General features: G+C 45.2%; 4 protein-coding genes and 1 non-coding gene across 9 annotated transcripts; 3 read left to right on the top strand and 2 right to left on the bottom strand.

Annotated features, from left to right (window-relative positions):
• Positions 1 to 21,300: 21,300 nt before the first annotated feature.
• LOC128153696 (transmembrane 9 superfamily member 2-like) lies at positions 21,301 to 55,495 on the bottom strand. Its single transcript, XM_052813268.1, has 17 exons — positions 55,252 to 55,495; positions 54,640 to 54,707; positions 53,234 to 53,327; positions 51,389 to 51,516; positions 51,035 to 51,164; positions 48,593 to 48,720; positions 46,034 to 46,145; positions 43,457 to 43,536; positions 42,393 to 42,501; positions 37,277 to 37,409; positions 35,533 to 35,652; positions 35,301 to 35,358; positions 32,599 to 32,758; positions 31,852 to 32,003; positions 30,239 to 30,350; positions 29,643 to 29,814; positions 21,301 to 21,917 (listed from the first exon to the last, which is right to left on the bottom strand). Exons 1-17 carry the CDS (start codon positions 55,366 to 55,368, stop codon positions 21,850 to 21,852), a joined length of 1,941 nt encoding a protein of 646 aa, XP_052669228.1. The 5' UTR covers positions 55,369 to 55,495; the 3' UTR covers positions 21,301 to 21,849.
• Positions 55,496 to 60,434: 4,939 nt separating this feature from the next.
• On the top strand, positions 60,435 to 71,352 carry RBMX (RNA binding motif protein X-linked). 2 transcript variants are annotated; one of them, XM_052813968.1, is made up of 9 exons: positions 60,435 to 60,527; positions 61,985 to 62,111; positions 62,309 to 62,415; positions 67,946 to 68,117; positions 69,217 to 69,333; positions 69,702 to 69,816; positions 69,934 to 70,059; positions 70,151 to 70,239; positions 70,743 to 71,352. In XM_052813968.1, the coding sequence occupies exons 2-9, from the start codon at positions 62,003 to 62,005 to the stop codon at positions 71,048 to 71,050; spliced, it is 1,143 nt and encodes a 380-aa protein (XP_052669928.1). In that variant the 5' UTR covers positions 60,435 to 60,527; positions 61,985 to 62,002; the 3' UTR covers positions 71,051 to 71,352. The 2 variants fall into 2 exon arrangements, with proteins under 2 accessions (XP_052669928.1, XP_052669927.1); XM_052813967.1 differs by having other exon boundaries at positions 70,136 to 70,239.
• LOC128154086 (small nucleolar RNA SNORD61) lies at positions 62,166 to 62,238 on the top strand. Its single transcript, XR_008239240.1, has one exon. It is a non-coding gene; the product is annotated as a small nucleolar RNA SNORD61 (small nucleolar RNA).
• An 8,007-nt stretch (positions 71,353 to 79,359) lies between the features above and the next one.
• On the top strand, positions 79,360 to 120,634 carry ARHGEF6 (Rac/Cdc42 guanine nucleotide exchange factor 6). 4 transcript variants are annotated; one of them, XM_052813963.1, is made up of 22 exons: positions 79,362 to 79,663; positions 80,716 to 80,799; positions 89,302 to 89,386; positions 94,250 to 94,377; positions 94,794 to 94,995; positions 97,646 to 97,716; positions 99,147 to 99,241; positions 100,802 to 100,897; positions 101,770 to 101,892; positions 103,176 to 103,314; positions 105,267 to 105,326; positions 107,512 to 107,658; positions 108,551 to 108,637; positions 109,617 to 109,695; positions 110,469 to 110,602; positions 110,884 to 111,009; positions 113,912 to 113,932; positions 114,738 to 114,831; positions 115,798 to 115,887; positions 116,702 to 116,801; positions 117,683 to 117,737; positions 118,269 to 120,634. In XM_052813963.1, exons 1-22 carry the CDS (start codon positions 79,499 to 79,501, stop codon positions 118,407 to 118,409), a joined length of 2,322 nt encoding a protein of 773 aa, XP_052669923.1. In that variant the 5' UTR covers positions 79,362 to 79,498; the 3' UTR covers positions 118,410 to 120,634. The 4 variants fall into 4 exon arrangements, with proteins under 4 accessions (XP_052669924.1, XP_052669923.1, XP_052669925.1 ...); XM_052813964.1 differs by lacking the exon at positions 113,912 to 113,932 and having other exon boundaries at positions 79,360 to 79,663; XM_052813965.1 differs by lacking the exons at positions 79,362 to 79,663; positions 80,716 to 80,799 and adding an exon at positions 86,050 to 86,180.
• A 4,750-nt stretch (positions 120,635 to 125,384) lies between these two features.
• CD40LG (CD40 ligand) lies at positions 125,385 to 133,675 on the bottom strand. The gene is made up of 6 exons (XM_052814069.1): positions 131,819 to 133,675; positions 129,857 to 129,994; positions 128,626 to 128,671; positions 128,268 to 128,324; positions 127,904 to 127,966; positions 125,385 to 125,898 (listed from the first exon to the last, which is right to left on the bottom strand). The coding sequence occupies exons 1-6, from the start codon at positions 131,972 to 131,974 to the stop codon at positions 125,528 to 125,530; spliced, it is 831 nt and encodes a 276-aa protein (XP_052670029.1). The 5' UTR covers positions 131,975 to 133,675; the 3' UTR covers positions 125,385 to 125,527.
• Positions 133,676 to 142,369: the final 8,694 nt, after the last annotated feature.

Genomic DNA, 142,369 nt, shown 5'->3' with positions numbered 1-142,369 from the left:
CCTGTTTAAGTGCATTTTACTGCAGTGTGCCTGAACACTCTTCTAGACCGAGATCGAACCTCTCCTTTCCCCCAGCGGGAACCCCCCAGTTTGTGTGTATTCATTAAAATCCTGTCCTAATTGCTCCCTCATCAGCTATGAATCTTAAGAAGCTTAACTGCCAAGTGCTTAAATTGTGTTTACTGACAGAAAATAGAATATTCACTAATGACTAGATGGTGATGACTCAGGATTATTGCGGGGGGCCTCACACCTAAGGCTTTGGAGATGAAGCAGTAACGCTTGCGCTCCGATTTTTGTCCTTAAAGATGAAAGATGGGCTTTGTCTGGACTGTACAGTGCAAAACACAACCCTGCAATGCTTCTGGGGTCCTCTCCAGCCAGGGGAAGCTGGCGAAGCAGCCTGCAACCCTAAAAAGCATCTTCCCAAGGCACCTACCTGCCCTGCCGGGATAGCAGCAGCAGCAGCTCAACACGGGGTGCTCCCAGTTTGACACCGCCTCTCCCATTTCTGGGTGACGTGCACATCAATGAGCTCAGTTTTTTAAGATTTAAACCAATAGAAACTCACTGCTGAACACAAACATTAGCTACGTTTTTTAAAACTCTTATCCCCTGGCTTTTGCTCGGTGGTGGCTGCTGTGGGGCAGCCCTGCATCGAGTAGTTGATATATTTATGAAGTCCTAACTTCCAAAAATATTGCCAGCAGCAGGCCATAATTCTCTGATGTGTGACCTATGGTTTTTAAATACTGACCTGAACAGACTGGCTACTGGGAATAGATGTGTTTTTTCCTTCCCAAGTTCTCCTCCGAGACATATTTACTGAAATACTTTATTACCTCATCACCGAGCATAATTTAAAACTGCAGTTAAGCGCTCAGCGTTTAAGTAAAAGCATGCATCATTCTGACAGTGTTTGGTTGCAAGGGTATAAAAATTTCACAAACGTTAGCCCCAAAATTTCTTAAAATTCCCAGCTATTTGCTCTGCAAAAATGCTCTGACTTCGGCATGTTCACTGACATGCATTTCGAACCTTTAGCTTCAGCCTTCCGTGTTTCAAGGTAACTGTTGTGGATTGGCAAAATGTGTGAATTTAATTAGTGTAATCTAAACAAAAGAAGCATTTCAGGGCTGCTTTAATCCATATGAGACCAATATGTTGATTTGTCAATGTGAATTTAATTAGTGTCTTCGAGTCTAAACTCCAACTCCCCCTTCTTTTATCTAATTATCACATTTATAAAAAACATTATCACATATTCGTTGGCCTAACTGTTTTGCCACGCAGTCAGACTGAAGTCCCAGAGTCAACATGCACTTCTAATAAGCTCAATATGTTTCGAGAGCACCGCGCTCGGCTCAATAGCATCCCACACAGCAACTGCACGCTTCCTCTCGAGAGGCCGAGGACAACTCGGCCGTCATTGTATCTTTTCCCCCATCCTTGCCATGCAAAGAAAGTGAGATCCTTCTGGTGTAACCACCGGTGAAATGCATCAATTACGCACCATTCTGGGGACGGCCACCATGAGGCATTCACTTATATATGACTAATTGAGCAGAGAACAATTGCTATTCATTTCACAAGTGGTTCCCAAGGGCTGCGAGGGGGCAGGGGGGACAGCATCAATTCACTCTTCATCAAGTAAACTCTCAAGTCATAAGCACGACCCAAATCTCCCCAGGGTGGTTAAAGATGTTCTCATTTCTCCCTACAGCCCATATTTGTTAAATGCAGCGAGGCGGTTCCCAAGGCCAGCACTGCAGCTGTAAGTGGGGTGCCGGGTCCCAGGGAAGGGGCAGCAGGAGCCAGGGCTGCGGGTGGGCTCGTGCCGTGACCCCAGCAAAGCCCTTGGTGGCCAGGGACCTGCAAGAGATCCCCAGGGCGAGGCGTTGTGCATCCACTCAGGCCACGCAGCCAGCAGCAGGGAAGCTTCTTCCACGCAGAGGGAGACAACGAGGGGAGATCCCACCTGGCCACACTGATCCCCCAAGAGCATTGCACTCGCCCTCCATTTCTCTGCATGCCAACGGCACCAGGATCCAAAAAAATCCTTTCTATCACTTGCCAAAAGTCCCCAGCCTTTGGCTGCTAAGATGCTGTCGTGGTTTAAGCCCAGCCAGCAACTAAGCACCATGCAGCCGCTCACTCGCTCCCCCCCCCTCACCCAGTGGGATGGGGAGAAAATCAGGAAAAGAAGCAAAATCTGTGGGTTGAGATAAGAACATTTTAATAGAACAGAAGAAACTAATAATGATAACACTAATAAAATGACAACAGCAATAATAAAAGGACTGGAATGTACAAATGATGCGCAGTGCAATTGCTCACCACCCGCCGATGGACACCCAGTTAGTCCCCGAGTGGCAATTCCCCGCCGCCACTCCCCCCAGTTCCTATACTAGATGGGACGTCCCATGGTATGGAATACACCGTTGGCCAGTTCGGGTCAGCTGCCCTGGCTCTGTCCTGTGCCAACTTCTTGTGCCCCTCCAGCTTTCTCGCTGGCTGGGCATGAGAAGCTGAAAAATCCTTGACTTTAGTCTAAACACTACTTAGCAACAACTGAAAACATCAGTGTTATCAACATTCTTCACATACTGAACTCAAAACATAGCACTGTACCAGCTACTAGGAAGACAGTTAACTCTATCCCAGCTGAAACTAGGACAGATGCACAGATGTTTACTCCCAGATATCATTTTTCTTTTAAAGTTAGGCAGACTTCCCTAAATGCAACCCATTTTAGGTCCTCCAAGATAGATTTGTGATCAGTGATCCCAGATTGTTTTGTTCCCCTTCACATTAGAAATGATGAAAGATCCTGAATCTCTCCACTTTTCCTCATCATAAGGTAAAAATCCAGTAGCAAGGAAAGAGGAAAACCAGCCCTCCTCTCCTCCCCAATACAGCAGCACCCCCATCCTCCAGGTCATTCTGCTGTTCTCCTTAGGCAGGGCAGCAAGATACAGCACAGCAACATGCTGAGTTACTTTTCTTCCACATATAATTATTGCATTTGAAGGTAAACTGGTCTTCTTGCTTACTCCAGTTGTGATTATCAGGCAGTCTGGCTAAGAGATACTGTCAAGGAACTTAACCACTGAGCTATTGAAGAAAATAGCACAAGGCTTTACAAGAGCACTTGGATCAGGTTTCTGCTCAGAAACAGGCAGACAGCTCTACTAGAAGAGCAAAATCCTTGAAATGCTTTTTACTGCACTTCCAAAACTAAAATACTGCCTGGATTGGTGTCCATCTGAGGTGCTTGGTTATCTCGCCTGTGCTCCCAGCAGAGATCCTGCAGTCTGTGCCAGGGAAGGAGAGGAGCTGAGCTAATGGAGGGGAACTGCACACCCACCTCAGAAATGAGGCGTTGGAAATCAGAGAAGAAAACTTGAGAAAACTGGTCTGGGAAAGTTATTTAGATCAAAATTCTCTGAAAGTCTCAACCCTTGGGGGACTGAGGAGCTGTTGCCCTCTAGACACCTTGCCTCACGCACGTGGTCCTTGTGAATTTGGTCTCCTTGAAGTCAGCCTGGGCAAAGGGGATAGGATGGAGCAGGGGATTTTTGGATTGTACCACTTACACAGCTGGTACAAGGAGCAAATCCTCATCTCACTTTGGATGGAGAGAAAGAGTTAGGGAAGCATCCCAGTGAAGCCAGATTCAACCAATGAACAGCCAAGCCACTACAAAGCTTTCCAGAAAGCAAGGAAACTCCAGGACAAGGCCAGTGCTGGGAGCAGAAGAGCTGTGCAGCCAGCCATCTCCTCCAGCAACTGAGCCCAAGTTGCCCAATAGCTAACTTGAGGAGCAGGTGTCAGAAATCGTAGGAAATGGAGCTAGAAGAGATGCCCTAGTCCATTCCCCCACTTTGAAACAGATTGTATAAGCCTGCACGTCTGCAAACATACTTACCTGCTGTTTTCAAACCCTCCGGTGCCACAGATGCCCTGGGCAATCCCATCCCTGGTGACTCCTTACATCTAGGAAGTGTTTCTGAGCATGAAGCCTACCCATTCCGACTGCAGCCCAAAGCCCTGACTTCTTGCCTTACCCCTAGCACATACGGGGAACAAATTACTCGTGGTCCCTGCAGCAGTTTTGGGTATTTGACTGCCACATGTTTCCTCCTGCGTGTGAGAGATGGGGTGGCAGGAGAAAGGGAATCTCCATCAGTGAGAGCTAATCTTTGTTATGCAAAAAGATGAAATTCTACTTTTTGGCAAAAGTGAATTTTCATTAATTCCCCCAGCTGGAGGTTCACCATTTTCCAGAGGAATTTGGCCATTTTCCCAGTGTGCAAAGCCTCTGTGGGTTAGCACCAGCAGGGTTTCATTTTCACAAGATCAGCCTCCAAATATGCAATACGGCCTATTGTCTAAATACAGTATGAGCACAGCTCAAGCCACCTGACCAGGGCCTGGTTTCCTGGCATTTACTTTCCCCATCTGTTGGCTTTTAGCATAAATTGAAGCGCGAGTGCCTACTAATACTAGTCTCGCATTTGAACGTGCTCACGAAGCCATAATCTAACATGCAGAGCATATTGGACCCAGTTCAGTTTATGTGAAACGCAAGGCACATCCCCAAGACAGAACTGGAATTGCTTTGAGGGCGCGTTCTTTGCCCAGACCACTTTCTGCTACACATGCATACGCTGGAGACCTCTTTTTTTGGAAAGAGAGAAATGCACGTAAATGGGAGCTTCCCCCAGGCTAACTCTGATCCCGCTTCATTTCTCATCCGACCCCCAAACACGTTCCAAATGAGCTCGGAGAAATTGAGGCTATTATGTGGAAGGCACAGAGTTTTGAATGATCACCTCCCAAATTTTCTTGCACGTTAATGACTTGGATGTGCGAAGGAGTGACGCAGCTCTGCGCAGCAGGATGGTTCCCTGCAAACCCACGCACCATCCTAAAGCCAGGCTGGCGTTTCCAAGTCGCCCGTGGCTTTTGCAACCTCCAAGGATCCTCTCTGCACAAGGGCTGCAATAAACCTGAGCTTCTGGACCAGGTGAAAAAGCAACCCTCCTGAAAACGCAACGGATAGGTACAGAAACCAAAGCTAACATTTCACCGTCAGTCATTTCCAAAGGACCCTCTCTAAGCATCGCAGCTCTGCATTGTCTTGGGAAACTGGGACTCTGAGGAGCTGGAGTTTGTCCTCTGCCCTTGGCCATTTCCTTCACTCTTCTGCCTTGTGTCACAGCCCCGTGGAGCGGGGACCCCTCGCGTGCCACCACGCAGCCTCAGGGATTGCTGTGCTCATCCTGGACCCGGGTTTCTGAAGGTCAGTTGCGCCGTAGCCCGGGCAAGGAGGGATCATGCTTATTAAGCAGCTTACCAAAATCAGCACCTAGACCCAACCCACGAGGCTTTTCTGGATTTGTGTGCCTGTAATTTCAATAAAGGAGCTTCTTCCATATGTGCACCTTCTCAGCATCTCGGTTTGCCTTTATCTCTTTGATTCATCCTTAAAAACAGCCACAAAGGCTTGCTTCACATTTCATCCTCTATTTCTCAAAAGTGTCTTCCAAGGACAGAGATGCACCAGCTCTCTTCTTGGGGATGGGCAGGGCAGAGCATGACTGCACTGATGGAGTTTGTACCTCCACATATCTTGACTTGGTGATATACCTAATATTGCTCCAAGAGCAGCCTCTGGGCCCTGCACTTTGAGCATCCAAGCAGCAGCACTGCATTCTTGATGGGTCCTGTTCAGGATGGTTTGCTTTGCTTTCTCCACTCCCAAGAAAGCATGCTGTTTTCTACTTTATATTCCTTGGGAATTTCAGACAAGGCCTCACCCACATCCCTGTGTGTAGACAGCAGACAAAACTCCCTTCTGAGCCCAAATCTCCATTCATCTCCTCCTTCCTCCAGTGCCACACGCACATTTTGTCCTTCCTCGATGCTGCACGTGCGTGAGCAGCAGGCAAGAGCAGGAGAAGCCAAGCAGGCACAAGGCAAATGGGCGATGTGGAGCTCAGCAGGAGGGTTGCAAGCAGGGCTGATGCAGCACGGTCCCAGGAGAGCTGCAGCGCAGCGATAAATATGATCCAGCACCCTCTACCCCAGGCCAGCCCCAACCCATGCCAGAGGCTTGCAGCCACTGGAGAAGAAAAGCAACTCAAATCATCTGCCCCTCATGCTGTCACGCACCCACCCACACAACTCCCTCGGCTGGGAAGTCTGAAAGGTCCAGCTGAAAGGGTGCTGTCCTGCCTGCCCCCAGCCCAGGCAGCCGCAGGAGGTGTCCCAGCCCCAGCAACTCTGCTGCGTCCAGTCCTCACCGCTACTTACTCCTTCTGTGGGACCCTCCTGCTCCCTCCAAAGCAAAACACCCCTGGAAACACAGGCTTTGCAAAGAGGGTGTCAAGGCATCCCCAACCTCCCAGCAGCCACTGCCAGGAACAGAAATGCCCCCCCCCCTTTTTTTTTTAAATTTTATTTATTTCTTCACCATCAAGCTGCATCATTGCTTGCATAAACCATGAGCTGCCAGGAGGTCCAAGGACAGATCCAGCACCACGTGCAGCTGCTGGGAAGGGGAGCCTGCAACATGCGGATAACAGTGATGGTTGCATCCCGGGGCTGGGGCAGATGAAGGAGCTCAAAGGGAGCAGGAACATCTCCAGATGGTAACAAATATCCACCAGAAACCCCTCTCCTCCCTCCCCTGCTCCTGCCCAGGTCCCTGCCCAAACCCCAAGCGTTCAGGCATATTTTTCTAGAAGACTTTTCACACTAAAGCTGGAGCAAAAGGAAAAGGCAGACGTGCCCCACATCTGCCAAGGCTCTGCCTGGCAGGGCAACAGCACAGGCAGCTGCCTGCTCCTGGCACGGGGCCCCCAGGACAGGGTGTCATCCCTCCAGAGAACGGCTCTTTGGCAGGGAACATCCCATTCCTCCAGAGGAGGAACAAAAGGACACGGGTTGGAACGGCGGCACAGACATCTCCGTATATAGCTGTGTGCTATTCTCATCACACGCAGCCCCTGCCCGGGGAAACCTCTGCCTGACCCGTGCTTGTGCGCTGCACGAGAGGCACGGGCAGGGGCTCGCCAGGAGCGTGCCGCAGGGCACCATGGCAAGCCGGGAGAAAGCTTTGTGGGGTCAGGGCTGTTTCCCATGCCTACTCAGGGTGTCTTGCAGATCCCAGCCCTGCTTCCACTAGGAGCTGTGCAAACGTTCACTAAGTGATGCCACGTCCCGAGAGAGCCTCCACGTGGGCATTGCCCCACCAAAGGTTGGCCCCAACTTGATCAGGCATCTCTCCAGGCAAGGAGCAAAGGGATTTTTGAACTCCCTATGCCCAGGGCAGCTCCCAGCTCCCCAGAGACAGGGTCTCAGCTTTCCCCATCGGCACAGACCACATCTGGAAACAGCCACTGCTTTGCAATGCCAGGAGATTTGCTCACCAGCACAACCCACCCTGGGGAGGTTTGCAAGCTGTGCAAGACCAGCACTGGAGGCACACACCACTTCTGCCCCTTGCCAAACTCCTCCTTTCAAGAAAAAAATAAATTCACCTCTCAAAGCAACAGCAATTGCTAAGCAGTCCATTTACCATCATTAACAAAGCCAAATAGTTCAGTCTATCCTGGGCAGAGAAATGCACAGGATATGGCAGAAGGCAAGATTCATTAGCCTTTAAGTTACTTGCTTGCGTTGCACAACAGAAAAACTCAGTAAGTTGGCAGTCATTGACTATGGGAAGTAGTTTTTAACTCTAACAACTAAGAAAAAAAAATTATTTTCCAGAAATGAATGGAAGTAGGCTCAGTCACCCTCCAGGTGATGCAGACCCAGAGGTGCAACCACGTCTTCTGTCCAAGCTGCTCTGCCATCAGAGAAAGCTCCCAATGCCTGCTACACGTGTGGGAGGGAATCACCCATGTACAACTGAGAAGGAAATCCCCAAGAGCCCACGGGCACAGGCTCCTGCAAGGTGGCAAATCATCCCCCAAAGCCTAAGACCCCAATGGCCTTGTCAAGCTGAGCTTCCTCCCGCAACATCAGGATAGACCAAGGGTCTGCTCTCGGTTCAGGTCAGAGGAGCTTCCCAGCCAGGGTGGGACAGGAATGCAGCCCCACTGTCTGACCCCAGCACCAATGGGTTTGGAGGTGCTGTCGCTCCATCTCACAGAACAGAGAGAAACCATTGCTGACTTGACTTCCCCGCGACGGTTTTTTGGTTGGAACTTGCCCATGTCCACCACCTTTCTGGCAGTAAACCAAACACCAAATTTTCAGCTGCCAAAGCAGTTTTTTAATGGTGAAACCATAAATTCCCCCCTCCTTTGAGTTTCCCCTCATGCTGTTGCTTGGGCCTGCCTCTGAGGAGAGCTCTGCAAGAGCTGCAGCATTCAGGCCAGAAGACTCCCTAAGCCAGGGCAGGAAAGGATTTGCTAGTCTAAGAGGGGTGGGAGAAAAAAAAAAAAGAAAAAAAAGAAAAAAAAGTTCCATATTGCACCACCCCAGACCTCCTCAACTAGAAGAAAGTCCCGTTTTCACTAACTTATCTCAAGGTGGGTGCTTTCCACTCCACAACCCATCGTGACAGCTATGGGCATCACAGGCCCTGCAGAGGCATACACATAAACCCCCCAGATGCGGGAAATTTCCACCTGCAAAATCTAGCCACTTGAGTGGGAATCTTCCTACAGCCTACAGAAGGCTCTGGCTGTCAAAAGCAGTTGGATTTGGTTGTATTGTCACCTCCAAGTGCATCCATTGCTTTTATTAGTTATTTTTACTGAGCAGTGCTTCACCTGGACAGACACATGCACATTACTGCATGCAAGCTCCAGCCCAAGTAGGAGAGTAACAGCATTGTGGCTTAGGAAGTACTTACACTGCAGGGGATCCAGCTGAGTATTTATGCTACAGCATTCAGTGTAAGTCACATAAGCCTAATATTTCTCAGTAAATACACTCTCTGCCAAAAAGAAAACATTGCTATAAAACTGGATTTGCCCCAGCTCTGTCCTTTCCTACCCCAGCAGGCAGCTTTGGCTTTTCATGGCTCTCAAAGACATGTGCCCTGAAGAGGAAACTTCACCAGCACAAAGTCTAAGTGGGAATACAGTCCAAGCTGGCCACCAGCTCAGGTCCTGCTCTCTGCCTCCTCCATACTGTACCTGCAGCATGGGGTGCCCCTTCCCACTCCAAACCACCCCAGGCTGTGGCTGTCCCACACCTGGGGGTGACTCCACCACCCACCAGATGCGATTCCCATCCCTGTCTAGCACTGCATGGTCAGAAACAGAGCAAGCTCCATGCCTAGGTTGGGTTCTGGATGCCATGGCTATCCCCTAGCAGCAGTCCCATGCAAAACACTGCCTAGTTGTCACCTCTGAGGATTCCAAGCTCTGGCCCAGTCCTGGGAAAGATGTTCTGAGTTTTGGTCAAGGGCACCTGTGTTACCCTACTTTGGACAGTCTCTTCAGAGTCTGACATAACACTTCTTTCCAGCAGAGTAGGGCTGTGTCCTCCTCCAAGCACAGGTGAATATTGCATGCTTTTTAAATACAAAGCACAGCATCTAGCCCTCAGGTTGAAGTTTTTAGAATGGTACAGTGTGATGTGAGCCAATATGCATTATGGATGCGTTATTCAATAGTAAAGGCTAAGCAATGAAGTTTGAACTGCTAGCTAGAAAGGTAAAAAACCCTTTCAAATAGCAGTTTTGTTGCAACAGCATCTTTCCACTCCAGCATGGAAAGAGGCAGCCGGCGGGCACGGGATTGAATAACTCACGTACTTGAGAAAGTGCCTTTGCACACATAGCGTGAGGAGAACCCAAGCTCCTGGAAAAGCCTGCTTCAGTCAGACAAATCAGACTTATAAACTCACCCCTTTTGGGGAGGGGGGAGCGCAGGGAGGGGGCTAATGGCTGCTTTATTGCATTAGGCAGTATCTTCATTAAGGCAGAGAAGAGTAACTGAGGGGAATGTGCACGTAGCGTGACTTCTTTGCTAGAACTCCACAAACCGCCAACTGGCAGCTCCTTGGCTCCCGGCCACCCAAATCCAAGAGACCATCTGGCAACTGGTTCAGTTATCCCTCCCCAGTTAACAGATGTACACTAGATGGTGTGGGAACAGCATTTTACAGAAGCAATTAGTTTAATCCTCAGCTAAACAGTTTAAATTCCAAATGATTTGGAGGGGGAAAAAAAAAAAAGAAAAGAAAAAGAAAAACCCCCAAAACAAACCAACTTGAATCCAATTTCAGTGAAAATAACTAACGAAAAGCCAATTCTGCTGGTTTTACCACTGATGCGTGCCCATGGGGCTTGTTCCTATTCCCAGCTCCACATGCTGGATACCAGAAAACTGCCAGATTTATTCTGAGGCTGCAACTGGGTGGCCACCGCTTGCATGGCCATGCGATAGCTGCACGCGCTGTCCCATAGCCAAACCCAAACTGGGTAGAGGCTGATCTTTGAAACACAGATAGTCCTGACTTCGGCTCCTCATCTGACCTTGGGCAAATCATTTAACCTGGTTAAAATGATTTGCCTGACTCACACGCCTCCCCATCTCCAGAAAATGGGGTAAATTATGTGGTCCTGCTACAGGGAGTGGTAAGGTGGAATCAATTAGGGTTTGTGAAGCACTTGGAGAGTCTTGAATGGGAAGAATCATAAAAATAGAGAGCATTGTTATTAATTACGCTAACTGATTAATTATTATTAAATTAGGACAATTTTGTTCTCTTGAGAGGAGAAAGATATGTTTCCAGCCATTTCTTTTGCTCACGTCCTTAAAAGAGTGACTTTCCGACTAGAGAAGACTGAATGAGGAGCTTAACCCAAATAAAATAAATTGCCAGTAATTTCTGGTATCCCCTATGCCATTATTGAACAATTTGCATTTGAATCGGGGCTTTTTCCATCACAATCCAGCTTCACCTGATCCTGCTCTATAATCACTATCCCCATTTATGAAATCCCAGCATGTTGCCGCAGAAATTATGTCACAAATTCATCATTATGACTTCCCCAGCAGGAGCAATTGGAGCTGAAGATTGGTTGTAAAAGTTGCCTTTTTGCCAGTCCTGCTTTAAAGACATTTTAATTTTTTTTTTTAAGGTACAGAAGTGAGATTAGCTACCATGGGGAATTAGGCGAACATGTCATGAATATCCCAGGGATACAAGATTACACCCATGAGTCACAGGAACCATAAAATATGATCAAGAGACTTTATGGAGGATGATCTTTGAAATCAACTCCTAATCTCTGAGCGGTTTACATAAAACAGACTATTAGTTTAAAAAAATGATAGTAATTCAAAATTCAAAAGTGAACCAGACTGATAATAGCAAAGTTACATCTATTTCTGTCAGGAAGGCTTATCTGTCAAACCACTCCAAACGCCGAGGCTTACAGGTTTGCACAATCCTTTGATAACATGATAATTAGTCAGGTACCATGGCAAGAAACATTCAGAGAGTCAACTTTTGAGGTAAATGATTTATACTTAAATATTTTAGACTCTTTCTGCTAGGCTACGCTCCTCTTGCTGCCCCTCGTCAAAGACTGGCATGTGTAATATTGCCTAATGAGAGCCACTGAAGAACTTTGACACTGGGGAAAACCTTAAAACAAAAGCTATTTAAGCTATAAGCAATGTACTTTGCCAGCAATTGTCTTACTATCCCCCTTAATTATTGAAAATAAACCACATTGGAATAAAAAACTCTTTCTATCAGTGCTAGCGCTGAGAAAATAATTTAGTGAAAAATTAAAAACACCTTATAGAGAGTGCAACGCCTGGTTTGGGGACCACACACTGATGTGTTTGCATAAGCTTAGGGCTGGGCTGCCACCGTGGGATGCTCACAGGGCAGCCCTGAGGGGCTTCATGTTTGGTGAGTGCTCTCTCCGTGCACTTTGTTTCTTCCCCACTAAACCCCTCTCCGTTGCTCCGATGGCCACTGGCATTTCCCTGAGGCCAGGCGAGCCCTGTGCGTGCAGGGTGGGCACCACCGTGGTGCCAGCACCGGTCCTGTCCCTGCTGCTGTTCCCATCACCTCGGGACTAAGCCTGCTCCAGCTCCACAGGCACGATGCTCCTGCCCCAGCCTCTGCACCCCTCTGGAGTGGGGCATGATGGAGATCGGGCTGGGTAGAGGGTTCTCAAATATCCCCTGGGCAGTAGCAAGTGAGAGGAGGGGAAACCTTCCCGTTTTTTTAATCGTGCTCAAACACCCTGGCTCCTTGTCCAGTAGTCCTATCATCACGACACTTGGTGGCATGGCCCGTCATGCCTTGGTAGACAAATACTGTCCTTGGCCATTTTATCAGTGCTTGGAGGAGCAGTGCGAGATGCTTAAGGAAGGACAAAGTGCAGACAGGGTTTGGGGTGCCCTGGACAGCAGAGGAGCAAGGCATTGGAAAGGGGGAGCAAAGAGAGAAATCCAAATCTCCTCCCAGCCATCCTGGGCACGCACTGGGCTCTGCTCTCACTGCATTGCCACACTCGCAGCCCTTTCTAGGTCTCACCTGAATCTGTTTGCACCTTCCTCCCTTTCTCCCAGGCAGCCGCCCCTCCACTCAGCTGGAGCCCACCCGCTCCTCCGGGTTTCAGCAGACAAGCCTGGGTGGTTTGAGAAGTGGCTGCTCCCATGGCAGAGGAGATCAAAGCTACCATGTGCCAGCTCCTCACTGCATCGGCTATTAACTCAAACTGCCATCAATTCTCATTTGCACTAACACAAACTATGGCAGCTGGACAATTACCCAGCCATAAATCACCGCCGCTTGGTTGTCAACCATCAGTCCTCCAGTTGGATGTGCACATTTCTCCTCTTCTCCCCACCCACTTTCCACCTTTTCTAAATTAAAAATGAGCAAAGTAGATGGCAGATATGTCCTGTATTTAGTTACAAGAAATCTTTTTGTAATGTTGTTAAGCAGTCCGGCAGGTTAATTAGTTCTTTGATGTTTCCTAGCGTGCAATGTTTGACTGGTAAGGGAGACATCATCCATTTTAAGCCAACTAAAATCATTCAGGATGAGCAAGAAACCACAAGACTTTGTGGGGGGGAAGAAAAAGGTGTGACACAGACAGGGGTGTCAGCCCTCCCCGCATCCCCAGAAGATCAGCACGACAAGCAGCGAGTAACCACCAGCCTTCAGGTCCCTGTAAACAGGAATTATTTAGCACCAGTAAGCCTGTTACATTGCAATTGAGCCCTTCCACTCCTGAGCAGCGACAAGCAATAATTAATTAGTAGCAAACACTCTAATGGCTATTTGATCCTTACTCCAGAAATTAGACTCTTTCAGCTGAGAGGTCTGTCCCAGTGCAACACAACTCATTAAGGGAAAAAGCAGGAGGAAACTTGGGAGTCATTCAGAGCTGGAAGAAGAGGGAAATAAAGACACCAGGTCCCATGTGCCTTGTGGCAAGATCCTGAGGAGCAGGCTAATTAGATCACCGCTGGCACGTGATTTCGTACACAGCGAGCACATTTCTGAAGCCTAGACACCTCTAGTCAGTACGTAAAGAGAATTATGTACAGCATGCAGGGATGGCGGTTTAAAGTTGTTAATGATGCGGTGCATGGGAAGGCATCCTGCACTTCCCGAGGGATACCTACATCAGGCCAGGAAAGCCTGACTGTTTCTACAAAGCACAAGCTGCAGCATCTGCCACGCAAAGAGGGAGCTGGAGATGAAGCCACCCACTGGGTTTGATGCATGGGACCATGGACCTGTTCAGGGGCTTCAAACAGTTCTTCTTTCAGGCTGGTTTGGGGTTGAGTCAGAAGTTTGGGAGGTAAAAGGCATCCTCCTCCTGACATCACCCAACACGAAGTTGTCCTACAAGTTCTGCAGGAGTTCTCCATGCCCACAGCCACCCCAGTCAGCCCTTTCACAAAGCGCAAGCCCTAAACACGTTATAGATGCATCTCCACCAGCCTTAACATAGACCACAGTGTGACAGGACAGGAGCTAAGCGTGACATATGCCCTGAGGGCCTCTCCTGTGCAACACCTAACCACCCATGGCAGGGACATGCCTGTCCTGCCATCTCTGAGGGCCAAGCACCTTCTCCCATTGCCACCACGACACAAGTACCATCCTTCTGGTTTTACACCCAAGACACAGAAACACCCCAGCTGACAGACTAAACTTGTAGACTTTCATTCCCTGCTTTAAATTTCCCAATTTGGACTCTTCACCATGAAGCCATTCGGTCTCAGTTAAGCCCAGGACAATCTTTTCCCCCACCTCAAGGTCCTGCCACACCAGGGTCCCGCTGTTTTCCAAAAAGCACGTTTGCCAGCTCCCAGGGATGTACCTGGTCTGGGGGCCCCCAAGCTTGCTGTGACAGTGGCATTGCAGCCCGGGGACACGCTTCTGGGACACACCATGGCACAGCCACCCTCCTGCTCGGAGACACTCCCTGCTCCAAGGGAGCCTAAGAAACCAGCTCCCACCTCCCAGATGACCACGCAGCCCACCTCTGCCCAGGAAACCCTCACGCCAAGGCAATGTCACCACAGTTATTGCCACAAACACCCCCTTCCCCCCCACCCCCTTCAGAGAGGGAAAGTTCAACAACCATGGTTTAACTCACATCTTGTCCTGCCGCTTAGGGCACAGGACCAGCAGAAGCTCCAGCCAACAGCCCAGCACTCATATCCTTCCCCAACTTCTCTCCTCACCACACCTGAAAGCCCTAACAACTCCACAATGTCATGGGGTCTTATGGGCTTTGCTGCTTAACCACCCTCAGCTGCACAATTAATACCAGATCACGGTTTTCCCAGTTTGATACTGGAGCTAGCTCAGTTCCCCCAGCCTACCCTGCACAAAGCTGTTCACGCAGCCCCGCAAGACACACGCTAGACCATTTTACCTGCTTTTCCTTTGCTTTGGCTTCCCTTATTCCTATGGGACTTCTTCCTGCAGCACGAGCTCTCCCTGCAATGCATGAAGGATGATGGGCAGTTGTTTCAGCTAAAGTACCTGCCTTTTTTTTTTTTTTTTTTGCCTCCTCCCTCTTAACCAAATCTTCCCTGCTGATGCAACCTCCAAAGGAGGTGTTTGGAGAGGAGAGACAGGAGAAAGCTGGAAGCCAGCTGAGCCTGTGCAGAGCCTGAAGACTCGCAGCCGCCTGTGTGACCCCGCTTCCCCCAGTCTGGCTGGGAGACCCCTGCTGCCACCCCATCTGCACCCCTCCCAGAGGGATGCCTGGCCATGGGCAGCCATTTCACCCTACTTGAACGACACAGGACCCACCTGATGCTAACACCACTTCTCTTTCTGCTCACAGACCAACACCACTGAGAAACCCAGAGGGTCTCTCCTGCTGCTGCCCGGGAGCACCAGGGAACATCTACTCGATGCACCCCACGCATCCACAGCAAAGAGAAGACCAGCCAATGAAGACCAAAAGCTGAGTAGCTATAGCAGGCAGGATGGGGGTCATCCTGAGATGCCCAGTGCCGGCATCAATAGGAAATTTGTTGCAAAAAGTACCCCATGCTAACCTGCAGGGGAACCTATGCGTTGGCCCCTGCCAATCTGATGGATTGTCTCTTAATCTGGATTAAGTTTAACCCTGAGCGCATGACCAGGCCATACAAAGCGAGGACCTGCGAACATAAAGGCACGAGTAGCATCTGCCGGACGAGCTGAGCCAAATGCAGTCCTGGCTCCAGCGCAGTTTGAGGAAACCACTTTCTCTCTGCTGGTCACAGCACCTCCGAGGTGACAGTGTTTCCTTGCAAACCCTCCCAAAACACCTAGATATTACTCACATCAGTCTTGCAGAAGCCCCCATAAGGAAGAGGCAGGGCTGTTGCAGCCACCGTGGTCTCAGGATAGCGGTGGGAAAAGGTCTCCAGGCAGAGGGAGCATCTTATTAAGCCAACTAAGCCAGGACACCCGGCCGCAGGCTGCCCACCCCAGCCCTGCTCCGCTGGCACTGGGCAGCACAGGGTCCAGCTGTGTGCCCAAAATGCATCGTTACTGTGTCTCTTTTCGCCTGCAGCCATCAACCTTTGGGATGAGCGTTTCTGAGGTGCTGACATCACACCGGTAGCTCTGGCACAGGCCGGGAGCATCAGCTCTCAATCCACCCACCATCCCGCGCTAGTGGGATTTCCTATATTGCTCTTCTCTGGGAGAAGTTACAGCCTCATTGAGAGCTCAGTTGCATATGTCTCTTCTCTATTAATGGTCGCTCAAGAGGGAGATAAACATCCTCTGGATGTACACGTATAATCCTCATCCCGTAGAGTCCAAAGGACTTTTGCCAGGGCTCCCATGCCTTTTCATCTACTGCAGAGCCTGTCAAGGAGCAGCACAGGAGGGAAACAAAACCAGAAAATATGGGAGGCACATGTGCACGTCTGATTAACCCGACTTTTTATGATAAACAAAGCAGCTCAAGGGCCCTGTTCTTTCTGCCCCTGTAATAAATCTCCCAGTTTTACTGGTTTATGATGTCAAACATCTAAGAGTTTTCCCCGAGTTGCAAACAGAACATAAATTACCTTGGGTAAACTCCACAGACGCTAATGTTATCCTTAAAAATCCTGGCACTAATAACTTCACAGAAAGTCTAAGAGCTTCCTAGTTTGTATGAGCAAAGCTAATTAGCGTGTGTGGCTTGTAACTTAAGAGGCATCTAGATTAGGAAGATGAAGTACCATACTGGGAACTCCCTAACTGTAGTTACTTTGGATACCAAAATAGACGATGATCCTGACCTGAAGTTTTGGGTACAGGCTTGCAGCATCTCAACAGGACATGAAAGACATCCATCCTGCTTTTATCCCAGCAAAGTCAAAGACATCCCACCCGGGTATGAAGAAACCATACCAAGAAGGATGTACCATGTCTCCAGGAGAGTTGCATCAGTGGTTATTATCCTAGGGGAAAGCCTAGGCTGCTAAGCCCCTTCCCACCCACCCTTTGCCACAAAAAAGTCCGTTCTCCACAAGCAAATCGCATTGCGGTCAAGTTGTGACTTTTGACTTAACAAAGAGGCTAAACCAGTTTGACCTCTCCTCATGTACCTGGGCCCAGAGGCGCTTGCTGCAAGAGCTGCACCTTCTGGGACACCCTCCTGGTCTCCGTGGCTGCAGAAGTGCACTGGAAAGCCAGACCATCTTTTTCACACTTCTCTGGCAGGAGGAGCTCTGCTCAGGGCAAAATGGTGTCCCCAATGGATGTGAAAGAGAAATGGAAAACGAAGGCCACACAACCCAAAGCCACCTGCACCACCCTGCATGTCTTTATTTTTAAAAATAATGGTCAGTAGACACAGTTCACATGTAATAAAAATAGGAATATTGAAATAACTTGGCTCCATGACATGAGTTTAGCAGACACTGTTTTTAAGACTCAGATTTAAGTTTAGCTGAGTTAAACAAGTCATAGTTGCAGGTGAAGAGCACAGCAGCTTCATCTTTCTATTCTTCGCCTGGAAGCACCAGCAGCTGTTCTGTAGAAATGCAGTGATTTAATTCCTGCTTGCAAGTGAAAACGTGAACATAAGACTGGTCAGAGAAACAGTGACACCTGTGCTGAACCTTACTACTTTATTTCCATTAGCTTTGGTGATACAGCTCAGGGAATGGAACTGGATATCTGAACATCTGGTGTAAGACTATGGAAGACAGATCTCCATCAGGAAATCACACGTCTAGGAATCATCCTTTCCTTAAGAGTTTCTGACCAGCATGACCTAATCTTTCTCCATCCACTTCAGCAACCATCTGTCTTATCGCCAATCCTTACGATGCAAAAAGCCTAATATTCTTTCTTTTATGTGTGATTTTCACGGTTGGATCTTCACTTGGTGAGTGCTGTTAAAGATCTCACCCACAGGTTCCAGAAGAGATCCCAGGTCTATACTAGCATTTAGCTGCAGGCAAAGTTTGGTTTAAATTTCCTTTCCCTGTGTCCTTTGCAACAGATCTCTGTAAACATTCAAGCTATTGGCATAGCAGACTTAATTCTGAGACAAATTTTAAATGTGAACTTGGAACGTGTTCTCAAACACAAAAGCACAACTGGTATAAGTAACATTAAGCAAACCGCTGAAGACAAGTTTATTGCTGTTATCAAACATCCTTCCATCACAACTAATCACGAGTACGCCACGTGTTCCCAGCTCCCCCACAGCAACACCATTTATAGTCCTCAAGGACATTTACATAGGTATGGGCAGCAATCGCATATACATACTGCACCTGCCTCCCACCCTCGCTGTACATCAGCATGGCCTTGTTCTTGGCATTTACATTCAGGAATGAAGATGAGGCTGTATCTGTTCAACACTGTTCAAGCAAGCAGAATGAAATGTAAAACATCAGCACTGAAATTTCTCCTTCCTTTGAGGTGCTGTTGTAACTTGTCAAGTTTTACTTAAAATATGACAAACATGACATTCTACAAAGTCTGCTGGGGGTGGTTATTACAAGAAGTCTTACACAGGAGATGCTTTACTTCATCTGCTGTGAGTCCGTTACTGGGAGCATCACAAAAATGCACTGTAGATGCCTATACACACACTTCAGAAAAGCTAAATCTTAGCCTAATGGTTTTTTTTTTAAAGAGGGCAGGAAGGCTCGAGTATCTGCAACAGGATAGGGAATGCTTTACTAAGCCCATTGTTCTAATGAGAGTAGATGAATAACAGTTATTTCCACGTGACACCTATTATTCATAAGTGAATATAAAATGGGTTAGAGATCAGACACCAGTTACTGGTAATCTAAATACTTAAAACATCTGTGTCCCCACACTGACCATTTCATCTTCAAAACCCATGGCTGATTCAACACAGAATAGACAAGATCTTCACCCGTAGTTTAAAAACTCCCAAAGAGCCCTGAGAGTCACTGGAAAACCACATTATTACAGCCCATTCTGCACTCAGTAAAATTAAAACTCAGAAGTTTGTCTACTACTTTCTGGCTAGGGCTTACACCACCTTTAAATTGATACATGCTCATAACAATTCATATTTAACTTACAGCCTGGTGCCTTTCTCTATAAGTGCAAAGCCAAAAGACAGCTTGCAATTTCTCCTTGGTCAAAAAAAGATGTCAGAAAATTCTGAGGGCTTATATTCAGATTCTCTGCAAACAGCACAAATCTTAGATCTGGGGCCAGCAAAAATATATAGATGTAGAGGGCTTCAAGAGATGATGGGGGCAGTTGTCTCTTCAGCAGGAGGAGTGCAGCAGCAAATCTTACAGGTGTCCACAGATAGGAAAACAACAATGGACAAACTATTTTAAAACATGCCACCACTCGGATATTAGTCAGTCACAATACTGCCTGCCCCAGCTCATCCCTGTAGCATGTAAATAAAGAGCATCCTTAAAATTTACTTTAATTATACTCAAATATACAGCCCATGACAGACCATTAGAGCAGAATAATTGCCTTTGCCATGACAGTATCCATCTATTTTGAAGAAATGAGACCAAAACTCAAGCCTTTTTCTGATTGTTTTAGATACACTCTATTGCTCCGCAACATTTTGTCTCCGCCACAAAGACTGTTGAATTACAAATTATGCCAGATTTGCATGAATGGGGCCTATTACAAAAAACAAATCAAGTTCTCTGATGATAAGTGCATGAGAAAAACTGATTTTACTTCTACGGCTTTGGTTCTAGACTACTGGCAAGCTTCAGAAACTTGCTTAACCCAGTTTCTACTTTTTAGCTCACTACTAGTCACAGTAAAAACAGTGAAAGCACCGTAAATACAATTTTACAACTCATTTTACTTTGCCTCTTGTGAAATCCATATTTATTAATCTGGCAAAATTTCCTGCTGGGAGTTTATGGCAATTGTAGCTCCAAATTCTCTCATGAATTTATTTCCCTTTGAACATGTAGAATTCAAAAGCAGCTTCAGACAACAATTCTTTTTTTTTTTTTTTAAGTATCCAATAAAATCCCCCCCTCCCCCAACTTTAAATATAAGACTTAATAAGAAGGACCTTTTTAAACAGAGCAGCACCAATTTCAATATGAGCATGAAATCTTTAATAGTGAATGGTGCTCTTGAACCAGCAGATAAAGGCAAGCTGATTTCTCTAATGGCAGCTCTGAAGTTTTCCACCTCTGGGAGCAAACAGAAGGGAAATGGAGATTTGGTGGTAGGAGGGGAAAACCAAGTGTAAGGCCGAGTTGCCATCAAGAGCATACCTGAACCTCACTTGAAACAATCTTTATTGTAGCCAGCTCTTCCTGGTACAGGAATGCTTGGCTCTTTTTATTAAGTTGTCTAAAGCCTCATTTTTATGCCACAGGCACTGTTCAAAAGATGTAGCCTGGTACTCATCCCAGCTTAGCCAGGTGATCTGTCCCACACTTCAGTAACCTGGTAGGAACAACTACACGTAGAGGTGAGGCTTGAAATCCTCATACAAAAGATTACATTTTGGAAAGGACATTAAACATTAACCACAACTACATGATATTTGTATGACTACGGAAAGATATGGAGTCATTTTGGGCCTTGTTAAATTGCGGGCTTAGACACTAAAAAGCAGCTTCCAGCAATGAATGTTTCCATATGCCAGTTAATAAGCTTTGAGTATTTCGCCCATTAATCTGACTGAACATCCCCTTATGCGCATATCTCCAACAGGGTCAGTAACACAGCCATTTGAATTATGTGTTTGCAGTGACTCTCTGCTCAGCTTCAAGTGCAATTCAAGATTTTGGCGAGCCTCTTTAAAGCCTTGACATTGCTGAGAGAAGAATGCCTGCAATCTTATAACTGAAGAGGCTATTAAGATACTCCATCTCATGTAATCCAGGATTTAAGCACAGGCTCTGCAGAGAGCAAGAAGAAAGGCTTCACCTTTAAGAATCACCCCTTCCCCAGCCCACTAGACTCATGGCTTAACTTCCCAACAAGCTGCACACTCTTCATAGGATGAAGAACAAAGAGATACATGTTTCAGAGGGATAAAAGAAAGAAAAGGTTTTCACTCTTTGATAGAAAGTAATCATTTGCCCAACAAAAAATATTTTGGGGAAAGTTAGAGTAAGCACACAGCTGAGGCACAGGTAATGGCAGCAGCAGCTTCAGAAGCCCCTGCCCATCCTACAGCCATGGATTCAAGTGACCTACCAGTCCTTCTGCTTGCATAGACAATTTGTAGCCAAAGTCACAGCCAAACTGCTTACAAACAATATAAAACTTGAGACCTATCAACTGGTCAAACTAATGTGATCTGTGTCCAAGTAGTGAAGGCCTAATTAACAAGAAAGGAAACAAGTCAGCTAGAGTTGTGCAGTTTTATTTGAACAAAAACCAGTGTCGGTATTTTTAATAAAGTCTACATTACACTAAATGCATGTACATTTGTAAGAAGATATCTAGTTGTAAAGAAGGTGCAGGATAATATGTACAATCATAGTTAAGTTAAAAAAATTCACATTTTACATAGATTTACTTGACAGTCCTATTCTTTCATGGTATATAAATGGTAACCAAAAGAGGTAACAAAAAAAAAAAATCACAAGGAATTTCAGCTGGAGGACTGTATAATGCACTCATTTTTCAAATAAACTAGTTCACGGAATTTTTATTTGTCCTAAATCAAATTCTGGATATAATTTTTAGAAATATTAGAATTAACATATTCAATGAGTATACGGATGTAAACATTTTTCCAATGGTGCCATCTCCTTCCATAAAAATCTGTATTTTATGCTGTAGTCTGCTCTTCAGCTTTTACAAATTAGAATAATTACACAGGATGTTTTTCAATACATGGTAAAAATCATCAAACAGCAAGGGAGATATGTTCAAAAGACACTTTGAAGCTTTTCAGTCCACTTTCACAACACTGTAAATCTTACTTACAAACCAGAAGCAGGCAAAAAATCCAATAGTCCCTAAAATGAGAAAGTGAAAATGGTTAGTTTATCTTCCAGTTTGCTGAGAGAGAAAAATCTAACAAGTACTTCCCAGCAGGACAGAATATAACATTGTAATCCAGCTAACTATCCAGAATAACAGCACTTGTTAAATTTAACAACACACATTCATCCCTCGGCTAAGTTATTGATTTAGATCAAAGATGATTTTTAGGATCAGGCTGCTTGATGTACATTTAAACCACTGAAGGTGATGCTACTATCACCACTAGCAGGCACACAGCACCATTTAAGAAACTGACTTTTATACGCACAGAAATTCAAGACTTACCTGGGTTTTCTAGGTCTACAATAGTTCACAGCCACCTATGAATTACAACACAAACCAAGGCCTTGGGAAAAGTCACCTGGCCTGGTTTTCTGCTCGTTGTGCTCTATTTATACTCCAGAACAGGAAACTTCTTACTCTGTATATCCTGTTACTTCCTTTTGCTAATGCAATGCTCTGAGTGCTATAGAAGTTGGGAGCAAGCATCAAATGAAACTAGCACTGACACAAACCAAAACACATAATTTTGTGTAACATATATTCAAACTGCGGATTTTCTTGTCACAGGTCACTATAGATAAAAGAAACATATACTAGTTTGGGCAATTGAACAAGTTCATGAACAAAGAAATCCAAAAGCTATTAATTACAGAGACACCATTTCAAGTGCTAAAAAAGCCCTTGAGCCACAGCTGATGGGAGGCTGGGAGAAAGCACCAGTACATGCTTGCCCTATTCTCACACCCCTTCCTGGGAGTACTGCTGTTAGGGCGCTTGGGTAGCAGAACCTGTGGTCTGGTTTGGTATAGCCTTTCTTAATTTCTTACCAATCCAGTTCTTCAGTCACCCAACCCAACAGTTGGAGAAAAAAACCCCACAACTACCTTCTAGAAAGACTGTGGGCCACATGTCAAGTCCTGTGGCTTGAGTTAGCATGATATAGAGTAAGATGATGGAGAGGTGACACTGAGATTAGTCTATACCAATTTTCTGTTTTTAAGCTGAAGAACAAGTCTGTAATTTGCACCCTGCAGTCACTATTATGGGGCAACTGCAAAGACATTATCCATCACATTTATTTTTAAATTACTTCAAGAACTTAGTATGCAAGGAGACATTGAGTACCATACAATTAATTAAGTCTTAAGCCTCTAAGGGAAGCAATGCATTGCTCCTCATGCTTTTACCTAGGGGTAAACTGCCACACAGATGTTAAGCCTTACCAGCTAGAAAAAGGGAAGGTCTCAGTTTCAGCTGAATTCACTCTCAAAGACCCAGCTACATGCCAAGCCCTGTGACAGCCCTTACCAGCTATACTATAGGCACTTGCAAGATCATGCACTCAGCTCCTCCAGTTTTACATTCATCCTTTTCTGTTTGTACAGCCCACATTTAACATCAGCTCCAACTTTTTTCGCTATTTCATTGTGACTGGTTTACTAACTAGGAGGTTCTTTATTAAGCACTTGTCTTTTCTACATTCATTACATTTCTGTCTTTCAGACCACATCTACACATTTGATAAGTGAGGAACCTGTCTTCGGATGCTTATTATCTATATGCCAATTCTTGTATTCTTTGTGCTGCCATGTATATTTGCAGTTAAAGGCTTTTTGACAGCCTACTATTATATGCCACAGATTACCCTTTCCCTCCAAGTTTGCAGTTATCATCCTCTGAAACAGTAGGAGACAGCAGATTTACTGCTGTTGATAGGAGATCAGACACCAGCCACAGAAGGAATTTAATTCCTTTGTAGGCTTGACATCGCTAAGTCTTTGCAGTTTATGGTCAATTCTCACTCCTTCCTACTGTGTCCAATACTCCAATATCAGCATTGTTACTCTAAGCCTTACGCTCATGGTTTTTTTCCTAATAATGGTTCTCAGCATCTGCTTTCTAGTTGTTTTTATAATATAGCCCACTTTGAGCCTTTTATGGCTTTGAAAGCAATGCTTCTTCCAAATGTTTAACAGATGAGATATCTTAAAAATCTATCTGCTGTTCTAGAACAAAAACTGTAATATCATAACTAAAATGTAGAACTTAACACAAGAATGAGATTTTCCACACAGTTTTCTGAGCATGCCATAACTTAATATGGGAACACCCTCTAAATCTACAGTATTTTCCTCCAATCCTTGTCACTCTGAATCTTTCTGATACACCAGCTTTCTATAAAACATGGCCTCATTCATAGCAGAATCTGACAACTTCCTACTGTGAACAAGCATTTCATCTATAAACAGATTTTCACAGGTTTCAGTAACATTGATTTTCAACTTCCCTCCTAAAAAAGTCTGTTTAGCAAATCAAAGACCAAGTACCCCTGCTCCTTTTTTAAACTTTATCAGAAATTTTGCCAATGTAGTGGAACTAGAGTAAGACTATTTCCTAACACAAGCAGTAAGTGGTAATGTTTGTCAGACACCAGATTTGAACCATGAACTTATAAGCTCAGGAGAGAAAGGCTAGACTCATCACCAAGATACAGCCTTATGTAGTCAGTACCCTCCCTGGTCAGCAGTTTCCTTCTGTTGTTACCTCCACATCGATAATTAGGGCTTACCAGTATCGTAATTTCTTCTTCCTTCCCATGAACAAACTTATCCTAGAAATTCCAGACGTGGATACCTCTATGGACCCGCAACTTCAAAAACAGCATCAGATTAAGGACCCCAGAAGTACTTCTCCTAAACAGTATACTTGATGCTCAAAGATCAGAATGGTTTAAAGGTGCTGGCAGAATCACAACTAGGTTGAAAATCTACCTCAAGAATCCAACTCCAGATCTAGAAGTGAGAATTAATCACAGCAAATCAACTAGGCATTTTTAGTGCTCTCTTTTTTAATTAACATGGGCCAAACACTCAGACTAGGAACTTCCAAAAGCTCAGGTCAGCACAGAGTTGTGTTGATATTACAAAACGGGTATTAATAGACAGAAACATTATTTATAAGGTGCTTTAAGTTGTAGAGCTGCTTTACCTACAGGATTGCTTATGGTACTGGAGCAAAGAGCATAACTTTTTTTTGAAGAATGCAAGACTACACTGCTTGGTTCCACTGAAATTCAGTGGTTTTTCCACCTCAGACCTGGGGATGCTTGTGATTCCATGAACTGCTAAGAGGTTCACAAAAAGTAATTCAGTCAAAAAGCTTCCAATTTTCTGTACAGGAGTAAATATCCCAACCAGAAAGGGATATGAAAATGAATAATGATTGGGGAAGAAGAACAACTCTGAACTAGTTTGGCCTGTTTGAAAATTCTAGCTAGAATGTTTTCTACATTTTAGCTCATTTCACAATTTTGCCACTTCTTCCAAATTTTAGCACTTTGTACAGAAAACATCAACATACTGGATCTTTAGGCCAGTGCTGACCAGCATAACAGGTTCTCAGATTCCCCTTTTAACTACTTTGACTAAGGCCAATCTTAAAATACAGATAAGTGCATGATCAGTTTCCTACAACTGTGGCTCTACCCAGTAAAATTACCATCATTAGTTGCACTAGTTAAAATACAACCTTGCCACCTCAAGTAGCATGGCTTAAAATGTATTTTCTTGAAAAGCATACTCAGCTCTTCAATCCTGAGCATTTTACCAAGCACATCTTGCAGCAAAATTAGAATCATCCCTTACTTAAAATGTGCTTCTCATTAGAATAGCAGGACTATTTAGGTAAGCTTTAGGTAAGACCACCCTAGGATCTTGCTTATATTTGTTTCTTTCAAAACACATCCAAACTGAAACCAAAGTTTTGAAGCACTATCAACAAGGAGCATACCGCTTCAGCTTACTGCTTCACTGACAGACATCAATGAACACAACATGACAGAAAACAGATACCCAAAGGTGTTTTTTTAAAGCCATTTAAAAAATTCTAACAGCAAGTATTTAAAAAAAAAAAGAAAACACAAACCCAAAACCCAACCCCCAAACAAATAAACAAAAAAACCCCACTAGTTGAAAGAGTTGAGACCTCTACAATTATTTTCTGATTGATCTAAAATCCCTTCCATTGTAAGGTTTTTACAGCTTTCATATGCACATCTCTATCAAATGACACAGCACAAAGATACCGTGCCTGACACCAATTCCTCCAATAAGCCTGTAAAATCTGTTTGTTCTAACCTAATATTACAAATGAGTTTCATGGCTAATGTTTACTTTAACCAATCCTAACCACTCACCAGCTTAAATTAAATGAAAAAGCATTTAAATTACATACATTTAAGAACTTACTTTTGTGGGGTAGACTTTTATTTTTCCCTAAGTGGGTGACCTTCATATTTTAAGATTCTGCCTTTCTAAATAACCCCTACTAGTCTAGGAAACTGATGTCATCCTAGTACACTGCAGCCCACTGTACATCACTGATCATCCTAGGGAGGTACAGCTAAAAGATCATTTTTGCAGGAGCTATTTAAAATTCAAGAACCCAGTTGTGAAGATGTCTCAGGTAATTTGTCTAGCCAAGAAGCAAAATATGTCCAATACATGCATTTATACTTACTAGAGAGACACTGACACCTCAGTTGTTTTTTGATCTTTCTGTCCTCCAATTTATATACTGTTGAATACTCTGGTCTGCAATATATATACTACCACTCAGCAACAGTTTTCTTATACACAGAAAGATCTTAGACACAGAAAGCTAGCATCTAACTGGGTAAGGGAAAGTTATTAGTAAACTAGCTTAAATTCAAAATTAAAAACAAGGATTATTGCACAGAATAATGCCAAAATACATTAATCAGACTGTTCTGCTCTATTCATTTCTTCTAGCTTTATTGTTTAATGAAGAAAAAAGAATTCAAAGCACGAACAGATTGTAAGAAAGCAAATAGAAAAGCACTCTGCACTTGGCTGATACTTCTTATGTACCTTAAAAGCTCTCTGTATCATACTGGTTTCAATCACCGCACAGTGGTGGGTGCTTCAGAATCTTGGATTCTAAACACAATCTACCCAGAAGATCAAAACTCAATTTTGAAAATGGCATTAACTCACAAGTGAAAATGATGTTCAAAAATAGAGGTCACTGTAAAGCAACATGCTTTGACTATGTTCAGCATTTTTTTGTCTCCTAGCATAAAATGCATGTAATCATGTAGCTATCCCCATTCAACCACACTTATTATTTCTTGAAAGATTAGCTGCACTTTGTACATTAAAATAAAATTCTCTTGTTTGGGTGTGCACATTAATTGTTAGATTTCACCGGTCAGATCATATTATTGTCATTGTTGCCATACAAGCATTCAGTTCCTATTTACTTATTCATTATGATCTCTTTTGTAATGTCCACAGTAACACAACACACCGCCACATAGGAGGTATTAACACTGCCCTTTATATTTCTGTCACAGTTGCTGAGACCTAATAGGCAAGAATAGAGAAAACCAAAATACCTAGTGCTAACTTAAGTGGAACAGATCAAGGTCCCATTTTGGGAACACACATACAGGAAGAATGCTATTAATGCAAACAGCGTGTAAAGTTACATTAGCAAGCTCCCTCACCTCCATAAACTTGTGAAGGACTATACCCTTATTTTCCAAAGCAAGTGCTATTAAGGAATATTTTACAAAACAAAGCAAAGTTAGGTGTCTTCTGCTTGAGTCATCTATCTAGAATGGCTTACATTTCAGCCCAAAAATCAATCATCAAACTAAATATGGGAAAGAAATTTATCACAGTATTTTACATTAGCAAGGATTTATTACACACTGCCTATTATACCCATTACCTTTGTAGTGACTAGCTATTCTATTAAATGTAAAAAAAAAAACCAAAAACAAAAAAACAAACACAAAACCAAACAAAACCAAAAACCAACCAGACACTTGCAAAAGTAACAGCAGCACAGTTTATTATTGTACTTTTGGGGCCTCACTGGCCTCCACATCAAGAACTCCAGGATCAGCACATCTGAAGCTTTTAATACCGTTTCAGCAGCTGCCATGACAATTTCAATTATCATTTTATATATGAAAGGGATATTTTTAATTCTACCAATTTGCATCTTGTAAGTGAAATTGAAATTGGCAGAATAGCAACTAACCTATGCTAAAACCCAGACACATATTAACATATTGCTTTAGTTTAAAAGTAATTAAGACATTTTGAACTATAGTTTGGGGTTTTTTAAAATATATATATAGATATAAAGGACATCTGGCGCTTGTCTGTTTCACCAGGATTTAAGCAGGGGTTTAACTGGCAATAAGCCAATGTCTGTGTTTGCCTTCTAATAATTAAAAATTAAAAGAATTAAATTCTCCTCTTCTCCCTTCCTCCCCCTTTTAAAAACTTTTTTTTTTTTTACTTTCTTTTGAAGAGACACAGGTCTAAATAACAAACAGTAATAAAAATCCAGCAATAAGTGCCAGTTAACCTTGTTAAATATGATTTCTACAGATTAACTGCTTTGTTCGAACACATACAGTAATTTTCTTCAGTGTTTTATTATGAACAGTGCTTTTTTTGCTTCATATCAACCAATATTAGAGGCAATAAAGATGAAAGAGGTCCTTCTCACTGCTGAACTGACAAACTTGAAGTCTGATGCTAAGACTTACTTTCATTACTTATTTTAGCCACTCTTTTTTAACTGCATCGAGGGAGTTAAGTGATGCATTTCATAAAGCCAACACAAAGTAATTACAGTGGGTTTCAATAATCAGGCAGATGTTAAGAAGTAACGACCCGAACCATCATGCCATCCAGAGAGATCCTCTATTACAAATCTTAGGAATGAATGCAAAGGTTAGTTTTATGAACAATCCATTATATACAAACAAGCATTTTCTATAGTTCTACCACTGCAGTACTTCATGATGCTAAGCAGTGATACATAAAAAATCTGACTTCATCTGTTAAAACTACATACACAACCAGCAGCAGTATGATGAACACCAATATAAAATGCCCCTGGCTATTTTTAAGGGCCAGTACCCTTCAAAGAGCTTCTAATTTCATCTAACACATGGTAAATCTGGCAGAGATTTCACATCAAATCAACCTCGAAATTATAGTTTGAGCCAAATGATTATGAACATTAGAGTAATTCTGTAGAAGACATTTAGTCTGCATGAGTAACATCAGAAAAGTTAAGACTACTAAAAATGGAGAGCCATATTTCAAATAGGTTCCTCCAGTTAAAGTACATTCCTGCCATTAAGAAGTGGTGCTTAATGAGCAGGTAAGACCACCTCTAACAGTACTAGAACTCTCTATTGTCAACAATCACCTTTTTCCCAGCACCAACCTGCTTCACTTGCTAATAGTGAAAGCTGAAAACATCTTTTATTCTCCATATGCAGAGTGCAGTATCTCTAACTATAGAGCTTCTAGAAGCAATTATGAAATCCAGAATCAAGTTAAACTCCCCTGATACAAAGTAAACAAGAATAGCACTTTGAAAATATAATGGTTTGAACTCACTGCTAAAATAATATGCAATAAAGGAAAATTAATTATACTATAAATAAATGTAATTTCAAGTTAGAAAAAAAACTCTTAAAGAGTATCTTCCTGTGATATGTGGTATCACAAACTATAAAAGTAACACTGCCTAAAGAGTCATAAATTGTATTTAATGTTTCGGATAGTCTAAATTTCACCTAGTGTTTCTCATTTCAAAACCAGAAATCCCTGCATTCATTTTAGTTTGAACAATGGACTTACCTGTGAAAAGGAAAAAAATCAAGACCATGATCATCGTGTAACCAAAGTATAAAATGGTGCTAGCAGTTCCTGTTATCTGGAGTTTAGAGAAGAAGTAATGAACTGCATAGATAAAGAGATAAACTGCTGTAAAGCTGCTCGTCAAGAATGATCGCCACCACCAATGATAATCCTGAAAGAAACAATAAACCATTCAGTAAGAGACATCACGTAGAAAACAGAATATAAGTAATCTGGTTAAAAAAATAACATTGTCTTACGAAATACATTTAATTCTTCAAAATTTATCTTAAAAAAAGAAAAATTCCAACATAGCACGTAGCTACTTTTGTCCTTCTCAGTCAGCTGTATTGCTTACACTATGAACATGAAATTATTCTAAGATGAAGGCTGTTTATTTTTGCTTATCTGCTGCAAACAGTGGATTTTGAAGCAAAAGGCACATTTCCCAAGAGTGGACAAAACAGCCATGTCAAGGGTTGACAATACAATCCATTCACAGCATCCAGCACATCACAACACACGTGAATACCTCAACTCTGTTTCTAACATCTTCCAACTACAAGTGGTATCTACATCAAAACTGTACTTTTTACCTCTGCACACAGATGAAAGTAGCATAGCAAAACTGTAGCCTCAGAACATGTAATTAGAAGGATTATGAAAACTAGGAACAGGAAACCAAACATGTAGTACATCTGATGCGACCTAAAATAAAAAATAAAAAAAACCAAGAGTCTAATTTTTGGTTGAAGTTCTCTGAGTTACTTTACAGTGTTACCTGGCCAGATGCTAAGGTAATTATAAAAAAAAAAAAATAAAAAAAATCCACACCACTGGGGCAACTTTGTCTATAGCACTATTGGCCAATTCATAAAAAGGTTTTTTTACTCTATCTGAATGTACTCTGTAAATAAAACTACTGTTCAAAGTCCTCAGTTATACTTCCCTTGAAATGAGCTTCAATCAGCTTTCACAGAGAACAGTTACAGGCAGTTCCCAGAAATGGTTATCACTTCAGGCCTCCTTTAGCTTCCTTAACACTCACATCACCTGTACTCTCTTCCCAAGTTACAATACCCACTTCCTTCCTACTACTGCAGCTAAGTTTTCCAAGTGTTTCTGCATCTCCTCACTACATCCAACCAGATGCTCCTCCATTTCCAGTCTATCCCCTGACCAAGTCTGACTCCAATACAAGGGCTAACCAAACACCAAAACACGCAAAAAAAAAAAAATTCAAGGGAAATATGCTTGTTTACTTTTAACCTGGGGTCTTTCAGATAAGGGAAGTAACCAAACACCTTTATTGAGTGATGGTGACAATTATACTGCAAGTGTACGATTTGACAGAGGGAGTGGAAGTTGCATGTTCCTTCCATGCTTCCCTTCTGTAGGATAAATAATGAGAAACAATTTGGGAATTCAGTAATTTCAACTACAAAAGGCCAGAGTGTACCTGTTTGTCAGCTGATTACGTTTTCCAGCATAGCTACATTACACGGTTTCTACTTTTGTTGAGGACGAATGTGAAAGACTAACGTATCTAATATATTTGCATTTAAGAATAGATTTAGAAAACTGTTCTGTAAGAAATCTCAACATAAACAGAGGACACCTTGAAAACTTAGCACCTTCGGGTTAATATTTTCTCTTGAACAACAATATATTAAACATTTTGTATCTACATTGTGAATGTTATGAAAGATTGCACTGGCTTAATTTTCCATGCATCTGCTTGACTAGGTTTTGACAAGATTTAGGACTGATGTGGATGTTTCACAGGTGGTGGAATCTTTGTTTTGCAGAACATGGAATCCCAAATTCTTGACCTGATTCTGATTTAAAAGCTGAAACTGCTAGATCATATTAGTTTCATAAATCATAATATAATTGCACAACAGATTAGGCTCCACCTAACCACAACAGCATTAAACCATGTTTGTGCTGTTCAGAGCCAGGAAGATAAAACAAGGAAACAGGAGTCAAACTGCATACTTAGCAGTTGTCAATAAGAACAACTAGTTTTATAATTTCTAAGCACAGGAATCAATATGCAGATTCTGGAAATTCCACAAAAGTCTGCAAGAAGATAAAAAATTCTAAGAATTGGTTTATTCCTCATATTCATTGGTTTGGGATGTTCACACTCAACTGTGTGTTTATTATCAAACCAGCATAACTAGAACAACAAAAAAGTGATACTCACCAAATGCTATTCAGAATGAAAAAAAGTTGAATAAAAATACAGCCAAAGGGCAAGATACCACCCATCACAATACCAGGCAACGGCTTTGTGAAAAAGGACTGTTCTGGAATTTGGCGAGGAATCTGGTTTGTACGAACTGGATGTTCAATAGGCTTCGAAAAAAATTAAGATAAATTGTTACATCATAAATAAGATTGCTTTTCCCTAATATTAGCATCTAAAGATTTGATAAACGTAACTTTATTTTCATCTATCAGCCATCAGAAGTTACCAAACAAGAAAACTACAAACTTGATCCATCATCAGGAAAAAACACATATGCTTTAGATATTCCAACTATTGGTCAGTAAGGAAGTCAGAACAAAAGGAAAGAAATCTGTTCAGTCCTTAAAAAAAAGTTTCTTAGTCGTCTGGCATTATCTCTAACTAGTGAAGTACGCACTGAAGTACTTCTGAAGTACTACTTCAAAAATGAAACAGCTGAGGTATTCCTAAAGTACAAAAGGCAAGCAAGACCTCCAAGAGCACTATTAAAATCTGATTCTAATGAATAGACAGGAAAAAAAAAAAGTTTAGTGTGAGATTACAAGCATATACTCAGTTTCAAAATCATGACAAAATAAAACATCATTTTACAGTCATAGGGCCATAGATGTTTCAATCCAACCAGTTCTTGTGTGCTTAGGGATTCAATGGCTCAACTGCAGAAGACAAGTGTATTTCAAAACTGTATTCAAAGAACCCTACCTTCTCTTTGAAGCCAAAATATGCACCAACAAAGGTTAGTGGGACTGAAATTCCAAACCACATAGCTAGGATAGCAACCAAAGTGCCAAAAGGGATGGCAGCTGAGGATCCTTTTACCCACAGAATGAGATTCATAATGAAGAAATCAGCAAAGACAATCCTGAAAAATATCAGAAAATATATTAAAATATTCAGTAAAGAATAAATATCAGTTAATATTAAAAAACACAAGTCTGCATCAGAAAAATTTAGCTTCTTGCAATCTTTCATTCCCTAACAGTCCTGGTTACTTTCAGCAATTGTTCGGTTAACATAAAAACGCTTGCAACACTCAATGCCTATAATGCAAGAATCTATGGTAAAGGCACTGTTTAAATAAACTCTGCACATAAAACCAAAAAGTAACAAAGATTCAAGTGTAAAGATCTATACAAAGAATACTAAAAGGTAAAATAAATATAAAACCCCTCCTATCTGAATTACCTTTCCTATTATTGTCAGTCATTTAATTCCTTTATTTAGGTCCTTTCTAACCAGTAAATTCCCTCTGAAAAAACACAGTGATAGGAAAACCTCATATTTAGGAAGCCACACATTACTGTCACAACAAACATCTACCTGTTGCTGTTGTGTCACAGCAACATGCTAGCAGAAGGGTGCATTAAAAAGGGCTCTTCCCTACAACAAGAATCTTCGTATCAACACCTTATGCAGTTACACAGTTAAGTAGCCCACGCCTTTTGAGAATTTAAATAATGACTGCATCGGTCATGACATCTCTCTGGACCTGTTCTTCCCTCCACAGTTAAATGCATCTACCTCATTTTCTAAACATCCTGGGAAAACACTAGAAAACAACTCCAAGACATATGATGACGACTTCAAACCCATCCCATTCTGAAAGCAAAGCAAAACGTACTACAAGGGAACCCCATATAAAAGCCTGCTTGAATTTCCATTATTCATGGATTCAGAGATGTATCACAGAAAATTCAGCCTCAGGAAGGGCCCCTTCAAAGTGCACCATTGTCTGGGTTTTGTTAAAAAAGTGTTCCTGACGCAGAATTTAAACTGCCCTGAAGTGAACATGCATCTTCCACTGTATTTAATTTAAAAAGGAAAGAGGAAGGATTAGAGCAATAAGGAGCAAAAGGCAGGCTCCTTTTTCCCTAGGAGAGGCCTTACACTTGCCAGAACTATTTGGGGGAATAGACTTGTTAAATAAGCACACCCAAACAACCCCTGGTGTAAGCATTTGTTGAACAAAAAATAAAAATCAAATCCATTTTAGAAGTCTTGCTAATCTTTATCATCTGCCCAAGCTCATAACACAGACCCCACTTACCCCCTCCAAAGTTAGAAAAAAATACTGCAAATATGAACTCCCATCAGTCTACTGAGACTATAACGGCCTTAGGCTGTTTATGATATTATGCAAATTCACTGAACTAGCATAGCATAATCAAGACATCTGTTCCTATTCTACCATCCCCAATCATTTTACTTCCTCTGTGAAACTTAATTTATTTGGGAGTTTAAATGATCAGCACAGTATTTCTTCCACTGATAAATATTTTCTTCTCTCTCAAGATAATATCTAAATGACAGCAGGGAGACTGAAGCACATTTTGTTTAGAAATAAGATTTCCTCATAGAAATACTACACTCAGTTGTTATCAAATGCATCACATTTCATTTGATGAAATTCTACTATACTCAAAACCAAATCATGTTTTATTCATTCTGGGCTTTTTGGGGGGAGAGATACCTTAAAAAATTATTTATAACCTTTTCCTCAACTTTTGCCAAGGACATTTGTCAAAGGGTAGCTTCAGTTGCAACCAAGAAATACAGAAGACTTGCAGAAGAAATTAGTTTCTGTTCCCTTTTTTCACTGACCTAATTCTCATGGAAGGTCTTGAGAGCTATGAGAAAACAAAAGGTAGGAGACCTATCACCCTTCCCAAGCATGACAGTATTGGCCATAGTATGATACATGCTACAGCCATATCCAAAACTGGACACTACCTGTATTTATATAAAAGTTATAACCCATTTAAGAGAATCTCTGCATCATTCTCACCCAGAAGCATAGTAAACATCTACTGTTTAGTATAGCAGTATATAGCTATTTAGTTTAAAAAAAAAATCTAAATTACATATCCTGTGTCCTTTTCAGTAACACAGTTACAAGAAAACACTGATACTATAACTAAGGTAACAGAGGTTCTGCCTAAAGGTTTGTTTCTGCCTATTTACAGAAGAGCACTACAAACACTCCAAATTTACCACAAAACCACGTACATTCTAACAAAGTAACCATACCTATTAACAGTTAAGACACGATTACCTGGAACATACCCAGTGCTGTGGTACCAAATTGGAATTACCCCATCACTATGCCTAATGTTCTGGTGCAGTGCTTCTCAAAGGCTGTGACACTACCTTGCAAGAGAGTCCTCCTACCCCCACAGCTGATTACAAAACAAGATGCTAAGAAGCTGCGTTCTAGAGTACTAGGCTCCAGCTCCTCAAAATTCACTTTTCTTTATATTCGCAGACAGGCAATATACAAACGGAACAGCAACTTGGAGAACAATAAAGAAAATAATCACACAAACAAGTACCATAATTTACTTCCCCCCCACCTCATTCATTTATACTTAAGAATAAAGGAAAGAATGAGGGGAAACAATACTAACCCAGGGCAAAGCAGAGCTGTAAGCAAAACGTTTGTCTTCCACTTCTCGCCTCTAAATGCTGAGGGAAAAAGTAAAAACAATTTCAAGTTCAGAACTTTTTCCAACTATTTTGCAGTACAGCAGCAAGAAGCAGATTTGTTGCCTGAGTCACCAGCTCCAGTCTGAGGTCTATATCAACCCGAGCAATTCTGAATTTAACCTGCTGTCACATTAAACAAACGCGCGTACTTACTCTTGTACATTCTAGCAGACACATAACCAGCTGGAGTTCCCAGTAAGACCCACAATACAACTGCACAGGTCATCAAAGCACCACGGTTGGCAGGAGAAAGAAAACCAAGGCAAGCTAGGACTAAAGAGACAAAAAGATTTAGTCATTAGTGGACACACGTCAAAATCCTCCTGTAACACATATCACTGTACAGGTTTATCCCTTTCACTACCAGGTATTTAAATGAAGACTATGTGCATAAGCTCTCATATATCCCCATCACATGACCATACCCCTGATGTCACTGTTTCATTCACAATAAAGCATTATTTCCCCCTCATCTTTTAAATAGAAAGTTTCTCATAGCCAAAAGACCGAAAAATAAAATGCCACATGGAGAAGAACAATGAACCTGAATCAAATTTCAGCTTGAAAAAGTCTGCTTCCAAAATCCTACAGTCCTCCTGTAAACATCCACGGTCAATACTTACGCATGCTAAGTAACAACAGAAGTTTAATGTGTGGCATAAATGACATCTGAGAACAGTAGGTCTGGAGAAGCCAAAAACTTTGACGGAGCTAAGGGCTGGGATTTTTTTGGTTGGAAGAGGAAGTTGTTGGAGTTTTTTTAGGTTTTGGTGGGTTTTTTGGTTTTGGGGTTTTTTTTTTGTTTTTGTTTTTTAAGACAGAAATAAGTGCGAAGATAGAAGATCTTAGACATATGGAGTCATTTGCTTGCAATTCCACAAAAGGCTCTCAGCCACCATGATGGACAACATTTTCCTCAAGAATGCGCTGTCTTGAAAATAAGCCTCTCTATTAAAAGAAGGCTGCCTGTGTCTGAACTAATTGTAGAGGCCAGCCCAGAGATACTCTCAGAAAGGAGTTTGTTAGTGATGTCTAGTGGGAAATTTTGTTTTTAAACAGAAAAAGGATTCTCCCCCCCATTTCTTTCTATACTACACTGGTTGCACAGGAAACTATCACAGTTAAGTAAGTTACAGAGTTGTGATCAACGCTGAAAGACAAGCCCATCAAGAAAATTCTATTAATCTTATAGCATCATGTAATGAATAGGAAAAAAAACCAGCTCATCTATGAAAGACAAAAAAATCTGAATATAACCTGGAGAACAGAATTTGAAAAATTCTTATTTTGTAAAAAGTATCAGTACACTTCCCAATTCTACTGTACAGTAAGAAAAGGAATGGTTATATACTTTATAGATAACATATAATAAAACACCAACTTGTGACAGGTTACATCATCACATGGATATATAGCTATTCATGGTAGGCTCTCATATTATCTCAATGTTGTGCCAGTATTATTTCATTGGCATGCATTCTTGCTCATATTTCTGCATGGCTGCAGGCTGTTGTGTCAAATGTATTAGATGGAAAGTGTTCCGAGAACATTAAAGCTTTGATTACATGTCTTTGAACTTGCATTACTGGATCCTTGGATAATTTACACCATGACAAACTGGTTTTGTTTTTTAACAAGAAACTTGTAACAAGGACGCTTCATTTCTGCAATCATGAAAAATCTGAACTAGCCCAGATACCACAACGTTTTGAACGACACTGATTACAACAGCGTTATTGGAGCTATCTAGATTATTGTTATGAAAGAGCATTAATATTTTATTTTACTAAAGGAAGGACTTCATTTCCAAAAGAAGACTTCTATCATTATTTCATACTATTGCATCTTTCTTACACTACTATACTACAAACACATCCCCTTAATAAAAGTTACTTACATAAAGTAATAAATGTCATAATGAAAATTTGTGTTCCTTGCCCCAAAAAGACAGACAGTAACATTCCCTTCCTTGGAGGTCTAAACACATCTCCATGAACCAGCTTCCAGCCAAATTCCTCTTGGGCATCTTCCTGTATAAAATCAACAATGTCTTTAGCAAAGATACATAATGCAGTAGTGAATTAACACAAACAAGATGCAAAATGCATATTTAAAGTTTGATTAACTTCCAGTTTAGATCCAAAGACAGACTAATTGCATGCAATTCATCACTCATTGATTTTATAACCCCCTAATGGTTCAGTGAAAGAAAAAGGCAGGATTTATCAAGAAAATCCTCATCTCAGAGCAAGAAAAAACAAAATGTAATTAGCCAAACCATATAATGTCATTTTAAATTTAAAACTAAAACAAAGCATTCCATTTAATTTAACTTGGATTATAGCATTTCAATCTAGTTCAAGCATTTATCTTTTTTGCTTTCATTACAAAGCACATTGGTCTCAATGACAATATTGGAAAAGAATGAAATGGTCCCTGTACTCCAGAAGAAAGTCTGGTCCCTAGAATCACTGGGGGCAAGTACCAACACTGTTTGTCCCACTGCCAGAGGTGAACAGATGGATGGCATGGGGTGGGGATCCTCAGTCCAGTGGCTCCAAGGAACCACTGCTGAAGAATAAAACTTTTCAATAAAGTCACTCAAAACAAACACCTCCCCTCATAAAAAAACCCAAACACACATGATCACAAATAAACAACCCCTCAAGACCACCACTCTCTTCCTCATAAAGTTAAAAGCTACAGGTTTCATTCAACTTAGGAGTATTGAGTTTAGTTCAATGGACTGCTTATCACTAGAATTACAGCACAAAAAAAATAGGGTAAGAAAGAATACAGACCAAACTGGCAAATGACATAGAGCACCTTAACTTGCAACAGATTATGTAATTTTTTTTTTTTTCTGGAAGATTATCTTTGCCTTCCCCATACTGATTATCCTGGTTTCAGCTGGGATTGAGTTGTCTTCCTAGTAGCTGGTACAATGCTATGTTTTGAGTTCAGTATGTGAAGAATGTTGATAACACTGATGTTTTCAGTTGTTGCTCAGTAGTGTTTAGACTAATGTCAAGGATTTTTCAGCTTCTCATGCCCAGCCAGCAAGAAAGCTGGAGGGGCACAAGAAGTTGGCACAGGACACAGCCAGGACAGCTGACCCAAACTGGCCAACGGGGTATTCAATACCATGCGACGTTACATATAGTATAGAAACTGGGGGGAGTGGGGGCAGGAGATCGCCGCTCAGGGACTAACTGGGTGTCGATCGGCAGGTGGTGAGCAATTGCACTGCACATCATTTGTACATTACAATCCTTTTATTATTACTGTTGTCATTTTATTAGTGTTATCATTATCATTATTAGTTTCTTCTTTTCTGTTCTATTAAACCATTCTTATCTCAACCCATGAGGTTTACTTTTCCCGATTTTCTCCCCCCATTTTCCATTCAAGCTACGTGGTGCTTAGTTGCTGGCTGGGGTTAAACCACGACGCTGATACAGCTGCTTGCATTTATTGGCTAGAAATTACTCTCAGAAGTCTGATATGCTAATACAAAAACTGAAAACTATTAAATACAAGATAACACTTTGATAAAAAAACAACAAAACCAAAAACTATGCCTGCAAAGAAAATGATAACAGGTATCTAGGTATAATTCCAACACATCAGTGCTCTTCCAGTAAAGACAGGTTTGTTTGGTTAAAGAAGCATAAAGACCACACTCTCCTGTAAGTCTGAACTTGAACTAATTGTGATGATGATGAGAAAGCTATTGAGGTAAGACAGAAGAAAGACTTTTCCTAGGTAGTTTTAAGTACGAAATAAAAGAATTTAAAAGGTTACCATCTGAAGCAAATCTTCATCTGTTTTCAAAACAGTGAACACTAAGCAGAAGTAAATATTTAGTACTTTAGTTCCTGACAGAACAAGGAAAACATTGTACAAATTTGGAACAGCTGGTATTACATTTGTTATCAACACCTGATCTGGCAAATGCACTCAAAAGACACCCTCTAGTTCTAATACAAACTTTAAAACATATAGCCACATAGTAAATACCTTGGTTTTAAAAAAAAAAAAAAAGAGAGAGAGAGAGAGAGAGAAACCCAGGTTGGCAGATTGAGACTCCCGATTTATCTTGTATGGGCCTATGGCCCAGAGCGTTGGTCTCAAAGCTCGATTTTTATTAAAACTCTTCCGTTACAGGCCAATTAGCTGTAAGTCAGTATTTTCCAGGCTTTGTTTAAAGAATTCAGCAGTATTTTATATTGCTAACCTTTACCGTTCAAAGATGAGGATAAGAATTGTACAACTAATCCAAGTAGGAAGCTACACTTTATCATTATAAAAAAATATTTGAGGTAAATCTAAAGATATGCTAAAAATTACTCTAAATTTTTAAAAAGTGCAGTAATCCTCAATTTATCCATTAATTTAGCCTAGTTCTCAAAATACTCTAACAAAGATTTAAGTCCCCTACACTCAAGTAGTCACGATCAAAGAGATTTAAAAAAAGAGAACAAGAGTTTTACCTCTCACTGTTGAAAACATACTGACATGAATTCTCTTAAGTTCAGTTCAGGAATCTTTTCTTAGTCATAAGATCCTAAAAGTAATTTAATTATTTCTAAACACTTCATTAACATACGTCTTGCTAAATCTACATTACACTAAAAGCCAGTTGGTATTAGCTGAACGTTAAATGCGCATACTAAGACCACAATCACTGGCTTGTGCATCGATCTGTTTTCGAGTAGAATCACCAGCATTCCCTAAGTGTGAGATGCTAATTTGCTTCATTGCAGCTTCCTCAGCCCAGGTCCTCTTTTGCACAATTATTTCACACTTTTTAAAGTCAGGTCCTTGAACTGCAACAGATCTTTAAGTCTGTTACAACTGGCAAGAAAATAAAAAAGTGTGGGTTTTTTTGAAAGTCACACCTTTCCCTGCTGTTATTCATAAAAACTAATCAAGCTTCTACAAGTCTTGCTCCTTACTACATTAAGAATGACCAACTAATAAAGACAACACAGCATAAGATATTGAACATAATTTAATTGAGAGATCAAACAGGAGCTTCACAAAAACGATCAGTTAAAGGATGTGGAAAAATTATTCCACTTTAATTACTGTCTGGATTTGCATTAACAGAAGATATTTAATATCAAAAACACAAAAAAGAATAAAAATACTTTCAGATGTTTTAGTTTCAATATGAAACATTTTTGTGCATTTTAAAGTATTTCTTTATCCAGATAAGACAGCAACAACAGTAAAAATTCAAAACTTTGTAGTATCTGACATTATTTCTCATCTTTGGCTTGCAGATACTACTTTTACCAATGAGAAAGAGGAATTTTTACTCAGCCTTTCACTGACAGTCAACTGGTCAAGTCTCTTTAACTCACAATCAGTTATATTCTCTTCCACCAAGGCAGCAGACCTACCCCTTTCCCATTTTAAGGGGTACGTATTTCAAAAGAACTCGCAACAGGTTCAGTCAGATGGCAACAAGCTTCAGTCACTATGTTAAGTCAGACAAACCAGGCTCACTTTGACACAGTGATCACCAGGAGAACTGTATTTAAAAAGCAAAAAAATCATTTACACACACACACCAAGTAGTTCTAACACAGCTAGAGATCAGAAGTTGTGCTGCACGTGAACTGGAATATTATTATCTCCTAACCGGAGACAAAGTAAGTGATTCCACCACACTTTCTAGCCACAGACAAAACGCAGTATCAATTTGTATTAGCCTATGTTAATCAGAATCTCTCCCATAACATTTAGCGAGACAACTACCGCTCCTCACACTAATTTTACTCCACTGTTAGCCATTGGTTTAATTTTTCATCCTTTTTGCAATAATCACCTGATACAGTTTTTAAAAAATATATTGCTTTATGAAGTTGCATAGCATCATACTTCTCATGAAATTTAGACCACAAACTTTCCAAACTTCACAAGTCATGTGCTAACATACTTGCTTTCTGGACAAGCTATACTACAAACTGCTATAAAGAAATACCACCTTGGAATTGGAAAAGTTACAGCAACTGAGCTTCCTAATGCAGCTTCATTACAATGGGGACGATACCTGGCTGCAATAGTTTTAAGCCTGATCTCCCGAAGAGGGGAAAAAACAAGTTATCAATAAAAATAACTGTTCTCTTCACAAGTTTGGTTGTTCAGACTACAAAACATGTTTTTAGACAGAAAATATGCCAAGTGGGCTTCTACGCTATAAATATCTCTGCATCAGATACAAGTGCACGTCCTGTGCTAAGGCCACATAACGACTTAAAACAGGGCAGCATCGACAAGGAATCTTACATATAATCCCAGGTTTCCAGCGTCACAGAATCACTCAGTGGCTAATGTTGGAAGGGACCTCTGGAGGTCATCTTGTCCAACCCCCCTGCTCAAGCAGGGCCCCTAAAGCAGGTTACCCAGAACCATGTCCAGATGGCTTTTGAATATCTCCAAGGATGGAGATTCCACATGTAACACACTGGCTGCTTAGGTCAATGTCATACCACCAGCTACATGTCCAGACTGACTCCATAATGCAACCACAGGACTCAGAAGCAATGGCCACATCTTGATGGTGAACCAACGCCAGAACACTTTTCAATGTCTGCACTGTGTCTTGTGGCTGTTGGTATACCATGAAAGTACTTATTAAAAAAAGAGGCTTTCCTTGGTTGAGATCTTGGAACAAAGGGATTTAACATTTCAAAATCGAGTTTGTTCACTACCAAAAAGTTTCTGTGAATCACTCCACATACTTCTAAAACCTGAAGTCTGTCTTTGCACATTACAAGTTCATCAAATGACACTAGAAAAGTAAGACTGCCACATCTGCCCATGTATTCCTGCTGTTAGAAAAGATGAAATAACAATAAAGCTATTTTTAACTCCCAGATATATTAGCATGTATCAAATTCTTGGTAGTTATGCATCTCTTTAGATTGTATTCAAAACTAATTGATAAGACAACACTATCTCCAGAAAAACATGCCCATGTAAAAGCTGTAAATCTCACTCACAGAAGAGTCAATCTGGTTGTATCTTGCAATGTCTTTATGAAGAGTCCTCAGAATGATCATAGCCACCATGCCAGATAAGAAGAGAACAATTACGAGGGAATTCATTATACTGTAGATAAAGAAAAAGTCAAACTTTCAATCCACTTATTCAGGTTTCAGGACATGAACTCCAATTCATACCACATGTACAGCTCAAGTCTGAGGAATAGCCTTAGATATTCAGACTTCACTTAAGTCATTCAGACCTTTTAGTATCTTTGCACCCAGAGAAGATAAACTGTTTTAAGTTGTGTACCTTTATGATTTCTTAGGAGACAGAAGTGAGAAGAATAGTATTTTATGATACATTGTTAATTCTCAAGACAGTTATGTATTGCTTTTATTTTCCTCCTCATATAGCTCAGAAGTAATTTCCCTAGTGAAACAGCTACAGCTCTTAAAGCAAACTTTGTCAAGTAGATTTTATATCTTTCAACCAATGAAATCTACATCATACCACTTAATATTTTGTGGAGACATAATTAATCAGATTAGCCTTTTTTCAAACACTTTATATTGCAAAACATTAACATTTCAACACAAATGATCTACTTACTTGATATCATTTGCATGGGACAGAGGGAAATAAGTAAGAGCTTTTCATATACATCTTTTAGTCATGAAAAAAGCCCTTCTTTTTACTGTAAGCAGCTGCCGAGTACAAAACACACAGTACACATATGCACCTCTCATTTGGCAGTTAGGGAAAGCCAGACAGTAACAGTAAGAACACCGCAGAGTGGCAACGTCTCGAAAGTTCTACAGAATGGAGATGATAAAGTAAAACGATGGAAGCTGCTTTCCTTTTGGACACTAATGGTGCATTCCTTTGCTGAAATGCAATACTACAGTTGCTCCCAAGAGATGGAAGACTGATAAAAGTTACTTCACATATGAAAACAAGAAAGTTTTCTTGCCTGAAAACTGACTTTGTTCTACCACAGCAGAACTTATATATCCCTGGAAGCACAAAGAAGAAGTCTTTGTGCTCCCCTGCAAGGTTATTCACTGTATGCAAATCTTACCTAAACCACTGGATGTTCGTATGTGGCATGGACTCCAAAATATAGTCCCATCTGGAAGCCCACTTAATATTATTCTTTTCCTACAAAGAAATTAAATAGCCATTAACAGAAACAAGTACAAGTTTGTTGCAGTCTCTGAGAAGGAATAAGCACATCAAATCTCTTCCACAAACCTTCCATTCAGCATTAATATCTAAGCTTGGTATCAACCCTGGATGTTAGACCTCCCTCTTGCATTAATTCATCTCTTGAGCCTCTCAAAGAATATCTTGTTTATTGAAGTCTCCTATCCACGTCTTCTGCCTTCAACTGAGGCTTCACTAAGCCTCATCTTTCTGTGATTCAGTATGTAGCTGCCTGCAGCTCCCAAATGCATGCTGAAAAACAATCATGCCATCACTACAAGATACACCCAGCATAGCACACTGATCTTGAAGCTTCAACTTTGTTAAACATACTCTGTGAATATGTTTCTAGTTTCCCCTGGAATTTTTTTCTCTCATCATCTTTAATGTACTTAGCACAGGCTTCCTCACTCCCTGCCATAATGCTGTCTGATACAGACTATTTTCCACTCTGATTCCTGGCAGACAACTTTCATTTCCAGATATCCCTGTGAAGAATTTAAGAAGAAATCATTCAGCAACTTTCACCTTTGAAAGATGCTTCCATTCTCTTCTATCTCCTCCTCTAAACACTTCCTGTGAGAGCTGTACCAGTGATGATTCTTTCTAACTCCCAAGCTTTGTCCTCTACAACTTGTCTCATGGGATGTATGCCTGCTGTCCTGCTACCAAATTCTACCTCCTGACTGGCATGAAGTTCTGCTGAACTTCTTCATTTATTCACCAGGTGGTAACTTTGTACAGTTAATTCTCAAAATTTAGACACTGTCTCCAGCCTAGAGTTTTTAAGTTCCCATTCATGTTCTGGATCAAGAACATATAACAATGAAGAACTGCACCAACACAACCATGTGGCTGAAATTGCCTTAAGTTGCTCTTTATCAGCCCAAGCACTAGTTGATCAGTAGTTCACAGCTAGTTGGGAGAGTTTCAGAAGTGTGGTTCTAAAGTTTGTTACTTGCATACCAAACTGCTCACACGCTTACATTTTTGTACACTTGGGTACTAAACATTAAAGGCATGATCATGTATACTTTTCACATACACAGACCTAAATACCTTGCCCATTTCAATGAATTAAAGCAGACACCATAGCTTTCTCACCAGAAGTCAGCCGCCATGCTAGAAAGGACCATGAACAGTTATGCATTTTACTGGTTTATATATTCAGGCTTACCGAAACGAATGTTCTCCTATTTAAAAAAATACTTTTCACTGATAAATACTCCCCTTTTAAGTTATTCTGAAACTGCTAATAAAAAGTAAAACATATCAGCTATTATTTCAAATCAAGGCTAACGGGTAACAGAGAAAATAAGCAGTTTTGAAGTGCCTGGCGATTGGGATGTGCTGAGTGCCATCTGCTGGAAGCGCCTGAACCCATGGCAGCTAAGCCTCACCTGCTCTACGCCCAAGAAAAAGGGAGTAGGCAGCTCAAATGCATAACACGTTGCGTGAATAACCGGACAAAGTTCACATTGCAATTCTAAATTGCAATTTATCACCAAGATTTAAACACAAATGTTAATAGACAGGAGGCTCATTCATGTAGTAAAATTACAGAGTCTAAGGAGGATTGGGTGTCTCAAGGGAAAAGTAACAGGATATAGCGCCTTGCACCTCAAGGTCATTGGTTCAAATCAAATTCAATTTGGTAGAATGAAAGCTGTTACCATATGACGGCTGCTTGACTGCCTATACAAAATAAGCTGGTGGTCTCAAGCCAAATCCTGTAAGACTGGTGTCTTACATCAGAAAAACAACCATGCTTTCAGGACAGACTGGAACCAAGGTACCAAGGTCTGAAGTAACTTGAATCAAATTACCTTTACCCCCACAGGAGGCTCGCTTTACACACTGGGGTAAAGACCCAGTTGCAAGAAAGCCTAATTTCCTCCTGTCTAAGTCATCACAGGCTGAATAAAGCATTAGAGTATTAGTAAACATTAGAGTATTAAACTCTAAAAGATAAATGGCCACCTACTCAAAAAAAGCTAGTGAATAAAAGCAATACAAAATGAGACAAAGCCTGCAACTTTACTAGAAAAAACAGCTTTACAATATGCTAAAATCTACATTTAGCACAAAAGCGTCTCCAAATATAATACAAACATTTCTTCAACATGAGACTATCAGTACCCTGACTGAACTCTGAAAACATAAGAACACACCGCAAGGAAGACAACTCTTGCAGTTATTCAATCTACTACCTTTCTATTAGTCATAAAAGAGGGGAAAAAAAAACAAAAAAAAGGCTTTATTTATACATTCCAAGTGTCACTTAAACTACAGTAATGAAAAAGTAACAGGTTTTGGGAAAACTGCTTCACAAGACCATCCTTATGGAATTTACACTGCTTTAATCCAGTCGTGGCTATGAGCAAATTATCCAGTTGTTCTGATTTCATTCATTTGGGGAATTACATATTAATGTAACAAATTCAATACTTACTTCAAATGTCACAGAGTAAGTGTAGATCAAATTCAGTTTATTGGTGAATTCTCCAGGAATCTCCATAGGTGGACCTTCACAACTTAAGTTGTTCTCATCTGTATGTTTGTAGCTAAGGGGAAAAAAAAAGTTAAATAATACAGGATAAATTTTCACACATTCTTTTCTAAGGTAATTAAAACAAGGTTTTATTTAAAAACAAACAAACAAACAAACAAGGAGAGCAGTGTATGTCATTTTGTACCAGCTCTTCAACTTACTTGAGAACCTGCTTTTCTGTTCTTCTGCCAACAAAGGTTGAAGATCTTAAAAATATATTTTTATTAATACTTATGTTTGTAGCTAGTGATAATGAGAAAAATAAAATCATGCATATAATTAGGTAACATTATACAGCATTTCTGTAACAGCTTTAAAGCCAGAACAGAACTGAACACTAATTCTCACAAGCGCTTGTGGTGTGAGCTAAAAACTCCACAGAAAGCATCCTAGGGATTTGGATCTTGGATCACTATCCTACATTCAGTTAATATCTGTTCACACTTCTAGGCATTTGAGAACATTATAGGTAAAGTTATTTGCTAAGCATGTGGTAGATGAGAACTGCAGACCTCTAAAGGTGATGAGATGTGGTTTCACCCTACCCACTTTTCTGCCATGATCAGAATAAAGTCCTAGCCCTAAGCTAAAATGCTGCGTGGTTAACCAGGCTGTGAAGTCTGGAGATCTTTACCTGGTAAGATGGTAACCTTTAACACAAAATATCCCTTCTCTGCCATCATACCTCCCTTCCACACTTTAACAACACTGCATTATTGGTGAAGGACTTAACCTCAGTGTGTGCTCATCAGTAAGGAAGACAGAGAAATTCTTAGCAATCTCCCACAGGTTATCACCTTCCCTCAAGTTTCATAGGGAGAAGTGCATTTATTTTGTCTTGGTGGATTTGGGAGCACCTTTTTGGTTTTTTTATTACTATTATTTTTTTACACTGGGGCAAAAGAAATGACTGCGGGAACCTTTCCATTTTCCATTCCTATACAAGTGGTCTAATTTCACCTCTTGTCAGCCTTGTGTACTCTGAAAAATATAGAACAACTCAAAACAATGTTCTACATTCTAAAATTCAAATACACAAACCCTTCTCCGCGGTACCTTAGAAATACTGTAGCTACAGAAGCATAAAGTCAGAGAAACCTTAAAGTTTGCTTGAATTCACTCCTGTGAACCTCCTCTAACACTGGAAAATAGCTTCCGTCTCATACAGTCTCGGGCAAGTTGTATTCACCCAATTTAGATAAACAATTCTACCTCACATGCATTATTATATGTCAACAACTAAGGCAAGCCACAAGATAATAAGAACTCTCATGAAAGGCCTAGGGTGCGCCAGCCACAAATACTCCCCATCAGTAGAGCTTCAAGGTTGAAGTAAAGTACCAAGCAAAACACCAGGTCAGAGAATGACAAAATTAAGGTCATGTGCAACTTAACTGTGCCCCCTTGTGGTCTGCATTACTAGTGAAAAGACAAATTCTCATTTTTCAACCATTCAGGATACAACTGATAAAGCATTAATCAAAAATGGAGAAGGTTGGTAGAATCTTCTTGCCAGCATCTCAGAGCAGATGTAAATGGAAGGAATAAACTTGCATAGCAAGTATAATTCACTAAAAACACACTATACCATTGCAACAGAAAAAACAAGTATACCCGAGTCATGTTGTACTACACATCTGTATGACTTGAGAAACTGTGGTAGCATAAGTTAAGAATGTACCTAACCTCTGTAGAAAAGAGGGAAGAGTTTAGCTAAAAAAAGCAACCTTCTTTGAAATTTTCTAAACAGACTGCAGTTTTCAAATATAGGTAAGTATGAACTGTACGTGAACAGACTGACAAGAGACCAAAGCAAGCGCTTCAGTCTGTTTCTGAATTGTAGCATCTCCTCTCTGGTCCACAGAGAAACAAAGAAGCCACTGTTGAAGAAAATAAGTTAATCTTCTTAGGAAATTAGTCATCTTCAGCTGTTCTGAATACCAGTATTAACTTGATATTTCACCCATACCTCAGTATCCAAACTAGCACACGAAAAAGTACACCTGTACAAATACTGTACATTCATACAAACCACATTTGGGAGGCAATGCAGCAACAATAAGAGAGATGACATAGGAAATTGTCACTCAGTTAAAGGGTGTTTCTCAGTGCATGTGAAAACATGTCTTTTGAAAGAAAGTAATGCACACCCAGATGCAAATCAATAAAAACAAGAGAAAGCTTCTATTGTTTGTGTTAGGTTCTAAGAGTCTGCATAAGCAGTTTTTCCATCAGGAGGGACTTTGGGGAACATTTTAAAAGCAAAGTTAAGTGACATTTACAGGCATGGAACTGCTCTTTGTAAAAAAAGTTCCAGCTGTGAACCAGTATACTGAAAGCTTTATCAGAAGTCAAAACAACCAGTTCCCCAGAACTTACTGACATCAAATATCATTTCTAAATTCGCCACTACTGTTGGGACTCCCTGTACTAGAACTAGCTGCTCTAATGCACAATTACCTTTGGGGTCTCAGTCTCGCCATCACCAGTCTTGCACCAGGCCAGTTTTCATCCTTCCCACTATGGTACATGATTGTTATGTCAACGTGGTTGAAGAGGTAGAAAGTGTTCTTCTTGTTAAACTCTGACTACAAAACATCATCAAGAGATTGAGAAACGCCTCCAACAGGAGAGGGCGCAAGCAGTCAAGAACTTTAGATGAGACTACTGTCCAATGAAGTACAAGAAAAAAGGTGAAATACTTCAACATTCACTTTTTTAATATACCCGTATAAAATATTTCTATATTTTTCGATACATGGTATTGTATTGTATAAATACAAACCCACATAATAAAGTATCACAGCTGTGTTACTAGTAAAATTTAAATGTATTTGACACCATTTTTGTATTTACCACAAAAAGCTGCCAAAACAAGTTCAAAGATGTATGCAAGTTCAAAGATGTATACAAGTAATTCAGATTCACCATTTCTTGTCCTCCCCCGCTGCCTCCCCCCTCCCCCCCCTAAGTCTCCCTGGTAGACACTCCAGCTATCAAAGCTTACAAACCAGGTGGTTCTTCAAAAAACTACCTTTCACCTTCAGTAGCTACTCTGCTTCATCATCCCTACCCTTTCAGAATCTGGAATTATGAAGAACTACATAAAGCTCAGATGATACCAGAGTCAACTAAGTTGACTTGGATTTTCTTTTCTCCTCAACACTGTCATTGTTTAAAAAACTTTAATTTGAATTAAGGGACGAGGATGACAGACTGCTGGTTGAGTTTTCAAGTAAAAAAAAAAATTCCTTATTTAATGTGTATATTAGCCATTTTCCAATTGCCAGACAACTTCCATCCCTTGCCCCCTCCGAGCAAAATATGAAGGTGTCTTGCATTAAATTTATCTGGATTCCTCCTCTCTCACTATGAACAAGATTCCCATTGGGAGTAGACTAGGATCATACCCGTGTCATACTATAACCCCATCTTTAGGTACCTGTTTCCTCCATTTCCAAAGTAGCAGTTGAAGCAATAATATAGCTCACCAGCAGCATAAATGTGAGGATGAACAGTAGCTGTGCCATTGCATGATAACAACCCCTTTCCTGCCCCCATTTTAAAAGAGATAATTATGTCCGCTGGGACAGGTATTTGGGTATACTTCCAAGAGGATGAAATTCATCAATCCAGCCCAGAGATTACAGTCATATTGATGGTGCTACATTCTTATATGCCCACGTAACAATCGTCCCTCTAGTGCTATGCCATGCAACGTTCTCATCGCAATTACAATTCACAGACTAAAATTGACGCTGGGTATGACAGCTACACTGGCAAAGCATCTACACCACAGCTAGCACACACAATTTGCACAGCACTTCATGTATACACAGTACAAGCTCCCTAAGCACTCACTAGGAAATTCAACCATTGATGCCTATGTATGAAGGCCTCCCCATAAAAAACCCAACTTTTCATCCAAGTTGCTGACTTTACTACAACCGTTTTCTACGTACCAGATACCTTCCAACACAACATACACCAGTATCAATTTAACATAAAAACAATCTCACATACAAAGTGATAAAGTTGAACACCTAACTGGAACAGGTTATTCAATTCACAGACCATCTTCAATAGTCTAGGGAGCCTGAGGAGTAACCGAGTTGGAAGGTGACTGTAAACAGAGTAAACTGAACATGCATGATAAATGCATCACTTCCAAGAAGCATCAGACCTGCCGAATACAAATAACTTGACTGCACTGCATACAAGCAGTAAGTCATGTGGCAGAGCAGACTCATAGCAGGGAGTTCTCTCCTCGCTGAGAGGAGTGTGGTCCCTCACCCCAGGAGAGATAAAACTGTATGACTATTATCTGTAACTGTACTAGCTCACCATGGAACTCCCAGGATGACTGACACACTCCAAATTGTTGTCAATATAATTCTTTCCCCATCACAGCTGTGTTTGTTATCTTCCAGCCATCTGGGAAAACCCTAACACATTTAACTTGTAAACTGTGCTAGACATAACTTCTGCAACTAGAATACAGTGCTCATTTCTAGGTCTTCACTATAAAGCTTCTATTTGAAATCGATAAAAGAAGGTCTTGCACACAAACACGACACGGACAAAGAATGAATAGGTACAGGGATGGATACACATGAAGTTTCAGCACAAAACCATAATTTTCTAAGGCTTTTAGACACCAATACAGCTGTTTTATAGCTTTATCTATAATGGTCAAAAGATCTGCATGAACACTTTTTTTGGACAATTGTATCAGTGAGACACTGCACACAGAAGCAGCGTTCAGCTTTGACAATGCCCATGTTCTGAACGTTAACCGTGCCTACAAGGGTATCTGTTCTTTCTCAGGAAAAGAAAGCTTAAAAATAAAACTGTAAATGAAGTTACATCTGCTATACTAACGAAAAAAGTTCCACCACTTACATTTATAACACAAGCATCTTTAACTCTACCATCTGGAGTAACAAAACATCCTATTGGAAATCCTGGATTACAGTACTTTTGTCCATCTTCCACATCATAGCACCACGTTACAGGCATGTTATCGATAATCCTAGACAGAAATCATCAAAGAACACGTCCTCAGAAAGGGATGCACCATATTTCACATTGACATTTAACATTCAGGTAATGCACATAGTTTTCAGTAGTGCCCACAAGATACACAGTAGAGGACAACTATCACATAGAACAAAGAAAGCGACCACTTGAAACATAGATAACAATGTAAAAAAGCAGGTAAGAAACCCCCAACCTCAAGCACGTATCTCAGCTTACCAGTGATGCTGGTAATTCAACTGCATTCCTTTCTTCAAAAAAGCCAGTTTGCTTTTATCAGCACTGTTTCCTGGGTCATATGATCTTGTACAAACCTTCTTGCATGTTTCTTGCTTTTTAAAAGTGAACTGTTAAAAAAGCACACAAAAAGAGTAACTTCAGTTTTGCTTCGAAAATCTTCTACAGTCTTTTCTTCAGGTAAAGCTGACTTTTTTTGAGATGCTTCACTTCCTTGCTATTAAAGCCAGAATTTCCCATACAACAGCTTTAACTTAAATGTCAAAATTTATGTATACCCAGCACCAGTAATTCCCTTTCGCATTGCTAAAAATCTCAATAGCCCAGACAAACTACCTCCAGAAAAACCCTGAGGACTGAAATTTGAAAATTAGTAGAAAAGGTACTGCTTTTTTCTCTTAACAGTTTGTTTTATTTTGGTCATTTCATCATCTGCTAAACCACACTGTTAACTGCACCCTTTTTGAATGTTTCCTGTTAATTTTAGCTGCATTTCCCCATGATGACTAAGTTATTAGACAAGGCTGCCAAAAATGCAACAAGTTGCACAGCATCTAAGCTTCAACTGCCGACACCACCTAACGCAAATGTGCTCACATTTGTATATCAAACTTCTATTCCAACCCAGTTAGGATTTACCTGTTAGTGAGCTAACACTCTAACATAGTGAGCTGAAAACTCTAACATTATCAAGGCCTAAGTGCTAACCAATAACAGCATTTTCTAATTACTGTAGTGTGCAGCCATTTCAAACAAGTAATTGTTATATATCTATTCAATGGGTATCCAGTCCAAATGAACCACTATACTACGTATTTAATAGCTTCTTGTGGCCAGCACTCATAAGACTTAAAATTACATTAGCTCAGAGAGACAAAGAAAAAGAGACTTCTAGGAGCAGTTTACACAAGGGAGGAGGCATCGCCTCCTTAACAGTCCTATGAAAAGATGTGACTAGGTCCCTAATGACTGAGCAGCAGTAGACTCAGGAACTCTACTGCCTCTTTCTCACAGCGATTTGGATTATCTAGCAACCCTCACACACAAACATAGCCCAGTTTTCAGTTTCACCAGCAAATCCCAGCCTGGAAACTGCACTTGAACAGTATACAGCTTTCAAGCATTAAGAGCCAGTGTTTGACCATCTCTCTTTTACTGCTAATAATTTTCCCGAGTTGACTGTACAGCTCTTTAGGGACACTACATTTGGTCATTGCTAATGCAGGGCATGAGACAGAAAAATATTACATACCTAATTTACAAAATAATCCCATACATTTATTTTACAGAAGATTTCAACTGACATGCATCAACAATGAAAAATTTGGTTTTAGACAACAGATGTTAAGTGAAAAAACTGGAAGTTTCCCGGTTAAGGGAAAAACTGGAAGTGAACCCCAAATTGACTTCCCCTTCCTACTCTGGAAGTTGCCCAATAGTACAACCAAGTATACAACACAATTCCTGAACCACCAGTTTACAGCCTCCAATATTACATTTAAAAACCTAATGATTTCAAATCACCTAACACACTATATACCCAGCTGTTCAAGAACTGCTTAAGATACAGTTTCTGGACTTCTCTACCACAGAACAGGAAAGAAGAGTGATTACTGGCTCAGCTTCCTAACTTTAATTAGCTACCCTAAGATGCCTTTGGGGTGGGAGGGGTTTTCTTTTTATTACATAAACACTATAAAGCTTATATTAAAAAAAAAAAAAAAAAAATCACACAATCATCAAATCTTCAGCTATGTCTATGGATTACAGCCATCAGAATGGCAGCTATCAAGTTTAAACAGGATCAACTTCAAGGGATAAAATAACCTTATATGGAGATGATGCTATTCTCTCCCCAAACAGCACTTGTCCAAGATTTTCTGATGGTCTTTTCTCTTCTGTATCTTGACAGAAGTCAAAACTGGAAAAAAGTGCAATAGATTACCTTTAATTTTTAATTGGCATGTAACTGTAAATATCAGCCTAAAACAATTTCTTAAGTTATGTACTTAACATGGCAGTATTCATGCTTCTTCTGGCAGGTAAAAATTGGAGTGCCTTTGCAAAGAAATTTGGCATGTATCATATAGAAATATTTCTATTTTCATATCAATTTCAACCAAGATATATCACAGCTGAAGTATCTCTAACAAAATACATGGTGCATAATCCAAGCATTCTTCTCAAATGGCAATTTAAACAAACAATAGAATGTCTCACAGAAGGAAAAAAAGAGACTACGCTACAGACTGTCCATTTCTCTTGCAAAAAAGTTTCAGAAAAACAACCACACCCCTTTCTTAAAGGAGTCTTTACAAATAGTATTTCACGTGAAACATTGTTCCAAAGAAGGGAAGTGCTTTTAATATTAATGTGCCTCACTGCCAATTGCCATTCACCAATTCTCTTCAACTACATACAGTCTGAAACAGCCGAATATGGGAGACAGAACATAACCATTCTGGATCTTCGTTACTTAAACACAGGTAGCAGTAGGTTATGAAAAAAAAAAAAAAAAAACACTTATCTTTTGTAAGTACTTTTCCTCACTAAGTGGTCCTAAATTCATTGGCTTCCATAAAGTTTAATATGAATAGAGTCACTGGGGGCTTTTTGAGCTAGTCTCTGGTCTTGCTGGTACTGTTGCACCGCACAGGATAAGACCTACAACACCTTCAAGCTTGTCTTTCCTGTATGCCCAACAGCAAGACTACAAATCATATTGTGTATCATTGCTTTGTAGGCCTATAAATATCTGCAAAAGCAGGTAGTAGTTTTCATAAACAAGAATAAAAATTAAAACCCAAGAATTAGATACAGAGCTTTGGTGGAAAAAGGAAAAATAACAAAGACTCTTCTTCCGATTTGTTTTAGTTGCCAGAAACAAGGAACACAAAACTCCTGGCTTCCCAGATTTGACTAGCAGGAAGAACTTTCAAACGTATCGAACATTCAACACCAAATCTAGTACTCAGCTCAAAAACATGCACCCATTAGAAACCCAGCAGCCTTGTCTTTAACAGAGGATTGGCAGTAGGCACACGTGTGGCCTTCATCCTTTCCAGCCTCTTGTTTTTCACTATTGCCACCAAGCACTGGGTTTACTCTTCCATCCCTACATCGAAAACACTGCTTCAAGAAACACGCACACTGTATCAGCAGTTGCATCACTGCACTGAGAACAGAACACTGGCTTTCCAAACGCTTCTGGAAGGCTGTTGCAATGTACTTACGCATCATACTCGTATGGCAGAACTGATTCAACCGAGTCCAGTCTGTTCACGAAGAGCTCGATTAATGACTGAAACAAGGAAGGCCAGGAGGAAAAAAAGTGTGAAAATACGGACTTGCAAAAACGAAAGCGCGACCGAGAGGAAACGCATGGCTAGCTGGCAAGAGCTGTTAAAGTTTCGGAGCTCGCTTTCCCGCGACAGAGTTACCACAGACTTCTGACAGGCCCCGACCGCCGCCGCGGAGCTGGGCCACGCCAGAGCCGCCCTCCCTCGGCAGCGCCGCCGCCACAGGAGGCTGCAACAAGGAACCGAGCACCGGCGAAGGACCCTCCCGGCGCTGACTGGAAAGTTCAGTGGGAAAGAGGGAGGTTTTCACCGTAAAAAAAACAACACCGGGTGCACCAAGGCAAAAGGAGCTGGGGGTGGTTGGCTTCCCGGAGCAAAGGTTGCCGCCTGAGGGAGAACGGCCGGAGCCCGCACGCAGCGGAGCCGGGGATACTCGGCGGTCCCCCCCCCTCGCCGCAGAAACCCCGAGCCGGGCGAGCCCCTCTCGGGGTTTCCGCGGCGAGGGGGGCGACCGCCCGTGTCGGGCCCTCCCGTGAGGGCTCTCACCTTGCAGCCCTCGCTCTCCTCGCCCTCCTCACAGAAGCTGACAGGCGCCAAGCCGGGCAGGTAGAAGGCGGCGCAGAGAGGCGCCACCAGCAAAAGTCCGGCCGCCAGCAGCCTCATCTTCCAGCCTGAAGGGGCGAAGGCACCATGAGCCGAGGCTGCAGCCCCGACTCCCCCGGCCAGCGCCTTGCAGAGGCGGCCTCAGCTGAGGCGGAGGCCGGTAGCGGCGGCGTCACAATCGCGTTGGGGCCGCGGCGCCTGCGCGGTGAGGAGGTGAGGCGCTGGGCGCCATCTTGAGGCAGGGCACCCGAGGCCCGGCGGCCGTTCTCACGGCGGCCGTTGTTGGCACCGGAACGTTTGGGCGGGCTATCGCCTTCCTCTCGGTGGGGAGGAGGTGGTTTCCCTTCTTCCACGCCCACCTCAGTGCATTTTCCCAAAGTCCCCTGTGGTGACTCGTACCAGAACCTCTTCTCAGGGTTTAGTCCCCAGCATAGCAGAAAAACATTTAAATGGCATTTTACCAGCTCAGAAATTAGGGGTGGAAATTCAAGATTTTGTACTGCAACCTTAATCTGCAACCCTGCTTCTTTTAAGAATTACATTTGATTTTTTTCATGTCTGTTTTAGCATCTTGTGATGTTTGCAGCCAACAACAGTGGGATGCACACCAGCTCACGGCGTCCCGTGGCTCCTTGCTGCAACGCAGCCACAGTGGTGCCACGAATGTGATGCCAAACTCCAGGCTCGCTCATTCAGGTGGCAATGGCAGGAGCAGCGCTCAGGGACACCTGCAAAACCTGCCTGAGAAGCAGGGTAAGTACAAGTGATGGCTGCAAGCCGAGCTCCATGCCACCATGGCAAGACAGATACTCACTGCTGTCTAAGACATTGCACTAAAGGCATTGCTGTCAATACTGGGTAGACACCACCTCCATCTTCCTCCCTGTATTTCCTGTTTAGGCAAGCTGTTGCCACTCTGGTTTCCAACCTGTTACATTACACTTGCATTACCCCTGCAGAACCTCCACGTCCAACAATTTTACCCAACTCATCAGTCAGTAGTGACTTGCCCTTACCATAGGACAACACCAGGCAAAAGGAGAAAGAATAAAGGGTGTATAACAATTGCTTATCTTGTGTCTTTTCAGCTCAGCCTGGAAAATTTGAGTTGCCATTTCGGGCAGCTCCAGCTCTGTCTTAGGGACCTGTGATCTACCTTGTATTGCTATACTGAAAGGGGCCACAATTAGATCCCGAACAGGTGATTTGGGAGAAGCACATTAGGGAGTCCCAGTTTAGAAATGGTTGACACAGTCAGTGCCAGAAACAATTACTGTGTGCTGCTCTCATCTACTCTAGTCTGAGTTTCACAGAGGAAAAATGCTGAATTTCTATGAATACCTATCAACTGACAGCTGCCTAGAAAATTGGTCTTTGTCATGAAAGTATTAAACTGATCTTTTCAGTTATTAGTTTTTGACTATATATCTAGAGGGAATTACATTCTCTTTTTGATTCATTCTGAATGAGTCTTATGTGATCAGATTTTTTATGTATTCATTAGTCCTCATCCCCCAGCTCTCCTGAACCCTTTATCCAGTTTAAACCCAAGCTATGATAAACTTGGTAAAAGGCCAATACACTTGATGAAAATACGCAGCATGGTACAAGGGAGATCCAAAGGACTGCCCTCTGTATGAACAAGTTTGTAGTGTAAATTCAACTACATTGTTAAACATCATAGGATTAATTCAAGAGAGTGACATTTTAGGTGAAAGCTACCACAAAAATTCATAGAATACTGCCCTCATGGAATGTTGTCCACCTCTCCCATCTAGTGGGCCCATTTTTATGGTTATCAATGAAAAGGCATGAAGGGATCAGTTTAGGTGTATGTGGGTTTGTAAGTAATATACTTAATTGCATTTCTTCTACTTTTAAAAATGGTAGGAAAATTTTCTAAGCTGTGATAATGCAAGGGCAAGTATATCTATGCCAGTCAGATAGCAACTGTCTTCTGTGTAAAGGTTGGTGGAGTTTTCCTGGTCTCCGTTTCCCCAGTTATCCCATCTAAGCCCATTTCCTATTCTGTAGGGGCCAGGGTTAGGACCTCTTATTACTATCTTCATTTCCTATCAGAAAATTCAAAGTTGAGAGATCATTTGCAAAAGAAACTGTCATGGCTCTTCAGCCTTGAACTTCTTACTGAATCAAGCATAAGAGGGATTAGTTTCCATGCAGACTGCAGTTTGTTCCCTGAAGATTTCTGTAGTTTTTCTACAAAAATTTGAACTTACAAAAACAAAAAGAAAAAGGAGAGAAGGAGGAAGAATTAGAAGAACTGTATATCCTCTAGCAAAAAGATCTGTCTCACTGAACTTGGAGCAAGACCATACATAAACTATGTAGTGGAATACAGTAAAATACTGTTCTGGTTTGCAATGTAGATGGAACTAAGGTTTTGATGAGAAGCCTGATGAAGATATCTTTTAGGACAAAGGATAGAAGAATTTGACCCTAATACAATTACAGCAGTTATGTTCAAATGCTGTTTCAAATGTAATTAGGTTCGTGCTAATCCCATCTAGCTACATGTACAGTACGTGTTAACAGAATGTTAATAAAATGAAGCCTGGAGTTACCAATGAAATATTTTACTCTTTTAATCAGAGGAAGAAAAAGAGACTTTCGTTTGTATATGCTTGTCTTTCCAATTACTTGGGAGGCAGTCAGCAAATACTCTACTGTAGGTCACAGAAGCACACAGAGACTTCACACATAGATGGAGACTATTTTTAGCATGTTTCTTACAGGACTAACAAATCACTTTAGTTTTCATTATCCATTCCAGGGAGGCTCTGAGGTTTAAATTATTCTGCATTGAAACTAGAATTTGAACCTTTTTTTCATATGATAATTGGATGAGTATCTAGCTATGCCATTCTTCAGCAACTGCATTGTTATCATGTGCAGTGCCCTCCCACTTCGTTACCCAAGGTCATCTTTCTCTTTTCCCGTGCACAGTAACAGCATCCAGAAACTCTTAGCATCTATGCTGGAAAGGTGATCATCTTAAGTATGTACTACAGTCTAGAGAAGTGTTTGAGAGATACCTTCTTTTGTATTCTCAACAGATCTATGAGGTAGTCTGAAGTAATGTTGCCTTCTGCTTTCCTAACACAAAGAGCAGTTGAATATCAGTAACTGAACAGAGGAGAGTGAAAAACTGAAGATAAGGATAAAGTCTGATGTTCTCTTACCGGGATGCAACAATTATGCAGCTCTGCAACTGTAACAGCACTGAGCAGTCTATAGACTCTGTGGCACCTCTCAGAAGTGAAGGTCTGTAGAATACCACAGGGAACAACAGAAGTCACAGAGGAGTTGAGCAATGTCCATCCCATGGGTTAAGAAAGTAGATAAGGTAATATGCTGGTGGACCATATTCTTTGTCTCCTATGACTCTTACAAGACAACATGGCCTAGGAAACTATACTACTGTTTCAGATTGCTTCAACCCCACCCAACCCCTCCTACCCCTCCATGCAGCTGGTACAAAAAGCAGTGTGGGAAGGAGTCAGAAGGGCAGTAGATACAGGTGGAAAAGGCAGCATTTTGTTCCTTTCAGCTCCCAGCAGGTTTGTTGTAGAGCCCTGCTAGCCCTAGGGACGTCTCAATGAAGGCACGCGATGGTGTCTGTAAGGAAAGGGATCGGTGTATGCAAGCAAGAGACTGAAGAGGTACCGGGCACCGCTGCCTGCTATACAGCATGGATACCCTTTGAAAAGCCCTAGGAAAAACCACCTGGTGACCTGCTGCAGGCTGATGCAGGTCCACTACAGGAACATGGGGTGGCTCTGGAGACCAGCTCCTCAGACCCGAGAGGCATCCCTCAGCACCACAGATTCCCAGGAATGCGCAGGGACTGGCTGTTGCCATCCTCTTACTCAAACACAGCATCAGGGGATTCACCCAAGGTTCTGTTTTAAGTCCTCTGGTTAATCCTAGTGGGATTTCAGCATGGGAACGAGGTATATTAAATAATTTGCCTATGATACATCTTGGCACTGTTCCCTCACTGCACAAGGATGAGTCAGGAGCTATATGAAATCCTAAAACATTCAAGGAACGTGCAATTCCTTAGCTTTTACACCTTGTAGTAATCAACTGTAAGGGTCCTTCTTCAAGGAGTAGGAATGGGTGTTATTTACAGGTCCTGGCTGCCAGTTTTCAGTGACCAAGTTCACTGTGCTTCTGGAATTTTTATAAAGGGTAATGGAGAGAGACTTGCAACATAGCTGTCCTGTTTAGAAACCACAGAGAATACACGATCAGACAACTTCGCTTTTGTTTTTATCACTTAAGTTTTTAAGAAAGTGACAGAAAAATCCGGGTTTTTTTCGATTAAAAGACTGAGTAGCGATTGACTGGGTGACTCTAATAGGCCTTGTTGACCGATTAATACCGGTTTAGATAATCTACAAATTCAACTTATGAAAACTTAGCCAATTTCTGTATGCACAGGCTTGCTCCTGACTTTTCAGCTATGGGGTTTAAACCAGCAGAAGAAAATAGCTGCAACTGAACTTCAGGTATAATTAAAAAATTGAGTTAGCCGAACTAGTGCAAACCTTCGTGCTGTCAACAACAGATTTCATTTTAAGCCACACTTATCAGAGCCTACTGTAAGTCTCCAAGGAAGGGGTATTGACGCGCGCACGTATTAATTAAACGAACTGAAAGTGCCTTTAAGGCAGTTTTAGCTGAACGGGGTTAACCTCCCGCACAGACACTTCCCCAGAGTTAAACTGACCCTATGGTGACTGATTTTGCTTCCAAACTAGTGACGCGACCGCTCCTTCGGGCACCCCGCTGACAAGCGGGACGAGGAGCCGGCAGACAAAGGGGAAGCGCTGCCCGCGGCGGTCCCGCCTTTCCCAGCCGGCAAGATCGAGCCGCGCTCCCGTATAGCGGCTCACGCCCCCCCCCCCCCCACCCGCGGCCGGTGCACGCCCCGTCTCCAGGCCGGACAGGGTGCTCCGTGCCCCGCAGCCCTCCGGCGGGCCGCTCCCCCCCTCCAGCCGCCGGAGGGCTGAGCCGCCCCGCGGCGGCGGGGGCTCCGCGCCGGCCCCCGGGGACGCCGGCGCCGCGGCCTCCCCCTGCCGGCCTCGCCGCCGCGTGCATCCGGGGCTCCAGCCGGCTGGTGACGTCAGCGGTATAAAGGCCCGCAGCGCCTTTGTTCGCCCTCATTGCGCAGTTGCGGTTCGGCGCGAGCGGAGGTGAGTGCCGCCGGGCGAAGCTGAGCGGGCCCAGGGGCTCTGGGGAGGGGGAGAGCGGGGCCCCGCGGGGCGGCACTGGGCCGCGGAAGGTGGCGGCGCGGCGGAGGGCCCGGCCCGTGGGTGAGGGAGCTGTGTTCCGCGCGCCCGCCGCTGCGGGCCCGAGGTGAGGCGAGGCGAGGCGCGGCGGAGCCAGGCCTGCCTCCCTGCCCGCCTGGCCCTGCGTAGGTTGGAGGGAACAGTGCGGCTGTGGCGGGGCGGGGGGGGTGGGGGGTCCCAACCGCGTGAGGCGCGGTGGCCGCCATTTTAGGTGCGGGGGGTTCTGCTCGAGGACCCCCCGCGTGATCCTCCGCATCCCCGCGGAGGACGAAAGGAGGGCGGCGGCCGCGCCTGGAGGGCCGGGCGGATAGTTCAAAGCGGGGCTCGGGTTAGCCTCGAGGCGGTCGTTCGGCGCCGGGAGGGAGACGAGTCCTTGCCAAAGGTGGCCGCCATTTTGTGGAGGTGCCTGGAGACCGCGGAGGGTCTGACGCCCCCCCCCAACCTCCCCCGCCCCGTTCCCCGGCGCGGCGCGCGCCTTCGCTGGGTAGAGAGGGGGGCGGCCGCGCGCGCGCGCGCGCCGCGGCCTCCCGGGCGGCCCGTCCCCCGCCGGTCCCCTGCTTCCGGGGGGGGCTGCTTTGTCCCGGCTCTCGTTGTGTGCCGGGGAGCTGCGCAGGCCCTCCTTGCACGCTGCTGCGGGCTTTCCCGCCATCGGTAGGGCTGGAGGCAACCGGGTAATGTTCGTCCACAGGCACCAGGCGTTTTGCCAGGCGCTTCGAGGTTTTGCTTTGTCTAAGGCTTCTTTTTTTTTTTTTTTTAATTAAGTCCTCCCGCCTTGCCTTAGTCGTGGCTTTGCTGTGTAGAACTGCAGTGATGGTCTGGTATCTGTTCAGGCTGAAGCATTGTGTAGGCCAGGATTTTGGCGTACTCTCGATGTTCTTTAAATAATTGAAAGAATGAGTTTAATTTGGAATATTGTTTCAAGCTGACTTTAAAGTTAATATTTTGGTATTACTTTGACATGCTAAGTAAATTTCTTGAAATATCTATGGTAGGATTTAGATGCTAGGGTTACCATCGAGGCAAAAAGGCAGTAATCCTGAAGGACTTTTCATATTCACCAATACTACTTGATCTTAAGAGACTTCTCATCAGTGCTTTGTTCCACTCCTTTAAAGTTAACTTAATCTATTTGAAATAGACTATATAATGTGAAGAAGTAACTGAACGCAGTATTACTAGTTGCTTCAGTCTAAAAATTTTAATTTTATGTTCTTTATACCTCATACCTCTTAATTGTCATCTTGCTTAAGAAAATTTGTTTGTGCTTTTGAAGAAAGAAGTAATTTATACTCCATGAAGTGGTATGGAAGTCTCTGTTGCAGTCTGATGTTTTGTTAATAACAACCTTATGCTTTTAATAGGTCATTTGCGGAATCAAAATGGTTGAAGCAGATCGTCCTGGGAAACTGTTCATTGGGGGCCTGAACACAGAGACTAATGAAAAAGCCCTTGAGGCTGTATTCGGCAAATATGGACGCATTGTGGAAGGTAAAAAGAAAACCCTGTGATTTAAAATACTAAAAAATAAAAAGCAACAACATAGCTGTGATGACTTTTTTGGCATTGATCATCTGAAATGATGGTGCTTTCATGTCCTCTAAGAAGTTCTGAGCTTAAAAGGTTAAATAAAGGTTAAGTGTTAGTACCTAATTACAGGAAAGGGTAATGTGACTTTATTTCTGCAGTCCTTTTGATGAAAGACCGTGAAACCAACAAGTCCAGAGGATTTGCGTTTGTCACGTTTGAGAGTCCAGCAGATGCAAAAGATGCTGCCAGAGATATGAATGGAAAGGTAGGAATTAAGACCAATTATATGTTGCTGTTGCTACTGACCAGCAGTATTGATCTTTACAGTAAATTAACTAGTAATAAAAGTTGGAAAGACAATGAGTTAGAAGATCCTGGAGACAAGTCCTAATTTCAAGTTTGGCAAAATGTCTCTGTCTCCATGAGGCTCAAATCACTTTCTCCTGATTATGGATGTGACTGTAGAAAGTGAAGTCTGGCTGTCAGTTATAATCTTCTTTTTTATTTTTTTTCAGTTGGTGATGGAGGGCTTGTTAGTAGTCAGCTCTTCATTCTTGCATGTCTCCTATAGTGTTTTTATCATACTGGAATACAGTATTATGTAAATTACACTTCAGGGAAGTGGCTTACCTGAAAACTAAATGGTTCCCTTAACATGGGTTTAATGTGACTTCCCTACTTTGCTGGAGTGTTGATGTGCTATCTGGTGATCTGTAGATAACCTCCTACGTTTGTGAGTTGCATCATCAATCTACTTGGCATGTATGAGGAGCGTCTTGCCAGTTAATGTGAAATAGCTTTGCAGTTAGCCAGCAATTGAATTTGCTTGTTTACACCCTACAATGCAACAATATGACTTTTAACAGGAAATAAAAATTCAATGCATATGTAACATCTTTAAAAAGAAAAACTTAGGAATTTGGAGGAAAAGTTCTGAGATAAATACCAGCATAGTTTCTCAAAGGAATGCAGGCTATTGCAATCTGTGTCTGTTCTGGCATGTGTTTGAGAAGCTAGATGCAAGTTTGCAACTTAATGGTCAATATAGCTGCTTATTGTCATAGAGGTGCTGTCTCTTTAGGCAGTGAAAGACATCATCTCAGTTAACTTGAATTTCAGACTCTGGTGTTCAATGCATAATCTGAAAGGTTGTGTTAAGGTCGTGCTGCGTTGGCCTTTTTCTAAGTAGTGTCTCTGAGATGCCATTCATGTAAGGTGAAGAAGCTTCTACTGATTCTGATTAATTAACACTTGGGATTTTGATAGCTGTTTGTCTTGTTAGCGTAAGACATTGAAGTGAAAGAAAAATGTTAGTCATTGAAGTCAGTAAGTAAAGTGTAACATATTTGTACTTTGGGAGTAAGAAAATGAGCTTGCTGCAGTGTTCACAGTGAACACAAACATTAAAACTTCCTTATTTTGTGTTACAGCAGGCTTTCTGCTATGTGTACATAGTTTCTGGGTGCTTCAGGACAACCTCATGACAATTAGTATTACTTTCTTTGGAGACTTGCTTCCTTTTTAAACAAGTTCATAGTTTTTGCCAAGGCAGAGAGTGACAAGTCAGATAATGTCCTTTCTCTACCAGCCTAAACATCCTTAAAGGTGCTCCTTTTATTGAATTTTATTTCTCCATTGTGTAGTTTGCTACAGTTCTGAAGACTTGTTTACTGCAGTTCTTAAATACTGATTTCCTCTGAAGTAGTCATTACAGTGAACCCTCACATAAGGTAACTTCAAGCACCAGCAACTAATTGTCAGACTGAAAGGAGTTCAGTCACTAATCCTAAGTGTTTGTGGAGTGCAGCTTTCAAGTGAAAATCCGTCTGAAAATAATCACCAACTGTTCTGAATCTTGAATGTTGTGGCATGTGTTTGGTCACATTGGAAACATTTAGGAGAGTAATGCTTACTGAAGTAGCTAAATGAGATTGAATGTTTGTGGCTGAGGTAATGTCTACGTGTTCTGGAATGCACCATCTGCATCATTGTCAAGAAATGCTAGAAAATACTGCCTTGTGGATCATCATTCTCATGGTTTCTGTCTTCAACACTACAAATCTAAGAGTACGTTCATCTGCTTTGAAACTGGAACATAAAATAGTGTATGAAAAGAACATCCTCGCTTGGGATTCGGCCTAGAGTGACCTTTTTAACGTAAACCTTTAGGTGCTGTTGTGTATAGTTCCAGTTCTGTACTGGTCTAGCTTGGTTTGACCATGGATATGAAAGATGTGGAAGGAGTTCATGAGATAGTTTCTCATCCTCATCTTCAGAAAGCCTTCTGGACAATAAGTACTGCTTGTACCTCAAAGACTCTGCATTCTAGATCTGAGGAGGAGCAATGTTTGAGGCATGCTGTGGGAAGAGATTGTTACAAGTCAGAACTGGGAGCTTTTCATTCCATTTGGAAATGATGGATCGGAGCACTCATGAGAATTTCAGGCACTTAAGAAGAAGCAGCATAAGCACTGTGCAGACAATAGTTCAAGCAGTCTGTAAGAAGTTGACTTGTAGCCGGGGGAAGAGTTCTTCATCGCCAGTATGTTGCTCATTCTGTCATTCCAAAGGAATTCAAAGTTGCAGCCCATAGAAGAGGCCAATTTAGATAGATTCTGCAAGAGTGAATTTGCATTTGATTTTTTTGCTTTGCAAATGTTCATCAAAAACGTATATTCAATGTTTTACTCCTTTCTGGGTTGGGGGAAGGAAGGGGGTTAATTATATTTCATTCTAAAATGGGACAAGCATAGACTAGTCTAAGCTTGCTTGTTGAAGATTAATTTCAGTCCTGCAGAAAGAGGTCAGGAGATAATGATTTTGGAGTGGGGGTGGAGATTTTTTCACTTAAATTTCTTCTCTACAGAATTGGAACAATGTTAGTGTGTCTGAGCAGCACAGAAGAAATGTTAGAAGTACTTTATCATAGCAAATTACTAGTTGTCTTTAAGAAGAAGAACCTTAATTCATGGTAGTCAAGTCTACATCCTGATGTCATGAAGGGCAGATAATTATCTGGACACAAGCGTGAATATTCCAAGTCTGTAATGGTCATTCTGTGCAGTAGGCTGTTCTCATGATCTTTTGATTTTTAAGTCCTGAGGACAAAATGGATAATTAAAGGGAGGATATGACCTTAGAGGAAACATCCAGGACAAGCCAAAGATTTAGTTCCAGTGTAGACCTGCCAAGCCAGCTGGACTGTGTTAAGAGGTTGGAAGCAAATACTGTAATCCAAACAACAGTCTAAACTATACTCAGTGCTACTGAAGGTTGTCTTCCTCTAATCAACAGAAAGTGTTTCCAGTTCTTGGTGAAGAAGTGATACAATACATAGAAGCTCAGCCTGATAAGAAATGATCTTCAGTTCTTGAATATATTTGGTGAAAGGAAGCCCACTTGATGTGCCATGAAGGAACATACAGAAATGGTGGAGTCACTGCAGCATCAACAGTAAAATGATCCATTGGAGAGGAAATGCCTATGTGGCATTAGGTTGCAGTTTCATGCAAATTTCTGTAACAGTTTCTTCGGAATACTTGGTTTCTGCCCCACTCCCAAAATTTCCTAAATTTCATTCATCTCTTCTGTTGGAACGTTGAACAGGTTGCAGGACAGTTCTCTAATTCTGTTTGGTTACGGTTCCCTGGCTCACCTTGCAAAGCTTTATAGATTGTTCATTCCACATATAGGAGTTTTTATGATTGCCAATCTATTACTATCCTTAAATGACTCATATCTTAAATTACTTTCCTGCTTTTTAGCACCAAGGTGACTCCGCTTCATGGTGCCCATATCATGCTAAAAATGCTACTGTAACACTCTGAATCAAGGTTATAAACACCAGCTAAGAGTGTTCATGTTGGCAGGTGGTGCTTTGGGCTCATCGAAAAAAATTCCTTATTCTGAGATGGCTTGTGTGAGTTTTATCTGTTCAGTGAGAGAAGACCTTTCTTCTTTGAGCTAAGAACCTATAAAATGAAGTTGTCCCCTCTGCTTTAAAAATACAACAAACTTTGACAAGTATCTTGTGGTTAACAAAAGAGAAATAATCTTCTTGGACCTAATGAAAGGTCTTTTTGGACCTTAGGCATAGCTTTTTAAGACTGCTTGCATAAAGCAGTTTCAAAAGAAACCTAACTTTTGCCTAGGTAAGATGCGTAAGTGCAAGGCAGAAGGAAATAGGAGGAGAAATGATAAGGAAAACTGTACCTCCTACATAAAAAAGGGAAGAACTTGGACCTAGCATCCAGGTTTTCAGAACCCATGCTAGCACAGGGGGATGGTGGTTGGTTTCCAAACTTCAAACAAGCTGTCAAGAATCTGCCATGAAATTGAGGACAACAGTGGTCATGATGGCAAAGCTTAAGGCTTCAAGCCCACTGTTACTGTTTTGAGAAGGATGCCCGAGACAGATGAATGATAATGATGGCAAAATAATATGATACAAACTGAGAAGTTCCAGTGATTAGAGGTACTAATGCTCGCTCCTGGAATGTTTCAGCTTGTCATGTGAAAAGGCTTATTGAGGAACCTTCCATAAGTAAAATACTTTTATTAAGTCAAAGCCAAGACCAGTATGATTTTGCTAGTATTAATTTTTTTTCCTCACAATGGGTCAAATTGGACCTGTGGATATACACATGGATTTTTCGAACAGTAGCTACAACTACATATGGTGGCAGAATATGTGAGCTACTAAAGTGGATGATTTCAGAGAGGGCTAGATTTCAGTGGAGAACAAAAAAGATTCAGTACCTCAGTAAAATACTATCAGCAGTTGGGAGTAAGACATTACTAGCAATAGAAACCACTTCCTACCTGTATAATTCATTACTTGTCATAGCAGAGTTAAATATTTAACTGCTAAAAAAAGCAAATAAAACCATGTTTGCCAGGATAGATGTGCAGTAACCTAACTTCAGGAGAGCTTGTGATCTTGGCTCTGCTATAATTACCAAATGTGTGGTGTCTGAAAGATTATACAGAAATTTGATTAATCAGGTTGAGTTACTCAATATGTCTTACCACCTGCTCCTGTTTAAGGTATAATAGTTGGCTGCACAGTTCCTGTTATGGCAGGTTTATATTCCAGAAAAAGCTTCTACTTTTTTTTTTCCCCCTGCCAAAAAACCATACAACAAAACCCCCAAACAAACAAAAAAAACCCCAAAGCACCTCCACTCTGGAAAAGCAAGTGGTAGAGTAAATTGTGTCAGTCACCTTTTTTGAAAACCCAGCTTGAAACAGTAGAAAAGAGGGGTGAATTATCATACTCAGTCTGCTTTGTAGATGCTGAAATTACTCCTAAATACTTCAGTGATCACCGTTTTATCAGGACATCAAGAAAATGTACTAAACGGCCTCCCCATTGCCAGAAATCCCAACTGAAGCTAAGATACCTTCAGCTTAATCCTGTAACTACTGGTGCAGTCCTAGTTTGGTACAAAAGTCCGTGGCAATTGAAAGTAAATTGGAGATCATAAATCATGTTTCATTTACAGAATAAATGACATGGGGCTGCCGTAATCATTGGACGCTTGTGTTTTCACTGAAAGTCCTTTCTGATGCTGCTCTGTATTTTTTTTTTTTCATCAATACCACAAGAATGAAGTACTGTAGAAATTAGGCCCAACATGCTGCTGAGTACATGGGCACTAATACTGAAGACTGAAATCAGTTCTAGAGTTGCTCTAACTTTATAAAATGGAAGCCCTATAATAGTGAAGCAAGAGGGGCTTAATTTAAGAAATACAAACATGACTGAGCAGTAAGTAAAGCAGCTTCTTCTTTAGTCATTAGATGGGAAAGCAATTAAAGTGGAACAAGCAACCAAGCCATCCTTTGAAAGTGGTGGTAGGCGTGGGCCGCCACCCCCTCCACGAAGCAGAGGTCCTCCCAGGGGCCTTAGAGGTGGAAGAGGCGGAAGTGGCGCGAGAGGACCACCTTCAAGAGGGAGTCACTTGGGTATGTATTTACCTCTCTCATTATATACTTGGACAACATACAAGACAATCCCATTGGAAGATGACAATAATCCTACTGGAAAAAAAGTCAAACAGCCGAATAGTGCACTCCTTGTTCTTTATTAAAATGATGAAATATGATCTCGGCAGTTTAGTCAAATTTTTGGTTAGGCAAGTACACCTTAAGAAAAGGCTTTCAAATATGAAGATTCCCTTCTACAACTAACACTCCACTTGACTTTTGGCTGTGAAAGAAAAGCAAAACTCCTGCCCTGCACGTGAGAAAGGAAGCTTTCTGGTATTCAAGTTGAAAAAGTGATTCTCTTCCACCAGGGAAAGGGAACTGCCTTTCATTCTTACTAGCAAGAGCTCTAAACTTACTAAATTCTAGGAGTGATCCTTCCAGATCATAGTGGGAGTTAGGGAAGCTAAGCCTTGTTTGTTGTTATAAAACAGTGTGTTGAGTTGAAGCTTTCTGAAGTGGAAGGATAGTACATTACTTGATACTGGATATTCTTTAACTTAAGATATAGCTATTTATTCAGAGACTTCAGTATCAAAACAAAACTTGCTTAACAGAAAAAGCAAGCAGCACCTGAGGTATAACAGTAAAAGCTGTAATGCAGGAAAAAAAACCCTGGAAATAGTGAAAACTCCTGTCTTGAAGAGTCTGTGTAGTAGGTTCTACAGACTCTGTAGGGCCTCTGTTCCCTCTCTATGTAGGATCTTCTCTAGTACATCTTCCCAGGTGGCTCTTGTCTTCTGAGAACACTAACTTGTTGAGCATTAAAGCTGTGACTGATTACAGATAGCAGCTGTGTCTCCCTTGTGTCACACCCTGTGGCTTTTGGATAAGTTCTAAAAGATAGTTTTTGACAGGAATTTAGGCTGTGGAAAGTTAACTTGGTGGGCTCTCAATTCTGCCAGTAGCATCTAGTAGTGGCCAAAACACAGGAGAAGGCTTTGAGGTCTTATTTTAGAGGTTTACTGTTGATCACATAGTGGTAATAACAGCACATAGGTTATTGTAGTTCAGGCTTTAGGGGCATACAGGTGAATATCACAGAAATAACAATTTGGTTCATGGCTTATCCTTCTAGGGTCTTCTCGAGGGCCACTTCCCATGAAGAGAGGTCCACCTCCACGAAGTGGAGGCCCTCCACCTAAAAGATCTGCACCTTCAGGACCAGTGCGTAGCAGTAGTATGGGGGGAAGAGGTAAGGGCTTCATGAATTACTTTGTTGTTTAGCTGTAGCACCTTAGTCTTCCTTCAGGAACTGTTGCAAATCATTGATTCTAACTTAAATCTGCTGTGGGATAGTGTATTGTTTTTCTAATTTATCAGTTCGCTTCATAACAAGGTAATTTTGTAGCTGTTTGGAACAATTCGGTGTGATTTGATGATCGTGTTCCTTCTAGTGCAGCTTTAAAACTGTCCAAGCAGAAGTGTGAAGTATTACATATGTAGGCTACAGAGATACTTTTGAATAGCTATAAACAGTCTGGTAATACTTACTTGCCTTGAGGAGTCTTCTGTGTGGCTAAATGCTAATTAAGTTAAAAAATATGGACTGTTTCTCTTAAGCTCCTGTGTCACGTGGAAGAGACAGTTATGGTGGTCCTCCACGCAGAGAACCAATGCCATCACGAAGAGATGTCTACATGTCTCCAAGGGATGATGGCTATAGCACTAAAGACGGGTAAATTCTTTTTACTAATTTAGTTTGGCTTTTTTGTTGTTGTTCAGAGAAGGATTTTGATCCCTGATCTTTTGAGGTGTGACATATGGCTAACATATCAATTCTTGTTCTTTGTAGTTATTCAAGCAGAGATTATCCCAGTTCCAGGGATACACGGGACTATGCGCCACCTCCACGAGACTACGCATATCGTGATTATGGTCATTCCAGTTCACGTGATGAATACCCCTCTAGGGGATATAGGTACCTACTGTTGGATTTTTCTCCCTGTCATTTTATTCTTGCTGTGATCTTACTGATCTGTACTAAGTCTTAGTAGTCTTTCCTCCTATAGTGATCGTGATGGATACGGTGGTGGACGTGACCGAGACTACTCAGATCATCCAAGTGGAGGCTCCTACAGAGATTCATATGAGAGTTATGGTAAGAATCCATTTTGAGGATCATGTAGTAATCTGTACAGGTGTCATAAAATCTGACTTTTACTAGGTTGCTCGTGTTTTAGGGGAAAGTGGCACGCTTTTTTTTCCCCTACAGTGAAAGTGCAGTTGTTGGTTATCATTTGATCATCTTGTTAAATAAGCTATAAGCTAAAGAAGCAAAGTCTACAGTTCAGAATTGCAACTATCTCTGGAAAATATGGCTGAGTTTCTTCTCTAAAATAACAAGCTGTTCTGGAATACCCAGTAAAGAGCCTGCCTGAATAAACACCGTCTTCATTCCTTCAGAGTCCTTAAATCCACTCACTGCCTGATATGCAATCCCCACTTTAAATACCATTAATGTGGCAGATTATATTAAGAACATCTCAATACATACAAAAGAGTAGCAGTAAACATTTAAATACAGCAATTCTGTAAATTCAGATTGAAATTGTTATATATAACTTATGGTGTTGCCATATTACCTGACCATTGACCCTGCAGGTAACTCACGTAGTGCTCCACCTGCACGAGGGCCCCCGCCATCTTATGGTGGAAGCAGTCGATATGATGATTACGGCAGCACACGAGATGGATATGGAAGCCGAGAAAGTTACTCAAGCAGCAGAAGTGATGTCTACTCAAGTGGCCGTGATCGTGTTGGAAGACAAGACAGGGGTCTTCCCCCATCCATGGAAAGGGGCTATCCACCTCCTCGTGATTCTTACAGTAGTTCAAGCCGCGGAGCACCCAGAGGTGGTGGCCGTGGTGGAAGCAGATCCGATAGAGGTGGAGGCAGAAGCAGATACTAAAAACACTCTTAAAACTTTTGGACCAAGACAGATTACTTCTCAAAAAAATGAAAAGTGGAAGTTGTTCTATCTTTACTACCAGAGGACTACTAAAAGGAAAAGTTGTTTTTACCTTTTTTTATTGTTGCCTGTTAAGTTTTCCCCTCCATGACTTTTATGCTTTTGTGAGGAAAAGTTAAACCAATGTTTAATTTCATTTCAAAATTGTTAACATTTCTTTCAAAAAGCAAATGTTAAATGTATAAAACTTGAGCTGTGTACTAGTGTTGTAATTTTCAAAGTAAAGTTTCCCTGAAATGCGACACTTCCATCTGATTTTCCTCATGAATGGAACAAGCAGTTCTTAAGATCTTCCACACAACATCCAACCATCTAACATGGAGGTGGATTGTTCTACATGTTCAGCATCTCATTCTTAAACAAAGTATTGCTTGTGATTTGGAGGGTGGTGGGGATATTCCACACAAAGTTCAGTTGTGCCTAGAATTTGAAGTCACAGTGTTCCCAGTACAAAATGCCTTCAGATCCTTGTGTAAAGAAAAATAGAGGATATCATTCACTTAACCCGAAAAAACAAGTGGATAATACTATTTTCTGCCTTCCTACTGTTTCATGGGGAGTTTGAAAAGATCTCCCCTCCAAATAAATCATGTACATGTAAGTCAGCTACAGAATACTGTAAAAATAAAAAAAAATTTGACCAATTCCATCAAAGAAGCTGCAAAACGATGCTTACTCATACTGTTTCAAATTTTTGCAACTCTGTAGTGTTTCACTTTTAAAGGAACATCTTTGATTCCAAAGGAGAAAATAAGATAAGCAAAGAAGTCTTTCTCTCCAACTTCTCAAAGGCTTATGGCTTCATAAAAACAAGTGAATCTTTCAGCATTCCACAGCTGATTTAAAGCATCAAATGCCTGTGAAACAGCAAAGATGGTAAGCAAAGCAAACTAGTTTTTCAGTCTAAGTCAAAATTGAACCAAGTTATCTTCCTCTAGTACAGTAAGACAAGCTGCACGTCATGGCAATGGAAGTGCTGTCTAGATTTAAAAAAAAAAAAAGGAAAAGAAATACTCCAATACATTAGAAGTTCTCCAAATTCAACATTTCTTCTTGGATAAAAGCATTTATGGCACCAATTTTGAAACTAAAGACATAATGCAGCTCACTGTAGACAGAATATTGCCAAGTAGGGTTGGGAGGGGGTATTTTGTGCCCAGTATCTTTCAGTGAAGATGCTTAAAGAGGCTGCATATACTATATTTTAACAAAATTAAAGCCTTGTGAAATCAGGAATTGGTTTAGATTGACAAATATCAACTCGGCTATTGGGAGTTTGAAGCAAGCCATTGCAAACTTGACGTTTAGTTGGATGCCTGACTCTGTTTAGTTTGACACTGCGTTAGAGGGATATCTAGTACATGTGGCAGAACCTGTGGCAAGTTGTTATGACTCAGGTAAAGCCATGAAGTTCAAAAGATGCTCTTGAATATAATAGACGTGAAGACTTCCAACTAAAAAAAAAAAACCAAACCACAAACCCAAAAGCTTTGTACTACTGTGTAGTCCTCAGTAAATTTTGTCGTTCAACTTATGGATTTAACATGGCAGTGCACCATTGAAAAGGAATGAGAATCCATAAGCCATGCAACCTATCACTAAGCCATTCCAGTCCATTCCAAGCCAGTGAATCCTCCACCACTTAAAAGAGAAGTAGTAAAACTTGCAACAGAATAATCCACAAACCCAAGCTTGTGACTTTTTTGACATGGGGGGGGAAGCACTATAGGTTGACTCATGCTGTAAAATACACTTTTTTCAATTTGTTGTATCTTCTTTTGACTGCAGGGTGATACCTTCTAGAAGATACCACTGAAGTAATGCTGGTTCATCTGTGTTGATGGCAGAGATGAGTGGTGCCTGTACCAATACATAAGGTAAATGTTATACTAGTGTAATAGCTGAAAGGAGGATTTTTGGTTGCTTCTGTGTTTATAGATTTAGATGGACGTTATTCATGGCTAAATAATATTTTCAACATCCTGTTTGAATTTTGGAGGAGGAGGTTTAAGTAGGCTTTTTAATCCTACCAAGTTCGGAATGATAGTGAGAGACTTCTCATCTGCAGAAATTGGTCCAGTTTGGGTACGGCTGAACATAAAATATGATTACAAATGCACTTTAAATCATGCTGCAGAGAGTATTTAGTCTAGGAATCTTTATAAGACCAGACCATAAAAATCTGAATTGGATTAATAGATGTCAGTACAGACGTTTAATCTGTCTTGCTAAATGTAGAACATGCAATTTAATGATTATACTGAGTATAATCTTTGATTAGGAATTAATCTCTGCAGGGATCCTCGGATTAAATTGCAGACTTCCAGGTATCTCCAGAATGGTTTAAAACTTTGTAGGTCAGCTGTGTTTCATGACTGAAGCCTACCCTATTAAAATTATTTTTCAAGTAGATGTAGGAGCAGCTGTCTTCAGACTTTATGTGGAAGAGTGACCGTCTCTTCTGTTCCTCTGATAACTCACCAGGAAAAAAGGAAGTGATAGTGGCTGTCATACAGCTTTTCGGAAAACTTTTCTACTAAATAATTGTTACGTAAAAAAAAAGGAAATAAACTTCTAACGTGTGCAAAATCTGTTAAAATCTAGTGTAGAGTAAAGGATACGAACAAATCTCTTTTCCAAGGGAGGTATTTATGTAAGAAGCGTGTGTACTTTTTATGTCTTTTTTAAATTAGTTTTCAAGGTACTCTGTAAATGTAAGAATGTATTTTGCTGTTAGTTTCAAATACTGCTTTTGAGAACCAACTTTGAAATGGTGAAAAGAAAAAGCTGTAGTTGGTACAGTGTTGTTCATCTGACACGTGGTTACTGATTTCAGGGAATTTCCATCTTGTGTGACGGACAGGTTCTGTTGCGTACTGTGTGAAGTTTGTAGTCTCAGTTGGCTTACAATTTATTCTTCTTGGAGTCTCAGCAACAGCAACTATATAGCTGTGCAGTGCCTTTGTCAGAATATGCCAGTAATGTTTTGTAAATAGTCCTGATAAATTGCTGCTGTTACCTTGATAAAGAAGAAAAAACCACACTTTTATTTCAGGGTACTGGATTGTATTTCATATCAAATACAGAAGCATCATGAGTGTTTTCTGTTCTGAGTCAAAGGAAGCATATAGTTAAATGAAATAAAAGCTGCTACCTGATCAACTTTATTTCTCTGTCACTTGATAAAATTTCAACCAACAAAAAGTGTTACTTTGCTTATCTTTGCATTCTTTTTAAGCATGGCTTGAAATATTTAAATCACAAATCCTCCTGGAAAGGACACCATTTGAACTATAGGTATCTCTTTAAAGATTAAAAAACCTAACCTTTTTCATTAAAAAATCACTTTTCATTGAAAAATCACTAATGTCAGTACTATGGCACCAAAGCGGATTAGGGAAATATGTCTAAAAGTAAGCACTTCTCCCTCGTTCCCCAACCAACCTGCAAAACATGAGCAGGAGTCAATTTTTAAATTTATGGTTTGAGGCTGATCCAGATCATGAATCCTCTAATAAAGAGATGGAATACTGTCTTTTAATATGCAGCATCCTAGGTGACTTTCAAAAGTTTTGCCAAATCATTGTGTAGGTTGTGTCAGAATGTTTTCAACTTCTTTATATGTGTGCGCTTCAATTCTCTGTATTAGCTGGGAAAGCAGAAGGTTAATTACTCTTGGCAAGTGGAAAAGCTTGTCTCTCTTGGAAAAATAAAAGTGCTTTTTTCTCAGTTCACTAGATCTGTTTTGTCACTTACTGCTGGTAGTGGGCCATGTTGTAATTAATAAAGATATTCAAGATAAAAGCTCACTTTCTCAGCCTACTCTGCAGCTTATAAGCATTTCCAAATTCTTAACAGGTATGGTGTGAATGTTAATTGGGGAGCAGTAAATAGAACTTAACTCATGGTAGCAAAGGTAACACTAACTGTGTAAAAAATAAGGATGTAATTCTACCAATCAGCAAGCTGTTCGCCTTCTCTTGATCACAAGTTTTATTTAATTTATAGTACATCACTATTTACAGATCAGTACCAGTGCATGTGCCAGTTTATTACAGGGGTCCTGAGTATCATGCTGAGGTGGTCAAGAGCTAGTGGCATTTTGTGGTAGGCAGAGTTTGGAGGGGGAATACGCACAGGAATTACAGAGACTTTACTTAGTACTTGCTCTGGAGACAGTGTTGTACAAGGAGCGTGCATTAATACAAGTAGTCCTCAGATCATTTTGATTATTGTAGTTGGCTGTTGATGTATTTTCATACTGTTGGGACAAATTGAATATAATCCAAAAGCATGCAGCGTGTATATAAAAACAATCAACTGGAAGATTATTTAGCTTTTTTGTCTCGGTTTCTGAGAGCGTACTAACTTGCATTTCTTTTTTCAGTTGTGGTGACTAGAAGGCGGCAGTGCAGCAGTGGATATGCGTTGGAAAATCGAAGGATAACAAAACGCAACTGACAAAGCTTGGCTTTTGAGTGTGGTGTTACCCCCTATTTGTTCTAGAGGGTCGTGTTATCATTCAGGAGTTGCCTTTGAAAGCAGCACTACTAATCTCTTGGATATAAAAAAAATTCTCAGGTGGAAGTCAATTTCTGTCTGCCATAGCTAACATCTTCCAAGAGTCAAGAGTGAGCCTTCTTTTTAGTCAGTATACATGCTTCAGTAGCTTCTGCAGTAGGAAAATACTCCAGGGCTGCCCTTCAAATAGGGTGTTTCCATTCATGCTGAAAAAAAGACCAAGTTATATAAAAGTGAGTTTTAGTCCTCCAAAATACAGAGGACTACATTGTTACAAATTCTTCTTCACCAAGAAACCATGAAAAGTTCTACTATATTCTTATCTTAACAGTTTTATAATTGTGCAGGCCTTCTGGATGAAAGGAAGTGTTGATGTACTGAGATGGTATTAGTGATAAATCCCCAGAATAATTAAGTTTTCTTCTATGTGCTAGTTTCTTGCAAAACTCCAGACAGCACTGCATCTCTTGCAACAAGATGCTTTCTTCAAAACTTTGCCTTGGTTTTGATGCATTTTTATCTTACATATACATTGATGCGCCAGTGTAAGTGAGAAGAATCTTCAGGCGCCAGTATTTCATGTAGAAAACTAACTTCAGATTGACTGTAGTACTCAAACAGTCATGACTAAAAAAGTTTATATTGACTTCTGTGGTAGACATAAACTGATCTCATTTAAACAGCTAATGCTCAGTTTATAATGAGTAGCTAAAGAAGAAAAAGCATGCGTACCTTGTCTAGGGATTTAAAACTACCTTTGGGTTGTGGGATAAGAATAGCACTTAAAACTTCAGTTACGGACTGCAGATTCTAGGAGTAAGTCTGCCTGTATGTAGCAGATGGGTAGAATTGCAGTATTTCCCAGGGCTAATAAATTTACTGTTAAAAAAAGCATTACGGGTTTTGGTTTTTTTTTAATTAAAAAAAAAATACCTGTTAGTGACATTTGCGTGGTGAAAAGATTGCTAGTGTTACATACTGATGGATGTTCATTGTTACAAAGTGGTCTCGGAGAGTATCTTCTACAAGAAATAATAATATGCTGTAATATTAAGAGACTCCTTTTTCAGCAGTAGCTTATAGTCTGGGTACTGCTGTTTAGGCTGAACCAGATCATCCTAACTAAAATGTAATGCCAACATATGAGCTAACATACAAAAAAAGGTTGATACCTGCCTAAAATACTAAATCGTGAGAATGTGCTGCCGATGTAAATTGGCTCATGCGCTGACAAACTTCATCATTGAAAGTCACTAGTTTAAACATAAGGCATCAGTAGATTCTGCAGAAGAAAAATACTCCAGTATTGTTCTTTGTATTGGGTGTTTTCCCTCGATGCTGAAAAAAAGAGCCGGTGACATAAAAGCAAGTGAGGAGAATCACTGCAGCATGTTTTCTGAACATCTGAATGCTATTCTTAACTTGCTTCTGTTACCATGCTGTTGCTGATGTACATGCCATCAGAGTCCTTTGATAACTTGGTATAGCCCTCCCCCGCTTTTTATTTTTTAAACTGTGCTATATAGTCATCGGTGGTGTAAATCAGGCTGCAAATAAAATTCTATTTGTAACTTGGGGGTGGAGGTTGACATTGCAAGACATGATCGACAATTCATTTGATTTGTCCCTGTCAGCAAATAACTGAAGTTGAAGTCTTTTCCAAAGACAGACCAGAAACTGTTCCTTGCTTGGTGGCTATACATTCATACCCTGGCTTTGTCACCGAATTAATTTTTGTGTAGGGGTGGGTGAACAAAATGGAAGATTTTTAGATGGGTCCTTTCTGAAAGATGCGAGGTTGGCCTTGCTCATCAGAAATGCCTTAAATTTGAGGGTTTTCTGAATATGCTATGTCTCCAGGTCTTTCAAGCAGTTGGTAAGTGTTGGAGATGTGGGAAGTGTTTTCATTTAGTTGTGGTTGCAACCATTAACACCTGTTTGGCTGCAGCAGCTGCATGTGAAATAGTCATGAAACTAAACCTGCCTATCTACACAAAGGTTTGCTTTAGAAGAGGGAGTGGGTGAAGTACTCCTTGTGTATTCAGATTTGTAACACTGAGTTTAATGAAGCAGGTGTGTAATTTTCCCTGTGTTGAAATATTTCTCTTGCTCTTTACATCAGAAACTGGTATGTTCTGATGAAACGGCTGAAGTGGATGTCTTCCATGTACAGATGATTGTCCCCAGTAGATGAATGAGCGTTAGCAGTTGTGTCGCCTACTGCAGATTTGGAAAAAGAAAAAGCAGGCTACGAAAAGTGGAGACTGCAAGTACCGACTTCTACAAAATAGTGGTGTTCATGAGAACTGGAAGAAGGAAAAAAAACCTCTAAAGTTCTTGTAATTAGTCATAAATTTGAAGTGTTTTGCACATGTATAGATAGTTGTAGATGTACTTCACCAGATGGCAGTGAGTTTTGTAATTTAGCTTCAGCCAGCTTTATCATTCACACTGGCTGCAGCTATGTGATACTACTAGTATTTCCACACAACAGAGAACTGGAAGTCGTCCTTGCGTCCTCATAAAGGTCAAAGGTCTGTCTAACCCTAAAAAGGCAATTCTGATTTCTTACTGGTGGCTGTTAAGAATTATCCTTACGTAGGTCCTAGTACCAATCATAAGACCTGGAAAGTGGAGACACAAAGCCATGCATATTTATCATATATAATTTTTCCTCTTGCTGTTCTGTTTCTCCTGACCCTTTAAATTACTAGCCTAAGCAGTTTGAGAGCGCTGATGTCTTGAAAACAGTTGCTTCAAGTAACAGGGTTAGGAACTGGCTCAGAATATTGTCACCAAGCAATTCTGGTGTCTAGGATAATTTGTTCTTGTTCTATTGCTTCAATCCATGATGCTCCAACTTCTTTGGCATCCTAAACAAGAGTTGCTTCATTTTCCATCTGTTCTAGTGAAAGAACAGTTAAAAAGGAGAAGAAAATGGCAAGATGACTGGACTTTTCTAAATTGGTATGATCAATAGCGATGGTTACTACTGTCCCAGAACAGGGTGAAAAACTGATGCTACTCCATAGAATGGATCTTGAAGAGCTGGTGGAAAGGGACATTTTAATAGGAGTAGTAAAATAGTTGGGAAGTTTCATTCTTGGCTTTGGATGAGTTAAATTTACGAGCTTTTCTAAGTTACCCAGATGTTTGTTTTCAGAGATTATCACCTTCCAAAAAACCATTATGGATTATACGTGCACTACTTGTATAAAACAGTTGAAAAAACAAGTTTTTTCTGTATAAAGTGCATGATCAGAATTTATTTTCAAAAATCAGGCCTTGAAAATAGAAAACTACTATAAAGGGCAATTTTAATAACTAGGTTTGTGACATAAAGTTAAAAAATATTTATTTAAAGTTAGTGTGATATTTCCCACCCATCATCTTTAGTGTGAAGTTCAGTTTTAATGCTGCAAATAGTTCATTATTTACAGTACTAAAGACAAATTTACATTTATGTTTTTGGGTAATAGCCACAAGTTAAGACCAAGTTTACCAGATGATAGTATGCCAGCTGCCACATGGAGGAAGTCACTAGGCAAGATCTTTTTGGTGGAAAAAGTATCCACATAAAATGCTTCTATTTTCAATAATGTGGAAAATGTGTAGTTAAAGATCTGCTTTCACTGTCACTTTTTAAAGTAACAGCGCTAGAAACTTTTATTAAAAGTTTCTTACCTTTGAGTAACAGTACTTCTGGGTCTTAAGATTTGGTGAGTTTCTGTGCTGAGCGGAAAAAAAAAAAGTAGCTTCACGCTTGAGCTCGTCAAGCAGCAGCAGAGGCAGGAAGATGTAATCACGGATGTGGGTTCCAGCAAGCTGCTGCACAGGAGAACTGCGCTGGCGGCAGAACTCTCCACGATGAATCCAGAAGAACAAATTGTAACGTGGCTTATTTCATTAGGAGTTTTAAATTCCCCTAAGAAATTAGTAGATGATCCGGAGGAGTTCCTGAAAACTTCTCTGAAAGATGGAACTGTGCTTTGTAAACTCATTAATCGACTTCTTCCGGGATCTGCAGAAAAGGTAACTCTTCAAGATGTATTTTGCTAGCCTGAAACGGAGCACTGCTCAGTAAAATATTGTCCTTGTCATTTCGAGGTACAGATTTCTTTGGTAAGTAAGATGAGCAAGAAGTATCAGAAAGATGAATGTTTTACAAATCAGTTACTAGTTGTATCTAATTGAGGGCAAAGTACGATTGTAGCTTTAGTTCTTTGATTTTGTCGCTACAGCCAGAAAAAAAAACCTGAAAGGTTGCAGCTGGACGAGTTACGCATGTTCATTCAGTGGCAGGAAATACCGGGCCTACCAGAGGTCAAAATATCTTGGTTTTGAATAGAAGGATATGCAGTTAGTCTGTATTTATGTAAATATCATTAATTACAACTTAATATATTCACTGTTTCAGAACTCTTACTGTAAAATACTTTGTTATTCAGGAAATACACTGGAGAAGCAGATTAGGTTAGGAATAAATAATAAACATTGCATCCATGCCATTTTGAACTGTCCCCAGGCCAGCAAATCCATTGGTACTGAAGCCATTTAAGCCATATGAGTGCCTCCTATTACAGTTCTATGAAGCATATTTTCAGACAGTCCAAAAGTGTCATAAGTAACTGCAGGAGAAAAAAAGGGAAGGAGTCCAATGAGAGATAGGAAATGGCAACACAGAAGAGAAGCTGTTTAAGTAAAAAAAAAAACAGGTTCTCCACCCTGTAAAACAGGAGCCTTTATTTGTTATGCAAAAATCAGTTTTGCTAGCTCCTTATCTTTTGCTTGTATGTGATGGTTGGGGGCAGAGTGTTCTTAAAGGTCATCAATTTCCCACTGTCACTTAGGGCACTGTCATATGTTGACATTCAAAACAAGATGCCGACCATTTCGATGTGTGCATCACTTCCTCTAGTGGCTCTTTCTTCCTGCTTCAACAGCTTGCCTGCCACCCCCATCCGCCCCCTTAAGAAGCTTCCCTAATTCAGTATAAAACGCACATGTCAATATTCATGCAGGCCTTCTGAATAGAGGCTATATGGAAGGTGATGCAATGATCTCAGTGGATTTTCTTTCTTCAGTATTGCCTGGAGCCTAAAAATGAAGCTGACTGCATCAGTAATATTCAAGAGTTCTTGAAAGGCTGTGCACTCCTTAAAGTGGAGGTAAGTCAACTAAGATCTTTTATTTTATTGTTGTAACATGCTTGTTCAATCAGCCTTCTGAAAGGAAGCCAGATACCAGAGGGATGAAATCAATATTAATTCCTCATCTTTTGTATTAATAACATAAATTAGAGCATGGGTAATTTAATATTCTGCCTGGAGAATTTGGAAACTGAGTGTATTGACTGTAAGCTTAACGGATTCCTTCTTGTTTTTTGAAACAAACCTAAATGGTCAGGTAGAAATACGTGCAGCAGTAACAGGAGGTCTGTCTAAACAGAGTGGACCTGTTAACATTTTTTTTTCATTATTAGGGGTATTGCAGGTTTTAGCCTTGCTTTAATATGAAGGTTAAAATATTCTTAATACTGCAGTATTTTTCATCCCCTTCCAACTGTTGAGTGAGGTTCTACCAAACACATAATCTGAAATTGATCCTTGCACATAAAAATAATCCTAATGAAGACAAAAGACACCTATTCAGTAGCTATTCCTGGTCCGATCTATATGCTGATTCTTATGCTTAAGCATAGCTTGTACTTGCAGGATCAGAGTCTAAATGAATCACTGAAGAGTTCAGCGAATTTTGCCACCAGATTTTTTACTAAGTGTGTATGGATTTAAAATGTAAAGACTTTTGTATCACACTTAAATTCCTACAGTAAAAAAGAAACCTGTAACTAAGAGCCATCACTGTCTCATTTGAAATAACGCTCAACATTGTGGAAAAAAAATACATTCTGAAGACAAATTCTGCCAGAAGCAGGAACAGCATCCTTGGGCATTACACAGAATATTCATGCACCACAGTGAGAAAAGTCCAACCCATGGTAGCTCTGTTCCTGTGCTTTTCCTTTGAAGGTCTAAACAAGCAAAGAGCCTTTTTTCTCTTCAGAGCTTTTTAGCTAACCAGCATGAAAATCTGCTCATTCCAGAACTGTTTCACTAGCCTGTTGTTTCCCAGTAATACATTTCTTAGAGCCTGCTGCAGCAGCCCAGTTTTAAGAGCAGATAGGCCTTCAGTGATTCTATATATATCACATCAGAAATGGGTGTTGCCAGTCTTCTGGTACTGACCATGTGATTTCCTCCATTTTTCAGAGTTTATTTTTCTATTTGAAAACTAATCATAATGGTTATGGTGGAAAACACTGAAAAATAGGAGTCTTAAACAGCTAAAAGATAGGACAAGGGAACAGTGCTCAACTGTTGTTCTTTAACATCTCATAGTTTTGAAAGCCAGTTCTGCAATATTGCAGTCACACTTCGCAGTTTTCAGATGCTAGGAGCTAGCAACATTGTGTGTCCAGCTCTGGGTGTTTCTCTGATCCTTCCTGTGCCTTTTCTTCCTTGGTTTTAATTTAAGAAACTTTCTGACTTCTTTTTTCTTCTGATTTATAACCCCCTTAATCTTTGAAATATTCTGACCTTTCAGTAACTTCCCTAGTGCTCATGTGGTTGCCCTGTCTTGGTTGCTGTGAAAGGAGACCCCAAAAGCTGAATAAAAGCTCAAATCTTTCAAGGTCAAGTTTAAAGTTTGCAGCAAAATTAAAATGATTTCTTCTTTTTTTTTTTTCCAAAATACTAAGTCATATTAGAACGCCAAGTGAAGACAGGAATTTTGCTGCTTCGTGGCTCCTCTCTGTAGCCTCAGGCAGAGGAATGCTCAAGGTAGGACAGCTGAGATGGTGGGCAAGACATGGCACAAGTCAGGAGTGCTTATGCTTCCCTCTGGCTCTTCACCTCCTGTATTGCCAGCTTTTCTGAGTGCCTTGAAGGCAAAGCCACAGGAAACATGAAAACCCTCTGCCATCTGTTCCTTCTAAAAGCTGCCCTCTTTGAACCCTCTTGGCAAAGAGACTCTGAGACGCATACCTATAGGTGGTCCTCCCTCATGTCTGATGCTTAGTTTGCCTTGGGAAGGGCCACTGCCCTTCAGAGGGGTTTTCTCTGCAGGATATTTACTCTGACAGCATGTTTGGAGCATCAGAACATGCAGAGAACCTTCTGGTTCCAAGGTCCATCAGCACTGAAGTTGCGGTAATCAGGTATTGTGTCTAAGGAAGATGAGCATAGGATAGTAAATCTGTTCTTCTCCAATAACCTAGCCTGAGAAAAGAGTAACATCAGGAAAACTCTCGGCTTAACAGGTTTGAATTCCCTGACAGCCATCCTGCTGCTTACCCGGGCCTTGGATTTGACAATAAAACCCTAATGGTTCTGTCAAATTCTGCCCTTCTCCAGATGCCACAGAGAACTCTTGTTCCTTAGATATGAAGTAGCAGCCTGGGACTGGATCTGAGACACTTCTCCTGTCATGAGACTGACAAGTGCATGTTAAGGTCAGAGATTCTGTTCCTGTTGTAGATGTGAGCAAAAGAGGATGTTCTGAGGAAAGTCACAGCTCACAACTTCTACTCTGGATACTGATTTGTACAAAAGGGCCTCATCCAGGGGAATCTCAAGCATGAAAAACTTCATACATAACATTAGCATCCCATCCTGGCATCCCATGGCTTCATTGTACTTTGCCAAAGCAGTGGCTACCTTCATACTATGCCTTAAATTGATTTTTGTCATAGACGGTTGTGCAGCTGCCATTTGGAGCTGAATACCTCACTTCACTGGGCATTGCTAGCATGCAGGGAAGACGATCAGTGTGGAAAGTAGGGCTTCCAACAGCTTTCAGTTGAAACCCAAGTCCCACCTTCCACTGAACGGATACTGCTTGCCAATGTCTTCCAGTGGGAAGGCATGCAGAGAGGTTACTCCTGCAGAGCTACACATACGCACTTCCCTCCTACTCTTCTTTGTTGTCCTGGTAACTCAATCTTAGGAAGTGGAAGAAAGATGCAGCGAGGCAAACAGCACCTTCTCCCGTTTTACAGGAATGGTGAAATATTTGGACATAGTGGAAGAGAAAGAAGGACACTCTGTGACCTTCCTGCTTTGAGGTGGCTCCATTAAGTTGCAGCAGTTCTACAGACTGGTGGTGTGAACTGGAAGAGTCCATCTCATTGCAGGGTATAAATAACCAAACTCTTCCTTAGCTTCAGCCCAGGACTGAAGCCTGCAAACATTTGCTGCTTCAAATGTGCTAGTCCTAAAAAAGAAGGCAAGCAGGGGAATCAACACCTTCTAGCTAGACAAGTGCTGTAATGAGGTGAAACAATGAGACCATGTCTACAATTTTCCAACTGCCTTTCAGTGCTAGAATTTGATCCAAGTCATAAGAACGTCTATCAGCCCAGTTCTGCTGAGACAGAGGACTAGGCAGAGGACACGGGCACCTCTTTGGAGCTTACGTGTCCTTAGAGGATTCTTCAGTGGTTTGGACTGAGGAACAGTGCAGATAATCTGATCATGCTTCATTTACACTGGCTTCAACCTCTGAGCTGTGTATAGGACCCAAGATCTGGTCCAGTGAGAGAGTACTGCCAAGGCAGTGACAGCTGGATGCAAGCGGGTTGAGGTAGAAAGTGGAAGGCAAGAGGTTCTGTCCTGATGGCCAGGTGGAGTCTAGTGTAGAAGATACAGGGAAAAGATCATGAGGAAAGAGAAAAATCGGGTAGAAAGCTCCTGGCCTAGCTTGTACTTGACGGTACAAATGGGAGGTTAGTCTGCTTTTGCTCTTGACACAACCGTGCATATAATAACAGCAGCTCAATAGCTAAGCATCATTTACTGCTGAGGAAGCACAAGACCTTCATTCAGCAGCAGCATTTTATTGCTAATACAACCACAAAACTTCTGGCAAGGGGCTAAATTTTGTGAACTAAGAACGGTATCTGCAAGGTAAATCAATAGCTGGATTAAACCTGACTGTCCAGAACGATCATAGAGCATGCAGTATGTCGTTGCCATTGTGGGCAGAACTGAAGCTATTCCTGCAGTTGGAGAGGCTTGCAAGCTTCACCAAATTCTTTGTACCTGGACTGAGGGTGTGGGAGAGCAGATGAAAAATCATCACCACTTTGGCTCCCCATCCACATGCTCCCAAAGCCTGCTCTGCTTTAGCTTCACTCCAAAGCGATGTTACCTTTCCTAGCTGGGTAACGTCAAAAGCAAGAGCTCCTGTTCAGCACCGACCAGCACAAGCACTGCAGAATGGGTATGTCTGAATTCAGAGTGACCTGGTGTCCCAGAGGTCTCTAGCTCACAGGTGTGTGGGGTGTTTCTGACACCCCTATGTCCTGCATGGAGTTGGGACCTGCAGCCGGGCTTCACCCTGGATGTCAGTACAGCTTCATTCCCTTTCCGTGCTGCAGCCCGCTGTTGTGCTGAAGTGTCTGGGGATTTTCGTGCTCCCCGCAGGAGAGTGTTGCCCGAACAGATGGGCACACGCAGCAGAGGCACCGTGCTCGCCGCGGCAAGGACATGCTGTCTCTGAGAATTCACTGCCTCAACTGAACTGTGCCTCATCTACAGACCCTTCTGCAGCATTTCTCTCCTCAGTGGCGCAAAACCACTCTAATTACCGTTTCAGTAGCCTGGATTTTCCTTTCTTTTCCTATCCTTCCCCCCTAATTTTCCTTCCCCCCCTTCCCCCCCTTTTCTCCCTTTTCCCCCTTTCCTTCCCCCCTTCCTTTCCTTTTCCCCTTTCCTTTCCCTTTTCCCCTTCCCTTTCCCTTCCCTTTTCCCCTTTCCTTTCCCTTCCCTTTTCCCCTTTCCTTTCCCTTCCCTTTTCCCCTTTCCTTTCCCTTCCCTTTTCCCCTTTCCTTTCCCTTTCTCTTCCCCTTTCCTTTTTCCCCTTTCCTTTTTTTCCCCTTTCCTTTTTCCCCTTTCCTTTTTCCCCTTTCCTTTTTCCCCTTTCCTTTTTCCCCTTTCCTTTTTCCCCTTTCCTTTTTCCCCTTTCCTTTTTCCCCTTTCCTTTTTCCCCTTTCCTTTTTCCCCTTTCCTTTTTCCCCTTTCCTTTTTCCCCTTTCCTTTTTCCCCTTTTTCCCCTTTCCTTTTTCCCCTTTCCTTTTTCCCCTTTCCTTTTTCCCCTTTCCTTTCCCTTTTTCCCCTTTTCCTTTCCCCCTCTTTCCTGATTCACTTTTCCCCTCTTCCCTTTCTCTTCTTCCCTTTCCCATCTCCCTTTCCCTTTCGCCGACCGCTTCCCAGCCCCCCCCATCCCCTCCCGCCGGCGGCCGGCGGAGGGAGCTGCGGCCGCACGACCCGCCAGCGAGCGAGCGAGCGAGCGGGCGGCGGGGCGGAGCGGGGCGGCGGCGCCGCCTGTCACTTCCCCTTCCCTTCCCTTCCTTTCCTCTCCCTTCCCTTCCCTTCCCCGCGCCGCGATCCGGCTCCGGGTCAGAGCCGCCGCAGCGGCCGCCCCGCGGTCCCGCAGCACCGCCCGCCGCCGCCGCCATGCCCCGGGGCTGCGCGCCCGCCCGCCCGCCGCCGTGAGTACCGGCCGCTCCGGCACCGGGCCGGCCCCTCCGCTGCGCCTGGCCCGGCCTCGCCGCCGTCCCCAGCCCCCGGCAGCCCTGCCGGTGCCTCCGGGGGGTCCCCGCGGAGCTTGCCGGAGGCGGAGCGCGGCTCGTTGGGGCTTGGCGGGTGGGTGCGTGCGTGTGTGTGGGAAAAGCGTCGCGGCGCCGAGAGCCGGCGCGGCCGGCTGCGCTCCGGGCGCCGGGGGAGGAGGGCTGGCTCTGCGGCTGGGCAAGGCGCTGCCCCGCCGCCCGGTCTCCCCTCGCCGGTCTTCGCGGAGCCGGCGGAGCCTGGCGGCCCTGCCGCTGGCGGCGGAGGCACGTCTGGTCGGGAGCAGCCGGGGTTAGTGAGCGCCCGAAACGCCGGCATCGCTGGCGGTCGGAGCGGGCGTGGGACGATCTGGCTCCAGCCCTCATCCTCGGGTTTGGATGAAGGGTCGCGGTCGCGCCGAGCTTTGGGCTTTGCGCCCGGCTTGAGGTTTGCCGGGGTTTTTGTCTGACTGCGAGAATAGTTTGTGCGGATAAAACGGCTCGGGCTCGAAACGCAACGCGGCTTCCCCTGACTTTGCCGCGCCTGCCATCCCGGTACTGGGATTTCGGGTGCTGGTAACTTGCTAGATGCTCCTGGGTGTGATTTTTCGTTCTTCCCGAGAAGCTGGGTGCTCTCCTGGTCGCTGCCCTGCGAGCACCGGCCCCTCCTCACCTTCTCGCTGTCTGTCTGTCTGTCTGTCTGTCGGACTGGCGGTGCAGCAGTGCAGGTTTTCTCTCTCCCGGTGCGGTGCCTGATGGAGCAGCCGGAGTGTTTCACCAAGGGGAGCTGCAGCCTGTGGTTCTCAAAGTCGGAAAAGCATTTTAATGGCGATCCTCAGATGACAGCCATAGATTTAAGCAGGGCTTTACTTATATCCACCAGATCTCCCATGAGCTAAGAGTGAACAAGCCTTTCCCCCCTCTATTTTTCTTCTAGCCTTGCAGCTTGTCTTTTAGTTAGGAACAGAGTTATGGATGGATTGTGCTGGAGAAAGTAATTTTTAGCTCATAAATGAGGACTTTTCTGTATGATGAATTTATTCTGGAACAAGCTGCAGAGTGTATTTACATTACAGTAGCTGATCCAGAAGAGTTTTCCACATAGCCATTGTTCCACAGTAGCTATTCCAGACAATTTCTCCGTGAAGAAAAGTCCTGGAAGTTGTTGCTTCCTTTTGTGCTAGAATTTTTTGCACATCCCTCCCGCCACCATTTTCCTCTGGACTTTGTCAGTCTGATGACTCTGAGCTTACAGCATTATTATGTGCATTGAAGGATCAGGGATGTATTTTACTGCTTTAGTCCTTGAAAAAAAAAAAAAAGATGCCATTCATTCAAGGCAGGACTTGTTTTTCTGGATTTACTGAAGTGGAAGAAAAAGGGTATGACTGAGAAAATGACACACCAGAGAGATGCACGCAAACATCCCAGCCTCGCTGTTTACTTTCCTCTCCTGCTTGGCAGGAGAGTGAAGGCGCATTACTGTAACGTTGCATCCTCCAGTGGCTGGCAACAGGATCAGTGCATGTCCAGGCTCTCCATTACCATCTCTCTTTCCACGGAGACGCAAACGTCGCTGCTTAGGGCTGGAGGCGATGCTCAGATAGCACTGGCTGCAACTGCAAGGCAGGAAAACTAGTTCATGCAGCAGTTGGCAGAGGGGATGGGGTCCGCGTGGTCCAAAGGAGCAAACCCAAGTGAGCACGGGCGATAGATCAGCTCAGAAACAGCCCAAGGTAGGTGGGGATGTCCCCAAAATGTGCAGGGCGGTAGATGCGATCGGAGCTGCGGAGCTACTGGTTTTAATATTTGTAACGACAGCAGGCCGTTCCCCCTCTGAGCGTGGTTTAAATTTCTTTAGGGTAAAGCCTTTCTCCCAGTATTGAGGCTGAGTCAATTTTTAAATATACTCTCAACAAAGAGCAGCCTTTGTACTGCCCGTGTTGAACTTCGTTGCTGCACTGATGTGTCTGTTGAGAGGAAGAGATGCCGCGAGCATCCAGGGCTGCGGAAGAGGCCAGTCCCCTTCCTATTTGAAATATGCCAAGCATACTCAAGGAGCTATATGTGGAAAGCAAAAAAGGGCCATATTAAAGGACAGTACTATCCTGAAGGTAATTAAGGCTCGTGTACTTATTTAGCAGGATACAGTCTTTAGTGCGTTGGAAGTGTCTGTAAGTAGATGGTGTCTGCCAGAAGAGCTTTAAAATCATCTTTCCTGTTCATTGGATTTGCAGATCTGTGGTCTCCCTCTGCAAGACGTGTATTTGGGGATTAGCAGATGATGCCTTGGTGGTACCAATAATGGGGGCTATTTGTATCACTTATCTTTGCTTCATTAATGGTAGGACTTGTATGGTCTGTATGAACTTGAGGGCATTTCTCAGGTGTTAGAGGGGATTGCAGTGTTTTGGAAACTCAAATTGCCCCTCATTGTGCCGGTGGTGATTTCTGAAGGGCCTGGGTGTACAAGGTCCAGGTTACCAGTCACAGAAAAAAAGCCCTTGCTAACTATGTATATCTGTTTTGCCCTTGAGGCTTAGCAACACAAAATTCTTATTTTTGCACATAAAATAACTGGGTTTGGCTTCCTGTAAAAAAATGTAAATGTGTTATATGTGCTGTATTGCAATAGCAGAAAATTCTGCATGTTTGTTTCTTCTGCTGCGGAAAATATGTGTGTGTGTATGGACAGCCTCAATCTCTTCAGCTTTCGATAACAAAAATAGCAGCAAAATCTTTCCTTCCCTCAAGGCAAGCAATAACCTTCTCTGTGGTTTTCAGAGGAGTCCCTGCTCTGCAGACAGCACCGATTTCTTCCTTTCCCGTCCCCAGCGTTATGCTCCAAATGCTGCCGGGTCCCCCTGTCCTCCCCAGGCCGTCTGCCACCGGTGCCCCAGGAATTCACTTGCTATAAAGGAAATGGGACTTGTCAGCCCTGAAGAAACACCCTTCCCCTGCAGAGACATACGGGCTACTTAATCCTCACTGTCACCCCCTATGTGGGCTGCTCAGACAGCCGGAGTAAGATGTTTCAGGCTCAAGTGACCAAGTTCCTCTTTTGCAGGTGTTTGATCCACATGATTTGTACACCGGAGAACAGTTCTCCAAGGTCCTGAGTACATTAACAGCTGTAAATAAAGCTACCGAAGGTAAGAAAAAAGGGTTTTTTTCTGTCATCTTTTCAAATTCTGTCTCGTATGTATGCTGGGGTGGGTTTTTTGTTTTGGTAATTCCTAGTTTAGGGTGATTTCTGGAGGTTGGCAAATTGTGCTGCCAGCACCAATGCCTGATGCTGGACGGTGGGATTGACATTTCATGCTTCTGCCAACTCTGGTTTTAGATGTAGCATTCCAGAGCTGCTGTATGCACTTTGCAGAGCTTGATTATTATTGCTTTACACTAAGGGACCTCTGCTCAGTTTTGACAATATTAAGGGATCTCAAATTAGGTCATTGTAAAGGAGCCTCAATGTAAATGAGCATGCACCTCCCGAAATGCAAATATCAGATTTTAAGTAGTGTGTTTTAAAGCCACAGAGAAAAACAGATCCATCTGTGTAATATCTTTACTGAATGTCAAAACGTACGTTGTTGCTAGATGCTCAGTCAATTGTATTGATGTTTCTCTCTCTCCTCGCCCTGGGTCAGTGGAATAGGCTCCCAGATTTGGGAATCAAGCTGATGGCTTGTCCTCCCTCCGTGGGTGCAGGAGCAGGCTGCTGAAGCAAAGCAAATCAGCTCCTCTTGTTTCCATCCCAAATATGTAGGTGTTCCCCACAGGCTGCTTTAAACTGTTATTCAGTCACATAGGCTGTGAAAGGAGAAGTTAAACAGAGGGGATGATGACACCGTGGTGCTCTGGGGAGCGGTGGGAGGACCAGGGTCTGTTTTCTGAGGGGATGAGGAGCAGGTCTGCGTGGAGCTGGGAAGAGTTTGCAGGGTGGAAAGCATTTATGGCCCCCTATCATACAAGCAGATTTGCACAGGGAGTCCTGCACACCCACTGAAGTCCAACACCAGGAGAATTCTTCAACTTCCCTGTTGCAGATTACATTTTAGGCAATTAAAAGGAGAAAAATTCAAACCCCAAACCCATAATTTTCCTTTCATGGGAAGGTTTTTCTGTTGGCTTACTGCATTTTGCCTAGATTTGGTTTGTGGTGGTTTTCTCAGTTGTTTCACTTCTCTTTCAGCTGAGTTTTTTGCTTTTGGATTCTCTTCTGCTATTACAGAAGCTGCTCGGGTGTTTAGTGAAACAACCTCATTGCTGGGACTGGACCCTTTCCTCCTTTTTTCCTCTGTTCTGTTCTGATGCAAGGTTTTATAAAATCATACGTATATAAAATATATACTGTATTTATACATTATATAAACTATTGTATAAATTATCATGTATATATTATATAAACAGCAACGTACATATAATAATATAAAATGTATAATAATAATAGTATATATATGTACACACACACCTATGTGTGTGTGTACGGGTGTATAGTGCTCCTCTGAAGAAATTCAGGTTCTTAGACTGCCTTTCTGCAGCCAGCACTCAGCTCTGCTGCCAGCTCACTCCCTAGAAGTCAGTGAATGGTAATTCAGCCTCAGTACATCTCCTTACGGCCTCTTACTGCTCCATTAAATGACAGCACCCAGTGACCCCATGTAGAAAGCTCTTGCAGTTCAATATGGTGAGGGATATAAAATGCAGGTTGCCTAGACCAGGAGCAACCTTTGCAGATGCTGTCATTAGGATTGGCATTAGCTTCATTATCCTGAAAGCAAAAAGAGTGAGAAACTTTCCTGCCTCTGTGCTTGCTTGTTCCTTGCTGGACCGAAGGGCTGCGATGGGGTGTGTGCTGATGGGGCGGCGAGGCTGCAGTGCCGTTGTCACAGCAGTCCCCTTGGTTACAGCCCCAGCTCTACTCTTGCAGCCACCGGTGTCCCAGCTCACCCGTGCAGTCACTGGGCGAGACGCGGGATGGGGCTTTGGTGGAGAATAGTTCCTATCGTACATTACCGAGGGGACTATAGGGAAGCTGGGATCCTCTTGGTTTCATGGCAAACATCTGTTTGAACATATGCTTTCTCTGTTTAAATGTTAAAAAGCGCAATGCCTGCGATATAATTAGCTGCTCAGGCAGAAAACACCCTTGGGAAAAGTACAGGGTAAAATAAATACATGTCTTAAAACGTTTGCTTTTTGGTGGCTTGGCCAAGTTCCTGAGAAGCAGGAGCCTGCGTCCTACAAACCGCCACTGCAGATGGTCCGGTTTGTCCGTCTCGCCAGAGGCCAAGGGCTCAGTGGAGCATCAGGACAAGCCTCGTACTGGCTACTGCAGTTCCTGCTGTGGCCAGGGCTCCAGCATGCCTGCGCATCCCGACACCCACAGGGCTGCTGCATCCCGACACCCTTGTCGGAGGCAGAGGGAAGTAGGTGACAGCTAAGGAAACGCCGTGGGAATGTGTTTCCGAGCATCCATTTGAAGTCCAAATCCTTGTGTCTTCATGGATCTTGTTATGCAAGTAACTAGAGGCATTGTTTGTAGCGGATAAACTCAGAGTTCGGCGGCTGTCCATCAAATAACAGCAATACAGAGCTTGATGCTTTTATCTGAAAGAGAGGGCAGGGGAGGAAAACCAGCTGTGCTGGATCAGACGAGGCTCATCTGCCAAAAATAGTGTAGGAATGTGAGCAGAAAACCCAGCTATTTTAACCATAGTTTAAGCAACATATGGCAGCAGTGTTCCATGCTGGACCAGGCATAAAATAGGACGCTGTCATGATGCAATATAAATGATACGCTTCCCTGCCAAACTGTCAAAGTCAGTTTTACATTTGTTTCTAGGTTGCTGCAGATATTTATAAAAGCTTTGGAAGATTGGGAGGGGCAGGGAGAAGCATAAAATCTACAGTAACCAAGTCATTTCCGTGGGACTGTTGCTGATGGCTTGAATAAGCGGAGAAGTCTGGACTCGCGGTTTACGCCCTCCCTTTTTAGAAGGAATCAGGGGAAGAACATCTCACGCTGGCAGCCAGCCACCCCTCCCGGCCTGTGAGTCGCCGGGAGCAGCCGAAACCGCTCCTGCTCAAATATCAGGATGCTTCAGAGAAAAAAAACCCACTCTGTGTTTGCAAAGTGGGTTTTCCATGCAGAGAGGTTTTGCTGTTGCTGCAGCCCAGGGAGCTGGGAATTCACCGTGCAGTCATCAGGCAGTTGTGTAACGAGCAGGGCAAGAGAGAGAACTGACTCACTGGCAGCACACGAGATTTAATGTGAATGTTGTCCATTGCTGGAGCATGGGCCAGGCGGACCGGTGCGTGGGTGCGGTACGGTTGGGGGTTTGTAAGACAGCGGCACCTGGAAGTCGTAGTCACGGACCTGGTCCTCATTGTGCAAGGCGTTGGAGAAAGACGAAGCAAGCCCATTCTCCAGGAGCTCACAGTTTGTGTTGCTCCAGGTCCAATCAAAGGATGAGGTGTTTTCCTATCGAAACAAAAATCCTCTGGGAAGAACAAAAGCCCAGCTGAGTTCCTGTAACTCCTACCAAACTTCCCCTTCGGAATGACTTTTCCATGTTGACGTTCAGACTGGAGGAGAGTGAGGGAAGAGCAGCCTTAGAGTTTGTGTTTTCTGATTCCTGCGCACACTTAGTGGCTTGATCATGCTCTCCTCGCAGCATTTTCAAAGAACTCCAAACAACCAGGTGACTTGCACACCCAGCAAAGTGACACCTGCAGACCTCAGACTGCTCTTCTCTGTCCTCCTTTTGAGCTCCATAGGCATGCTAGGTCCACACCACTGGTGGAAAACAGCAGCTCTGGGATACAGAAATGTTCTTAAATCTAAAAAGAAGCTACAAGGCAAATCTTGAAAGTACTTCACAGTTTACTGAAATGATAATGTCTACCGTTGCTTCATTTGAGCACCATGGCACCTAGAAAGGAGGTGATCTGAGTGTTGTCCCATGATGTGGTATGAGGTACAGTAGCAGAGAAGTACTGGGAATTACTGGGTGGCTTGAATCCCATGTTTTTCCTCTCTGCAGCATCCAAGCAGGATTCTGGGGCTGAGTGATGCCAGGTCCTGCAGGAGGCAGGACTGCTCTTGGTGATGAGGCCACTGTCTCAATCTCAGCACAGGACGGTTGTAACCAGAAAACTTTACCCTCTGGCAAGTTTTTTGGTATCAATATAGAAACAAATCACTAACTGTGAAAAACAGGTATGTGTCAGAGCAGCAGCATTGTTTCCAGCGTCAGGCACGTGGTGGCAGGAACAAGCCCAGAGACTAGTTTGCAGAACAATTTGCTTCGAGCATGTGAAGGAGGCAACTCCAAGAGCTGCTGGGATGGTCTGAGGGGTGACACTCCTGTCCTTCCTCAGCACGGTCTGAATCCCTCTCTCACATGGTAATGGCAACGGTCCACGAACAGTAATCAAAATTGTGCCTAGCCTCTTTCAGCTGTATAATGAACCCAGAAGGACTTACCTAAATAGAGACGCGATTGTGTTGACCAGCTGTTCAGCATTCTTCCCCACTCAGCGGGGAAGCCCACGCTGCAGCTGCAGAGGTGACCTAAGAGCGCTCACTTGCAAGCTAAACTTTGAAACACCTTCAACAGTGCTTACTTGGATCCCAGAAACATTCCCAGTTGGGCAACATTGGGCGGAGTGTTATTCTATTTTCTAAGCAGTTTTAAGGGGGATTTCAAAAACATACTGTGATCGGATGTGTGGCTGCAGAGCTGGCATAACCTAGGAGTGCCTTGGGATGCAATTCAACTTCTTCCATCATGGAAGGGTTAACCCATCCCAGCAAAACCATCCTCACTGTTGACTAGGAGTACCCACACTGGAGATGCAGTGCACTTGCTATTCTGCTTTGGTAGATGCTCCTCCAACTGTTGTGCCCTGTTCTTGTTTTCTTTACAGGCTTTACTCTTTGCTTTGCTGTGATGCAGAGGGGTGGTGGACAGTTGGGTAAAACTCAGATGTTGTTTTTGCCTCACCAGATCAGCCGTCAAAAGGGCCATGTTCACATCTATCGTCTCTTAGCTCTGCGGCTGGAGGTCCCCACACTGACTCCAACGGCACAGCTTCACAGTCAGCGAGGGTGTTAAGGAGGCAGTCCAAGCCTGTGGTATCCTTTATTTAACATCCCATCAAGGGTTTGGTGGCTGTGGGGGTAGAGGGCTATGAGTGGTACCCGTGGGTCCAGCACACCAGAAGGGCTTGTTCTCCCCCAGTCCCCATCACGGCTTTGCTGCCCCGGCTGGAGAGAGTCTCGTGGCTTCTCCAAACCGCGGTACTCCTCTCTGTGACATGAGAAGAATGATTCTCATCTGCCATCCATTGCACTGTGAAACTAAATTAATGCCTGGGAGGGACCTTGTGGTCCTCTGGCAGGAGTGCTTACACAAAAGCAAGACATTATTGCTGTTATAAAGAGCAATACTGAAAAAACAGCTGTCACAACAAAGAACAACAATAGCTTGTCCTAGTGGCTTCTGCTTTTTTGGACTATTTACTGACGTTTTTCCATGTTTCTTTCCTTAGGAGATGACCGAGAATGGCAGTCATCAGCTGGTGGTAAAGGCCAGGTTCAATTTTAAGCAGACCAATGAGGATGAACTCTCTGTTAACAAAGGAGACATTATTTATGTCACCCGGGTTGAAGAAGGGGGCTGGTGGGAAGGGACCTTGAATGGAAAAACAGGCTGGTTCCCAAGCAACTACGTCAGAGAAATCAAATCCACCGGTAAGCAAATTGCTTTCAAGGGCTGATTGAATGACAGCAGTATAATGCAGTGTAGATCCTTGTGCCTTTGGGAAATTGCTGCTATTTATTAAGGAGCGTTTGTGTCCTTAAAGCAGCAGGGCTAATTGAAGGATGAATGAGGCCAGAAGGGTAAAGCCTAGTCTTTCGCATGAGTTGTTTGAGAGCTGCTTCGCCCTCTTCCTGAGCGCATCGTGCCTTTCTATTGCTCCCCCAAGCCCCAGCAGTGCGGGAGCGGGGACGTTGCTGGAGGACGAGCCTGGAGATGGCTTCGTGGGTCCTCTTTGTCATGTAGAGCTGCCAGGTCGTTCCAGTGTCTGAGCACAGAATTAGCTTTTTGTTAGAGACCTCGGTCAGGCAATGTATTTGTGTTTGATCCTGCCATTTCTGGCAGTGGTGGAATGGATGCTCACAGTCGCAGTGAGGAAACCAACAAAAACTATATGGCCACAGGGAACAGTCCCCTGGTTTTGTCCATAGTGATGGTTGGTTTCATATAGTACATTTTCCCCCAGATGCATCTTCTGCTGCGATATTGAGAAAGGAAGAGGGAGGGGATGATCCATCCGATGACATCTGCCTTTATTGAGCTTTGTCTTGAGTGTCCTTAACAATTTCTGCGATGTGATTTTAACCAGATGTGGGGTGGTGATGACATGAAGCATGCCCCTGGCTAACTGCCTTGTAGTGTTACATATCCATTCAAGCAGCTCATCCCATTCTGCTTCGGAGGCCATTGTGTGACAGTACACTTGTTTTTTTTCAAAATTCAACTTTAATTCCTTAATGTGCCTTGCGGGCTTACCCTAGACAGAGACCTATTGTGTGCTCGGTGCTGGTTTTATGGCTCAGGATCAGCCCTGGCCTCAAACACTGAGAGACATCAGCAGTGGTCTGCAAAGCGGCTGCAAAATGTACAGCCCCTGTTAGACATCCTTGCTCCCACACTTGCAAGCAAAAAAGCAAAGGAGAGAAGAATAAATTTAATGAGTGAGTGCTCAGAATTAGGCCAGTTTTTGTTTAATTCTAAATGAAAAAATCATTGTTAGGATATCTCATCTCCCACTGTTTCCCTCTGGGAAATGATGTCTGAGCTGGAGCAGGACGTTGCAGCAGAGATTGAAGGCTTGTCTGGCACAACCCAGGAATCGCTAATTGAGTCAGTGAGTGGAGAAGAGAAATGTTTTAAAAAAAGGAGAGCAAACTTCAGTCCTATAGGGAAAATCAGATGGGACCTGCATGAAATAACGGCACCTCATTGAAGCGAAGGACAAGTCTACCATTGATCCTGATGTAGGAGCCCATCAGATTTTTCTATCTGCAGAGCTTTTCCCTCCAGATCCTCCCTCCAGCACCCATTTCATATGGGAGGAGGGTTCATTCCCCACATCTCTGCTTGCTCAGGATGTGTGGTCGTATTGCAAATGAAGGATGCAGGAACCATCAGCTAACCCTCTCCTGCCCCAGGACCGCTGCCTGGGGACTGTAGCGTGGGGGGAGCCCTCGCTGCAAGCCAGCGGGAGCTGCTTTCCTCGCCTCCAAAGTGTGAGACGTGTCACTCTAAATGGAGTTACTTGTTTTTCAGCAGTGTCTGTACCTCCACTGTGTCCTAAGCATGCCCTTTGGGTGGAAATAACTAGCAGCGTGGAGCAAAGCTCCTCCGAGTCTTCAAATGAGGCACAGAGCTCCCAGCTGGAAGTGACAGGAAACTCTGCAAGGGCAATAATTAGACAATACATCAAGCTGCGGTTTCCAGGGGCTAAATTTATCAATTTCAAGCTTCTCCCCTGCTATCCGTGTGAAAGTAATTGCCTTCTGTGAGCGATTGCAGGGAGAAAGGAGAGACTGGCTGCTCCGCGCGGCACAGAGGCATTTTGGTACGAGGTGTGCAGCGTGGCCAGGGCCAGCGGTGCAGCCTTGTGCTGCTGACCTGTCTCAGTCCGGAGGGGTAACAGTGCCGCTGCGGTGCCGGGAGAGCTGGCAAAGCTGTGCTGCTGGCAGGGAATGGGCTTCCCTAGGGAAGGAAAATGGAGCAGGGACTCGTGGACGTGTGTGTGCGTGCACGCGCGTAGCATGCTGGAGGCATCTGCAGGGATTTAGCAAACGCACAAGATGAGAATTGACTTCCAGGTTTGTGGGAGCTTTTTGTTCAAATCTACCTTTGTTCAGAGAAGGCTTTTGCATCACAAATGACCGCGGGGGTCAGGGTTCAGCATATTGATTGGTGTTGGCTTCAAGTGCCTTGTGAATCACCTGGAACAAAACGCTGTATCCAGCATTTCTGATAGACACACAGTTTTAAAACCCAAATTTTGTGGGCCGGGTGAAGCCACACTGTAGTTCCAAACAGTGCCAGACACTGGGCTGCTGCCAGAGATTTCAGAGCAAACCTGTAAGTTAGTTGGCAGACGCTGCACAGTGCTTCTGGTGCGACTTGCTCGGCTGCCTTCAGTGTCATGCACGCCTTTAGTTTGCTCCTAGTTTTTCTGAAGCAGGCAAACAAACCCTGCAGTTGAAGTTTTGTGTTCACAGGGGTGAAGTTAGGTTTGCTGGACATTATGCAGCAGTGACTTTTCCTGCTGGAATAATGAGAGCTGTGCACTGTGATTTATTGATGTATTTTTTTGTACAGATAAACCACTCTCTCCCAAAGCATTAAAAGGACTCGAAAGCACTCAGCTGACAAAGAATTATTACCCTGTGGTAAGTTTTAAAGTGCTGATCATACATTTTAATAATTAGCATATTATTAATCTTCTGAACTGGCTCCTTCCCTTAGAAATCATTGAAGCAATTTGTAACAATTGGGGATGTGACTCTGTATTTAAATGCAGCTGTTGCCATTTCCTTGATTCAAGGCTGTCGAGACAATAAACCACAAATGGAAGTTGCTGCAAGATGTCAAAAGGAGAGACTCAAAGTAGGCGACTGAGATGATAAAGCAGAGGTGGCAGCTTTGAGATCAGTGTTGGGGAATAAGGCACAATGTCTTTGGTCCGGTCCTTGCCATTGACCGTGGGCTATCTCCCTTTGATAAAAATGGGGAGATAATGTCATGGCATGAAGCAAGCCAAATTAGAGCTCTGAACCATGATCTTTTTCTTGGGTTTGGCTGGAGATGTTACACTCCGAGCTGTCTGCCCTGTGCCTCTGCCAGCAGCTGCAGACCTCAGGGAAGGGGCAGCTGCCACGGCTCACAGCCTGGCTTGTTAACTGGGCTTGGCTTTGGAGCAGGTCAGCATGCCGGGCTATGAACTGTGGCTGCAGAAGGGGTGGAGAAACATCACCTCCTCTACCATCTTGCTACCGGAGCGGTGAGGTCTAGCAAAGGGGGGCAGGTACCTTCCCGCTGTGTCCAGGCTAGAGCGAACCCCGCGGTTTAAGAGACTTAAAATGCCTGCATGTGAACGTCCCTGGCTCTTGGTGCCAGAGGTGAAACGTGCTCATCAGCATGACTAAATATATTTCAAGCAAAGCAAAGCAGAAACAATATGTCCAGAGAGCTGGGAACCACCTCTACTGTCTCCAAAGCTCATCCACGCTGAGAAACTTGAGTGCTAACTGGGAGCGTGCAGGCAGTGGGTTTGCCTCCCCTGCTGCCGGAGACAAATTGGCTGCTGAGATAGATTAGCAGGACCAAACCCAACTCGGCACGTCCGTGAAGTGGCAAGTGAGCTGTGACCTGGCTTGAGCTGCTGCGGGAGCCGTCCTTGGTCTGGCCACTGTTGCATTTAAATTATTGCCTGCCTTCGTGCAAACGGTGCTCCCAGGATGCATGCACAAATCATTTGTTTGCATACCTTGGCAGCCAGTTATGCATGCAGGGTTAGGCATGAGCCTCTCAGGGGTCAAATACTAAACTCTGGTCTGAACTGACATTGGCTTCATGCTTTGCCAGAGAAGAAGGAGCAGCCCTTAACACCTGCTTTCCAGGCCTCCCCCAGTTTGCAAAGTAAAATCCCAAATTCGGACCCCCCAGGGCTTTCCTGAGTGTTCTGGGTTCTGCATTAACAAATGTAATTTATGGACTTAAAATACACTTCCATGCTTTTCCACACTTGGAAGCTGATCTCATGTTCCTTTGACTAGTTGCTAGTACAAAGATCTACTCAGTGCTCTGTCTCTCACCCTAGGTGTTGCAAAATATTCTGGAAACAGAACGAGATTATGCGAAGGAACTACAGTCACTTCTGGGAACTTACTTAAGACCCCTCCAGTCTTACGATAAGTAAGATATAAGGGCATCTGAGGTGGAGAGAACCCTGTAAAATCGACCACAGTTCGTTACTTCCCTGCTTTTGAATGTTTAGGGACTGTTACTGCTGCTCTTGTAAAGCCTCACAGCTTCTCTGTGAACCAGAATAAAAGCGCACATTGTACAGGTTTCTGCTCTTTCCTATTCCTCAGTGATCGTGCAGGCATTGGGCTGTGTTAGAGATGGGCATTTCCATCTGGTAGAGGGCTGGCTGTTACAACCCATCTGCAAGCTCGTGCGTGGCTGTCCCAGCATGCATGTTTCCTGGCGGTATGCCTTGCATGGCTTCTCCCCTTGTAATTTGCCTTGTTGTGACTTCTCAGCCCCAAGTGGCATCTCCTAGTCATCTCCTCATTTCGTGCGTGATGACACATATTCTTTGCGGTCAGATTGCCTCTCTCTAAATCCAAACTGCTGCTGAGCAAGAAGTGACTCCCCTGCCTCCCCGTCTGCACAGCCATCGGCATTAAGTACCTCCGTGCTCGGGAAGAGCATGCTGCCGTACCTTACACCCTGAGTAATGCCAGGGCAACTGGGGGACTTTGTCAGGGCTTACCTGCAGAAATAAGCTGATGCATTTTCCATCCATGCTGGTGCAGAGGCAGCACACACCGTCCTGTCCTTACCCAGGCAGCGACAGGCAGCGCAGTGGTGCCTATCTGCAGATTCCTATCGATAGTTTCACCCTGCATAAAAGACCCAGCGCAGTTAACTTCACCTCCTGCTTATTGCTTCAGCTTTCTGGTCGTCTTTTCCAAACGGTGCCATCTCGGTGACTCTGTCCATGCAGCTGCCTTTGGGGCCGGGGTCCCTCCGGCTGAGCATGCTGCGGGAGGACTGGGCAGCCCTGGGGCATCACGGGCGGAGGGCAGATATTTAGACATTGGCCAGTCCAGAGAGATAGGACAGTGGTGTCTTAAGGCCTTTGTATTTAAATCTCCCCTCCCTTCCCCAAATCTTCATGTGGGATATATTCAGCTGTGAAAATTTCTCATGCTCTCAGCCTTGTAGGTGGGAAATGGCTTAAATGAGGGTGGTACGAGTGACTCTGAGGATGGCTCTGAGGATGACAGAAGCAGACGTTAGCTTTGGCTAGGAAAAATCCAACCTCATTTAAGGAATAAAGGAACATCTACCTGAGGGGCCTCTTTGTAGGACCCTCCTCACGTAGGGAAACCCGCAGCATAAATCCCTGAAGACAAAGCTGTCTCTGTGTCTGTGCACACACCTCCCTCCCCACCCCTGGCTGAAATCCCATCTGTCCGTGTCTATTAGACAGCTAAGCATCTGAGAAGATTAATGTGATTAAGTGATTAAAATCCAATTAAGATAATCCTTGACAGCAGACATCTTCTCTGGGAGGCTGTGGTCTGTAGCTCACAAGTCATGGATTTTGTGTTTTCCCATGTCCGATGATGTATCTGGGGAAAGACAAATTCTTGGGTCTTTTTGGAAGGACTGCTTACAAAGACCATGGGGGTGCTCCTGAGAGCAACGTCTCTTTGATGCTAATTGGCGATTTGACTCTTTTAGGCTCAGCGCTGTGGACATCGCGTCATTGCTGGGAAATGTGGAAGAAATCTCTACATTTCAGCAAACACTGAACCAAGCCTTGGAAGAAGTTGCAAAGTAAGCTTGTGCCATAGCATTGAGGTTGTTAAGCTGTTAAACTGCAGCTAAAAACAATGGAAAGACACTTTCATTAATGTTCATCCTGGCTGCTGTCTTAGAGTTGTTAAATATAGAAGAAAATAACAGGATTGAAGAAAGGCAGCAGGTAGTGCTTTGGCAGGAGGGAAGGTAGAAGAAACTCCGGCATTTCTACTAAGGCATCTGCTGAATGAGAGTGTCACTAGAGCTGATATGAAAGTGTACGTGGACCAAAGATGCAGACACATGCAGGGTGAGAGATCTGGCAGGCATGAAGGTGGAGATTGCCAGAGAGCAAAGAGCAAATTATTAGAGGTGATAATTTCCCACGGGCAGGCTGGCAGACATGTTCAGCCTTAGCCCGGCCTCTCCTTTGGAAGGGCTGAAAAGAGATGGGGAAAAGACTGAATATTGGAAATACATTCAGGCTGTGGCTTCCCTTTTTCTCTCCGTCTCGTCTCTCATGCTCATGAGTAGCACAGACAGCGGGACCACTCCTGTGTTGCACCCAGTTCTTTCCAGCACATCTTCCATCAGCTGCAGTGGGCTACAGCATCCCAGCTGCAGCTCTGCTGTGGGACAGGACAGGGTAGGTCACACCTTGTCCCAGGCTAATAACGGGTTGTGATACTCACTGTCCGCACCACAGAAACCCAGACACATCTGAGGACGTCCTTCTTCCTCCTCCCCAAGTGGCAGGCATGGGTGTATTGCTCAGTGCTGCAGTTACGTGGTGACCTGGAAATGTCCCCGTGCAGCGGGTGGTTCCTGGGCAGATACCTGAGAGTGCCGTAGCTGCAGGGTGCAGATCAAGAGGCTTAACGTTGTGGCTGGTGTGTTGGCGTCCGTAGGCTCCCTGAGAACCAGCAGCGCGTGGGAGGCTGTTTCATGAACCTGATGCCCCAGTTCCGCTCCCTGTACCTGACGTACTGTGCTAACCACCCATCTGCAGTCAACGTCCTCACGCAACACAGGTGAGTGATGAAGGAGGAGATTCAGACCGAAGTCCCTCCTTTAAAAAGTTACTTTTATTATTAATACTTGGCCTTGCACGGATCTTGACCTGTATTTTGACAATTGGGCAAGGGGATAATGTGGGATCCTGCTGCTGGGGAAACTGCTGGGGCTTTGGACTCTTCAACATAACCTTGGAACTCCAGCATGGACAAAACTCATGCTGCTTGTGTTCAGAGCTGGTTTCACAGGTCCTCTCTCACAGGACTCTCTTACCTTGGGTAAAACAGAGACAACTTCAGCCCTTTCAGTAACATCTCCTGTGATCGTTACTCGCTAAGGGACCCAGATGCTGTTTCAGACCCACTGCTGAAGTGCTCACACACTTGCAGATGGGAGTATGTCCCCCTGTGGCACTACGGTGTGGGGCACATTGTTGCAAAAGGAGGGTGGTCATCAAGTCACGCAGAGTTACCCAGTTTAATAGTTGAGCTGCTATTCAACCAAATGGTTGATTTGCAGGGTCGTTGGTAGATCGCAGTAATAACATCATCCTTCAACATGTCCCACTTGAGTAGACGCTTGAATTTGTGGAATGTCATGCTAAAGAGCATGCCAAGCCAAAAGGCTACAACTATGACATCCCTAATGCAGTTTAGCTGTCCTCTGTGCAGTGATGGGAAAGCCAGGACCCTGGCCGTACTGTTTAAGTCTTCCCATTCTGTAATGGGAACTCACCATATATTTACTTACCTGCCGAAATCCAGCTGTAACTCAGCCTAACGAAAAGCTTGGCTCCTGCAAATGACTCATTCATGTAGTTCCTCAGTCTGACCCCTTTTCTTAAATCAATCAAAGAATCAGCTTTGGCAAATGTGCTGACACACACAAGCCGTGTTTTCCAGAGCGATGTACGCACTGGCACCTGCGTCACGGCTCCCAGCAGGGTCCCAGCACGTTGCTGTGGCATCCTGCAGCACACGCTGTCCACCAGACGCCTGGCCCTGCGCCGGGGGACCAGCTGCCAGCACCGATGTACCCCAGAGGCTGTGCACACCAACACCTGCCACCACACAGCATCCTCCCCTGCGTCCCTGGGGAGCAGGGTCGTGCTTGGCTGGAAGCTTGCAGCTCCCCGCCGGCCCTGCTGGGTTTGCGGCGGGAGGTGCTCGGAGGGGAGGCTGGGCTGCCTTTAAAAAGGCACAGCTCGGAGCAGAGCTCCAGCCATCAGGAGAGCGTGGGAGGCAGCAAAACACAGCCCTCAGTGGTGGTGAGCCCTCCTTGTTGTTCTCTCTATTTATAGTGATGAGCTGGAGAAGTTCATGGAGAGCCAGGGTGCGGCCAACCCAGGCATTCTCATCTTAACCACGAGCCTCAGCAAACCCTTCCTGAGGCTGGATAAATATGTGACACTGCTGCAGGAGTTGGAGCGGCACATGGAGGTAGGTGGGATGCGGGGCTGCCGAGCAGGCTGCGCCCCTTGATGCTGCAAGAGCTGCCCCCCGAGCTGCAAGAGGCACCTCTGCCCGTTGGTATTTGAGCACCACATTGCTAAAAGTACTTACCACCCCTCCAAGGAGGTGTCCCACCTCCATGGGATGTTATCTACCTGTCAGATTAAAAGCGGGAAAGCGGTGGAGGAGCGTGGGGGCTGTTGTAGGAAGGCATTGCCTGCTCTTCATCCCAGCCCTTCCTCAAAGAGGGGCCGTTTCCAGCACAAGTAAAAGCAGAGTTCAGGGTCAGGCTACAGCTGGTATTTATTGGCACAGCGGGTAATAAATCAGTGTTTTTATTAGCATTTTATGAGATTCCTGTGCCTGGCCACTCGCTCCTGCAGCTCGCAGGCACATCCCCACCCCTCGCCCGAGGTTTTGCTCTGGGGTGGAGGCAGAGCCACACAGGCAGAGATCTGGCAGCTGGCGCAGACACGGGGGTGGAGGAGCGAGTGCCTGGGAGCAGGGAGAGCAGCGAAGGGGGACAGAGACTTCCTCGGCGAGTGGCAGATCTGCTTTAGGACATTTCTCCCCCCCGGGAACTGTAGAGATCTCTGCCGCTGGAGCTCTGCTACTCGCCTGCTGGTGCACTCCAGCTGCAGGGCTGCAAACCTCGGGGGATGCAAGGAGGTGAAGAAAACAGAAGTAACAGTCTATTTTTAACTGGGCTTGCTTTTTCCCTCTTCCAGTATTAATTACTAGTTAATTACTCAGCACACTTAGCCATGATCATTCGAATCCACATCCCAGTCGGAGGATTAAAACCTCTGTGCTTGAGCCAGGGTTTTTTCTGCATAGGAGAGAGCATAAGAGCTGGAACTGTAGGGCACACTACGGACCTGACCTGTCCCGCTCTCACCTGGCTTAGCTGAGCTGCAGGGACTGAGCTGAGCTTGGCTGCAGCCACCACGCCGGTACAGAGACAGCGTGCTCTTTGCAGGATGCTCTGCGGGGATCGGCAGTGTATTCAGGGACACACACATCACCTATTTCTCTTAGTTTCTAAGCTGAGTGTGGGGGTTTTGTTGCATGAATCAGTGGGGTTGAGGTTTAAGCTGTGATGCTGTGGGAGGAGTATGGATGTATGCAATATAGATGTAGGCAGTGTGGATGTATACCATAGCATTCCCTGCACTGCTGTGCAGCTGGAGATGGGGAAGGTATGTTCAGGGCAGCCCTTATCCCAGCTTCAGAGGTGAGCAATCCCAGGCAGCCTCTGACAGCCGCAGGGACAGCTCAGTCACAACCTAGACACCTTATGATTTGCTTGGCATGAGGACTGGATGGTGAGGAGCTTATGATGTAGGGCCCCAGATACAGGAGAAGGTGCTAGGAGAGTACTAGCATGCAGCTACAGTCAAAGACAAAGGGCAGCATACTGCTTCCCCCTACCTGGCCAAGAGCTCTCCGCTCAGACATGACCCCCCCTTAAACCCAGAGGTGAAGCTCCCCTAGATGCCCATGGAAATGGCACCGTTGATGGGGCAATGGCTGGAATGCCTTGCATGCCCATGGAAGTTTCCTTCCTGAAGGTGAAACCAGAAATTCACCCTGCACCTCTGCCTGTTTTGACTGATTTTCTTTGCAAGCCGAGTTTGTTCTAAGTAAAATCGTATCTGCTCTTGCTCTGGCTGCTTTACACTCATTACACTGGTATCAAGGAATTGCATAGCTGCTTTAAACCATGTCACGTTGAACTGGGTGGTGAGGAAGGTACCTGGGGGATTTTGGCCCCCTCCGGCAGCCGATGCAGTCTGCACCCTCGGCCCCGCATCCCCCAGCACCCTGCGAGCTCTGCAGCCCTGGGTGCGCTGGGGCAGTGGGTGCTGCACAGGGCTGGTGCTGGTGCTGGTGCTGGTGCTGGTGCTGGTGGCTGAGGGATTTTTCTCTCCCTTCACTAGGAGGCGCATGCAGATCACGAAGAGGTTCTGAAAGCCGTCACATCCTTCAAGTCCCTTGTGGTAGGTGGCAATTCTTAAAATAGAGCGCTCCATTTCAGGGCTGCATTTCATGAAGAATGAGTCAAGCCTGACATTTGTCTCCTCATTAGAAAAAAAAGATCTTTTTGAATGGAAAAGATGGGTTATAAAGAATCTTAATTTCAAGTTTCGAGCCTAGAGCTGCCCCTCTGGCTGCATGTTTCAGCAATTGCACGCTGGCACCGTGGTCCCAGCAGCAGAGACAGAGCATCTGTGACTTTCTCCTCTGCTGCAGAAAGCCACGTGTGGGTAGTGGTGTCAGCGGGGTCCCTTTCATCTCCTTTTGCCTCCATACCCTAATCATTTGCCACCTGAAACTAGACCGCCCCTTGCTCATTGAGATGAGCTGTGAAAGGTTAACAGGGGTGTCTGACTCAACTGCTGCTGCCAGCAGGAAGGTCCCCTCTGAGCCCATTGAGTGCTCTAGCTTTTGTTGAGGTTTGCTCCACGGGCGTCGGGAGGCTTTGACAATATTGCAGGTAATTTGTGGCTCCGGGTGCCGTGGCCATCGGCAGGGAGCAGAGCAAGTGGCAGCGAAGGGATGAGTCAGAGATAACAAACCTATTTCTGTGAGCTGTGTTACATACACCCCTCAAAGTCCTACTGCACTGAGATGAAAAAAAGGGGGAAAAGCCATCCACATGCACAAAGGTTTTACCCGGCAAAGGTTTTTTCAGTTATTAAAAAAGCTATAGTCTCTCTCGCTTTGTAGCCACTGAATACCTTTCACTATAACCACTCCAGATGTGGTCCAACTTCCTTCCTTAGCACAGCAGATGCAAGTTTTCGGTGCTTAGCAGTGCAGATAAAAGATGGGGAGGAGAAAGTTCATAGAAAACAGGAAAGGGCGATCATGTTACATTTACTTAGAAACTTGGCTCCCTTTCCATTTATTCTAGTAGATAATAGGGTAATAATTCAGTTAAATTACAAGGTGTCATTAATCTTTAGGAATGCGTGTAAGTGATGGACGGTTTTACTTGAAATGTGTACTTGGGTGCTGAGTAATGTAATGTAATTATGATACCACTAAAGAGGTTCAGTGCGGATTGAGGTTAGATGGGCAGAGATGCCCCTTGTGACGGATGCGTGGTCCCGTGGTAGGACCAGGGAGGCTCCTGAGCGATGGCAGGGCAGGGACCGCAGAGCCACCGTGATTTGCAGTGGCACCTCTGCACACAGACTGTGATGGATTGCTGTGGATTTTACATGGATTTGCATCCTGGGAACGTTGAATTTGGACACCCAGGGAGCCATCGAAGCACACGGCAGTTGCAAAACCAAAGGAAGCCCCCACAGTTTGGTTCAAAATAGTGTGTTTTCAGACTAGATCCAATGCAGCCTCTCTCTGAAGATCTGGGTAGTCAAAGGGTTTGAGCTAGAAAGGAGGAAAATCTCTGTCAGAAATAGGGGTTTGGAAAAAAACCAAGCAGCTGGTGAAAACTGAGCCTGGGTTTGGCTTTGCAGCTATTTTCCCTGTTGGCAGAGGGGTCAGTTAAAGCAAGTTTTGCTCGGATTTGCAGGGCTGTCTTTGTTCAGTCAGCATTGTCCTCTCTTGCAGAAAGCTGCTGAAGGACTGGCCGATCTGTGGAGCTCTACCAGTCCCCAGCTGCTGAGCATCGTTGCAGTCTTTTCAGTTACAGCACCTTCAAAAGCTTCTTTTTGTGCTGCGCTACTGCACTGCTGAAATATTGCGCCAAGTCCTGCTTTTGGGTTTGCAAATTTTGGTTAGAAAATATCCACCCATCTGATTCATGGGGGCTTTGCATTGCTGCAAGTATAACTTTCTTCGCTGTTTGGGCAAAATGGGCAAAATCTCTCTAAGCAGCAGCAAAATTAGAGACATTTAACTCCGCGGCTGTCTTGGTTTGGAAAATGTGACCCTGTACTCTCAGAGGTAGGACTGGTTTGGAAAGAAAAGTTTGCTCAGTGCAGTTCGCAATTTCTTTGACATTTTAATGTATTCATTACTTCATAAATTGCTAGGGTGTGATTTTTTTAACAAACTTTGTGTAATAGAGCTAAAGCAGGCTTTCCTGATCCCTTGACGTGACCAGCCCTGAGCCCACGTGGCTGTGAGAGCATTGCTGGTGAAACCGTCTTCATTGGGACGGTTTGGGTTTGCGCCTGCCCTTCGGCTAATGAAGCGCCCTACTGTGATTCCCAGTCGCAATGCCAGGAGCTGAGGAAGAGGAAGCAACTTGAACTGCAGATCCTTTCCGAATCCATCCAGCGCTGGGAAGGAGAGGACATAAAAACGATGGGAAACATCATCTACATGTCCCAAGTTATGGTACAGTGTGGGGGAAGTGAGGTGAGTGCGGTGGTCCTTCTCCTGGCTAAAGACATTGTGTCCAAATCCCTCCTTGCCCATGGGATCAGTGATACTAGGCGGCAGCTACTCTCACTCCAGGCCAGCAAAGTGGTGACAAATAATGCTGATAAATAATTTTACCTGGAGAAAAGCTGTGGAATGGGACTGTGCATGTCTTTGGAGTCAGGCACCCTGGGGGCTTAGCTTCAGGCCTTTGGTGACACACTTTTCAAGCAGAAGAAGTATCTCAGTGCCGCGTAGCACGTTAATTTCCCTCTTTCCCCTCTGTGACTTACTCTGAGAAATGAGAGTGACTTGAAAGTGTGCATTAGCATAACCATTTTGCCATGTTTTGCGCACAGCGCGGCAGCTGCTGTGACGTCCCACTCCAGAGCTGACTGCGCTTTGGAAATAACTGGAGGGATTCTTGTGCTACTGGTCCTAAAGCATCACACCAGTGCTTGCCGCAGACCTTCACCGGTGGTGTTAAAGCCATGCATACTGCATGTTTGGTGTGGGAAAGTGCCTGTTATCACTGAATTGCTTGCTTGCTGTAGCAACTTTTCCCTGGGAAGGGAAGACCTGTAAAACAAAGCTCTATAGAGTCTAGTCCCAGAGTCTTGTTTGGGATGTGAGATGCTGGGGGACATAAGGTCTTGGTCTTCTGAGGCACTCTGAAATGATTGGAAGAGGATTAGCAGGATGCAGACAAAAACATATGCAGGAAAAACTAGTACTGAAATGAGATGCTGTGAAGAAAAAAAGCCAAAATAATTGGTTTGGGGGTGATCTCTCGCAAGCTGTGATTCCAGCTGCAACAGGTTCAGTTTGCTGGAGGAAAGTGCTTGTGATGCATTGCAAACTGGATTAACCTAAATTCTTATCCCTGCAGGAGAAAGAAGAGCGGTATTTCTTGTTGTTTTCAAACGTTTTGCTGATGCTGTCTGCAAGCCCACGGATGAGTGGGTTCATCTATCAGGTAAGCATGCTTAATTTCAAGTTGCAAGGCATTAGGTGTGAAAAAGGAAATCAGATAGCTCTTGTCAAATTCGAATCCTCTGCTTCCTTAAACCTCTCTGTTGTGATGCAAATGCCCCAGGCTGGGAACCAGGGCTTGGTTTTACCATTTGTGCCAGGCCGCTTAGTGCCTTTGTGCTGCCAACTGGTTAAACAGCATTTGGTAAGTGTGAATGCTGTGAAATTAGAAAAAAAAACCCTCGCAGCATGTTGTCCTACATGCTGTTCTCAGGAATGTTGTGTGTGTGTGTGTAGGGTGTCCTGACCAGCTGTAGGGTTTTGCCCCACACGGCCAGCCAGCCGGCTCTCAGTGTTGTGCTGTCTCTGGAAAATATTTCACTACTATAAAGCCCACTGTAAAGAGCCCAAAATTTCCGTGCCATGAGGCACCCCAAAACTCTGCATTTCTTGTGTTTTACCATTTGAATGGCTGCAATCAGGCTGTTGGGAGCTTGGCTTTTCTCCAGTTGCCTCCAGGAAAAGGATGCTTTTGTGTTGATGTGTCATTTGTCATAAGCAAGGGAGATGGGAAAGATTTGGGAAGGATTTGGCTGGGGTTTTGACCTCACCGACCAGCGGGAGCAAGGTGAGCAGGCAGTTCAGCATGCAAAACAGAGGGACAGGGAAGGCTTTCAGAAAAACCAGGGGAAGTTGATCCTCCTGACTTGGTTGTAAAAAGGGGTTGCACCTAGTGAAGGGAAAGGGTGGCAGATGAGCCAGCATGACTCAGTTGTCATGGGAGCCTCTTCTCAGGGGGGTTTGACCTTGTTGTGCAGGAAAGTCTAGATCCATACATTAAAGGAGACTCTTCCTGCAGTCTGAAGCCTTCACAAATTAGTTTTTAATGGCGATTCCTAAAGAGAAAGGAATCAGCAGAAACAAGCACAACAACCCCCGCTGGGAAGCAGATGCAGACACTGACTCCTCCTCAATTCTCCTAGGGAAAGCTGCCTTTGACAGGAATGACGCTGACAAAGCTGGAAGATGCTGAAGGGAACGAGCACATGTTTGAAATCGCAGGTCAGTGGGGCCCCTGCCTGGGGCCATCCTCCCAGTCCAACCAGCAGCTGCCACTGGAGGTACTGGTCCTCCTCCTCCCCCTAACCACTGCACCACACTGTTCTTTTTGCTCTTTTACCGTGTGTTGTCTGAGTTCCTGACCATCTCCCTCCTGGTTGAGGCGACCTCCTCCCAATGCCCTTGAGCTCTGTCTCTGGCGCTGGGCTGCTGTTGGAGACGATAGTGTTTCGTATGGGACAAATCTCCCGCCCCAGTAGCACTGCTCTGTGCTGTGTGTGCCCCGTCTGCATCCAGCATCCATCCCATGCAGCTGTCAGCGCCTCGTTTATTGACAGATTAATGGCTGTGGTCATCAGGTAGCTTTCCTAATGTTCCTCCCAATTTTCCCCTTTGATTAATCTCATTACTTGTAGCTATACACAGTCATTTCATGCTCAGTGCCTTGGCTGCAGTGCAGCTATTTATGCTGGTGGTATTTGGCGTCAGCGTTCTGTTAATCATGGAAATGTTGCATTTGCTTACTTTTAACATGAAGTAATTCCTCAGACATTCATCTTGCCAGTTCCCTTAGGTTTGCTGTGCAGCTCCCACACTGGCTGGCACTGGGTGCCCAGAGCAGGATGGGCAGTCACATCTTTGCCCTGGCCTTTTTGCAGCCACTGGACTTTGCAAACTGAGGAGCCGCTTGCTGCTGTGCCGAGTTGAGCTCACCCCGTGTTTCCTCCTGGGTCTGTACTGCTTGCTAAAGACGGTTATCTAACCCTCTGCTGCAGGGAACATGACGGAGCGGATCACCGTGTCCTGCAGCACCAGCCAGGACTTGCACGAATGGCTTGACCACTTGCAAAGGCTGACCAAAGGGACGTGCAACACGGTATCCAAAACGCAGTCCTGGAGCGCTCATTCGGTAAGCGTCTCGCCTCCCCGGCTGAGGAACCAGCACTGGCTGATGTCTCCGTTTCAGCAGTGCACCTTGATATGGAGCTAATGTGTACAGCTGGAAGACACATCCTGCGGTTTTGTTTGTAACCGTGTCGTGCTTGTACCATTTTACATGTATCCTGCCCTATTTTTATTGTAACCTAGATGTCTCAGAGGAGTTCACAGCAAACTCTTGTCCATCCCCCTCTGCTTCTCTACATGTTCGGTGGCTAACAGTCTTCATTTGTTTCTCATCTATTTTCTCAGACATTTAGTTCAGCCGGACAGATCCGTGGGCCTCTAGAACCCCCCAAAATCCTCAAGCCCTGGAGCTTGAGCTGCCTCCGTCCTGCTCCTCCACTCAGACCGTCAGCAGCGCTGAGTTACAAAGAGGTAATCATCCCTCGTGCCTGCAGAGGACCCTGATTTCATGGCAATCCCTAGTGCTTGTGTGTGGGTTTCTTACCCCATAGCGAGGGCACAGAAGGTTAGGGGTTGTTGAGAGAAATGACTCTGCCAAGTTTTGCCCCAGTCCTGCGATGGATGCTTGTCACTGCGGCTGGCTTTGTGCTGCAAGTGAAGCGTGAGCACGCATGTTTGCAGGCTTGATGTTTGCTGTCGGCTGCTGTAGCCAGCGCCCTCAGCTGCTGGATGTCACCGGTCCTGCAGCGGCATGTCCCACAGCCTTGCACATCCGATTGAGCGCTGTCCTGCAGTGGTGCTGTGGTGAAGCTGCCTCCTCTCCTCCTCCTCCTCCTCCTCCTGCCTTGGTCTGAGCCGTGGGTGGGAGCTGGGCTCCCTGCTGGGATGTATTCCAGCTCCAGCCGTAGCAGTGGCTCAGCGCTGCCCAAGCCGGAGCTGCAGGATCGAGCAGCAATGCTGCACCAAGAGGAAGAGGAAAAAGGCCCGTTGATGTTTCTCGTGTCTTGGTGGCTGCAGTAGCCGTGGGGCTCGACCCTCCTTTGCCGCCCACCCAAGTGTTTTACACAGCCATACCCTGCTGGGAGGCAGCAGCCCGAGGGATCGCTTCCCCCGCAGAAACCCCAAGCCTGGGAGGTAGGAGGCGGCGTGGGGAAACCCAAAATAAAACCCAGCTCCAATTCTCACCCCCTGCTGCGACTGCAGTGCTCTTCTTCCCTACCTCACGTTAAACTTTTGGGATTACTCACCAGTAACTTGGGTAATGTTCCCCTTACTGAATGAGCACTCCAGTTCTGAGTCAGCTGCCTTTCTTGGTACAGCAGCCCTGGGAGCGCCGCTGCCCGGGTTCCCAGTGGGGATGGGGACGGGGAGGGGAGCTTCGACCCTCCCAGCCCCCCCAGCACTCAGGGATGGAGAGCCCAGTAGCTGGGGGGGCTGTAAGTCCGCTGCTGCAGGTAGAGATTTTAGGTAGTCTCACGGCATTCTCTTACATTTATTTCTTAAAATTTGTAAACCAACGCATTTCAGTTTGGGAATTAAATTGTTCAAAAACCAACCAAGCAGACTGGAAATGACCCTTAATCTTTGCATGGTCCAAATCCCTAACGTAGACTAAACCATTTCTTGCTTGCATGGTGAATTAAAATATAGGAAGAGGCATGAAGTAGAGGTGAAATTTTTCTGCGTGAAAGTGCAAGGCTGATATTTATTTATAAGCCGGCCAAAACCACAGATTGAGTGGTATCTTTAATACCACGGTCCTTTGCAGTTTCTCAGTTGTCCCCTGCCGCACACAGCAGGAGTTAAACTCTGTGTCGAAACCAGGTGAGAGGTTTTTGCCGCAGAGGCCGAGCAGGCAGGGAGCCCCAGGGGGCGGGATGCTGCTGCAGGCTGGATGGTAGCGTGCAAGGTGTCAAAGGACCAAAAATGTGGTTTGCACAGGAATGGGCTGTGTTGGCCACATTGGTGGAAACCCGAAGGCCAACGGGTCCAGCAGAGCTGGAGCAGAGCTGGGCAGGCGCAGTCTGGTACCCAGTCGGTCCAGCCGGAGCCTGGGGGGCAGCTCCCCTCTCAGGGGAGGGACTCGTGGACACGAGCTTGTGATGACAAATATGAAATAAGTTCAGTTGTTGGCCCAAGCAGATCTGCATCGTCCCTCCCTCTGGGATGGTCAGTCACTAAGCAGAACTCCTATTTCATTGTATTATTTTTTAATTTAAAGTAGGGCAGAAAATAAGCTATGCTAACAGCTCGGTGCATGTCACCTTCCTATAACGAAGATGTAATGAAGGAATACAGATTTCAAAGGTAATTTGCAGGGAAGGGAGTGGGAGAGTTTGATGAAAAGATTAGAGATTTTCAGACATCCAGTGTTACTTTAATTGGCTTCTAGTAGTGTAGGATGGGATGGCAGTCTTGTGCATTTCCTCGTACCAAGCTGTGCTCAGGAAACCCCAGAACCTGCTTGCGTACTGCACAGCACTCTTGTTATTTCCATTGAAATTGGGTCATTTTTCCTGTTCTGTTTCCAGTAATCATTTGAAATGACAGAGCAGGTGCTGTGAGTAAAGCGGTGTGTCTGGATTCAGGTTACCAAAGTGAAAAAGATTTACAGATGATTTCTTCTACTCCTTTTGTTTTAAGTGGCCTGCTTTGCGTTAGGTGAAGGGTTTATAACATCGGGATTCGGGACTTTGCTGGCCAGACCTGCAGGAGAGCCACGCGGCTCCCTGTGCCGAGCATCCCAGGGATGGGACCCTCCGCAGGGTGTGCGGGGAGCTCCCCGTCCTGCCAGCGGAGCAGGGAGATGCTGCTGCGCTGATGCCTGACGCTGTCGGGTCTCCAGTGAGGATGGCAGGTCCCCTTTGAGAAGACATAGTCCTGGGGGCTTGTCACCAGGGTGGGTAGGGCATCCCATCATCCCAGCTGGGACAGGTTGAAGACCCCAGGACCCGTGTCGAACACGGGGCCAGACCCCGAGCTGCTCCCCGGGGCTCAGACGGAGCCGGGCGCGCGGGGCGTCTGCAGCATTGGCTAGCACTGAGAGGTGCTGCATTTTTAAGCACTGTTCTCTTAGACAACCAACATCTACAGAAACCTACTACTAACTGAGGAGGCACGTTCTCTATTTTGATGTGTTGAGAGTGTATTAATGCCCACTTACCATGCGTTTCACATGTAATTTTTTCAGTTTTGCATGACACCGTGCTCCTTTGCATGTTGATAGTGCTCTAAAACCAGTACGGAGAGTGTGCCACATTAATCGCAACACTAACATTTAAATGTGGTTTAGAATTGTGGATTTAATGGACTTGGTCAATAAAATCATCAATCTCTCACACTCATCTTCTCTTTCTTTGCATATTCATTGTAGAGGATGTCTTATATCTTAAAGGTAAGGGTAGATACATCTCTTTGGCTTACTGTGGCAAAGAATGCTTGTTCCTGTTCACGCTTCTTGTGCTTGCATGACCCTAATTTTGCTTGGCTATATCAGTAAGTTATTGTGAGAGTCAGTAGCAACTGGCAAATATATTTTGAGATAACTCTCAAGAAGGATTTAGTATTACAGTACTTAAACTTCCTGGCATGTCTCTATTCCTGCTTAAAATCCATATTGCATGTAATCTACTAATACACTAATTGTCTCCAAATCAGCAAGACTTGTAACTCAGTGAAGGAGATAAAAGCTTGTGTTTCTTACCTGTGGATTCATAGCAAACACTAACTTTGTGTGTATTTGTCTGTTCTCTGTCTATGTGTACGGGGGATTTATACTCTCAAACAAATTGTGTGCATTTAGAAGCAATGTTATTTGCCAACTGTTTTATATTAGAAATCAAATCAAGGAAATAAACAACATTATAGGGTTTTCTAACAAAGACCACAGAGTTGGTAAGCAGACTAAAAGTGCTGTGAATGTGTTTGAATTCTTTGGCTAAAGGATCTTAGCCAAGGGTTGAATTTGCTAGAGGAGCTTGTCCTGGCCCAGACCTGCAGGTGCAATTCCTGGGGGCAGTGGGCCACAATTAGCACATAGGGAAGGCAAAAAGCATCATTTTCCCCAACTTTGTCACTGTCTGCTTTGTAGTTCTCTACAGTGTGTTGTGCATAACATGGATAGCTGCATTCAGCTGCGCTGCTCCGCTGTTTGAGCTGCCTTTGGTTCTGGTTAAACACAGGAGTCTGTTTCTCTATAGGATTCCAGCAAAAGTCCAAAAACAATGAAGAAGTTTCTTCCAAAAAGGAAAACTGAGAGAAAACCATCTGATGAAGAGTTCGTTATTCGGAAAAGTAAGTGTTGTATTTTTCTCTTTTTTTTGGAGGTTTCTGTGTACTTGGTGATCTCCACAGGACTTTGAGAACAGCCTTTTTTACGGTGCAAGATGCGACAGGATGCTTACGTTGTGAGCAAGCCTATGTGCTGCTGGGCACGGGAGGCTTCTGGAAGCGCACCGGTCCTCAGTCTCTGACAGATCCCCTCCCAGTTATGACTGCCGGACATGCTACCACCCTCGTGATTGCTAGCACAAGGTCATGGGTTGTGTGTGGTCGTGTTCTGGGTACAAAGCCAAGGAACTAATTCCACGTGGTTAAAAGCTGCAGTAAAACTGCACATCAACAGTCATCAAAAGATGCCTGAGAGCTGGGACAAACCCTTACCTGGCCGTGCCAGCAGGTCCTGGGACAGTTTCCATGGGGGATCAGGGAGCAAAAAAAGGCCCCATCCCTGCAGAGGTGTTAACCTGTGAAGAGGGATGTCCTGACAGCTCCCTGAAGTCCACTTGGGACACTCCTCAGGGGTTTTACATGAAAGGCCGTGGTCGCCCAGCAGTGAGCTGCCACTGAAGGTCAGTTGTCTCCCTCAAGAAGACAGCACTGAGCTAAGGCTGGAAACTGAGACTTCACGTTTCCAAGTCCTGCTCTCCTGTGTCTGTACCAGATCCCTCCTAGCAGGGCTGCTCTGCCTACCCATCTCCTGGAGCTGCCTGCACCCACAGTCAGGCATCACCCCCTGAGTTTTGCTGAGATGAGCAGCTAAAAGTGCATTTTCGTACCGTTTAGTCATGGTGCCACGACACATTGCAAAGGCCAGAAAATATAAAGGACCTCAAAAAGAAATTAGGCAAAGTCCCAAAGATAGTGTCAGTCAAGGAAACAGCACACTCTTCTCTTAAGGGACTTGGGAGCAAAGGCTGGGAGAGATGAAGCCAGAGCACTTTGGTTTTTGTGATAGCTATTGTCTGCAATGTTTTACAGGTACTGCTGCGCTGGAAGAAGATGCTCAGATCCTGAAGGTGATCGAGGCATACTGTACTGGGGCAGGCTTCCAGCAAGCCCTCAGCTCAGGTGGGCACACAACCAGATTATTTAGTTCATACTCTGCCTGCAACACTGATAACCCCTCTGGGAAAAACCAGATGGTTGCATCATACAGCAACGAGACTCATGCTAGGAAACTGTGTGGTGTTCAATCTTCAAGATAAGGGAGCTTCATCTATCTAGTGGTTTAGTTGCCATTGTTTTTCTTCTAAACACAGAGAATGAAGCAGGTAGGAGGGCAGATGAGACACAGCTATTTCACCAGCACTTGTTAGGAATTAAGCAAACCTAGTCAGTGCCTGTGGCTGTCAGCACTGAAAACCTGATGGTAATCTCAGGTTGCATATAGCTTTAGAAAGGAAGCATGAATATTATCTCTCAATCAGCTGCGTGTTTAAGAACAAGCTGCTTCATAAGAACCTATCTAACATCTTCAACTCTGGAAATATAACTATTTTCATTGCTGGTGAGATGTCGAATTAAATCACTGAACTATCAAATAATGGTACATTTAAAAAGGGGGGGCATGTTTCTTCTGAGAGCTCTTGACCCTAATCGAATGTTTTCATTTATAAGTCATGATGTAGCTTTAGATGCAGTGAGCACTCTTGAAAACTTTCCACTAGCTGCTTTAGCTCCAGGTTGGCGATACGTATAAGCCTGTATTTAACCGTGGCAGATAGCTGGTGGCTGCTGGAGCCCCTGCGTCCCCAGTCTGCCCCAGGCTTGCAGAGGAGCGGGGAGAACGAGGGCTGCATTTGCCGTGCTGCCTCCGGAGTGGCCTGGGCATCAGGTCATCAAGTCTCCCTTTTTCTTCCTGATGAGTAATTCTTGTACACAGGCTCCCGTAAAGACTCCATCCCCCAAGTCCTTCTTCCTGAGGAAGAGAAAATCATCGTAGAGGAAACACGAAGCAACGGCCAGACTGTCACGGAGGAAAAGTAAGCGCGGCTGCTCTCCATTTGCAGATCCCCTTGTTGCTTTTTGGAAGGACATTAAAAACCGATGCCCTCTCCTGCATCTCTGCAGAGGAGCAGGGCTGGTGTCACCGACTGCTGCCTTAGTCCTGGCAAGAACCACTGGGCTATTTCAGTTGCTATTTTGTCCCTTTTTAAGAACAGAGCCGCCTTCCCAGCTGCTCTGATGTGGCCGTAGCCCTCCGGGAGTCTGTGTGCTGGGTCCCGAGAGCCAGTTTATCGAGTCCCAGGGCTTATCCAGATGTAGCTAATGGGGTCAGGGAGGACAGAACCAAACAAGTGGCTGGTTTCTTTTAACCACTGACGTAGTGGGCTGCTGCTACCCCTCGGGAGCCTGGCTGGCACCCTGTCTGTGAGTGCTCCCAGCCTGTTATGTAGCTTCAGCATCTGGGTGACTGCATTGATCCACTCCTTTTGTAATCCAGACAGTGCATTCCTTTCATGCTTGTTTTTTTGCAGCATAACCTCAAGGAATCAAGGCCATTTTCCAAAAGATGCTCAGGCATTTCCAGTTTTAAAGGCATTGTTATTTACTGCAGTAGCGTAAACAAGGAAGTCAAAGCCACAGTCCTTTGTTGATAACTGAAAGATAGCAGAACAAGGAATATTTCTTGAGTTTCGAGAAAAGAGCCCTGAATTTTGGACTGGTGGCCTATAAATGCTCCTGGGCTGTGTTTCCAGAGTCCTCTCGCAGGCAGCAGCGATAGCAGCAGCCTGATGCTTGCAAAGCAGAAGCTGGAAGCACCTTCCTTATCAGTGCCTTGCTCACAAAAGCTCCCATGCTTTTGCTGTTTTGCTGCACTCCAGCTCTTTTTATTCTTTTTTTTTTTTGCATTTTTTTGCAGGAGCCTTGTTGACACGGTTTATGCACTGAAAGATGAAGTCAAAGAACTGAAGCAGGTAATTTGAGCGGGATTGTTTGTGCTAGGAGTTGAGCAAAAGCCAGCCAGGCTGCACCGGGTCGTTGTCTTTGACTGATCTGTGCCCAGGAAAAGTCTTGCTGGTGCTGGTGCAGTCCTGCAGCTCCCTGAATCAGCGTTAGTTTTCTCCTGGTTTAGCTCCCTGAATCAGCTCACCACACAGTCCCTTGAGCACCAGAGCCAGCAGGAGGTCTTGGTGGTAACATGAAACTTTCTCCCTACTCTAAAAGTTCTTTCAACTTGACTGTTCATTTTATAGGGGTCTGGTGGATACCAGTTCTTGCAGACTCAGAGGAAATCCTCCTCCCTCCAGCCCCAAGCCTGGAAGTGGGAGAGACCTCCCCAGGAGAACAGGGTCCTCCAACCCAGGCTAAAATTGGGTTTCCAGGAGGATGCTTCTGCCTGCTTAAAGTAACTGGGACACCAGGCAGCAAGGCGCACGGAGGTACCTCGCTGCGTAAAGTGCATGGGCATTAACTGCATCTTTATTCCTTTATTTTTCCCCTCGCAGGAGAACAAAAGGATGAAACAGTGTTTGGAGGAAGAGCTTAAATCCAGGAAGGACTTGGAGAAGCTGGTTAGAAGGCTGCTGAAGCAGACGGATGAGTGTGGCAGGGAAGACACGGGGCGCAAGTCATCCCTGATTGCCTGAATTAGGGGAGAAGCTGCTGGCAGTGGTTTGTGACCTCAGGTGTTTTTTGGGAAGCGGAACTGGATCCTTTGCCTCTTCTTGCTCCTTATTTTGTTGGTTTGGGGAATTTTGTTACCAAAAAAAAAAAAAGTAATGGAGAAAAAAAATTGGTTTTCTTCCATCCAATAAGGAAATAAACCAGAAACAATCGATCACAACTAAACCAGTAAGCAAGCGGTCCATGATTCACAATTCATCTGCAGCAACTAATACCTCATCCGTACCCGCTACTGGGAGCAAATACAAACTCTGCTAATGATTGCCACTCACAGAGGGTTTGGCAGCAGTTTCCTAGAGGAAGCTTAAGCACTTTTTAATGCTTTCATTCTTTTCAAAAGCACCGGTACCTATTTATTGAATGAAAACATTATTGAGGTGGCATTGAGCAGAAACCAAAAAGCACCATGCTCCTCTTTTCAGATAATCACAACTGGGGAAGATTTTCCCAACCACCTTCTTTTTCCCCATTAGTTGACTGTAGCGAACTAGAGCCCAGCAATACTGTGGTTCCCGTGTGGCCTTGATACTGATTAAAATGTGCAATTAACATGAAGACATTTGAACTCCTTGGGGAAGTCAGATCTGGAGCACCTGTCAGAGCGCATGGGAAGGTATGTTGCACAGTGCTGCCTCCTAACAGCTCGTGATCAGCACAACAGGTAACTGCTGTTCTGCCCCCCCATCCCTTTTCTTATGCATGACCTATAACTCCTACCCCCTGGTTTTTCACGTTGAGTGTCCAGGTATCGTATGAGTTTATAGTTTTGCTGTGCTTCCCCTTGCAGGACATGCTTTTCTCTGTATGAAATGTAAACACTGCTTGACAACAAAAAACAACCCCCAAGTGTGCTGGTTCCCTGCTCCCTTCTGCCCACGTTAGGCTCTCCATCGCTCCTTTCCAAAGGCTGGGAACCTAGCCAACGGCCACTTCTCTCCCCATCGCCCCAAAGGGGCTTTCGGCTAGGAAAAAGGAACTTTCTCTTGGGATAGGAAAGATATTTATGTTTATGCTTTGACAAGAACTGAAACGCTCCTGGGGCAAGGACGTGCAACACCCTTCCAGATCCCTGCACAGCTCCTCGAACACGGCACACAGGCAACATGCATATGTATCGGCTATCTTCATCTTATTTGGTGTTATACTCTAGTTTAGAACTGATGTTTTCCTTCCTTCCTTCCTTAGCAGCATTATAAAAGTAACCTTCTGTTAAAGTTAATAATAAGTCTTACGTATATCACAGGGCAGCATGGTCCCAGGGTGTGCAGACACACCACAGCTCATTACAGTCATACCATTACGTTGGTCATGAAGGACATAATAGAGGCAATAATTACAACTCCCTCCTCTCAGTTAAAATTTAGCCCCAACATAGCAAATGGTGTTTGGGGAGAGCTAGACTCCAAAACATCACAAGGAGTATAAACAGAAACGCTTTTTAAATCTAAGCTGTTTCTAGGACAAACCAGAGGTCTTTCTTGCTCTGGCTACACTTGCCATCTCCAGAGCATCCCAGCTGGATGGCAGCTCCCCACATCCCTGCCCAGGTACACAGTTGAGCAGTTTGGTCAACAGTCAAGCCCTGCTGTGCTGGTTAATCGTTTTCCAGGGTAACAACCTTTGCTGCACACTGAGCAGCTCAAGCTGCTATTCTGGGATGCCATGCCCAAACACCCTGCCATTGACCGGTCCTGCTGCCTGCCCGAAGGCGGGCTGGGGACCGGGCTCGCAATGTGCAGCCAGTGCAAGGAAGCAAACCAAGGGCCGTTTACACTCCGAGGAGAGGGTAGAAATGTTTCCCTGCTGCCCCCCGGTTTAGTTGAAACCTGTGCTGTGTACATATGCATGTTTGTAAGATGTAATGTGATGGAGGGCACACTGGGACACGTTGGATCAAGTGTTTGTCAAGAGCTAGAAGCCAAAAAAGACAAGAAAACAAAATAAAAAGGAAAAGAAGCCATGCCGGATGGACAGCAATGTTTCCATATTTACTTTGTTTACAGTGCTTTGTAAATAGGTTCCAGTGAGTGTCTTTAGATGGATGTTGTGTCAGCTGCCTTCCAGTTTATCTTTGTCATGTAGGTTTATTTACTGTAACTACTTATGCAAGTTCAACTTTTCTAACATGTTTTTATTTTGAACAGTTTTTTAATTGACATTTTCAACAAATAAAGAAGGATAAAAATCGCTTCTTAGCTCTCGGTGCTACTTCCTTTGTTTCCACCACAAAAGCAAAGCCAGTGCTTGCTCTGGGCATCCCTGATTTGCTCAAAATGCCCGTGGCTGCATGATCCACCCTCCGATTTACTGGATGCTGGTGGGGATACTGGTGCAAAAGGCAATGCTGGCACTTGGGCTGTTGTTCCCACCATCACCCAGACTTGTGGCAGGGAAGCGTGCCTCGTCCCACGGGAAGGAGATGCATTTCCATCCCTCAAGCTCCGCCTGCACTCTGCGAACAAGGACGCTTTATGGAGAACTAGCTGCTCTCCGCTGCACCAGCGGGTTGCTGTAGATAAGTGACTTCCTGCCTGTTTGAGATTTTTTTTTTTTGTTCAAGTTTTTTTCTGGCGATTAGGTGTGGTGACAGGATTTCCTTTGGTCTACCACTTGGACAAGACCTCTCATGCATGCTGGTATTTTTAACTCTTTGGTAGAGACATGCTGCGCTCTCAGCCTGCAGCCAAACCGGGAGGATCGAGGGCCAGACCCTGCTCTCCCTCACCAAACACAGCAGTCAGAGTGGGAAAAAGAACAAGTGAAAAAGAAACACTGGCCTTGGGCACATTGTAGAAAAACACTGAAGTCTGCGAGGGAGCCTGCTTGAACCCCAGTGGCACTTTGGGGAATTATTGCACAGGCAGAGCAGGGCCACATCCAGACCTGAGTGCCCCAGAGCCTGCACTGGGCAGAAGAGCAAGGAGGAGGCATCCCCCTGGGCTCAATTTGGAGGGAGCATCTCCACTCCTGGGTCCCCATGAGGCCGGATCCAGGCCTTAACCAGAGACCATCCATCCTGCTCTCCTACTGAATGCAGGGTCCCTTTGGCCTCCTCTCTTGTGCCAACTCCCAAACAGCCCCTTTGCATGACCTAACTCTAATGCAGACAGCACCAGCATCCTCCAAGCAATGGAGTTTGGCTCCGGATGACCACTGTGAAAAACCAGAAAAAAAACCCCAACAGCTTAATCTGTGCAGCCCAAACCACCGCCGCGGCTGGGGATGTCCTGGAGGCGACCGTTTGTGGTGGGTGGGCTGTTCCCACTAACCGTGCCGGTGCAGCACCGCTCCGCTGGACAAGTGCACCCGAATCCAAAATAAATGGGAGGGAGAAGTCTCCCTTGCCCCCAGGCAGGGGTGCATGGAATGGGTTTGGCCTCCTAGAAAAGGTGGGGACCTTGCCAGTGGGGACCCTGCCCCGACCAGGAGAAAGGGCTGTCACCAAGCAAGTGGTGCCGAGGTAAGGCTGGTACCCAGGCACACGGTGCCTGAGAAGGGGGATAAGGAAAAAAAAAAAAAAGACCCAAAGTAGTGCACAGAGGTGCTAGGACACACTTGTCACCCGAGTGGCTACCATGCACAGACACACAGCACATGGCCGGCCATCCTACAGCTCCTGCTGCCCAGCAGCCCTGAGCTCAGTGGCACAAGGTGGAGAGACCCAGCTTGGAAACTGGCATCCCAATCTTTTTTTAAGGAAAAAAAACCACCCAAAATCTCATTTCTTATATAGAACTAAAATATATATTTTATATATATATATATTTGCTGGTGAGCTCAGTGTGTCTTGAGCCATGCAAGCACCCCTCCCAGCAGATAACTACACTGCTGCTTGCTCCTGATGCTGCTCATCCATGGCCCTCTGTGCCAGTCCTGCTGATGTGCCCCACGTACTCATCACCTTCTCATCCCCTTCTCCCTTCTTTACTCAGAAAGAAAAACAAAAATCAGTTCAGAAAAGCTAAAATCCGCAGCCCAAGGAGTGACAGAGGGGCTCCACGTCAAGGGAAAAATCAATGTATTGACGACCTTCAAACTTTCCACGGCAAGAGGAAACCTGTACCCGCCACGGCACCGGGCAGGGGCCAGGGAGGAGAACAAAGCCGCTCGGGAGACGGCCACAGCTGGATGGTAGCAATCGCATCTCCTCCCCTCCCACGCACTACCTCACATCTGAATCCCACGGGCTATTTTTGGCAAGCGAAGTAACTGGAGCCAAGAAACAAAAGCCCTGGGAAGGCAGCAGTGCGGGCAGGGGGCTGGGGCCAGGTGGGCAGGGGAGGCGGCAGTTGGCATCTGCTGCTCTTGCTGCAGAATTTATTAAGTTGTTTTGTGCCTATTTTTTTTTCCTCCCCTCTTTGTTTCCCCCAACCACGCATGAAAATCTATTTCTCCATGTGATTTGCCGCTCCTGGATCCCCTCTCAGTGATTTGGGCTGGGGATCGCAGCCTGGCCCAAACCCTCCGGTGGGTGCTCCTGGCCACCAAAGCCGGGGGGCTGCGGGGGGATTTCAAAGCTGCGCACCGATCACAATTTCCCCTCGCCCATGACAAACAGCGTTTCTGCTTCTGAAGGTTTTGGGCACCCGAAAATGGCCACGCACAAGCTCCTCGCAGCAATCCCTTCCTCTCCTCATCTGCTCGCTCCCAGCCAGCTTTTTCCCCTTTCTCAGACCACGCCGCTTTGCATGATCTTTGCTTTCTCCTGTGGTTCCCACTCACACTCCCACCACGGCCAGGCACCTCCACCTCCCCTGCAGAGGTTCGGGGCTCTCCAGCCACACCAGCACTGACTCCGCGAGCCCAGCCCGCAGGGGCTGGCCGGGTTTCAGCAGCAGCGGGGATGTGGTGGGACCCATGCCACTTCAGGAGGTGGTGGGACCCACGCCACCGCAGGAGGCAGCAGCCACCCAGCCCCTGCCACCCCAGGATCCCACCTCGTGCAGCATCCATCCCTCTGCTCCAAAGCAGACATGTCCCTGCAGGCTCCGTGACCTTAGGGCAAGCAGGAATAGTCCTCTTCCAGCCAGGTGTCCTAAATTCCCTTAAATTAGCTCCCACCCCTCTGCTCCACAGCTGTGCTGGGGGCTCCAGCACTGATGCCTCCCTGCCTTCCCAGGGCAGGGGGGGTCCCTGCTCTCTCTTCCAGCCAAAATGCCCTTGGTGCTGCATGGCCCTGGCACCCCAAGATGCCCCAAGGAGCAGGGTGGGATGGCTGCCCCCAGAGGCTTTTGGGACTGGCTGTCCCCACTGTGCCCCCCAGTGCCACCCCTCTGCCCTTTTGGTCCCCAGACCCCAAGCAGGACCCTGGGGAAATCCCAGCCTGGGGCCGAGAAGGGTGAGCGGCGTTTAAAGCATACAAAGCACCTATCTCTTAATTCATAAATTGTATTAGTTGCAGTGGATGAAACCCCACACTCGGGAAGGGGGAACCATGAACATTGAAATATGCTGCAAAACAGAGCTACGGCCATGCGCAGTCCCTTGGCACACAGTCCCTCTCTGTTGAGGAATATAAGATGGTTTTAGTTAAATAAGTAGTTTTTATACACAGCGTCAGAGCGGTCCGTTCCCTGATGGTGATAGGCAGTTTTGGAGAACGGCCATCAAATACATATTAAATTATAGTAAAACCAGACTGTCTCTAAGCCTCCCCATCTTTGGGAGGGGGCCAAGCCGGTCACCCAGGACTGCAATGAGCTGTGCAAAGACCGCCCTGACTGTCCTGGCAGTGGTGGCACTCAGGCACTGTGTTAGGACCAGACCTGCAGCCTCCAGCCAAGCAAACCCTAAGGACTGCCCAAATCTGAAAGCTCTTCCACTTGCAAACCTGTTGGCTTCCAGGAGTATTTCCAAACTTTTGCACTCTGACAAGCATGACCCGTACAATCAAATGCTCCAGGCTTGCCACCTTTGGCATCTTTAGATGCTTTTGAAAAATGCTGCATCAATATCCTTGTGCCCTGCTGTTGCTCAGCTCACCTTCCCTGCGGGCCAAGCTGGAGAAGAGGGTCATGTGTGTCACCCAGATATACCCCCTGCCCGAGATGGGCTCCTGCCCGTCTGCACAGTCCTGCTCTCCTGGAGCTCCAGGAAAAGTGCCACATCCTCACTGAGGGCAGCCAGAAGATGCTTTGCACATGCACCTTGGAGGGCTTGGGAAGAAGCAGTTGGTCCTGCCACCTCCATGCTTTCCTGGTCCTCCTCCTAGGGTAGGAGGGGTCTCAGGAGAGGAGGCAGGTCCAAATTTGATGGTGGCGGCCAACACCCCTTCCACAGGGGAGTGAACGGCCCACAGGCAGAGGGTCCTCTACCTGCAGAGGTGGGAGGAGGACAGTCTGGCGAGCGGATTCGGGTCGCTGAGAGCAGAGCGCTGCTGGTGCCTTACTCGCACTCTGGCTTGAAATCAGCAGTCCCCCTGGGCCACCGATTGCCCCTCTGATGGAGGGCAATTGTCACCGAGCGTGAACACGACCAAGGCAGTGTCACCCTAAACAAGAAGGCTGGTTGAGTTTCGTAGATAGGCATGGGTGGAAAAAAGGCAGTTCTCAAGATAAAGCAGACAGTTAGGGTGGCAACGATGCATCACCAGCAGCTAGCACATACGGACAGCGTTTGGCTGATTGATTCCTTTAGAGGAGACGTTCCTAAGCCTTTTAATGTTTTTCCGTTGATGTTTTGTAGGCAGATTGGTATGGGAGATATGTATGAACCTAGCTTGGCTGGAGTACTACCCTGAGCCATCCTACGTTGTTAGGAAAGAAACGTTGATAGTAGAATTTGCTAAATAAAGCTCTTGTGACATAACGGGGACATCCACCCTGCCAGGCGCGCAGGGCATGGTGGACTCAGACACACACCAGCATGTACCAAACCGTTGGCAACGAAAGAAAAAAGCAAAGTGCAGACAACAACAGCTTCAAACTTTGTTCCGTTTGTGTTCATTAATAAATAACAAAATATACAAATTAAGAAACAAGAAAACCAAAGAGGCAGAGGAACATAAATACGGGAAACAGGGAAAGCCACTTTGCTCAACGAAGTCAGGCTGGACCCCCAGCTCAGGTCAGTCCCCTCCTCACTACAGCTTGAAGATGCCAAAGTAGGTGCTGCCGTGGCTGTAGTTCACTTGTGTTGAGTTTGTCACGTTGACAAAGACCATGTCACCCTCCCGGAGCTTGAAGACACCTCCCTCCCGGATGGACTGGAGGTCACAGAGAGACTTGGAGGTGCTGTGTGTGTCTAGTCCCTTCAGCAAGAGCCGGTCCTCTTCCATGGGGAGATACAAATAAATATAGAGGGTGAAGGGTGCCGAAGTCGCTGCCTTGGTGCAGAAGCTGACTTGGGAGTAGATGTAGTAGAGCCCTGCTTCCTTCACCTTCAGTTTCCCCTCCTGGTAGGATATCAAGCTGTTGTTCATGGGGCCATACGTCGTTGTCTGCCACTCTAGCACTGTAAGGGGAAAGCATGGCGGATGAGCTGGGAGAAGGAGACATCCAGTTTGGCAGGCTGATTTTGGGGGGACACCCTACAGACATTTGGCATCACAGCCTCTGTCTGCTGCAGGGTGCGGGAGTGGGTCCTGCCCACCCCAGGACACCATCCCCAGCCCAGGGGAGCAAGGTCCCCTTCCCAAAGGCCAGGACATGTTTAACCCATGTTTCTGGTCACTGGCTTTGACACCCTTGAATCAATGATGCGAGCAGAGGAGCATTTTGCTTCCTTCATCCAACCAAGTGGAAATTCTTAGCGTGGAGGATTGCACGCAGTTGCCACCGTGAGCCAAACACCCCGTGTCCACCCCTGTAGGGTTGCTCTCTTCATGGCTTTTGGTGGCACAGCCTCCGAGCCCTCAGCACGCTGCCAAAACACACTGCAGCTCCTATCTTCAGAGGCACCCATCCCAGGGCAGATAGTTTTTCCAAACTGGGTACTGCCTTTCCATCAAAGTCCCTCCTCCACTTGGCCTCCGCAGAAGGCAAGACTTTGCCAAGGAAGCACAAAAATGAACATCCCAGCCTGCAGGATGCAGAGCTGGAAGGGTTTTGCACGGCAAGTGCTGCCTCCCACCACCAGGACCACTGCCCATGCAGACCTGCTACTTCCATAGCTTTTGGGGCACTACTGGTGTCATCAGAGTAGCGCATGAACTCACACTCCTGCTGGAGTCAGTACAGATAAGTCAATACAGAGACGGGGAAGCCACGGCCATAGGGGCTGAGCTCAGCTACGACCTCCGGGAGGGATTTTGGCCCTCCGCTTTCCCCAGCCTACAGGGACACCTGTGAGAGCAGCAACAGTGAGCAACCTGGCTCCAAGGGGAATAACGGGTTCAACTGTCTCAGCCCAGAGTCCCAGTCCCCACAGTGGGGTGGCACGGGCGGTCCTGGGGGAGCCACGCAGCCCATGGTCCGTGCCCGTGCATCCCGCAGGGATGTTTCCTCTGTGCCCGACTGCCGAGGCTGAGTCGAGCTCCAGGCAGCTGCTGCTCTCGGGGCAATCTCAACCTGCTTTATAGGCTCAGCAAGTGCTTAAGCAGGGAGTTTTAAAATGCAGTGAGTTTCTTGCTTCTTTGATCTTATCTAACACTAAGCTTTCCACAGGTAGACTGAGCCCTGGGTGAAATGCTGCGTCAGAGATGGAAAGAGCAGTTGCAGATTACTGGCAGTTACTCCAGAATTAAATCAAAAGTGCTCAGATTGCGAAATCTTTGCCAGATTGAGAGACTGACCTTGCAAGCTCTTACTCACTTCGGTAATCCTTGCTCTTGCAGGATGCCCCTTAGCTAAGGCTACACTGGCGGATGGAGCTGCGAGAGCAACCACAGTCCGTGCAGAGGGATGCACGAATGCAAACGGACTCACGTGCGTTTCTCAAACCTAACGCGGCCATAGGTGTGAATAAGTGCAGCTTGCCTAAATCAGTTTGGAGCTATCTATGTTGCGACTGTAAAGTCATCAGCCAGCCCATATTGCTACCAGGACCACTACAGGTGGGAGGATGATTAGATCAGCAGATACAATATGCCAGCAGAGCCCTCCCGCAGCAGTCAGCGTGGCAAGACGTGGCCAGGAGAGCAAAAGCGTTGTGTTTTGAGTCCAAAAGAAAAGTGAGAGGTTGGTTTCCTTAAATACAAAGAGAAATAGTTTTCCGCTCATAAAAAACACTGTAAAGATTAAGCCACTGCGGTGCATTTCTAGGAAGGCGTATATAAGGCTACTGAGGACAGCTGGCATGGGATGCGTGAACCCCATGTGGCACAGGCGCACGTGGTGACGTGACCACTGGGAGGTTTGCTGTGTCTTGGGGACGACATGCTTTCATGCTGGGGTTGTATTGTCCCTGTCCCTACCCTTACAGAGCCATGGGGCAGGATTGCAGGGTCCGGCTCGGGGATGCACGCTGCCGTGCCCCACTGGGTCCCTGGCCAAGGCAGTGCCGAGCGGGTCTGTCTTACCTGAGACTACCTTGTTGCTCTTCTGACCTGCCAGGTGGGCTGCAATCGGCTGCCTCTTCTCCGCTGCAATTCAGAAAAGTTGGTGTTAGCGATGCCTCGGTACCCGCTGTCCCCCTCCAGCAGCACAGCTCCTCTGCAGAGACCGCGGCACCTCCCACCCTTGATATTTCTGTGTGGGCCAAATCCAGCTCAGAGACACAGTCTCCAAAGTCCACCCCCAGCTTTGAGTGCGGCAGGATCTGGCTTCTGCTCAGCAAAGACACTCAGTTGCCTTCAAGGTGGAGCCTCCGAGGGACAAAGAGGGATAAAGACTGTGCCACCTTGCCCACTGTGGGAACAGGAGCTGGATGTGCCTGCCCCTTACCTGCCACGGGCGTCTCGTTTTTGTGCATCAAATGGAGATGCTCATGGTGCTTATGGCCTGCAATGCAAAAAGGCCAATTAATTTTGGATTCATTTTCATTGACTTCAGGCAACATGGCACCCAGAGCCACCTGCCCTGGTGAGACAGCCATGCCCAGTGCCTCCCTCTGCCAGCCCCATGCCGTGCACAGTCCTACCCCCATGGGGATGCTCCAAACCCCGACCCGGTCCCCTGCCTCCGTGCCGTGCCCTGGGGCACCAGCGGGCTGTCGCAAGGTGAAGGAAACCCCTTCCCAGGCCAACCTACTCCTCCTGCCCCTAGCAAGCCACGGGTGCACTGATGGCACCAGGAAACTCACCTCTCTGCATTTCAAACTTGGGCTGTCCCTTGCCGGCTCCCCCATCCTGTAACAACAGCAAAAATATTTATTTTCTTTTAAGATGTACAAATCAATGATTTTGAAAGCTTCCGTGTAAAGGGTGCTCAGGTTGGTGCTGTTTGGCCCCAACAGTTCTGCCAGCTCTTGGCAGAGCGTACCCGAAACTGCAGAGTCCCTCCAGTACTTTCCCCAGGATCACATTATGGCCATGGGCTGACAAGCTGTTTGCAGCAAGGGGTTTGTAGGGTTTATGATCTTAGGTTTTATGCAATTAAAATGATGTGATGGGGAAAGTTTATTTGAAAAAAAAGAAAGAAACAAACAAAAAATCTCCTTTTCATTTAAAACCATGTCAGAGATGCTGTAGATGCTGCCCAGCAAGCTGGGCACATCCCTGCCCCTACAAGAGGGGGTTTTCAGGACTGCTGAGCAGGGCCCATCTCAGAGACAGTTTTCTGTTGTTAGTTCGGTACTGATGCAAACCTGAAGGTTTAGCTGAGGCATTTGATGCCATCGGGCACTGACAACGAGGAAGAAATATCCCTCTCCTGCCTGCTCTGGCCAGGAAAGCCACTCCTAAACAGCGAATTCAAGGGCTGAGCAGGCTGAGAGCACCTCATCCCTGGCTGGGCAGCCCTCAGCCGCGCCAAGAGGACATTGCAGTGCAGGCTGGCTCTTTGGTACCCAAATGTGACGAGCCACTGCACTGGCTGGAGGTGCCATCCCTGAGCCCGTAGGGTGGCATTTGCATAGCATCTTCCTCCTCCTCGCCAGGAGCCGTGCCGCCTGGCCCAAGCCTTGCACCGTCATCGACACCTGGGCAACGTGGGTGTAAAAGTGCTCCCAGCGGCGGGTGGCTGCAAGCATCCTCACAGCCACCCGGCACAGGATCAGAGCAAGGTGCCAGACAGCAGAAAATCAATGTTTTTCAGACCAGGATCAAAGCGCAGAGCCAGGGTGGCTGCAGCTCCATCCCCGCCAACGTGAGCCCCAAGCACCCCTCGGCATGCTGCAGCTGGACGTGCTCTGGCCAAGACCATTTTGAGAAAAAAATGGATGAGATTTTTCAATGAGAGCAATATAGTGTAAAAAAAGGGCATGTGCTATGCAGCCCCAAGATAAAAAAAAGCTTGGGGTGAAGCTGTGTGTGTGCCTCTGGGAGCCCCCCTCCACCTTCAATGGGGTCTTTATCCTCCTAACAGCAGTGTACCTTGCACTGGAGGTCCTGGAAGCCCTTTAAAATCTTTTCACAGTCCAATAATGTCGACTTCTGACCTTCTGCTGTCTGACATTTCTGTATTTTTCTCACGAACACGTAATCTTCATTTAAGCTCAACACCTCTTCCATCTGCCGGGAGGAGAGAGAAGAAAGGGTGAATGGGATGTTAGTGGGAAACCTGCAACAGCTGGCAGCGGAACCACGCTGTATTCCTGCCAGCAATAAATGGCAGCCTGGAAAGCTCAGGGTCAGTTGTTCAGCATCGGGATGAGCCGGGCAGACATACTGCAGGTACCGAGTGCTCCCACCAGCCACCCGGCACAGCATCTGCACCCGCATCCACCGGGAATTGCATCCAGGGGGCTGACCCTTGCTGGCAATGCTGGATAAAAGGAGGACTGCTCAGGATCCCTTCCTATTTTCTACCACCTTGATAATGAATTTAAATTTCCCACTCTGCCTTTTCCAAAAGGCAGATGGCAAATACCCACTCGCCTGCATTTACAGACAGCAGCACAGAAATCTCAACGAGTGGCTCAGGGCTCGCTGCTGCTGCCCCAGTGGCCCTGGCAGGCAGCTGGGGTGCTCGCGCTGCCCTGGCCGTGCAGGGTGGCTTTTCATTTTTTCAGCTAGCTTATTGACTAAAAGAGCTGCCAAGAGACCAAAAGGACTTGTGGGTTAGGGCTGAATTCTGCCAAGAGCCTCAGATTAAAAAGAATCAGAAAGCCAAAAAAAGAATAAATATATAAAAATATATATAAATATATAAAAATACTGATTTTTGAATTGACACTTGTTTTTCGTAAAAACCTAACATTCAGCTAAACAGTAAAGAGAAGTGCAGACAGACGTGAGGACACACAGCCCGCCAGAGCACTCAGCGCAGGCAGCACTGGGATGTGGAGGGTCGGGTTTGAAGCGCTGCCATGAGCTCTGAAGGCAGCTGAAATTCTCCTGCCACCTGTGACCGTATTTCGGCTGCCTCTCATCCTCCGCCACGGCCCCGTGCAGCCACGTTTCGCTCTGCCAGGGATCCTCTACCCACCCCTTCACCCCCAGCTGCAGCCTCTGTGCAGTGAAGTCCCCTTCCATCCCCCCGACTTTTAAGCCCCTCTAGCTCAGGATTGCTCTCGACCCTTGAAGATCAGAACTCATCCACTTAAATTTCAATTTAAGTTGAGACAACATGTTTAAAAATCAGTAATGATGATCTTATCATTGTATCTGGTAAGGAGAACTCATTCTGCGTTTTAGACGCATTTCATTTCTTTAGCGGGTAGTCTTTTCTGCTTTGGAGGAAAGCAGCTTTAGATCAGTCATTTTAAGCATTGTGAAGTGTGGCTGCAGTCATGGCAACCTCAAAAAGAGTGTTTCAGTTTTTAATTTTTTGGTAAATATTGTCTCAAGTATGGGACAGGATCACGGATACTGTGTCTCTTCAAAAAAAGACAAAGTACTAAGATCCAGTCTTTTCTTCCCTAAGCAGAAAGACAGCATCTGAAGTGAGATGTTGGTCAAATTCATACATGCAAACACTAAAAAAAAATTTCATTTCTGGACCTCCCCATCCTCGCAATTAGTGTCACAGTGCTGCCAAGTGCTATGGCACCAAAAAAAACACCAACAAGCCTAAAAATAGCCACTTGTGTGTTTAAACCACACTCTCTTCTCCCCAGACTGGCCGCTGGCTGCCAGCTTTGCTATTAACAGCTCTTCTTGATTGATCCATTCTCGTCTTGTTAATGAAGGGAACAGATCTCTTCCTCAGCGTACATCTTAGTGGCAAATTAAAGCAGAAATGAGAACACGGGTATAATAAATGCCACTCCTGTGTCCATCTGGTGGCCAGCATCATCTTCTACCACGTTCATCCTTTTGGTGAGCACATCTCACCACGGCTGAAGGCAAATCGCGTTAGCAATCCAGCAGAGACAACTTTATTTCTCCACTTACCTTATCCATCTTCATGTGAAGATACAAACAGAAGAGTACGGTCCCAATCATCTGTGCTACAGTAAATACAGTGAGGAAGCCCATGAACATTTTCATGGTGCTGGGCGAGGTGCTGCTGATGGGTCGGGGCGTTGCAGGGCTGTAGGGTTCGTTCATCCTCCGTGCACGTTGCTGGGGCTCCTTCAAATGTGCTGCTTGCAAGTAGCATGAGAACTGTTGTGTGAGCACCCGCTGCTCAAGGGATACAGGTTGCAGCAACCTACACTTCCTGGAAAAAACTCTTCGTAGTGGGTAGGTTTGTTCACTACCATCTCCCACAACAAAAAAGGTTGCTTAGACTTTCTTCTCTGGTGCACTTCCATACTTTTTCCTACTGTTCTACCAGAAGCAGAAAGAGGTTCTTATTCCGTATATTCATATTTGCCCTCGAAACAGTCCAGAGTATGCGCCAGTGTTTTTTTTCCTGCTGTGGATGAAAGTTTCATGGCAAGTTGTGTTCAAAGAAGTGAAGACCATGAATACACAGACAGAGCTGCTGAACAGCACTGTGGGATGCCAGGGGCTAAGAAGCACTCGGAAAGTCAGTTGTTTCTCAAAAGAGGAAGAAAGGGGTTTTGCCCCCTGTTTCCTTCATGAGAAGGTTGATTTTGCAGTGAAGGCACTTGACTGAGGCAGGCGGGTTGTGCTGGTTTCTGGCCTTCCCTTGTGCTCCCCATGGGTGAAGTCTCTGCCTGGGTAGGCTGGAGAAAGGACCATCTCTATGGGCACTGCGACCCTAGTGTGGGCACGGCTTTCATGCTCCTCGACAGACAGCGGGACTTTGGGTCTTGGTGCTTGGCCATCACTTTGGAGACACAAGTTTTAAGCAGCTTTCTTGGTACCCTAGTGAGGTGCTCACCCTGCACCCAAGGGCACAAGCCACCTCAGACCCCGTCCCTACTTACCCGTGTTACCTATATCTATGTATCTGGGCATGAAAGGGACTGGTGGGGATGCTGGGCACTCCTGCCAGCTGCTGACCTCCCAGCATCACCACCATGCAACTTTGGGCAACCCGTGTCCCCTCTATGCACCCACACCTCTCAAGTCAGCAGCAGGGAGGCAAGGTCCTGCCCCCAAGCTCTTCAAGCATCCGACACTTGTGCAGCCATGCACCACCGATAAAATAATTTAGGGTAAATGCGGAGGGGTCTTCACTGCTTGCAACAGGGACAGACCTCCTTTTCTCCATGTAAAGAGGATAAATCTGGGTTTCTTTTGGGGTGCAGAGGAGGAGGGCTGCGAGGATGTACTGTGAGGAGGGCTGGGGGGCCGGTTTGAAGGTAGTCATCAACCCATCACGTAAAGTTGTTTTGAAAGTAGCATGCTAAAGGCAATGTTCTTATCAGATGTGCATGCAGCAAATAAAGGGTTGGATCCTGCTAGAAGCAGTGGGGTGCTCAGCAGGGTGCTGCTCGCCAGCAGCCCCAGGAAAGGAGGGTACACAGCGCCTTGTCAGGGCTGCTCAGAGTGTTGCAGGATGGAGTCCAGCATTCGCTTTTACTGTCTACCCACTCTCTCGCATCCTGTCCTGTGTGGTTAGGGCGCTGTGAGCTGCAAATGCAAAAGCTGGTAACGAAGCACAAACATCTCTGCAACCAAGTAAGAGTTTGACCTTGGCAGGTCACCATGTTCCTAAATATAGCATCCAAATCACAACTGTGGGATGGCACCAGGGTCTTCGTGGGGAGTAATTTGACAGCTGGGCAGAGGACAGCCTGGGGCTGAGGCTCTGGCTGGTGCTTGGGAGCCGTGTAACCCCTCACCGTGCCAGGACTATCACCCCTCTGCGACAAGGGGAGCTTTAGGATGGGGCTGCCAGCTCCAGGGCCAGTCCCCCAGTGTCACTTTTGCCTTCCAGAGGAGAGAGTGGCCCCGGGGGTCCCCCCCATGGATGCCCGTGCCCCAAGGGCTGCCCACGCACCCTTGCCATCCAAGGGCTGCCTTGCTGTCCAGCTCACCAGGGCTTCCCAGCTCCCACAGGAGCATCCTCCTGGCAGCAGCAAGGTGATCCAAACAGTGTTGGGGATGCACCGTGTTGGGTCGCAAGAGGGGGGTCCCCTTGGCGTCACTGGGCTTTGGACCCGGTCCCGGTCCTTTGGGCTTGCAGCCCTGCCGTGCGTGGGACCAAGCCCACGCACAGCCTGGGGGCACTGCCAAGCCACTGCTTTTGTTCCTTTTTATCTTAAAATTGGCATTATCTTTGGAAAGACCAGCCCTGGCCTCCTCACAGCGGTCTGGTCTGACACCAAGCTCCTACACACTGTCCTGGCCACGGCGAGCTTGCCACAGGCAAAAAGCCATTTCATGGTGGACATCCCCAAGGATACCCCACACAGCTGAGGCCCACGAGGCCACGGTGAGGACCAGCGCCCGCTCCCCAAAGTCCTCACCCCCATTCTGCTCACCGGCATTTTCCAGGGCTCTTCAAAGTTTCCTCTGCATTTAACACTCACATTTGGGGGAAGTCTCTACATGAGAAACAAAACGACATGAGAAGTCATCATTTAATACTTTCCCCGAATCCTGAGTGTCGGGACTGAGAGGCAGCCGATAATGTGTGAAACCACAGCAATGAGTGTTGCAGAGAGCAGCAAGTGAGGTTTTACACAGCTATTCCTGAACCCTGGCTGTCCCCAGCAGACAAAACCTTTTCAAAGCCATTTCTGGATAGCGACCCATCGCTGTTTCGCCGAAATGAGAAGAACCTGTAGGTAACGCCGGAAACCCCGAGCGCATCGCCGGCCCCATTGCATGCACCTTGCTGGGGAAGCCGGAGCCGGTGGCAGCCTTGGAGGGGCTGCCGGATTCGGTGAGGAGGGTGGGAAAGCCTCTGGTTTTGGGTACCCAGCACAAAACATCACCGGACGGTTGGCCGGCTTGTGCTGCAAACCAGGAAACTGAGAGTCGCTAGTCACCAGCACTCTGACGGGAGAAACTGGGTGGAAAATATGACAGCGGGGATCCTGGCAGAGGTTCGTCAGCGGGGAGGGCAGGCTGGCAGCTCATCATCAGGAAACCATTGTTCCACGTCAGCAATCCAGCCCCTCGCCTCCCCGGCTGGCAGGGAGCAAGCCCTCGGGATCTGCGTCCTCCACCCTGCACCACTAGGTCCTGAGGCTTCTCTGGCTTGAGACGGGAGTCGATGCCAGTAGTGCCAGATCTACCAGGAGGTGCCGACCATGCTCTGGGGAAGGCAGAACCCTGTCGGGCTGTCCCATCACCGTTGCTGCTCAGAGCCAGACAGCCCAGGAGGACAGAGATGCTGTGGTGGTGGTGGCTTCTGGGGACGTGTTCTGTTGCCACCTCACTGCTTCACGTGGATGGCAGGGATAGGGGGAAAGACTCAAAATCCTCAAATCCCACATTATGCCATCCCAGGGCCAGGTAGCATCATGATTGCACATCCTTGACCACTTGGCTGCTGTAAGAACAAGGGGAGCATAGCAGAGTGAGGACACAGCCTTGGGGAAAGAGGGCCATGGTCCAGAGGGCTGATGGGCAATGGAGAGAGGACCCACCACCAGAAGGAAGAGTCTGCCTGCATGGGATAACCCCAGGGAAGGCGAAGTCACACCTTCACCTAGTGATGAGCCCACCACCGAGAAACCAAGAGGGTTTTCTTTCACCCTTCAAACCCTCTGAACGTAACCATACCCAGCCACTTGTGAACCCAAACTGGCAGTTCCTCCAGCCAGATAACCCCTGGGTGAGACGATGGGAAAATGTGATCCATCGCTTGCATTCCTATTGACCTAGTTGTGGTATTTCCGCTGATCAGCAAATTGTCTCCACTCGTACTCGGCACTCAGAGTTTTGTTTACTGAGAAAATATCCGGTTGCCTGCCCCGGTGATCTGTCAAAGGCTGGGAGCATTTCTGAAGGCAGCAAGGTGAAAGCTGATGAGAAGAGAGTGATTTTTTTTTTTTTTTGGGGTGCCTGCTGCGGTTTCATGATTATCTCTTTAAAATGTGCTGCTCACCCCGCATGCTCTTTACAATTAACAAAACCTGGGTGCTGTGCAGTACTAAGACCAATACATTCAAAAAGATTTGATTCTGAGTCACAAAAGGAGTTTGCCTGTGATGCTGTGGGAGGGATGCAGAAGGGAACCTATGAGAGAAACCTAAACTAAATCCCTTCCACACAGGGCCATGGGCAGAAAGGAAATGTGAGCTTTTCCACCATTTGTTTTGCTGCTTCTTTAGATTTTTCCCTCTCCTGCATTCTCTGAGCTTTTGTGTCTCCAGGACAGCCCCATCACCACAGAGGAAGAGGGAACAGACATAGCCAGAACACCACAGAAAACATCACCAGCATCCAGAGAAGAAAAGGTTGCGTTGCAGTGTCTGTTAATTTTTTACCTTGGTATGAATGAGAGAAAGCTCTTGGAGTCCAGAGCAGCAAGAAGCAGTCTCAGGGATAGACGAAGGTGTCAATATTTGTGACGGTCACGTCTCTCTGTGGAAGAAAAGAGCAGGAGATGGTGGTTGTAGCCACTATGGTGATAATGGCAGGCTGCAGCCCCATCACTTGCCGTGGCCGTCAGCCATGGAGACACCCATGTGGAGGTCAGCAAAAGTTCCAAGCTCCAGCAGACATGAACACAAGCTGTCCCAGGCTCCCGCTGCCCAGCAGGTAAATCAGAGCAGGGTGTAGAGCACCATCTCCACTGCATTTTCCCCAGAGATGTGAGGGGACATCTGCCCCTTCTCTGCCACCCTCCAGAGCAGCAAAGAGAAATGGGAAAAAGCTGTAAGGGATGGCACTGGGGTGCTGCTGTCTGTCTGAGCTGCCCTGCTCCGAGGGCCATCATCCCCTGTGCCCCCTTCCCTCCATCCCTCCTCACCTCCCCACCCTGCGGTACCACTCATGGACACACCTCGAGCTGGCCTTTCCTAAGAGGATTGAGGTGGGTGGAGAGCAGGGAAAGGCAGAGGAACAAGCCCCAGTGACCCCACAGAGGACGGAGGGCCCCAAAGGACACGTGGCTCTCATGCCACATCTGGGCTGCACATCTGGGCAGTGATGCCAGCCTTGCTATGCTGAGCCACGGAGAGCACCCGGCCTCTAAACTGCTGATGCTGAGCCTTACCGAAGCTGTGAAACCACAAATTGCACTAGAAACTTCTTGCTGTGACGGCTGCGCCTACTTCTCCCAGCTTCCTAAAAATAGAGCCTGGCGCGGGGAGCCCCATGGCCCCAGCCCTTCCAAACAAGCCCCTGCTGCCCCTGCCTGAGTCACAGCGGAAGGGAGCGGGAGCATCCCGTGCGTACCCCCCGCACTCAGCCGAGTGCCGAAAGCAGCCCTCCCCGGCACGGGGTGCGGGGGCCTGCGACCATCAAAGCCGCAGTGAAACACCCTGGCGAGGCTCTGCCCTTTCATGTTGCAAAAGGAGAGGGTAGGAGCAGGGAAAAGCAAAACCCGAGGGAGGCTACGGGGCTGCCGACGCCAGCGGCTGCCTCCCACGGCACGGCGCGATGGGGTGGGTGGGGAGGGTCCCAGCATCGCCTTTGCATCGCCTCTTCCCCCCCCGCCCACCCCGTCGGGAGGGGACCGAAAGACAGCCAGGACCACATCTTCTGCATCCGTGTGGGACTCGCAAACAAAACAAAAGCCTCGGGAGGAGAGGGGGGACTCTGCCATTCCTCCCCACCCTGTGGGGCTGAGCCCCCGGCAGACGCTGCTGCAGCCAGCTCCAAGCGCTTGCTGAGCTCCACGGGGCCGAACCCAGCCTTGCCGCAGCAGACCCACCCAGCCCTTGGCTCCCACCACCCCGTGAGGGTCCCCGGCCACACGGGTGGGACATGCCCATAGGTCAGGGTTTGCATTGTGCCCTAAGGAGGGTTTCACAGCTCTTGGCCCAAAGCTCAGGAGGTGATGCTACATGCAGTGGTGGGATGGATGGGACCCCAAGGATTTCAGGCGGATTCTGTCATGGGAGGTGGGTGCGACACAACCCGGATCACCTGCTGTCCTGCACAGCCTTTCCCTCCATAGCCGGAGGTTTGCAGTGAGCCCTCGTGCTGGCTGAGCCCCAGGCTGGCCGTGTCTGGTTATCCCACCGGGGCTGCATGGCACCGACACATCTTGCAGCAAATCATCTGAATCCTGATTGGAAATTATCAAGAGATGGGCAATCTCCCAGGTTGATTTGGCAGCCACTGATTTAATCTTCTGCCTTTCTCTCTCCTGCATTAAACCACAATCCCCCGGCTAAGGCAATATTAATGCAAATTACTCATCTTTTTCAAAACCTTACACACATCAACCTCCATAAGGCTCTCATCATAGGGCTTTCTTCACCACTACGAGAATCACCTCCGTGGGTCTTCACTGCATCCCCTTTCAGCCTTCACTGTCATTTCTCCCCTCTCCCTCTGTTGACCTTGGAATCCCCTGGGAGGCTGTGCTCTTCCCTCAGGATCACTGGGATCCCCCTGGGGCCATGCCCAGCCCCAAGGTGAGCAAGAGAGAGTGACGCTGCTGCTGGCGATGGCAGGAGATCAGCCAGCAAGGGTGAGCAGCCAAAGGGGTGGGGGGCAGACAAGGGGCACTGCTCTGACCTGAGGGCTTTGGGGAGAAAATCCGCAGCCCCTGCCTGGGACTAACCACCCCCATGGAGAAGGCAGTGCCTGGGGGCAGGATGGATATGTACTCGGGTGGAAATCCACATGCAGCCACGCTCTCTAGTAACGCTTGGTCTGAGAGCCGAACCAAGATGATGCACACACAGTTGGAGGCAGCAAAATCAGACTTGAATGTCTTGCAAAGCAATGCAAAGGCAGAGCAGCATCACCTTCAGTGGCATGCAACAGATACTGCAATGGTAACCCACGGCCCTTTCGTCTCGGCACCGTACGTAAGCCATGATGCTCTGAGCCAGGCAGGTAGGCGTTGCAAAGAGCCCTCTCCCTGCGTGCTGCCAGCCCTGTTGCTGCTGCAGCGTGATGGTGTGAATGCTTTCCCTGACCAGCTGGTTTGCAGCAGCCCCAGCCACAGCTTGCTCCTAGGCCAGGCTGCAATGGCCCAAGCCTTGGGGCATCATCTTGATAACAAATCCATCATAAAATCCCTGTGACCCTGCGAGAGACATGGCAGAGAGCAGCTGCTAAATCAACTCTGCCATCTACTGACTTCTCTGGCTCCCCTCCCTGCCCCGTCCATCCCTGCATCCCTGCCACACACAGCCACCTGGAAAGTTGTTGCTAAAAACGGAGGGCCTCCGTGCTGGGATGTGATTCCGCAGGTGATGCCGGAGGAGCCCTGCAGCCAAGAACGCGTGCAGCCTCGCCTGCCCTCCGCCTCGGGGATGTGGGCACAGCTCTGGCCAGTCCTCAGGCTGCAGAGCAAAAGGTTTTGTGGGGAGAAGAGCAAACTAAAGCTGCTGCCGACAGAATAATGTTCTTAGTGCTCAGGCCAGGGACAAGACCTGCTTAAAGAAGAGAGCAAGTCCGACTTCCATAAAGCACTGATGTTTCAGGAATTTCTCTGTCTGAACAGACCTCAGCTGCAGGTTTTCCTTTGGACGGCCCCATGGCTGGCGTATGTCTCCTCGGGGTCCGGCCACCTCCACTTTCCCCACAGTCCGTGGGAGCAGAGCCGGCGCAGAGCCCAGGTTTGGCTTAGCGTGTGCTCCGCTGAAGTGCTGACAGCCACGGTGGGGAAGAGCAAGTGACAGCCCCAAGCCAGACCCGATGCTGTGACCAGAGGCGGTGCAAAGCCCGGGTCCGGGCTGAGCTCTGACCCCACTTGGCTGGTTTCACGGACCGCCACAGTGGCAAGGACAACCCCTGGGCAGGGTTGGACAGCATCCCTTTTGTAGGAACTACTGCCCGTGCACAGAAACCTGAGTGGCAAGATCAGCTCAGCGTCACCTCACTAGCAAAATTGAAAGGAAACAACACATGCAAAAGTGGAAATAGAAGAAAGGCATCCCTGGTGCTATGGAAACCATCCTGCCAGCATGGGAAGATACCTCCTGGAATAAATCCTGGCCACTGGGGTTGCTCCCTCTTTCCAGCACTGCAAAGCAAAGGAGCTTTTGGTGCAGAGATCAGGGGAGGCACCTGGCCATAAGGACAAGGATATCACCAGCACCCTAGCCCTAGCTTGCGCCTTACTAAATTCATGCCTAAGCAGTGCAGAGGCAGCTGTGCGTGGTAAGTGGAAGTGTTGAAACACACCAGTAATTGATTTTCTCTTTTGCTTTCCTCCGCAGCAGAGTCCTGGCATGCAGCACACTTGCAGGACTTCTAAAGCCAGAGATGGCTGGTCGGCCAGCGCACTGCGCTGCTGGGAGCACCGTGGCCTCAGCCCCAAACTCCCACCTCCACACCAGCAGTCCCAGTAGCTTGGGGGGCTTCTGCAGAGGAAAATGGTGGCAGCACGATGACAAATGTCAAGCTTGCATCTCAGAGGCCGAGGACTCCCTCTCCCTGCAGTGCTCTGGGGATGCACCAGATGGAGGATGGAGACTTCCCATGGCAGTGCTGCAGTGGGATAGTGCTACCAGAAGCATTGACATGGGGGTCTTTAGATGTTTCTCTTTCTAAACAGTGAGAAAGCTAAAACCATGGTTGCTGTGTAGACAAGCTGATCCACAAATACTTCATTTTCCCAAGGGAGATACTTCATTTTCAACACAGTGGCAAAAGGCCATGTTGCAGCTCGAGCTCTCCTGCCTACTAGCACACCATTTCCATCACAACCAGACACACTTGTCACCAGAAAGACCTGCTTTTAATTTTTTTTGGTCACTACCCAGAGAGCTGCAGATCTCCAAAAACCCTGCTGAGCTGTCTGGGCTAAGCATCCTTTCTGCAAAGGGTGCTGCACACTTGAAAATGAGTAATGAGGTCAATAGATGTGGCCACACGTAGCACCCAGTGATGGTATGGCATTGGATACACCAGCTTCAGCATTCCCCTCTGCCCTTTTCAGCCCGGAGGAGAGGCATTTCCAAGAAGTGGCTCCAGCCCAGTTGAATCACAGCCCTGATGCACAAGCAGGGCATCTCCTGTTCTTCCAGGAATGCGACGGCAGAAGATGCTGCAGCCCTGGCCCCTGCATCCCACTGACGCTGGGAGCAAATCTGCTGCAGTTTCTAGGTACAAGTCACTCTTACCAGCAGACTCACGGCACTTCTCGGAGTTTACAGCCCGCAGGCTGTTTACAGAGGGCTGAGAGACCTCAGCTCATCTCACATTTACCACAGGGGCCAGGCGCACACCCAGGCAGCTCCCGCAGAGCGGCTGCTGTGCTGGGACCCCCACACCCAGCTCCGGCCCCTCTCGGCTGCTTCGTGTTGTGGGAGCTCTGCTCCGGCTCCTGTCCCACCATGCTGGTGGCTGGAACCCCCCCAGCAAGCGTGCTGTGTCAGCTGTCCTCATCCTTCCCAGAGGTTTCCCATAAGGTGCGGACAAAGCTCCTGGAGAGCTACAGAAAAACGTGACTTGCTCAAGCACTCTGATTTAGGAGGGGATGGGACTAAAAAACTAAAATTAAGATGATTATCCACATGCAGGTCCTCCAGGATCAAGTCACACCAGAGGAATGAGCTTCCTTTGGAAAAGACTCCTCCAAATATATCTCACTCATAATAAATCTGACCCAGAGCTACGTGCCTCGTGGGTGGGTGCTGGTTATGGGTTCAGGGGACAGATCCCGACACCAAATTGCAGAGCCATGGGATTTCAGCTCTCCTGCTGATGCCCAGGCTCAGCCAGAGTCCCAGGCAGCACATCCCCACCTTGCCACCATGTCAGCTGATGAAAGCTGGCCTGGGGACATGCAAACGCTGCTCAGGGTACACCTTTTTCTTTCCAGAGCAGCTCCTCATAAGCCCAGGATGGGGCACACACTTTCCTTCTCTCACTTCAATGAGTCACCAAAACCCAGAAGTTGTAATTCCCTTTTAGCAGAAAAGCAACGTTTATTTTAAAGTGGAAAACCTTTGGCCTAAAAAACCCCTGCACACCTGGAGGGAACTATCACACAGACGTGATGCAGAGAGGCTTGCACACTGAAATGGCCACTTGCTGCAAAATACAGTGAAAGAAAAACCCCAAACACCCTGTCAAGGAAAACACTCAAATGGCACTAACCATAAGGACAGAAAAAAGGACCATTTCCCCCCAGTATTCAGGGAAGGGAAGAAGAACGTGCAGATGTCAAGAAATTATTACCATTTTGCTGAGCCACAAGAAAATCTACCCACGTAAGTATTGAGTGTTGTCAGCCCGGTGACAGTAAGTTGGGGGAACTGTACTGGAAACAGGGCTAAGTGGTTTGAGAGAAAGGAAAGAAAACCCAGAGCGCATCCCAGCCGGTTCCCTCAGCATCAGCCTCCCCATGCCGTACCGCAGGCCAGGAGCCAGCTGGGATATGGATCCTGTTGGCCTTTGCCACCTGGGCATATAGGTGGAGAGAGCTGGAAGGCAGGACGCTGGCTTTCTCTTGCTGCCTGCGTCCGGTTGCTTATGATACCTTAGATAAGTCAACTGGTCTCA

Source organism: Harpia harpyja, chromosome 18 (genome assembly GCF_026419915.1).
Source record: "Harpia harpyja isolate bHarHar1 chromosome 18, bHarHar1 primary haplotype, whole genome shotgun sequence".
NCBI classification, from domain to species: domain Eukaryota; kingdom Metazoa; phylum Chordata; class Aves; order Accipitriformes; family Accipitridae; genus Harpia; species Harpia harpyja.
The sequence above is the reverse complement of the archived record's forward strand: the minus strand, read 5'-3'. Positions and strand labels throughout refer to the sequence as shown.

Coding starts and splice junctions, on each gene's coding strand:
- LOC128153696 (XM_052813268.1), bottom strand. CDS start 55,368: ATGAGGCTGCTGGCGGCCGGACTTTTGCTGGTGGCGCCTCTCTGCGCC. Junction 48,721..51,034: donor AAGATGCTTGTGTTATAAAT/GTAAGTGGTGGA, acceptor GATGTTTTGTAG/TCAGAGTTTAACAAGAAGAA. Junction 35,359..35,532: donor GTCTGCTAGAATGTACAAGA/GTAAGTACGCGC, acceptor TTTTTCCCTCAG/CATTTAGAGGCGAGAAGTGG.
- RBMX (XM_052813967.1), top strand. CDS start 62,003: ATGGTTGAAGCAGATCGTCCTGGGAAACTGTTCATTGGGGGCCTGAAC. Junction 62,112..62,308: donor ATATGGACGCATTGTGGAAG/GTAAAAAGAAAA, acceptor TTATTTCTGCAG/TCCTTTTGATGAAAGACCGT. Junction 70,060..70,135: donor TACCCCTCTAGGGGATATAG/GTACCTACTGTT, acceptor AAGTCTTAGTAG/TCTTTCCTCCTATAGTGATC.
- ARHGEF6 (XM_052813963.1), top strand. CDS start 79,499: ATGAATCCAGAAGAACAAATTGTAACGTGGCTTATTTCATTAGGAGTT. Junction 100,898..101,769: donor GCCTTGGAAGAAGTTGCAAA/GTAAGCTTGTGC, acceptor TGGCGTCCGTAG/GCTCCCTGAGAACCAGCAGC. Junction 111,010..113,911: donor CAGCGCTGAGTTACAAAGAG/GTAATCATCCCT, acceptor TATTCATTGTAG/AGGATGTCTTATATCTTAAA.
- CD40LG (XM_052814069.1), bottom strand. CDS start 131,974: ATGAACGAACCCTACAGCCCTGCAACGCCCCGACCCATCAGCAGCACC. Junction 129,995..131,818: donor TTCACATGAAGATGGATAAG/GTAAGTGGAGAA, acceptor TCCTCCCGGCAG/ATGGAAGAGGTGTTGAGCTT. Junction 128,672..129,856: donor TCCAGGACCTCCAGTGCAAG/GTACACTGCTGT, acceptor CTGTTGTTACAG/GATGGGGGAGCCGGCAAGGG.